Source organism: Carassius carassius, chromosome 38 (assembly GCF_963082965.1).
Source record: "Carassius carassius chromosome 38, fCarCar2.1, whole genome shotgun sequence".
NCBI lineage: Eukaryota > Metazoa > Chordata > Actinopteri > Cypriniformes > Cyprinidae > Carassius > Carassius carassius.
The window spans coordinates 7922568-8066746 of record NC_081792.1 but is presented as its reverse complement, the minus strand read 5'-3'; the positions used below and the strand labels follow the sequence as shown (position 1 = coordinate 8066746).

Genomic DNA, 144179 nt, shown 5'->3' with positions numbered 1-144179 from the left:
CGGCCTTGGCCTTAGAGTCTCGCGGGCTCTGATCCAGGTGCGGTGGCACCTCTGGACAAATGCGTGAGTGGAGGGGACCGCGACTTCCGATTGCAGACTAGGAAAAGCTGGTGGCTGGTAACCTAAGCTGTACTGAAACGGAGAGAGGCCCGTGGCTGACACTGGTAACGAATTGTGAGCGTACTCCACCATATAGAGTTGTTGGCTCCAGGAAGAAGGATTTTTGGAGACCAAACATCGCAACGTTCTCCCTAAACCTTGGTTGGCTGGCTCAGACTGCCCGTTACTCTGGGGATGATAACCCGAAGACAGACTAACCATCGCTCCTAGCAGTTTACTATATTCCTTCCAATATTTGGATATGAATTGGGATCCCCTGTCAGAAACCACATCTACCGGGAGGCCATGTAACCGAAAGACGTGATCTAGGACAGTGACCGCTGTCTCCTTGGCTGTAGGTAATTTGGGCAAGGGAATGAAATGTGCCGCCTTCGAGAACCGGTCCACTATGGTCAAAACGACCGTCATGCCATTAGAGGGCGGGAGGGTGGTAACAAAATCTAGTGCGATATGTGACCAGGGTCTTGAAGGGAACCAAAACAAAATCGTGGACGTCACGAGCCATAAGTGGCCACCAGAATCGTTGTTTAATTAACCCCCCTGGTTCGGCTTATCCCTGGATGACAAGCAACGTTAGAGCAGTGACCCCACTGTATAACTTCGGACCGTAACTCTTCCGGCACAAATAAACGATTCGGTGGGCAACCGGGCGGAGGCATTACCCCTTCTAAGGCAGTCTTGACCTTCGATTCGACCTCCCATACGAGTGCTGAGACGTCTATTTTCTCAGGTAAAATACACTCGGGAGTCACCGGGTGGGCGGAGGGATCAAAAAGACATGACAAAGAAACAGGTTTGACATTCTTGGAACCCGGGTGGTACGACAGAGTAAAAACAAAACCATCGAAAAAAAAGTGCCCACCGAGTCTGCCTGGAATTGAGTATTTTGGCAGTTCTAATGTACTCTAAATTCTTGTGATTGGTCCAAACAATGAAAGGTACCCCTGACCCTTCCAACCAGTGACGCCACTCCTCTAAAGCTAATTTGACGGCCAACAATTCTCTGTTACCAATGTCATAATTGCGTTCAGCAGGTGATAAACAATGAGAGAAAAACGCGCAGGGATGCATCTTATCGTCCGAGGCAGCACGTTGGGAAATAACTGCTCCTGCCCCCACCTCTGATGTGTCGACCTCCACCACGAACTGCCGTGTGGGATCAGGGCCTACAAGGATGGCAGCCAAAACGAAGCGGCTCTTGAGGTTGGTAAATGCAGTTTTGGCTGCATCCGACCACCTGAATGGAGTACTGGGGGAGATCAAGGCCGTCAGAGGTGAGACTAGTTTGCTGAAATTACGAATGAAACGTCGATAAAAATTGGCGAACCCCAGAAACCGCTGTAGGGTCTTACAGGAATCTGGAGATGGCCAATCTATCACAGCCTTAATTTTGTCAGGATCCATATGTATTCCCTCGGACGAGACAATATACCCTCAATGTTACCCAGAAAACAGGATACAGGTTTAACTCTTTTGAAATACTTCTGCTAAATGTTACACTGCCAGACATGCAAAAGAAATCTAATGTATCTCTTGCTCTGGCTACTGTGTATAGACCACCAGGGCCGTATACAGAATTCCTAAAAGAATTTGCAGATTTCCTCTCAGACCTTCTAGTTACAGTTGATAAGGCGCTAATCATGGGAGATTTTAATATTCACGTTGATAATGCAAATGATACATTAGGACTTGCGTTTACTGACCTAATAAACTCCTTTGGAGTCAAGCAAAATGTCACCGGGCCCACTCATCGTTTTAATCATACACTAGATCTAATTATATCGCATGGAATCGATCTTACTGCTATAGATATTGTACCCCAATGTGATGATATTACAGACCATTTCCTTGTATCGTGCATGCTGCGTATAACTGATATTAACTATATGTCTCAGCGTTACCGTCTGGGCAGAACTATTGTTCCAGCCACCAAAGACAGATTCGCAAATAACCTGCCTGATCTATCTCAACTGCTATTTGTACCCAAAAATACACATGAATAAGACGAAATTACTGACAACATGGGCGCTATTTTCTCTAATACATTAGAAGCTGTTGCCCCCATCAAATTGAAAAAGGTTAGAGAAAAACGTACTGTGCCATGGTATAACAGTAATACTCACTCTCTCAAGAAAGTAACTCGTAGTCTTGAACGCAAATGGAGAAAAACTAACTTGGAAGTTTTTAAAATTGCATGGAAAAACAGTATGTCCAGCTATAGACAGGCTCTAAAAACTGCTAGGGCAGAGCATATCCACAAACTCATTGAAAATAACCAAAACAATCCAAGGTTTTATTTAGCACAGTGGCTAAATTAACAAATTACCAGACGCCACCTGATTCAAATATTCCACCAACGTTAAATAGTAATGACTTTATGAATTTCTTCACTGATAAAATAGATAACATTAGAAATACAATAGCGAATGTAGATTCTACAGCGTCTAACACTGCAGTTTCATCCATCGCACCCAAAGATAAACTGCAGTGCTTTACAAATATAGGACAGGAAGAGCTAAATAAACTTATCACTGTATCTAAACCAACAACATGTTTATTAGATCCTGTACCCACTAAATTACTAAAAGAGCTGTTACCTGTAGCCGAAGAACCGCTTCTCAATATCATTAACTCGTCGTTATCTTTAGGTCACGTCCCAAAACCATTCAAGCTGGCGGTTATCAAGCCTCTTATTAAGAAACCAAAACTAGATCCTAGTGTACCGGCAAATTATAGGCCTATTTCAAATCTTCCATTTATGTCTAAAATTTTAGAAAAAGTTGTGTCTGCTCAATTGAGCACCTTCCTGCATAAAAATGATCTGTATGAAGAATTTCAGTCAGGTTTTAGGCCCCACCATAGCACAGAAACTGCACTTGTTAAAATTACAAATGACCTGCTTCTTGCGTCAGATCAAGGCTGCATCTCATTTCTAGTCTTACTTGATCTTAGTGCTGCGTTCGACACCATAGATCATGACATACTCATAGATCGATTACAAAACTATACAGGTATTCAAGGGCAGGCTCTAAGATGGTTTAGATCCTACCTGTCCGATCGCTACCATTTTGTTTACTTAAATGGGGTGTCATCTCATTTATCATCAGTAAAATATGGAGTGCCACAAGGATCCGTCCTAGGTCCCCTTCTATTTTCAATATACATGTTGCCCCTTGGTAATATTATTAGAAAATACGGAATAAGCTTCCACTGTTATGCTGATGATACTCAGCTATATATTTCAACGAGACCAGATGAAACTTCCCAATTATCTAAGCTAACAGAGTGTGTTAAAAATGTAAAAGATTGGATGACAAATAATTTTCTCCAATTAAATTCGGATAAGACAGAGATATTAATTATTGGACCAAAAAACACCACACAGAATCTTGTAGATTACAATCTGCAACTAGACGGATGTACTGTTACTTCCTCTACAGTCAGAAATCTGGGTGTTATATTAGACAGCAATTTGTCTTTTGAAAATCATATTTCCAATGTTACAAAAACTGCATTCTTCCATCTTAGAAACATTGCCAAGCTACGAAACATGTTATCTGTTTCTGATGCAGAAAAGCTAGTTCATGCATTCATGACCTCTAGACTGGACTATTGTAATGCACTTCTAGGTGGTTGTCCTGCTTCGTCAATAAACAAGCTACAGGTAGTCCAAAATGCAGCAGCTAGAGTCCTTACCAGGTCAAGAAAATATGATCATATTACCCCAATTTTACAGTCTCTGCACTGGCTACCTATTAAGTTCCGTATCTGTTACAAATTATCATTACTTACCTATAAGGCCCTAAATGGTTTAGCTCCTGCGTACCTAACTAGCCTTCTACCACGTTACAACCCATCACGCACCCTAAGGTCACAAAACGCTGGACTTTTGGTAGTTCCTAGGATAGCAAAGTCCACTAAAGGAGGTAGAGCTTTTTCACATTTGGCTCCCAAACTCTGGAATAGCCTTCCTGATAATGTTCGGGGTTCAGACACACTCTCTCTGTTTAAATCTAGATTAAAAACGCATCTCTTTCGCCAAGCATTCGAATAATGTATCTCTTAAATTGTGAGTGTAGTTGCATCTGCATTTTTATTCTTTAGCTTGGGTTAAACTAATTTTACTTTGTTGGATCAGCAGCTATGCTAATGATGTCTCTATCTTGTTTCTATGTTTTGCCACGGGATTTACATCCCGTGGTAACTAGGATTTACACAAGCTCCAGTCTGGATCCAGAACACCTGAGAAGAGATGATGCTGACCCTCAGAGGACCCCAGATGATCCTAACCTTGAATCAACAAACAGAACTAACAATTATTGCTACATGTGTGACTGCATCATATAATTACTATTAATTAATAATATTGATAGTTCATCATCTAGCTGACTACGTCTTGTATTATTATTATTATTTTTATTTTTCTAAAATCCTGTCAAACGTGCACAAACTACTAGCTACTACTAAATATTGTAGAAACATAATTTTCTGTAAAGTTGCTTTGTAACGATTTGTATTGTAAAAAGCGCTATACAAATAAACTTGAATTGAATTGAATTGAACCCTAGGAAGGGGACAGACTGTGCATTTCTCCGCCTTGACAAAAAGCCCATTCTCGAGTAATCTCTGGAGCACTCGTCTGACGTGTTGAACATGTTCCTGGAGAGATGAAGAAAAAATCAGTATGTCATCCAGGTAAACATATATAAACTGATCTACCATGTCTCTCAACACGTCATTAACGAGTGCCTGGAAAACCCCTGGCGAGTTGGAGAGCCCGAACGGCATCACCAAATATTCAAAGTGCCCTCTAGGGGTGTTAAAGGCGGTTTTCCATTCATCCCCCTTCCTGATGCGGACCAAATGATAAGCGTTATGTAAATCCAATTTTGTGAATACGGATGCTCCCTGTAACCTCTCGAAAGCTGAAGACATCAATGGTAACGGATAGATGTTCTTTATCATGATGTTGTTCAGCTCTCGGTAGTCAATACAAGGTCGCAAAGAACCAGCCTTCTTACCCACAAAAAAGAATCCCGCCCCCGCTGGAGAAGAGGAAGGGCAGATGAACCTCGATGCCAAGGAATCAGAAATTTATTTTTCCATGTCCTCCCTCTCCGGAATATAAAGAGAGTAAAGCTTGCTTTTAGGCGGAGACTTACCTGGCACTAAATCTATAGCACAGTCGTAGGGACGATGCAGAGGAAGAGAAGCAGCACGGGACTTACTGAACAACTCCTTCAGGTCCAAGTACTCTGCGGGTACGTTTGATAACACCATGGTCTCTTTCTGAAAGACAGAAACAGGCACAACAGGACAAGCAGAAACCAGACAAGACTCATGACAACTTTCACTCCACAAGGTGACAGTGTTGGAACCCCAATCTACTCGTGGATTATGTTTGATTAACCAGGGGTGACCTAAAACAATGGGAGCTACAGGGGAGTCCATGAGGTAAAAGGATATGGTTTCACTGTGGTTGCCTGAGGTGAGCAGAGTTATGGGTTCATTGTAGTGGGTAACGTGTGGCAGTTCCTGGCCATTAAGTGCGGTGACATGGATGGGATGAGAAACAGGAAAGACTGGAAGGTTCAGGTGACGTGCAAGGAGAGAGTAAATTAAATTACCTTCGGCCCCAGAGTCCAGAAGGGCGTGACAGTCGTGAGTATGGTTCTCCCACCGCAGTTTCACCAGAAGGAGAGTCGATGATGTGGTTGAGGACTTCCCGGCTGAGATCCCACCCGATAGTAGCCTCAAACTTATTACCGGGCTGGCTCTTTTTACCGGGCAGGAATGATTGGAATGCTCCGAGCCACCGCAATATAAGCATAGTCCTTGGGACCTCCGCCGCTCTGTCTCCCTCCGGGAAAGCCGAGCTCTACCTACCTGCATGGGTTGGTGATCGTAGACGGGATCGACCATGTTCTCTCGACTCGAGTGGCCCCTTTCCGGAGAGACATTATGGCATGTAGGACTGACTTGTCTACCCAGGCAGTTAATCCGAGCGTCCACCCGGAGTGCCAGGTCGATTAGGCCGTTGAACGTTGAGGGCAGCTCGAGGAGGTAGATTTCCTCCTGAACACGGTCGGCCAGCCCATGCAGGAATCGATCCCACTGCGCCGCCTCGTTCCACTGGCACGCGGCCGCCAGGGTGCGGAACTGAATGGAATAGTCCGCCACTGATGATTTTCCTTGTTTAATGTCCGAGAGCTGGTGAGTGGCCTCCCTGCTGGCCGCGGCTCGATCGAAGACCCGTTTCATCTTTTCGGAGATGGAATGGAACGAGGCGCAACACGGATGTTGATTCTCCCACACCGCCGTCCCCCATAAGGCGGCTCTGCCAGAGAGTAGGTTAAGAGCAAATGCAACCTTGGACTCCTCTGTCGCGAAGGTGCGGGGCTGCAATGTAAAATGCATGGAACATTTGTTAAGGAAAGTCTTGCAAAAGTTTGGCTCACCGGAGTAACTCTCTGGCACCGGAAATCGCGGCTCTGGCCGGAAGTGGTCCTGGGAGGTCTCCCGGGGGACGGGCGGCCCAGGCGGTGCGGTAGGCGCAGTGGGAGAGGTGAGTTGATAAATCCGCTGGGTGAGCTCGGACACCTGTGTCACCAGCGCTTGGATAGCGCGTCTGGTGGTCACGATGCTCTCCTGCTGCTGATCCATGCGGTTGACACTGTGGTGAATGAATTCAGACAGTGAAGTGGTGCTAGCTGCTTCCATGTTTGGTGAGAGCGTTCTGTAACGACTGGGTGAAGGAGTGGCAGGATTCAAGTGCGAGATTAATGAGATTTAATGAAGACAATGAGACAATACAAAACTGAGACACAAATAACGCTGGGAGGAATGCGCAGTCCAAGATGGTGGTGAGGAATGATGAATCCGGAAGGCGGAGGTGAGTTGGCAGCAGGAGAGGGTGACACAGGAACTGCGGGGAAGCGAGCCGAAGGTAAGTGGTGTTGCTTGGTGGTGGGTTGCATAGAGTGGACGGGGTACCGGGGAGACACGGACATCCAACGCAGAAACACACAAGAAAGCGAGGCATAGGTTACAAACATGAAACAACGCTCTCACGAACACAAGACGCTAGACAAGCCAATATATAGGGATGAGTAATGAGTGACAGCTGTTGCTGATGACAATTAACAGACTTCACCCACAAAGTGCAAAACCCAGAGATCACGGTTTACCAACCGTGACACACATGCTCAGATAGACTTTACCGTGCCTGAATACCTGTTCTCAGATTACGCTGTGAAATCATGCTTCACAGTGGCTGACAAGCGTGACATACTCGGAAACAATTCTACAATGTAAGTAATGACTTTTACATTTCTGCCAGTCCATCAGATTAGACACAAAAAGCTCCGGTGTCATAAGCAAACCAGCACTGAAATGGCAAATGCATCTTAAATAATATCCATGTATTCATGTATTCATTACACAACACCAAATGTATTGTCAGTCATTTTGAGCACTTCTGACAACATCTGAAAAACATTTTAAAACATTGTGAAGAGTTGAAGGGTGTGTGTGTGTGTGTATGTGTTTCAGGAGGAGGGTGCTAAATAACAGGCTCAGTTTGACAGTCAGAGATGCTACAGGTTGACAGGTATCTCACTCCTGGCCAGTGCTGCATGGGGAGCAGTGTAAGTTTATGTGTGTGTGTGTGTGTGTGTGTGTGTGTGTGTTTGAAGAGGGCAGGCTCGGGGTGTTTTGACTAATAGGAATCCAGGGCACAGCGATTTCGGCATCCAGAGCAGACAGTTGAAATCTCTGGGCAGTTAGCCTGTGAAGCCTCTCAAAGATTTTCCTGTCAGATTAGCTCTATAAAAGCTGAAAGGTTTTCAATAGTACAAAAAGGAGAGCGAGAGAGATAGAGAGAGAGAGAGAGAGAGAGACTACATGCTTCCTTCATGTGAATTTAAAAACTTTATGTGCCAAGAAATGTATCACCAATATAAATAAATAAATAAATAAATAAATAAATAAATAAATAAATCAATCAATCAATCAATCAATCAATCAATCAATCAATCAAATGTACTAGTTTTGCCATTGAAAGTTACTCTACAGACTCTATTCTGTTTTATCTATTATTCTATATACTAAACAATTATGTATATTTTTTAAATTAGATTTATTGTTTTTAATAAGTAATAAAACACAATTAACAATAAAACAGAGTTACTACAGAGCTCTTGTTAACATGAAAGAAATACTTGACTACATAGAGAATATGTTGTGTTCTGTCAACTTATACATTTGTGCCCACACTTAAAGGGTTAGTTCAGCCAAAAACTAAAATTATGTGATTAATGATTCACCCTCATGTCGTTCCAAACCCATAAGACCTCCGTTCATCTTCGGAACACAGTTTAAGATATTTTAGATTTAGTCAGAGAGCTTTCTGTCCCTCCATTGAAAATGTATGTACGGTATACTGTCCATGGTTAGAAAGGTAATAAAAACATCAAAGTAGTCCATGTGACATCAGAGGGTCAGTTAGAATTTGTTGAAGCATCGAAAATACATTTTGGTCCAAAAATAACAAAAATTACGACTTTATTCAGTCTTCTATGTTCTCTGTTGTGAGCAAGTTCACAACACTGCAGTGACGCTGCAGCGTCGTATATCACTAACCCTTTAACTTACATTACCTATTTTAGTGTATTGTATTATATTATTATATTTTTGTAAATGTATCAAATATATTACAAATTATTATTTTATAAGTGTTAATGCTGATTTATTTAAGATAAAACAACATACGATGATATCATATATGCTGTATTCTTGTAATTACTATAAATAACATAATACAACTCAATTGAAAATATATTTGGACTTTTTTATATAAATATGGTGTTTTTTTTTTTTTTTAAATGGCATATGTATATGTAATATGAAGCTATTTGTTTACAGCTTAAAACATAAAGTATTTTTTTAACTAACCTGAAAATGTACCACTTTGTGTCATAATGCCTCAATTAAATGATCTTATTCAGTAAATGTCAGAATCGACTTACTACATTAGGTAAAGCCAATGAAAGCCAGTCAGAACAAGTAGAAATATCTGTGTGAGATTAAAAAAATACTCATGTTTTACTGTGTATGTAGCCAGTAGGAACACACATACTGGCTATGTGTAAGTTATCTTCCTGATGTATCCAAATTCCTTAGCATATCCAAAACCTCAGAACAACTTGATGATGTAACAGAAACTATGGATTCTCTCTTTTGTAGCATTTTAAATACAGCTGCTCCTTTACGCTTAAGGAAGGTTAAGGAAACCAGTATGACACCATGGTATAATGAGCATATTCGCACCCTAAAGAGAGCATGCCGAAAAATGGAGCGCAGCTGGAGGAAAACAAAACTAGAGGTATTTTGTATTGCTTGGTGGGAAAGTAACCTATCCTACAGAAAAACATTAAAAACTGCTAGATCCAATTACCTTTCTTCTATTTTAGAAGAAAACAAACATAACCCCAGGTATTTATTCAATACAGTGGCTAAATTAATGAAAAATAAAGCCTCAACAAGTGTTGACATTTCCCAACATCACAGCAGTAATGACTTTATGAACTATTTTACTTCTAAAATTGATACTATTAGAGATAAATAGTAACCATTCAGCCGTCAGCTACAGTATCGCATCAGACAGTGTACTATAGACCCCCTGAGGAACAGTTCCACTCATTCTCTACGATAGGAGAGGAAGAATTGTATACACTTGTTAAATCATCTAAACCAACAACGTGTATGTTAGACCCTATACCATCTAAGCTCCTAAAAGAGGTGCTTCCAAAAGTCATACATCCTCTTCTGACTATTATTAATTCCTGATTGTCATTAGGATATGTCCCCAAAACCTTCAAACTGGCTGTTATTAAGCCTCTCATTAAAAAACCACAACTTGACCCCAAAGAACTAGTTAATTATAGACCAATCTCGAATCTCCCTTTTCTGTCCAAGATACTAGAAAAGGTGGTATCCTCACAATTATATTCCTTCTTAGAGAAAAATGGTATATGTGAGGAATTCCAGTCAGGATTTAGGCCATATCATAGTACTGAGACTGCTCTCCTTAGAGTTACAAATGGCCTGCTCTTATCATCTGATCGTGGTTGTATCTCTCTAATAGTTTTATTGGATCTTAGTGCTGTGTTAAACACAATTGACCACAACATTCTTTTGCATAGACTTGAACACTTTGTTGGCATTAATGGAAGTGCATTAGCATGGTTTAAATCATACTTATATGACCGCCATCAGTTCGTAGCAGTGAATGAAGATGTATCATCATATCGATCATATCGATAAGTGCAGTATGGAGTACCTCAAGGCTCAGTACTAGGGCCGCTATTCTTCACACTTTATATGTTACCCTTGGGAGATATCATCAGGAAACATGGTGTTAGCTTTCACTGTTATGCTGATGATACTCAGCTCTATATTTCTTTGCGGCCCGGTGAAACACACAAATTTGAAAAACTAATGGAATGCATAGTCGATATAAAAAACTGGATGACGAGTAATTTCTTACTGCTAAATTCTGAAAAAACAGAGGTGTTAATTATAGGACCTAAAAACTCTGCATGTATTAACCTAGAACACTGTCTAAGACTTCATGGCTGCTCTGTCAATTCTTCGTCATCAGTTAGGAACCTAGGTGTGCTATTTGATCGCAATCTTTCCTTAGAAAGCCACGTTTCTAGCATTTGTAAAACTGAAATTTTCCATCTCAAAAAAATCAAATCTAGATTACGGCCTATGCTCTCAATGTCAAATGCAGGAATGTTAATCCATGCATTTATGACCTCAAGGTTAGATTATTGTAATGCTTTATTGGGTGGTTGTTCTGCACGCTTAGTAAACAATCTACAGCTAGTCCAAAATTACTGCCAAGAGTTCTTACTAGAACCAGGAAGTATGACCATATTAGCCCGGTCCTGTCAACACTGCACTGGCTCCCTATCAAACATCGTATAGATTTTAAAATATTGCTTATTAGTTATGAAGTCCTGAATGGTTTAGCGCCTCAGTATTTGAATGAGCTCCTTTTACATTATAATCCTCTACGTCTGCTACGTTCTCAAAACTCAGGCAATTTGATAATACCTAGAATATCAAAATCAACTGCGGGCGGCAGATCCTTTTCCTATTTGGCGCCTAAACTCTGGAATAACCTACCTAACATTGTTCGGGAGGCAGACACACTCTTGCCGTTTAAATCTAGATTAAAGACCCATCTCTTTAACCTGGCTTACACATAACATACTAATATGCTTTTAATTGCACTCAGGTGTCTTCACTTGATAGTCATTACCCTGCCTATATTAACCGGTCTGTTTCTGTTTGTTTTTATGGAGTCCTTACTTTCTGTCACCCAGTTTCCTCGCGTTCCTAGTTTCTAGTTCCTGTACCTGTTCCTGTTTGTTTAATTTGGATTGATTTTTGGTTTTGACCCCCTGCTTGTTGGATTCTGATTTTGGATTTCCCATTAAAACCCACACTGCATTTGGATCTCTCGTCTCCTGTGTTCCTGTGTTCCTAGTCTTATCACTTGGTCACAAAAACTATATCAATCTTCTCTGAGATTAATAGCTGCAGTAGCGAGTTCACACTCAAAGGGGGAAGAAACCACAGCGCTGGCTTCCGAGCCTCGATAATGAGCTCCAGATCTAGGGAATGCGGGTGGAGATAGGAAAAACCGTCTCCAACCTGTCCGCCAGATCATGTGCAATCCACGCAAACATTGTTGCCGCTGGGCCTCAGCAGCAGCAGGACCGGAATCACAAGATTACAAGCACGGACACACTCCTCGGAGCATCCCTGGTGAGAGCGGAGAAGCACAATCAGCCCTCTTATTTTTTCTGAGAGCTGACTGCATGAGCTACAATCCTCATTAATGCTGCTCGTTAAAATATTAGGCATACTATGCTTGTGTAACTGCTTGTGCAACTGATGCTTATGCAACTGATGTTTGTGCATCTGATGTTTTTGCAACTGCGAGCTCATTGACCCCCTCCATGTCAATCTGCCAAGACAGGAGGAGCGTCATGTCCTCTCCTTGGGGTGAAGGACTGCAGCACGGGCTTCCGAAACCCCGGAAGTGGGTGCCAGATCGGGCGTTTGAGGAAGAAGATAGGGAATCACCATTCTACATTCCATCCACCGGATCAGAAAGTTAAACCCGAGAACATAGCCAACGCTCTGCCTTGGCAAAAGCGGGACTGGCACTTCGAGAAACGCTAGTGAATGCTCCCTCCTTAAAAATAACCTTCTGAGAGTGAAGCAAAGCAATAAAAAAACACTCTCGTCATGTGCTTCGCTCTCAAGCAACACAGAAACTGCGTGTTTCCCTACCCCAATATATTTTTCTTTCGTGGGCAGGGAAAAACACACAGCCTGAATGCTGCCTGCTTTAGGCCAAAAAACTTCTCTTGACTGAAGTTTTGACATAATGTAGCTTATCAGTGAACAAACAATACTAAATAAGACTCACAAACAGATAGAAACTGACACACACACACAGAGCGCTTGCTGAAAGACTCTGGTCTCTGATGTCACCTGCCTATGACATCTCGCCCATCTATTGAACTGATAACAAACGTGGTTCTGAGCCGGAAACGCTGAAGGGCGTTCCCAAAGTATTCACCGACGCAACTCGAGTTCCAGAAGAGGAACTTAATATTTTTGATTTTAAGGTTTTTGCTTTTCCCTATATATATTCACTTGCTTGATTGGAAAAGAGTTACCTCAAAATATAACCAAGATGGTTTCCAAGTTGGCAGTAATGATTATATTAAACACATTTTATGTTTTATGTCTACAAAACTAATTTCAAGCAGTTTAAGCAATATCAAGAGAATATCCAAAATGTCCAAACTTTGACTGGCAGTAAACACACACACACACACAATCTGCACTGTAAAAAATTTTCCTGTAAAATAACAGTAAAGAGCTGGCAGCAGAGACGCCAGCAGTATACCGTTATTTTTACGGTATTCATACGTAAAATTATTTTACGGTAGTAGTCTGTAAACCAGAAAAATGGTATATTTCTGTAGTCACACTGTTAAATGGTTTCAGTCTAATACAGTAAAACAAATGCATATTTCTGTGATTATTTGGAAATTACAATATTGTTTAGGTTGTTACTTTAACTTTTCACAGTTTACTTTAGACAGGTACAGTAGATAATACAATAACTAAATTTATAAGTTTACTAAAAGTCTTCATTGCAATCAGTATTGATTGCAATAAACTTCATTATTCTCAGGCCTATAGACAGTTGCTTAAGATATACATTATTGTGAATATTGTGCAAAATAAGCAATACAAACTTCACAATCAAATACCTTTATTTCAAAGAGCAATGTTAACAACATGAATACAACAAATGGAAAAGTAGTGTCTGCTTTAGACTATGGCAATAAACTTAAACTCTTAGATTGCTCGTCAGAGACTGCCCCTAACCCTTTACCAAATGGGAAGGGCATGATCTATAGATGACTTTATCTTATTTAAAGGGTTAGTTCACCCAAAAATTCTGTCAGTAATCACTCACCCTCATGTTGTTCCAACCCCGTAAGACTTTCATTCATCTTCAGAACACAAATTAAGATATTTTTGATGATATCTGAGAGCTGGATCACTCCTCCATAGGTTTCTAAGGGATTGAAACTTGCCACCCCAGAAAAGTTATTAAAGACATTGTTAAAATAGTCCAAGTGACTCCAGTGGTTCAACCATATGTTTATAAAGTGACGAGAATACTTTTTGTGCGCAAAAAACAAACAAAAATAATGACTTTATTCAACTATTAATTTTCTTCTGCGTGGGTCTGAGTATATTCATGTAGTGTAACAGCGCAGCGCATCTGTGTTGTACATCACACGCATCACACACATGACCAGCTACGGCCAATAGTGAGCCCACGTGGTGACGTACAACACAGATGCGCTGCGCTGTTACACTACATGAATATACTCAGACCCACGCAGAAGAAAATGAATAGTTGAATAAAGTTATTATTTTTGTTTGTTTTTTTGCGCACAAAAAGTATTCTCGTCACTTGATAAACATATGGTTGAGCCACTGTAGTCACTTGGACTATTTTAACAATGTCTTTAATGACTTTTCTGGGCCGGCAACTTTCAATCCCTTAGGAGCCTTTGGAGGAGTGAGACAGCTCTCAGATTTAATCAAAAATATCTTAATTTGTGTTCCGAAGAAGAACGAAAGCCTTACGGGGTTGGAACAACATGAGGGTGAGTGATTACTGACAGAATTTTCATTTTTGGGTGAACTAACCCTTTAAGACATAAGTTTGAACACTTAACAAATTCTCTTGGAAAACTACACTATTAAGACAACATTAAGACCTTTTTTGATTAAATAAGTAAGAACATTTAGCATACAAGCATCTTTGCCAATGTTTTTGGGGGGAAAAGCCCACAGGCGCATGTTTTTCCTCTTAAAATGCAATGTATTGCCTGTAAAAATATACTTTTATAATAACATTTTGAACATGCAGAATTAGCAACATTTCGAAAACAAACTTGAGAACATTTTGAAAATGTGCATTAAGGCCATTTTGAAACTATTATAGTACAGTAGAACATTTTGACAATATGCATCAATAAAATAAAATAAAAAACATTTAGGGATGAAATTGTAAGGTAGGCATCTGTGCCACTAGACTTGCAGGTTACCTCTTAAAATTGTCCTTTGAGGTAGGCTTATGTTTTTACCTCTGAAAATAGTCCTGTGAGGTAGGCTTGTGTTTTTACGTTTTGGTTCTCGTGGATCCAGGAGAGATGACCATCACTTTGGTAGCTGTTCCTCTCTGCAGCATTATTCCAGTGTTGCCACTGTCAAACAACAGCAAACAATCATAATCATAATAATAAATAAATTATACAATAAGTACAGTATACATTCCAAGCTAATGTTTATGAAGTAATAATACCAGTTCTCTTGTGGCTTAATGTGTCAATGCCAGACTGTCAAAACAAAGAGAGTGAGATTAAAGAGCTCACCGATCTATATGAAGTTCCATTCAAAGTCAAGGAGATTCTTCAGTAGCATGGCGACGTGTGTATTGACTGCAGAAGACTTCTTCTGGACGATCACACCTTTCTTCTTGGAGACAACCTTTCCCCTTTTGGCCTTTGTCCCTCTCTCTGGATTTATACCAATGAAGCGCCTGAAATCAAAATAGTCTAAAATCAGAGTGGGGTTGCAACAACTTACTGTTTTGTGTTACTGTTACTGTGTGTGTGTGTGTGTGTGTGTGTGTGTTTTGTGGCTTGAAATGTACAGTACTAATACCATTTTATGCAAAAATACAAATACAAACACATACACATTAATTTAATTGTATATCCATATAATGATGACAAGGAATGAAGGGGTTTTTACCTCTGAATGAATTCCAGAGTGCAGGCTGCTTCATCTTGATATTGAAGGTTGAATATATAGTAGATTGCAAACACAGCAGCAAGTCCCGTTGCAAATGTTGGTGTGATGCCCTCAGATATTACACGCCCCTCAAAAGTGATCATCCAACCATTAATTGTGACTTGCCCTGTTGCACCTGAAACTTTAAGTCATAACAACATGGGAATGCATGTTACCTTGTGTAAACATTTGTAAACCTAAGATGAATGGTCGATATGATACTGTATATAATGTGTCTATCAAGGAATTTAAATTAAATGTATAGCAGGCAGTATCAGGCGTGGACTTGCAGGAAGACTGAGAGTTGTCTCAACGTCAGCTGCAGTGGCAGACACCTTTAGGGAACAAATATATTATGCTTACCATAATACGATTTTTAAGAAGAAAAATTGTAAAAAGGTCAATAATTAGTAAACACTAGGTGAGAGTAACCTAGAGGTGAATAAGGTAGGCTTCTGAAGTACAGTCAAACTGCTAAATAGATTTGCCATTCAAAATTGGGTAAAGGGTAACAATTTTATTTGTACAGGTCTTGGCGAGTTCTACTGCAAATGTCTAAAAAGTAGTATTCACCCTTTTGTGGCTAAATAAAAAATAAAACTTACATCTGTAAGGAGGATCAGTCCGGTTAGGTCCTCTCCAAAGTGTGCCATGAGCAATTGAACAACACGAAGTGCCATCTCATTATCTTCACCATTAGAGAGGATATCCTTGACATCTTTGTTGGTAGGTTTTCCCCTGAAGTATTCTGTGATGGCTCTTCCACATTCCTCCATACTGAGTTCCAAGCTACGAAGCACATTGATGTCTGTGAGCAACTCAAAATGTGCGTATATATACCTTGGCATGAAAAGAAAAGGCCATTTGCTTTTCATATCTTCAATGTCAGGTGGTGGAAGTGTATTTATATGGCGACGTTGTAGAGTGAATGTGAGCTCCATTAGATTTTTAACTTCTGCTCTTTCTGCTCCACCTGCACCCTCTTGTCTGTAAATCTCCTCCAGTCTCTGGCGGTGCTGCTCCACAGTGTCATCGGTTTCTTCTGGGGGTAGCTCTGGCTGAAAACGTGTACAACCATATGTGTCAGTTGGACCCCTCTTGCCTGTAGAGGATCGGTGGCATGAGAAGCTTCCGTCACGGTTCACATTCTCAATGCGGTTTTTCAATTGAATCAAAAGTGATGTATAACCTCCACACAGAAGTGACCCATCTGGTGCAATATCAGCAAAACTCTTTGGGTACTGCCTGATGATATTTCGAACCACAGTTAGGCACTGTGCGCGAGTGGGGTTAGCTTCATACCTTCTCATTTCATCCGCGAGTACTCGTACCATTTGGCGTCGCTCAACTGGTTTAGGTCTCTTGCCATCTGCAATAGCAGAACGAATTTCCTGTGGCATTTGTTCCCAAGGGACCTGAAATGTTTCTGGCCATGTTTTCATTATCTGAGATGTGGAAGGTCTGTTGATTTGCTCGCTGTTTCTTCCCTGGCTTGAACATGATGAAATGGTCGATAGCTGTGATGAGCTAGAATTAGGCGGAGTGCATAATGTTGGTGATGAAGACCCAGACACCGACCAATCACTACTCGCCATTGGTGACGAAGTTGGAATGACTTGAAGATCCAATGTAACTGCCTCAGTTTCTAAAAAAACAAACAAACAAAAAAAAGATTAGGGCACATAACTAATAAACTATATCAGAGTCACTACAGACATTTGGCCAAAAGTCTACTTAACTCTCCTTATATTAGGCATATTTAAAAAGTTTAAAGGTGCATTATGTAGTTTTAGAAAAAAGAAATTCCACAACTGAATAAACAAGAGAATATAACAAGAGAATGGCACACTAAATTAACCATACCTAACTTGAATGCATCCAGGAGTTTTCTGCGCTGGATAACAGGTAACAGATCAGCAATGTCTTCCTGTTGTACATATTTTAAGTCTTCTTTTGATTCCAAGCCAGAGCTCTGAAGTTTTGATATTATTTGTAACTGGGTTTCTTTAGACAGATTTGGCAAGGTCTTGCAGATGATCTCTTTGATTTCTTCACTCATGTTCGCCATCATTCTGGACTAGAGGGAAAGAATGGTGAAGAATTATCAGTGGTGTGCCATGGACAGTGTACTCAGGCAAGGGATAGTAATCTAGCAGATTCTCCTGATTAATACAACAGTAGCTTCTCTGCATCAGTGTGAGGCTGTAAACACCCATGTCAGGAATACGCAGGGCACGATACTTTTCAGCAATAAAATATACTGCTGAATCCTTATGAACGAGAACCACTTTGATTTTTCCAGTGACAAGCCCCTCATCATCATCATCATCAATCACAATGAGCATGTTCTTTCTGTATTTTGTCCCCTTCACAGTCACTTCATTGGCTATCAGAGTGTTTGTGGAGTCAAAATTGTGATGTGCAACTGCTTCTATGATTACATCATTCTAGTCATCTGAGAAAAACTGTGTGCCCCTCTCCACTGAAACACCTGGAGGGAAGAATGTACCAGCACTCAGAAAGGCCTGCAGAAGCTGATGTCTCTCTGCAAGGGTAGAACATGGATTCTTAAAGTTGCGCAATTTTCTCAAACACTGCTTAAAATATGCGTGTTTGCTCTCGAATCTTAAAGTCCATAGGCGAATAAGTGGCCCAAACTGGATAATAAGCTCAGGATAATGACTGACATAATGATGTTTGGGCTTCAGTGGGTTGTCAGGAAAGGTTTGTATTCGGCAATGCAAATATTCATCAATCAGAACTCTTAGGTAGGCTATCTGACCAATTGAAATTGCAGGTGCACAAATGAGGTCCACAACTTCTCTAAGTTGCAAAACCAACTGCCATACTTTGTTGTCACCTGGATTTTTTATTTTGTCTCCAATCAAAACGGGCAACATTCTCAGCAAACACCAATTCTGCACAGCATGTCCCCCAAGTTTTCCACCCTCTGGATTAACCTCACACGGTTTGTCATTAGCATCCCTACAGAGATACTTGAACTGATTTATTCGTCGATTCAACTCAATATAGCTAAACATTTTATCCACCTTAACAAGATGGTTAATGTACAGTACCAGATCAGAGGATACAATACCTTCAAAAAGATCATGGCCAAGACATGGAGGCAACCCAGGCTGACATACATGGAAGTATTTGAGCGTATTAAACACAGAGTCAAATTTAACACCTCCACTAGATGTAGACTGTCCTTCACTGCTCTGAACATGACCACTGTATGACTGCACTGTGCGTTTTGTGCCCTGGATAAGAGGATCTGCATGGAATGCTTCTCTGCTGATATCACAATATCTGCAGAAGTGTGAACTCCTGCTGAAGTTCTCCACAAACCCTCCTATGTTATGTGAGCCTAGGTTGTCACCTGCAATGGCACACAAAGTTCCCTTGTAGACCTTTCCATCAGACAGGGTAATACCATTGAGCTCAAGATCTTTAAGATCATTGACGAGTGTGCCCATAACCAAGTCTTGACCAAAATACTTAAAATCGTTTTCTTTACAGAGAAGAACAAGTTGCATTTGATCAGTGCTGGATCTGTTGTGTGGCATTAAATCTGCAAGAGTTAGATACACTGCAAGTATCTTGTGTTTTTTCTTTCCAGATCCCAGTGGGTTTACCACTTCAAATGCATCCTGATACAGGATCAAGCTCAGTGATGAGCTCTCCGTTTGGAAGAGAACATTCTCAGCCATATTTTTGCCATCCCACACTTCCTTAAGAATATCTTTAGAACCAATACTGGAGTGTACTTGCTTATATTGTTCCTGCACTGACTGGCAATGGAATAGAGAACCAATTGTCTGTTTAATAGGAACATACTGGGCAAAACACTCTTTGCCTGCCTCATTCTGACCTAGACAGATCTGAACTGGCTCAACATAGTTGAAGCTGTTCTTGAAAACTGTTTTTCTTTTCTGATCAGTTTTCAGTGGCTGAGTGTTGCAGGTCCTAAAGAGATCCTCAGTTTTCATGACATCAATCACATTGTTTGTGTCAGGTTCAGAAATCCCAAGTGTAATCAACTTCTCTTTTAGTTTGAACAGCAAATGTGACTGGCTTATATCATGTATTTCCTGAAAATCTTCAATAATTGTTTGGATGACAGAGGATGGGAGCAAACACTTGGCTTGCAATTTCAAATAAAAAAGGGCTAAATTTTTAAAGAACTGTGATTCATCAGCAATCTCTGGGTAAATCTCTTGTTCATCACCTGCATCACTGGGAGGATCAATCTGCATATCAGACTGATCTTGTTCACTCTCATGGGAAACGCCAGGATTTACAACGGACTCAGCCAAATTTTCCTCAGCACCATTTTTATGTTTCCGACTCATGTGTGATGTGAATGTTGATAAAACTGTAAAGCTCTTGCTACAGTGTTTATAAGGACAAGCGACTGTTTTCCCCTCTCTAATGTGTGTTTTCAAATGAGAGTAAAATAACGTCAAAGTCTCACACTTTGCACTGCAGATATCAACATGACATGTTAGTTCAACACCAGACAAAGTAGGCCTAACTACACGTTTGTTATGTCTGTAAGTGTGACACTTAAAAGTTGAAAAGTTTTGAAAAGTCTGACTGCAATCTGGCAAAACACACTTAAAAGTTAAATTAGGTGTATTTTTATGAATTCTCATGTGCCTTATGTATGTCACTATTGTGGCACAATTATGGCAACAGATCTGACAGGGAAACATTTTGTTACTGCCAGATTGATTACTGCTGCTGGCTTTAGTGACACCGTATCAGTCTTCACGCAGAAATGTTTAACCTTAACCGAGTTGCAATGTTAAGATTGTGAAAGAAAAGCCACAGATGAAGCCAAACGGTTTGACAAAACTCTCTAAAACAGTTGGTAGAAGTAATGTGAGACGCGCAGCGACATATAAATAAACAAAATGCATTCACAAAGAGTCCAGAAAGGCAATATTTTCTCACCAATTTTCCGTTTAAACAGAAAAATGCAAAGCCTTGAGGATTCAAGTGTCTCTCTTTAACCGAACTACAATTAACATTAGCTTAATATTCTTGTTAACTGTTTGTAAAACACATTGCATTAAAAGTCGACACAAACAAAATAAAACTCACCAAAACCATCGGTTAGTCGATGTTCCAGTAATCTTATGGTTTGGTTGAAATAAATCAATCACCGGGCAAGATGTAAGCTAATTATTGCTAATGATATTTTCCTGCTGCCTCCATCTGCCGATTGCCTCTCTTACCGGTTAACAAGTGTTGTTTCTCGGATGCAGACGTTCGACTAATGTTTCAAAATTAAAAAAAAAAAAAAAGTAATATTGTTTTGGCTATTCAAATCTAAGCCTCGCTGATAATGACATGTTAACATCCCTAACAAGACAAGCTCCTGATAATCAGTTTGATATCAAACATTCTTGGCAATATGAATAAGATTTTAATTACCTTTTAATTTGTAGAAGACCCGATGGATGTTGATGAAGAACACTCGATGATGTGTAGCATGTACGTCATTTAAATTGTGCGTCCTCTTCTGGAAAATCTCCTTTCCAAACGATCGTTCCTGAAGTCACTTCAGGAGGAGTTGATGGCAAATTATTTCTGTATTTTTTTCAAATAAATTTTACCAAAACAAAAGCAGTAGCCTCAATTTAACCCTCTGGGCTTCTTCGTAAATGGGTTACACTTAGCTTCCTCCGGGTCAAAAAAGACCGAAGCCTTAAAAATGTAACTTTTTTTTTCCCAGGAAAACCAATCAAATATATTTTTGTTCAATAATATTTTTTGTATATTATTTAGAATTTTTAAAGATTTTTATGATACTTTGCATTAATTATATATTTTTTATGAGCAATTTTTTCCATTAGAATTAATATATATATTTTTATTTTATTTTAATTTTAATTTTTTTTCAATAAATGCACCATTGCACATCAAAATAGAGTGCAGGCCTAAAATAAAAAAAAATTCAAGTGAGAAGAGCGCCATCCAGTGGCTTTAAAATATAATAAATGTGTGTAATGTCCTGTAACCGCCTATAGGCTGCCATAGCTTTTTTTTTTTTTTTTTTTTTATTCCCATTTGGAAAGAAAAAAAATCGAATTACTAAGCAACCACTGAATGGAACAACACAATCTATATATCATTTTAAAGCTTAGGATCTCAGCTTTTTAATGCATCTAATCACATTTATTAACTCTTAACGAGTGCTGAGTAATCCCTCTAAAACCGAGTGTACCGCCAGCAGGCGCCACCTAGCTGCGAAAATATTCATTACCATATTTTTCAAAAATATTGCCTTGATTAACACAAAGTTGATGTCATTTGAAAGCTTAGGGTATGACCTTTACAGTGAATGTATCCACTTTGAAAAAATCTTAAGTATTGCTGAGTTATTTGGTGATAAATACAATTTCTTTTTTTTTCATAATCTATAAAATAATGTACTGCAATGTGTCAAAAACATCATACAGCTCATGAAACATTCACAGATCATTGAAAATGGCACTTCATTTTTTACAGCATATTATTACAATTACAATGAGCCTAAAATTAACATAATCTATTGCTTTTATGACTAGATATTCTTCATGGAGAAACAATTGCCCATGAGGGGGCGTCAAAGACTGTACAAAAAGGCTATCTCTGTTCCAAATGCTGTAACTTTTGATTCCTTTATCCAAATTATTATTATTTTTTATCCAGATGCAGCTAACATGTAGGGGGACTTCACTAAAAAAGAATTTTCCTCCTACCTTATTTCCTTCCTGAGTTATTCCATGACAAATAAGAAAGATATGCAAAATCATAATACAAATTATATATATATATTTTGTCTTTTATCCGCAATTTCTCTGCAGGACAATGTCTAAATGTAATCTAATTTATATTTTTGAAAAATTTAAAAAGAGTTCTTTCAAACGATACCTACCTTTTGACTCTCCTTGCTATAGTTTTGGAGTTATTATGATTATATAGTAAAATATAGCAAAATTTGCTGTTTCAGTCTTACCAGTTAATTTCTCTGTGTGTGTGTGTGTTTGTGTGTGTGGGTGTGTGTGTGTGGGGGGGAGGGTGTCTTATTTGCACTCTTGATGTTTTAGAGTGTCACCCCTTCATTGCTGTACACTTTTTTTCTGCACAGTGGCTGATCTGTAGTTTGTACCACCAAAGTTTCTCTGAGTTTTCGGATTTTCTTGTATTTCCCATTCATTTCCTATGTGGGTCGTTTTTGACCCGTAGGAAGCTAAGTGTGCAATTTTTTTTTACGACCCTTTAACATATCAGAATCATCTCCTTGATTTTTTTGTGTGTTCACATAGGTAATACAACAAAAGTCACCAAGTTTCATCCCCCTCCGATGAAGCAAAAAAATTTAAAAATTTAAAACGTACATGGTTTCGGTCTTTTTTGACCCGAAGAAGCCCAGAGGGTTTTAAAAGACTAATGTTGTATCAAACTTCTGACCGTGCTCCAAATTCTCCAGTCAACGCAGTTTCTAAAAAATACTGTAATTCCCTGTAATTTAAAACATCAGCATACTGTTTAGGGCCTCTGTCCTGTCGCTCCAAGTTAAGCAACCCACAATGCATTGCTAACTACAGTACTAAACTGTTAAACATTAAAACAGTATTTTAGTGTTGAAAATTGGCTGTAAATTTACAGCAATTGCTTACAGTGTGTGTGAAATAATGAAAACACTGTAATTATACTGTAATACATATATTGTAACACTTCTAATATTCTATACTACCAGTTTAATGTGGAATATATCAATTGACTGCATTCACTGGTGGCCAAATGAAAATCTAAGAAAAAGAAAGAAAAAATGTCCATAGTTCCTTTGGACGACAACTGATCTGTCCATCTAGCGTGTATTGTTGTAAATGTCAGGTCTTAAAGGAGCTGCTACAGCAGACATTAGGTCTCCAGGGAGTTCGGAGTGTGTGATATTTCACACTCCACTCTTGAGCAGATGCGATGGACCTGTAGACATCCACTCAGGAGAGAGAAGATTCACATACAATTCTCGCAAGCTTTCAGTTCTCTATGAGTTCAGCTCAATTTCAATCACTCTTACAAAGGCCTCTGTGCTCACTCAGTCTTTGGTTGAGAATGCATGTGAGGATAAACCAGGAAAGTGGTTGTCTAATATGCAAAACCTGAAAAATTCTGAATAAAACCACAAAAATGTTATTTCAGTATAATAATCCTATTACCACAAGACTGAAGTGAAAGTATTTTATCTCATATATTTATTTTTATTACTATTATTATTTTACAATATAAAATAGCATTTAATGTTATATTTTATGAAAGCAACATCTATATGTAATAGTGTATTACAATATGCAGAAGTTTTCATGTTGTGCATAACACTCCATCATTGATAACTGTGCTAAATTTCAAGAGAAACTAGTTGCATTTGTGTACTGAGTACTGAACATGGTCAAGTACATGTCCTTAATAACCAGAGCTTGTAAACACAATATCATTTATAGATCATCTCAACCCCGTATTGCAATTTTTAGTCCAGTGGTCTTCTTCATTTATCATCCATGTGATAATGCTGCCTTTTATGAAAACACTTTTGTTCAGCTTTCCTGAAGGGTGAAATCATTTGTAAGCTCTAGTTTGCATTTTGAAGAGCACATTAATCATTAGGGACAGTTGGACTATATGTAAATTAATTGCAGAGTGGTGCTAAAACTTTGACAAATTGCAGTTTCCTCTTTTTCTTCAACAAAAGGAAAGCCCTCTGTTATTTTAATGACCCTAAAAAATCCAGAAGCTCATGGTTACATGTCCACCCTTTAGTAGAGCAGGTTCTCCCTTAGGAACGTCATTAGGCGAATCAGTCAATACAGCCCATTGTGCATGATAAAAGAGAGAGAAAGATAAAAGAAGAAAAAAATGTAGTTATTCAACTTAAATACTATACAGATATCAAAAGGTAAATATCATACACTGTCAAAATGATATAAATGTTTACAATTTCAGTTATAATTGTTCAGCTATAGAACAATCTTTTTTTCTCTCTCTCTTTTGTAACCCTACAGCCCATTAGTAAGACTAAAGTACCACTTCATCAACACCAAACCAGATTTTTTTCCTTTATCTCATGCTGCATTTATTATTATTATTATTATTATTATTATTATTATTATTATTATTATTATTATTATTATTATTATTATTATTATTAAATTAATACCTATTGCAATGTTTCTTTTAAATTTATTGTAGGCCTAGAGTTAAAAAATTAGAATCCAACACTTTATAACTGCATTTAATTTCATTGTGATTGTCTGTGACATTTTATGGGGCAAAATGAGCATTTAGTGTTTGACTGTAGAGAAAGTGCGAGTCTATATTCTATATTCTCCCAGATCATGATCATGTGTTTGACAAACTGCAGGTGGATTTTTATAGTTTGTAACTAACATTGATATCAATGCACATCTATTAGGTAATTATGGACTGTTATGCTTAATAAAATAGCTTGAATAATATTGACTAATTTAATTAATATTGGTGTTCATTATAATGTCACGTGACACATTTCAGCTCATTGCTTATTTGATAACCCACGGTCTGCTCTTTTATCAATAACTGTTATGTTGCATTGTAATCTAGTGGTGCAATTCATTACTATTTTGTGATTCATAATTCAACAGATGAATGTGCTATCACTAACATTAACATACAGTGGGCCCAATTCACCTTTTTAATACAAAAATATTCATGGTTAAGAAGTGGTAAAAAATCTAAAAAAATTTATCAATACAGTAGTTTTTATCTTTTTAATTTAAATTTTTATATTTTCGCATTTTGAATCAAAATAAATGTCAGATTTTTGTAAAATTCTACACACACACAGATTATGTAAACTGAAAAAAAAAAGTTGTGTCAACTTAAAAAAATAAGGCAACTTATTGCAAGCGCTTTTTTGAGTAAACTTAACAAATGGTGACTAAAGTCCGCCCAACTTACAATAACTTAATATCACAAGTTGTCACAACATAAAACATGTTAACCTAAAAAATATCAGAACAAAATGTTTTTTGTTTACTGAACACAAGGCCTATTATCTATAAGCATACACAATTTTAAAGTGACATGACATTCAGCTAAGTATGGTGACCCATACTCAGAATTCATGCTCTACATTTAACCCATCCAAATTACACACACAGCAGTGTTCATCATTTATGCTGCAGTGCCCGGGGAGCAGCTGGGGGTTCGGTGCCTTGCTCAAGGGTACCTAAGTCGTGGTATTGCCAGCCCGAGATACAAACCCACAACCCTAGGGTTATGAGTCAAACTCTCTAACCACTAGGCCACGACTTTATATTATTCAAATAGTCTAAATAAACAAAAGACCATAACACGAGTCAAATAACTTTTTTTATTATTGAAAGTTTGTGTCCAAAGCACAAGGACATACCAAGTCTTGTATATTAACTTATTTACTCAATGCATTTTACACTGAACTCAACACATGGTACATGCATGTTAAATAAATCCAGTGTTAATTATACCTTCATACGTAAGCAGTTTTGTGGCATGAAGTCACATGTATTTGAAATTTTTGTTTGTTTTTAAAGGAACTATTAAGTGAAAATTACTATATTGCATATTTTAACATCAACCTAACCCACTGGGCAAAGTTATTTCCAGTGGACGTCTTTTTACTGTATGTCTTTGCAGACGTTGAAAAGACGTCCACTAAGGAGACAGAATGTTTTTATGACGTCTTTTTTTTTTAAATGTTTTTTATGTCTTCTGTATGTCCGATATAGACGTTCACAGATCCTCCTTACAAGGTTCTGTGACTTTATTTCTGTCAGACATCTGGAGAAGCTCTTATTGAGAATTAAAAGAGGTTTAAATGTTGATACTTGATTCATTTGAAGTCACCATTGTGGTGGAAAGTGTTTGGTTTAGTTGGGATCTTGGTCCAGTTACTTCTTGTGTTAGCTGTTGTTGTGCAAGTTGAATGTCTTTTAAGGCTTGTTTTCAGCCACTTGTTGCAGACTTGTCTGCAAATCAGTCATCAAACTTAAGATTCAGCAAACATAAGCGTAAACCCTGAAAATCTCACCTGCTGAGTTTTAGATGTTGTCTGCGGTATGGCATACTTTCATACAAATCTTACTTTGTCTACAGTAAATAGCGCAGTGGTTTTCAATCTGTGGGCCTTATCTTAGATATTTTTGCTGCATATGCTACAGAACAACAAATTCAAACATGCATAAATGGCTGTCAACATGTTCCCTCCTTACTGCTTGCTCCACTGACTGTTTACCCGCTGCCGAGCTCTGCCTGGATCTCGTTTTCCCGTTTTTCAGAGCAATGCCAGCCCGAGTTATTTTCTGTTCATTGCCAGTTCATTCAAAAAAGAGAGTTAACAATCTAGTACGTTGGTAAGTTATTAACCTAACAATAGCGGGGTCAGTTATTTTTTTGCAGTGAGCCGCACGAACATAGTTGAAAAAGGCTGGGAACCACTGGTATAGTGCAAGAAATGTGTTGCCAGTTCGTCTGGCCGAGCAGATACTAAATATCTACAAGTGCACGCACCATAATTATATTCCCATGTAAAAAAAGACAGAGGCCACAAACTGGGCCAATCAACAACAGACAAGACAGCATTGTGTTTGCACTTACACTCTGGGAGCCAGATTTCCTGATTTTTGTTTTAGTTTTTGTGTGTGTGTGTGTGTGTTTGTATACTATCATTAACAAAACAATACAGAGCAGTTCAAAGCTCTTATAAAGAGATGGAAGTAGACAGTACATTGCATCCAAATTGCTACTATACTATATAGTCATTATTAGGTATTAGTGGGTTTGAAATGGATTACAACATTTGGAATGATTTGCAAGAAAGAAAAACAAACAAACAAACAAAATAAAAACCTTTGAATTGGACTGCAATAACTTTTAATGTTCTATGATGTAGGTGTGTGTTTCAGCTTTAATCAGGCATTTCTTCCTGTTCTTAATCTTGCAGTAAAAAAAAAAAAAAAAAAACCTGTATAATAACAGTAATATATCCATGGTATAATGGTAAATAACAGTTAATATATCCAAACTGATGTCTAAATGCCTTTCATTTAACAATTCCTGCAGTTCCAGAGTTATTAACTTTGTGTAGGGCGAAATAACATTTAATTTCCCAGAATGCATTCTACTAAAAATTGAAAGGTAGCATACATATTTGATGAGGTCACATGACAACACAATTTCTGTTTAGGTTTATTTGGTTTATTCTGTATTATTTTATAAAACACAGCATAAACATAAAAAAAATATATATATATATAGACTTTAAAAAAGCACAATTTAATATCCAGAGCTTCAGGACTATAGCTTACCATGTCCCTGCATATATCTATGTATTTATAGTGCTGTTATATTGTACATTATTCTGTATCATTTGAATTAATTTTCTGTTTTGTGTCAGTGCTATTTAATGTATTCAAAAGCATCCATTACAAAATTACTTCTTAACTAAAAGCTGCACACGGCACACTCCGAATGGCAATGATCTGCCTAGAAATTCCTGGGAAACAACTCCATAAGCAGCCAAGAGCAAATTACCCCAAAATGTTCAATTGGAACAATGGCACAGGTCCACTTTTTTTTTTTTTTTTGCCCTGCGGGACCTACTTCATCCCATTGCAGTCAGTGTTCCTGAACTTTTCAACAATCAATTGCAGAGTTAGAGGAGTAAAGCAGCCTTTTTAAGATCAGGCACAAACATCTTTTGAAAATAACTGTAGTTGTAATGCTAGGTAATTAAGACAAATATTCCTCAAGGAACACACACACACACACATATATATATATATATATATATATATTTTTTTTTTTATGCATCTTAAGACCATAATTCATTTTTTTTATATTTATTTCATAGAGTACTGGCATTATTATTATTATTATTTTTCTGTAATATGTATATTATTTGGGATATTTTCTAAATTGTAATTTTTGCAGTGGTATTAGTATACTAAATGGATTAACTTTTAGTTATTGATATATTTTAAAGGCAATACTCTCCTGGTAATTTGTAACTATTTAACATTTTTGAAAATTAATGGGTAATTCATATGAAATCATGCAACATTTTATGTTTTCATAAAAAAGTACTCATGTCCTGTTGATCGTTAGGCTTATAGGTGGGCGAAGGCACTGATCTCCATCCTTGATTTTTTTTTTTTTTTTTTCGTTAAAACATAGACTTTTTGACAATTCACGTTGTACATATTATTGAATCAATCAGGTTAACTGACAAGTCTGATCAGCACAACAGAAGAGACAATTTAAAAACATTTTGCACGTGTCCGGAAAAATGCAAGCCAGTGCATTAATGATTATATATCACAAATGCATGACAAATTGCCACTTTCATCTGCTTTGGCTAAATTTATTTCTTATTTATTTATTTGCATTCTTGGTCCATTAACACAGTGAGGTTGAGCAGAGAGCAGGCAAATGGAAAAAAGCAACTCAAAGAGTACAGAAAGCAAACTTGCTGGAGACAGACTGACTGCAAAAAAAGTTAACATTGAGGTTGACACCCGTGATGGATAGCAGGCAGTGAGAGAAGTTTCTGTTTCTCTGCAGAGCACACATCACTTCTCTGCAGAGCACACATCATTTCCCATCAGCCACATGCACAATTCCTCCAACAGGAAACGCAAAGTGGAATGCTCAGGCGGCCACTAGAGAAGCAAAGATATATATATATATGTAAATGTATATATGTGTGTGTTAATATATATATATATATATATATATATATATATATATATATATATATATATATATATATATTGTGGCGGGGTGAAGAAGGACATGACAAGTAAGTACAGGCGACTTCCCCAAAGGGTGGATTTTTATTAATAAATATGGTGGCAGCAGGTGGTGAGGTGAGGTGGTCCGGTGCGGGGTGCTTGGCTTCCTCTTTAGTCTGTGTGCTGTGGCGGTGTGGGTCCGTGGTGCTCTCCCATGTGCGGTGGGACTGGCGGTCACACACTGCTCTCTGAAAGCAAGACAGATCGTTAGGATTAGCCGACTCTCGTGGAAAAATCTCTCACCTCTGTGTTCGTTTGCTGTGCTTAAATATTCTGCTCTTGATGATCCGCAGGTGTGGCCGCTCAGCCCGTGACGAGCAGTAGCAGGTGTGACTGCTCGGTTTCCAGGGCGACGCTGATGAGAGCTTGGGACACGTGTCACACCCCCCCCCAAGCGGGGAAACTGGGTGAGGGCGGGGAGTGGACCCTGACAGACCTGCGAAAGCTGGCCAAATCCTAGAGAGTCCGTCGGTGTTTGCGTTGGCCGTCCCCGCTCGATGTTGCACGGTGAAGTTGAATTCCTGGAGTGCCAGGAACCACCACGTCACTCTCGCGTTCGTCTCCTTTGCCCGGGCCATCCACTGCAGGGGGGCGTGATCTGTAATGAGAGTGAAGGGGCGGCCGAGGAGGTAATACCTGAGCTCCAGGACTGCCCACTTGACGGCCAGCGCCTTCCTCTCCACCATAGCGTACCGCTGTTCCGTGGGGGTCAGCTTTCGGCTTATGTAGATCACCGGGTGTTCCTCGCCGTCGTAGACCTGGGAGAGGACGGCTCCCAACCCGGTGTCGGATGCGTCCATCTGCACCAGGAAGGGACAGTTAAAGTCGGTCGCTCGGAGTACCGGCTCCGTTGTGAGGGCTGCCTTTATCCGGTGGAACGCTGCCTCCATCTCGGGGGTCCACGGGACCTTCTCCGGTTGCCCCTTCCTGGTCAGATCTGTCAGGGGAGAGGCTAAGGAGGAGAAGTTAGGGATAAAGCAGCGGTAATATCCTGCCAACCCCATAAAGGCCCGTACCTGCGTCTTGGAGGTGGGCCGTGGCGCGGAGAGGATTGCTGCCACCTTCTTCTCCTGAGGCCTGATCAGGCCGCGACCCACCTGGTACCCCAGATAGTTTGCTTCCGAGATGACCAGGTAACACTTCCGGGGGTTGGCAGTCAGGCCAGCCCGGCACAGTTCCAGTAGCACCCTCCGCAGCCGCTCCAGGTGGTCCTCCCAAGTCTCCGAGTGTATTACCACGTCGTCGATGTAGGCCGCCGCGTAAGCCTGATGCGGCCGGAGGAGGACGTCCATAAGCCTCTGGAAGGTGACCGGTGCTCCGTGGAGGCCGAAGGGAAGGACCCGGTATTGCCAGTGTCCGTTTGGGGTCGAAAGGCCGTCTTCGGCTTGGCCTGTTTTGAGAGGGGGACTTGCCAATATCCCTTCGTGAGGTCGAGGGTTGAGATGAACCGGGCCCTTCCCAGACGATCCAACAACTCATCGACGAGGGGCAGGGGGTAGCAGTCGAACTCGGAGACTTCGTTGAGGCGGCGGAAGTCATTACAGAAGCGGAGGGTGCCGTCGGGCTTCGGAACCATGACGATGGGGCTGGACCATGGACTGTGAGATGGTTCAATTAGCGGTAACCTCAGCATCTCCTGTACTTCCTCCTCGATGGCGTGTCTCCGAGTAGGGCCGCTGCCGGACGATGGTTCTGGGTGGCGTGCGGACGTCATGGTCCAAGACGTGGGTCCGCCCAGGCTGGGGGGAGAACACATCCGGAAACTGACTGACCAGGTGCTCCAGCTCGGTCTTCTGGGCGGCGGAGAATTGAGGGTCCATATCCACAACCACGGGAGCCGCTTTGGTGTAGGCCGAGAGCTGAGGCCCAATTCCGACCCAGCGCTTCAGGAGGTTAATGTGATAAAGCTGGTCCCTCCTTAGTCTTCCGGGCTGCCGCACTCGGTATGTAACGGGGCCGACCTTTTCGGTGACGGTGTACGGCCCCTGCCAGGTGGACAAGAACTTGCAGGCAGCCGTAGGGACCAGAACCAGGACATGGTCTCCTCGCTGGAACTCCCGTGGTTGGGCCGCCTGATTATAGTGTCGCTGCTGGGCCTGTTGCGCCTTGACGAGGTGCTCCCGGACGATGGGCATCACTCGGTCGATCCGCTCCCGCATTTCACGCACATGCTCCACGGTGGTACAGTGTACGGCCGGTTGTTGTTCCCAGGCCTCTCGGGCATCGTCGAGCAGACCACGGGGCTGGCGGCCGAAGAGCAACTCGAACGGTGTGAAGCCGGTGGAGGCCTGAGGGACCTCCCAAACACCGAAGAGGACGTATGGCAGCATCTTGTCCCAATCCCTTTTATCTTCGGCCGTCACTCGGCACAGCATCTGTTTCAGGGTCTGGTTGAACCGCTCAACGAGCCCGTCAGTCTGGGGGTGGTACACCGTGGTACGGAGCTGCTGGACCTTCAGGAGCTTGCAGAGGTCCCCCATCATCCGGGACATGAACGGAGTGCCCTGGTCAGTCAGTATCTGGGCTTGGAATGCCGACCCGACTAAACAGCAGGAAGAGTTCCTGGGCGATGGCTTTGGTAGTGGCCTTTCAGAGGGGGATGGCCTCAGGGTAGCAGGTGGCATAATCCACGATGACCAGGATGTGCTTGTGCCCCCGGGCAGACTTCGGCAGCGGCCCCACTAAGTCCATCCTGATCCGCTCGAAGGGCACCTCAATGATGGGCAGCGGTATCAGCGGGCTGGGGGGAGGGGTCTCTGGTGAAGTCTGCTGGCAGGTTGGGCAGGCTTGACAGAACCGCTGGACTTCGGCCTCTATGCCCGGCCAGTGGAACTGGTCACGGAGGCGCTGGACGGTGTTCTGTACTCCTAGGTGTCCTGCCATGGGGTGTGCGTGGGCTATCTCCATCACCGTTCCGGTCTTGCTGCATGGGACAACCAGCAGCGTCTTTTCCTCCCCTCTCTGCTGTGCGACACAGTACAGTGGCGAGCAACTGGTCAAACCCCGGCCAGTCTCACCCGAGGAGGACCGGTACCGGCAGCTCCTTGACCAGTCCGACGTCTATGGGCCAGGTGCCGGGCGATGCCGTGATGGTAGCCCGTCGTGCCGGTACGTCCACTACCTCTCCCCAACCTCCCGGTGTTGGGTTGCCTGCACCAGCTCGATGGCCTCCACCAGCTCGTCCACGTTCGCTGGGTTCCGCATGCTGGCTGCCTGACGTAGCGGGCGGGGAAGTGCCCGCAGGAGGCGATCCACGACGACACGCTCCGCTACCTGGTGTGCATTGGGACCCCCGGCCAGTAACCAGTGCTGCGCGAGACGGGAGAGATTGGCCGCCTGAGCTCGGGCCGGCTGTCGTGGATCGAAGGCCCACTCATTGAAGATCTGAGCGGCGCTGATCGGTGAGAGCCCCATCCGGCCCAGGATTTCCTTCTTCAACTCCTCGTAAGACTCGTTGAGCTCTGGTGAAGCGTGAAATAAGCCCGTTGGGCCTCTCCCTTCAGCAGCGGGGCGATGATCCAGGCCCACTCCGCCTTGGGCCACGCCTCCCGGGTGGCTACGGTCTCAAACATCTGGAGGTATGTGGTGACGTCATCATGGGTTGTCATCCTTGGCAGCAGCTGCGTAGCCTGGACACGGGGGTCAGGCAGCGGAGTACGTGCGCCGGCCGCCATACGGAGCACGGCGAGCTCCCTGAGCTCCATAATTTGTTGCTGGCGTATGCTCACCTCGGTGAGGTGCTTCAAGAGTTCTTCCATCGCCGGGGGAGGAGCGCCACATGGGGAAACCAGAGAAGACACGTGAGCCAACAGGGCGTGTAGCAAAAGAAAAACCAAAAAAAACAATCAAACCAGTCCAGCTGGGGAGACACAGCGTGGGAAGGGGTCGTTGGAGGACACGACGAGTAAGTACAGGTGAGTTCCCCAAAGGGTGATTTTTATTAATAAATACTGTGGCAGCAGGCGGTGAGGTGGTCCGGTGCGGGGTGCTCGGCTTCCTCTTTAGTCTGTGTGCTGTGGCGGTGTGGGTCCGTGGTGCTCTCCCGTATGCGGTGGGGCTGGCGGTCACACACTGCTCTCTGAAAGCAAGACAGATCGTTAGGATTAGCCGACTCTCGTGGAGACATCTCTCACCTCTGTGTTCGTTTGCTGTGCTTAAATAGTCTGCTCTTGATGATCCGCAGGTGTGGCCGCACAGCCCGTGACGAGCAGTAGCAGGTGTGACTGCTCGGTTTCCAGGGCGACGCTGATGAGAGCTCGGGACACGTGTCACAATATATATATATATATATATATATTTGTGTGTGTCTTTTTTTCAGCAGGGTGAAAGCTCTTACATATGTACACTATTAAACACAGCAGACATTACATTTACATTTAATCATTTAGCAGACGCTTTTATCCAAAGCGACTTACAAGTGGGAACAATAGAAGCAGTCAGATCAACAAGAGAACAACAACAGTACACAAGTGCCATGACAAGTCTCAGTTAGTCTAGTATAGAACACATAGCTGCTTTTTTTTTATAAATGAAAAGACAAGAAAAGGAAAAGTGCTAGTATTAGTTGGTTAAGTGCATGCGAAAAAGATGAGTCTTTAGATGTTTCTTGAAAATGAGTGAAGACTCAGCTGTACGAATTGAGATTGGGAGGTCATTCCACCAGCTGGCCACAGTCCAGGAAAAGGTCCGTGAAAGTGATTTTGAACTTCTTTGGGATGGTACTTCTGGAGGGCACATAAGATTTAACCAGTGGATTTAGGTATCTTGGTGCCGTGCCAGTGGTCATCTTGTAGGTAAGCATCAGTACCTTGAATTTGATGCGAGCGGCTACTGGTAGCCAGTGTAACCTGATGAGGAGAGGAGTGACATGAGCTTTTTTTGGCTCATTGAAGACAACCCTCGCTGCTGCATTCTGGATCAATTATAGAGGCTTGACAGTACATGCAGGAAGGCCCGCCAGGAGAGCATTACAATAGTCCAGTCTGGAGAGAACAAGAGCTTGGACAAGAAGTTGGGTGGCTTGCTCTGACAGGAAGGGTCTAATCTTCCTAATGTTGTATAAGGCAAACCAGCAGGAGCGGGTCGTTGTAGCAATGTGGTCTGTGAAGCTTAACTGATGATCCATCACAACTCCTAGGTTTCTGGCTGTCCTCGAAGGAGTAATGGTGGATGAACCCAGCTGTATAGAGAAGTTGTGATGAAGCAATGGGTTAGCTGGAATCACCAGGAGTTCTGTCTTCGTAAGGTTAAGCTGAAGGTGATGGTCATTCATCCAGCTAGAAATGTCACTCAGACAGGCTGAAATGCGAGCGGAGTTGGGTGTCATCAGCGTAGCAGTGATAAGAAAAGCCATGCTTCTGAATGACAGATCCTAATGACATGTTATGTCGTGTAGATGGAGAAGAGAAGTGGTCCAAGTACTGAGCCTTGAGGAACCCCAGTAGCAAGGTGTTGTGACTTAGAAACATCACTCCTCCAAGACACACTGAAGGATCTGTCAGAGAGGTAGGACTTAACCCACAGGAGTGCAGTTCAAGAGATGCCCATCTTTCTGAGGGTGGACAGGAGAATCTGGTGATTAACAGTGTCAAAAGCAGCAGACAGGTCCAGTAAGAGGAGTACTGAGGATTTTGAAGCTGCTCTTGCTAGTCGCAGGGCTTCAGTAACTGAGAGCAGAGCAGTCTCAGTTGAGTGGTCACTTTTGAAGCCAGATTGGTTGCTGTCCAGGAGGTTGTTCTGTACAAGGAACATAGAAAGCTGGTTGAACACAGCTCGCTCAAGTGTCTTTGCAATGAATGGAAGAAGGGATATCGGTCTGTAGTTTTCAAGAAGCGCTGGATTTAGAGATGGTTTCTTGAGCAGAGGGCTTAACCGAGCCTGCTTAAATGCTGAGGGAAATGTTCCAGAGTGAAGAGATGAGTTGATAATGTGAGTAAGCAAAGGTATGACTGAAGAGGAGATCGCTTGAAGGAGGTGAGTGGGGATCAGATCAAGTGGACAAGTAGTGGGATGATTGGACAGGAGAAGTTTGGAGACGTCCATCTCTGAGAGTGTGGAGAAGGAGGAGAAAGAGTGTACGTCGGTCATTGTGAAGTTGTCCTCAGTCTGCGGTGGGGATAATTGGTCACTGATGGTTCTTGTCTTATTTGTGAAGAAAACTGCAAAGTCGTCCGCTGTAAGAGTTGATGGAGGAGGTGGTGGCGGTGGATTAAGAAGAGAAGAGAAAGTCTTGAAGAGTGTCCGAGCATCACAACAGCTGTTAATTTTGTTGTGGTAGTAGGATGTTTTAGCCGTGAAGACATTTGCAGAGAAGGAAGAGAGGAGAGACTGATACACACTGAGGTCGGTAGAGTTTCTTGTTTTCTGCCATTTCCTCACTGCAGCCCTGAGTTTAGAGCAATGTTCACGGAGAACCTCGGACAGCCAGGGGGCAGATGGGGCAGTGCGTGCTGGTCTAGACAACAGTGGGCAAAAGTTGTCCAAGCAAGATGTTAAAGTTGAGCAAAGAGTGTCCGTAGCACTGCTCGTGTCCAGAGCTGAAAACTGAGAGAGTGCAGGAAGTGAGGATGAAACCACAGAAGATAGGGGAGATGGAGAGAGTGAGCGTAGGTTCCGTCGAAAGGTGACCTGCATTGGAGTGTGAGGTGCTTCAGGAGTAAGTGCTAGGTTAGCAGTAATGAGGAAGTGGTCTGAGGTGTGCAGTTGACCAACTGAAGAGTTGTCCACAGAGCAACAACGCGTGTAGATGAGGTCCAGTTGGTTGCCTGATTTGTGAGTCGCTGTAGTAGACAATAGCTTGAGATCAAATGAGGCGAGCAGAGTTTTGAAGTCAGCAGCCTGGGGTTTATCTAGGTGGATGTTGAAATCACCAAGCAGTACCAGAGGAGTACCATCTTCAGGAAAGTTTGATAGCAGCACATCCAACTCTTCCAAGAAGTTTCCCAATTGACCTGGGGGACGATAAATGACCAAAAAGTGGATTTTAATAGGGTGGGTTACAGTAATGACATGTGATTCAAATGAACCATTACCTGTAGGTGATGGCTGAAAATCAAATTTCCATTCTTTTGATATAAGGAGACCTGTACCTCCACCCCTCCCAGTGGTCCGAGGAGTGTGGGAACAAGTGAAATTAGTGGAGAGGGCTGCAGGGGTGGCAGTATCTTCAGGTTTGATCCAAGTCTGAGTCAGTGCCATGAGGCTGAGACCAGAATGAGTAGCAATAGAAGAAATGAAGTCTGGTTTGTTAACTGCAGACTGGCAGTTCCAGAGACCAACTGGAATAGAGAGCGTAGTAGTAGTAGTAGAGGTCAGAGGTACAGGCCGTAGGTTTTTCAGACAGGCCTTCCTGCGACGTAAGTAGCGTGCTCTTCGAGTGTTAGTAGTGATAGTAGAGATCTGAAAGCACATAGTGACTACAAGTGTAAGAAATATTTGAGAACAAGTTATACAAAAAGTGAAGAAAAAGGAGAAAAGCAATACTCAAGTGCCCTGTCAGTGTCCTTGCTCGGTGGAGTCGCACAGGTAGAGTCGATGGTCTTTACACTCGGTCTTCACACTCGGCGGATTCACACGAGGGCTGCCGCGACCGCTGCCACGGTGAAACCTACCACTTTTGTATTTGCCTGATTACCTGTGATTGAAGTCAGCTGGACACGCCTCACTATTTAGCAGATCGAAACTGGGCAGTCCCTTGATAGGCAAACGCAAAACCAAGCGCCACTTTCAGCACGTATTTACCAGGGTAAGACACACACAATTTAAACCAAAAACTTTCCTAGCAATGACGATCACACAGAAGTCTAATGAGAAAACAAGAAAAAACACTCACAAGCTGCTGTCCTTCTCTGACTTCTGTGTTGTTCTGAAGCATTTCCAACAGTCCTGCTTTTTTAACATGCTGTTTTTTATTGTATGATATATTATATCACATACAGGTTAAAAACACTTTTTTCACAAAATTCACTGTTCCTTATTGGTGGAATAATCTCCCAAATCCCATCCGGATAGCACTTTTCAATGCTTTCCCTATTTCTATATGCATACTTCTTCAAGCTTATATTATTCTGGACAATGTTTGAGACACTGGATTGCTAAAACTCACATTATTGCCTCCTTATGATAAATGGTTTGTTGTATTCCTCATTTGTACATACTGTACACACTTTATTTCAATAGTCCACTTTAGACATTCTCCTGACTTCAAGTAACTTTACAACCTTATGTCAACTATAGCAGTCATTAGAGTAGTTCTGTCATGACAAATCTCAGAGAGTTTAGCCTGGCAATATACATGTCAGTGTTTGATTTTGGTGGAATATATCTGCTTATACTGCTGCTGCTGTGGCAGATCATGAGGCCTGCTACTGCCAGTATATCCAAAGTCATACTGCTGCTGCACATAGAACATTTATGAATTAACCCCCATATATAGCATACATGAAATTGCACAGTAGCAGATCTATACAGGTGGAGCTGGGGAAGGTGTATGGTTTCTGAAGCACGCTGCAACTGTTACAGCAAGGAATAGCAAGCTTTTGAATGTTGAGCAGCAGCTCATTGGTTGCTGATGTGAAAAGAAACCAAACAGCTGTGCCATGTAAATAATGATATGATTATATCAAACTGGTTAGATTAGCATTTCTCAATTCCAGTCCTCGCGCCCCCCTGCTCTGCACATTTTGTATGTCTCTCTTTGTTAACACACCTGATGCAGATAATCAGCTTGTTAGAAGTGAGCTCTGTGCATGAACTGTGTTCTGATCGACATGGTCTCTACAGAGTGTCCCTGAGCAAGCGAAGTTTGAAGTTTACTTCACTTCGGAACATTCATTTATGGATTTGCGCTGTGAAACGTCTTCACACATGGAGAAGTGTGACATCATATACCTCTGTAAATAAATATTTTAAATTCACGTCTTACACACTTCAATGCACTTTGAATGGAACATATATGTTTGCTTCGAACTAGAATCATGGCAGAATATCCTGGGTGCATCCACAGCGGATTACGCGAGCCAGGCCCCGGGCAACAACTTTGAGATCTCCACCTAGAACCGCTTCGCTCCCCTCCGTGAGACAGAATGCGACCCTGTGATCGTCGGGGACTCTATCGTGTAATATGTCCGTGCTACTCTAGCCGAAGGTAAAGTGCACACTCACTGATCGAGATCAACTCCCGCGGCGACGATCATCGTGTCAGGACTACTGCCCACGTATCGACGAGGACACGAAAGGTTCAGTAGACTTGTTGCTTTAAATGAATGGTTATTGTCATAGTGTAAAGAACAGAAACTTCTATTTATTAATAATTGGAATCTTTTCTGGGAGCATCCTAAGCTTTTTCGCACTGATGGCCTGCACCCCAGCAGAGTCAAATAACCAATAACCAGATGCCACCTGATTCAAATATTCCATTAATGTTTAATAGTAACAACTTTATGAATTTCTTCACTGATAAAATAGATAACATCAGAAATACAATAACAAATGTAGATTCTACAGCATTTAATACTTCAGTTTCATCCATCGCAACCAAAGATAAACTGCAGAGCTTTACAACTATAGGACAGGAAGTGCTACATAAACGTATCACTGTATCTAAACCAACAAAATGTTTAGTAGATCCTGTACCCACTAAATTACTGAAAGAGTTGTTACCTATAGCCGAAGAACCGCTTCTCAATCTTATTAACTCGTCGTTATCTTTAGGTCACTTCCCAAAACCCTTCAAGCTGGCGGTTATTAAGCCTCTTATTAAGATACCACAACTAGATCCTTGTGAACTGACAAATTATATGCCCATTTCAAATATTCCATTTATGTCTAAATTATTAGAAAATGTTGTGTCTGCTTAATTGTGCTCCTTCCTGCAAAAATATTATCTGTATGAAGAATTTCAGGTTTCAGGCCCCACCATAGCACAGAAACTGCAATTGTTAAAATTACAAATGACTTGCTTGTTGCGTCAGATCAAGGCTGCATCTCATTGCTAGTTTTACTTGATCTTAGTGCTATATTCGACACTATAGATCATGACACATTCGTAGATTGATTACAAAACTGTACAGTTATTCAAGGGCAGGCTCTAAGATGGTTTAGATCCTACCTGTCTGATCACTACTATTTTGTTTATTTAAATGGGGAGTCATCTCATTTATCACCAGTAAAATATGGAGTGCCAAAAGGATCTGTCCTAGGTCCTCTGCTATTTTCAATATACATGTTGCCCCTTGATAATATAATTAGAAAATACGGGATAAGTTTCCACTGTTATGCTGATGATACTCAACTATATATCTCAACGAGACCAGATGAAACTTCTAAATTATCTAAGCTAACAGTGTGTTCAAAATGTAAAAGATTTGATGACCAATAATTTTCTCCTATTAAATTCAGATAAGACAGAGATATTACTTATTGGACCAAAAAACAGTACACACAATCTCATAGACTACAGATTGCAACTACACCGATGTACTGTTACTTCCTCTACAGTCAAAAATCTGCGTGTTATATTAGGCAGCAACTTGCCTTTTGAAAAACATATTTCCCATGTTACAAAAACAGCATTCTTCCATCTTAGAAACATTGCCAAGCTATGAAACGTTACCTGTTTCTGATGCAGGAAAGCTAGTTCATGCATTCATGACCTCTAGACTGGACTATTGTAATGCACTGCTAGGTGGTTGTCCTGCATTTTCAATAAACAAGCTACAGGTAGTCCAAATTGCAGTGGCTAGAGTTCTTACCAGGTCAAGAAAATATGATCATATTTCCCCAATTATTATTACTTACCTATAAGGCCCTAAATGGTTTAGCTCCTTCGTACCTAACTAGCCTTCTACCATGCTACATTCCATCACGCTCCCTAAGGTCACAGAACGCTGGACTTTTGGTAGTTCCTAGGATAGCAAAGTCCACTAAAGGAGGTAGAGATTTTTAGGTAGGTAGGAGGTAGAGACACACTCTCTCTGTTTAAATCTAGATTAAAAACACACCTCTTTCACCAAGCATTCGAATAATGCATCTCATAATTTGTGACTGCAGTTGTATCTGATCAAATGTGCATTATTATTCTTTAGCTTGGGTTAAACTAATTATTTTTACTTGGTTGGAACAGAAGCTTTGCTAATTATGTCTCTATTTATTTCTCTGTCTTGCCACAGGATGTAACTAGGATTTACACAAGCTCCAATCTGTATCTAGAACACCTGAGAAGAGATGATGCATACCCCTCAGAGGACCTCAGATGATGCTTACACTGAAACAACATACAGAACTAACAAATATTGCTAAATATAAATAAGTGTGATTGCATCATATAATAATTGCTGTTAATAGTGGTCACTGTCTGGTTGACTACGTCTATTTTTTCTGAAAATTCCTGTCACATGCACATAAACTGACCGTCACCACTAATAATCTACTACTTAATACTGTAGAAACTTAGTTTTCTGTAAAGTTGCTTTGCAATGATTTGTATCGTAAAACGGGTTTTACAAATAAACTTGAATTTTAATTGAATTTAATCCTCTGATGTCCACTTTGTAGGGCACTTACAGAAATTGGTATAATACTATCTGCTTAATATCTGCTAACACTTTATTTTGATGGTCCTCTGACAGACATTTTACTGACAATATAAGTAGCTTTGTAAATACATGCCAACTTATTCTACTAACTCTAGCCCTAACCCAAGAGTCTACTAATATTCTAATGCAAGTTTGTAGACACGTAGTGCAAATTAATGTGAGTTAATTGCCGTGGCTATCAAAAAAAAAGTACTACCAAATTTGCTTTGGATAAAAGCATAAGGAATTACTGCAAATATAAATATTATAGCTCACACTTTATTTTTAAGTTCCAATTCTCACTATAAACTAACTAACTATGTACAGTATTTTGACTCAATAAATACTTTGCTACTTCTTAATAGTTAGTAAGGTAATTATTAAATTTAAGTATGGGGTGGATTAAGGGATCTAAAATATATTTTTGCAGAATAAGGCATTAATATGTGCTTTAAAAGTACCATTAAACCTTTAATATGCTACTAATATGCAATACTGGTTAACAGTGAGAATTGGTCCTTAAAATAAAGTATTACTATATTAGATTTTTAAGGATCCTAAATGGCATCAATTTAGCCAGAAGTAAGCTGACCCACTTTAAGAAAGCAATGTTTTGAAAGTGCCCCAGCTGTAGCGTTTACACCTTTCAGGATGTCAAACTCTGAATGGCTTACTTCAGTTGTCTCTGCACATTACATTTTACAGGAGAAAGTATTTTGCAAAAAGTACACACCACCTATATTTTTGCTGATGTTAGCTTTGCATTTAGCATGTGATATTGCATGCATTGTATTCGGCAAGCCGAGTCACCGTCTTAATCACTCCTGAACTGCAGGATAACACAGAAGAAAAAACAATGTGACTAGTGAATTACAAGTTCTTAAACAATGCTGAATTTGTCAAGCAATGTGTCCACAAGCAAGTGGAATTAGATTTTTTCATACCCTTTCATACCTTTCATACCCCTGTTAGTTAGCTCTATCTGCTCTGTGTCATTTAAATGTGCACCTGTATATCACTAATAACAGAGTCACACCACAGCTCTCATGCTGCAAATGAAATGACAGTCAACAGCACCCCTCTGTCACACATCGTGGATTGGCCGTCCGCAAGTAAACACTTCAACGGGTCAAAAACACATGAAACAACATCAGCACTCACTGACTTTCCTAGCCTGGTATGGCATGTCCCCTGAGCCATGCATTAAAGACTCTCATCTTTGAGCATGGCTGTCAGATGCCAGCCCACCTTTCTACACATCTCTGCAGACATCTACCTACAATTGTTTTCCAGGCTCTGGCAAAACCGTACATCGTGGCAGGGCAGATAAAATAATAACTAAGCCCTCTGCGATGGAATGAGATGAGACTGCTTGATATGGATCCAACAATAATAACAACAACAAAAACAACAACAACAATAACAATAACAATACTAATAATACTACTAATAATAATAATAATAATAATAATAATAATAATAATAATAATAATAAATAATAAGTAAATGTTATAATAATTAATAATAATAAACATTTTATTTCACCAGCCACCATAGTCAAATGTTTACCGGGAGCCAGAGCGCCTGACATCTTGGCAAATTTAAAAGTGCTGGCTAATGCTAAACGTAAATACAGTAAGATTGTTATTCATGCCGGCGCTAATGATGTTCGACTTCGCCAGTCGGAGATCACTAAAAATAACATTAAAGAGGTGTGTGAACTTGCAAGCACGATGTCAGACACTGTAATATGCTCTGGTCCCCTCCCTGCTTACCGTGGTGATGAGATGCATAGCAGATTGTCATCACTCAATGGCTGGATGTCTAAGTGGTGCCCACAGAATAACATAGGTTTCATAGACAATTGGACGAGCTTTTGGGGCAGACCTGACCTGTTTAAAAGAGATGATCTTTATCCCTCATGGGGTGGCGCCACTCTTCTCTCTAGAAATATGGCAAATAGTCTTAGTGTTTATACTTGACTAACTGGGGCCCAGGTCAGGAAGCAGACAGACTGGCTAAACCGACCGTCTGCTAGTTGCCTCCCGTCACAGAGGTCAGTTAATTCTCAGCACATAGAGACTCTTTCACCTAGATATCACACTATAGAGACTGTGTCTGTTCCCCGAACTAGAAAATACAAAAAACGTCCAAACCAAGTTAAGATTAACAATTTAATTGAGGTTCAACAAATAAAAAACAGAAGCAATATGGATAAACAAATGATAAAGCTTGGCTTATTGAATATCAGATCCCTTTCTACGAAAACACTTTTTGTAAATAATATGATCACTGATCATAATATAGATGTACTCTGTTTGACAGAAACCTGGCTAAAACCTGATGATTACATTATTTTAAATGAGTCCACCCCCCAAGATTACTGTTATAAACATGAGCCACGTCTAAAAGGCAAAGGTGGAGGTGTTGCTTCAATTTATAACAACGTTTTCAGGATTTCTCAGAGGGCAGGCTACAAGTATAACTCGTTTGAAGTAATGGTACTTCATATAACATTATCCAAAGAAACAAATGTTAATGATAAATCCCCTGTTATGTTTGTACTGGCTACTGTATACAGGCCACCAGGGCACCATACAGACTTTATTAAAGAGTTTGGTGATTTTACATCCGAGTTAGTTCTGGCTGCAGATAAAGTTTTAATAGTTGGTGATTTTAATATCCATGTTGATAATGAAAACGATGCATTGGGATCAGCATTTATAGACATTCTGGACTCTATTGGTGTTAGACAACACGTTTCAGGACCTACTCATTGTCGAAATCATACTCTAGATTTAATACTGTCACATGGAATTGATGTTGATGGTGTTGAAATTATTCAGCCAAGTGATGATATCTCAGATCATTATTTAGTTCTTTGCAAAATTCATATAGCCAAAATTGTAAATTCTAATTCTTGTTACAAGTATGGAAGAACCATCACTTCTAACACAAAAGACTGCTTTTAAAGTTATCTTCCTGATGTATCCAAATTCCTTAGCATATCCAAAACCTCAGAACAACTTGATGATGTAACAGAAACTATGGACTCTCTCTTTTCTAGCACTTTAAATAAAGTTGCTCCTTTACGCTTAAGGAAGGTTTAGGAAAACAGTTTGACACCATGGTATAATGAGCATACTCGCACCCTAAAGAGAGCAGCCCGAAAAATGGAGCGCAGCTGGAGGAAAACAAAACTAGAGGTATTTCGTATTGCTTGGCGGGAAAGTAACATATCCTACAGAAAAGCATTAAAAACTGCTAGATCCGATTACTTTTCTTCTCTTTTAGAAGAAAACAAACATAACCCCAGGTATTTATTCAATACAGTGGCTAAATTAACGAAAAATAAAGCCTCAACAAGTGTTGACATTTCCCAACACCACAGCAGTAATGACTTTATGAACTACTTTACTTCTAAAATCGATACTATTAGAGATAAAATTGCAACCATTCAGCCGTCAGCTACAGTATCACATCAGACAGTGCACTATAGACCCCCTGAGGAACAGTTCCACTCATTCTCTACCATAGGAGAGGAAGAATTGTATAAACTTGTTAAATCATCTAAACCAACAACATGTATGTTAGACCCTATACCATCTAAGCTCCTGAAAGAGGTGCTTCCAGAAGTCATAGATCCTCTTCTGACTATTATTAATTCCTCATTGTCATTAGGACATGTCCCCAAAACCTTCAAACTGGCTGTTATTAAGCCTCTCATCAAAAAACCACAACTTGACCCCAAAGAACTAGTTAATTATAGACCAATCTCGAATCTCCCTTTTCTGTCCAAGATACTAGAAAAGGTGGTATCCACACAATTATATTCCTTCTTAGAGAAAAATGGTATATGTGAGGATTTCCAGTCAGGATTTAGACCGTATCATAGTACTGAGACTGCTCTCCTTAGAGTTACAAATGATCTGCTCTTATCATCTGATCGTGGGTGTATCTCTCTATTAGTTTTATTGGATCTTAGTGCTGCGTTTGACACAATTGACCACAACATTCTTCTGCATAGACTTGAATACTTTGTTGGCATCAGTGGAAGTGCATTAGCATGGTTTAAATCGTACTTATATGACCGCCATCAGTTCGTAGCAGTGAATGAAGATGTATCCTATCGATCACAAGTGCAGTATGGAGTACCTCAAGGCTCAGTACTAGGGCCGCTACTCTTCACGCTTTATATGTTACCCTTGGGAGATATCATCAGGTGTTAGCTTTCACTGTTATGCTGATGATACTTAGCTATATATTTCTACGCAGCACGGTGAAACACACCAATTTGAAAAACTAATGGATTGCATAGTCGATATAAAAAACTGGATGACGAGTAATTTCTTACTGCTAAATTCTGAAAAAACAGAGGTGTTAATTATAGGACCTAAAAACTCTGCTTGTAATAACCTAGAACACTGTCTAAGACTTGATGGTTGCTCTGTCAATTCTTCGTCATCAGTTAGGAACCTAGGTGTGCTATTTGATCGCAATCTTTCCTTAGAAAGCCACGTTTCTAGCATTTGTAAAACTGCATTTTTCCATCTCAAAAATATATCTAAATTACGGCCTATGCTCTCAATGTCAAATGCAGAAATGTTAATCCATGCATTTATGACCTCAAGGTTAGATTATTGTAATGCTTTATTGGGTGGTTGTTCTGCACGCTTAGTAAACAAACTACAGCTAGTCCAAAATGCAGCAGCAAGAGTTCTTACTAGAACCAGGAAGTATGACCATATTAGCCCGGTCCTGTCAACACTGCACTGGCTCCCTATCAAGCATCGCATAGATTTTAAAATATTGCTTATTACTTATAAAGCCCTGAATGGTTTAGCACCTCAGTATTTGAATGAGCTCCTTTTACATTATAATCCTCTACGTCCGCTACGTTCTCAAAACTCAGGCAATTTGATAATACCTAGAATATCAAAATCAACTGCAGGCGGCAGATCCTTTTCCTATTTGGCGCCCAAACTCTGGAATAACCTACCTAACATTGTTCGGGAGGCAGACACACTCTTGCAGTTTAAATCTAGATTAAAGACCCATCTCTTTAACCTGGCATACACATAACATACTAATATGCTTTTATTATCCAAATCCGTTAAAGGATTTTTAGGCTGCATTAATTAGGTAAACCGGAACCGGAAACACTTCCCATAACAACCTATGTACTTGCTACATCATTAGAAGAATGGCATCTACGCTAATATTTGTCTGTTTCTCTCTTGTTCCGAGGTCACCGTGGCCACCAGATCCAGTCTGTGTCCAGATCAGAGGGTCACTGCAGTCACCCGGATCCAGTACGTATCCAGACCAGATGCTGGATCAGCACCTAGAAAGGACCTCTACATCCCTGAAAGACAGCGGAGACCAGGACAACTAGAGCCCCAGATACAGATCCCCTGTAAAGACCTTGTCTCAGAGGAGCACCAGGACAAGACCACAGGAAACAGATGATTCTTCTGCACAATCTGACTTTGCTGCAGCCTGGAATTGAACTACTGGTTTCGTCTGGTCAGAGGAGAACTGGCCCCCCAACTGAGCCTGGTTTCTCCCAAGGTTTTTTTCCTCCATTCTGTCACCGATGGAGTTTCGGTTCCTTGCCGCTGTCGCCTCTGGCTTGCTTAGTTGGGGACACTTCATCTACAGCGATATAATTGACTTGATAGCAAATAAATGCACAGACACTATTTAACTGAACAGAGATGACATAACTGAATCCAATGATGAACCGCCTTTAACTATCATTTTTGCATTATTGACACTGTTTTCCTAATGAATGTTGTTCAGTTGCTTTGACGCAATGTATTTTGTTTAAAGCGCTATATAAATAAAGGTGACATTGACATTGACATTATTGGCGCCTTTCAAAACAACCAAAGTCACCCTCACAAGCACACAAAGATAAAACATAATATACAAATCTCTACACAAGACACAAACACACAACAAACACTCCACATATACAGATAAAGTCCAGTAAAGACTCAATAAAACATAAAAAAGCCTGTCTAAAAATATATGTCTTAAGACGTTTTAAATGTCAGCAGGCGGTTAATATTACACAAGTGGAAGTATGCAGTCCGTGTGATATTATTAATTTGAGTTTCAAAGGATAGTGTGCTATCCATGATAAAAATCCAAACTTTTAACCTAATAGGAAGGACAGATTGCATTATTGCCAATGTACAAGGAAAAACAATTAGATTTAGACAAAAAAGATCTACTACCAACAAGTAGGGCCTCAGTTTTGTTGCAATTTAACTTCAGGATGGTAGCTGAAAGCCAATATTTAATTTCAACTAAACAGCTGGACAAGATGGTGGAGAAAAAGAACCAGTTGGTTTTGCAGACAGGTAAAGTTGGGTGTCATCCGCATAGCAATGAAAATTAATACCATGTTTCCTCAAAATGTAACCCAAAGGGAGTATATAAATAATGAAAAGAAGTAGGCCCAAAATAGAACCCTGGGGAACACCAGTGGTGACTGTAAATGTTCATGTTCTGAACGCTGAGTGCATGCAGAAAGATACAACTTAAACCAAGACAGAGGAGGGCCAGTAATCCCAATAGAGGCTAACCTGTCGAGAAGTTTCTTATGTGAGACAGTATCAAAGGCAGCACTCAAGTTAAGAAGGACAAGTATGGTTAAAAGCGCAAAGTCAGCTGCCAGAAACAGATCATTGGTTATTCTGACAAGAGCAGTCTCAGTGCTAAGGTGGGGACAAAAAAAAAAACAGATTGAAATTATTCATACAGATAATTATTACAGAAATGTTCATGAATTTTAATTGCAATAGACTTTTCCTCTATCTCATACTAGATAAACTGTAAATTTGAAATTGGACGAAAATTATCAAAGTTAAATGGATCAGCCCGTCATTTCTTAATTATGGTAGTAATAATAGCAGATAAACATTAAGAGATGGAGGTACAAAACCAGAAACAAGTGAAGCGTGAACAATTTTAGTAATCAATGGCTACAGGGCTGGTAAGCAAGCTTTCACTAAAGGAGTTGGTAAAGGGTCTGACTGACAAGTCGAAGATTACGATTTATTTATCAGACCCACTATCTCTGAAGTAGTTTATAGTGTAAAGGTAGAGAAAAAAGAGTGGGGAGTTGCATGAAAGATAGATTGTCTGGAGTCATGGTGGAAAGTACTATTAAGTAATCGCTGATGTATATTTTTATCCTTAGACTCCAAAACTGTCATAAAATGTTTATATAAGTCAGTGGAATGCATATTAGATGGCAAAGAATCAGAAGGTTGCAGAACACTATTTACCACCGAGAAAAGAAACCTGGAGTTCCCATTGCTGACTTTCAATTATGTTAGAAATGACACACTCTCATGAACAGCAAGGGAACGAGGAAACCAGGAGTTGCTCAAAATCAACAGACTTTAATGTTATAAAAATAAAATAGGATACAGCTCAGGAACGCAGGTGGACAAGAAAACATGTAACAGCCACCACTTGAGGACTAGGGCTTAAGTAACAAGGATGAAACAATGGAATTAATCAACATAACGAGGAAACAAGAGAAACATAGGTGAAATCAAATGAACATGAGGACAGGAACAGGAAGACCAAAAATGGGCATAACAAAATTGACAAGAATAATAGTCAGATTTACCTTTGGACAGTGCATTTTTGTAGCTTTTTGAATATGTTCAGTATACATTTCTTTATCAACAGTAAGACCAGACCTGACGTACAAACGCTCTAACCTATGGCCTTTAGTTTTAAGTTCATGCAGTTCTTGTGTAAACCAAGGAGCTGAATGTAAAAAATTAAACAGAGTTTTCACAGGTGCAAAATCATCCAAAATCATATTCAGTCCATAATTTTTATATGAAACCAGTTCATCAACAGTAGAGAAATCAGATTTAATGGAATAGCTGGAAAGTTCAACAGTAAGAGTAGGCACAGTTATGTTCCTAATATTTCTAAATGTGATCAGTCGACACAGAGTTACTTTAACTGACAGCTGGGCACAGCTGGGCACAAAAAGACACCAGCAGGTGATCTGATATGGACTGATCAGAAAATGTACAATTATAAAGTGTTATACCAGAACAGCAAACAAGATCAAAAGTATGCTCTTAGAATGAGTGGTCATTGTGTTAAATTGCTGCATAACAAAGCAATCCAAGCATGATAAAAATTAACTTGTAAATGCATTACTGACATTATCTATGAATATTAAAATCACCCAGCATAAAAAAACATTTGGAGACATGGAACATAGATATGTCAAGAGATCAGAAGGTTCAGTTAAAAAGGCATTATTGCTCTTGGGAGGGCAGTAAATAGTTGTGAGAATGGTAGGAATCGCCCCATTAATTTTTAAGGCAATTGATTCAAAAGAAGAATATGCAGGGAAAGTTAACTGAGATACTTTCAATTTCTCTTTATAAAGCAACAGTATATACACTAGCTTGTCCTTTCTGGGAAATCCTAATAACATCTGGAGAAAGCTTTTATGAGCATCTCAGTGGTAGTACAGTAGCTCGGCTGGTACATGCTATGCTGGCTGCCATCTTTGTTCATGGACACTCAGTTCCATTTTTTTTTTTTTTTGTCAGCCAGTCTGTTTTAAGTGGCATGTGATTAAACACTCTGGAGCCACAAGAAAATGTCAATTTCATACGAAATTATATGCATATTAATATTTAATTATATTATTAATTATTATGCAGTTCTTCTCCTAAGTTTACATACCCTTTGCAAAATAAGAGTCCTGTAAAACATGTTTCACATAACAGATGTTTGCACGAGTACAGTTAAACTGCCCACTGTTCTTAAGAAAAACAAATCTCCAAGTCCTGCATATTCTTTAGTTTTCTAGCATATTCTGCATATTAAACCCTCTCCAACATGATTGTATGATTTTAAGATACATATTTTCACACTGAGGACAATTGAACTATTACCAAATGGTGAAATCATACGTCAACGTCACGTCAGATGACCAACAAATTGGGATGTCACTTCGATAGTCCAATCTACTTAAAGTGTAAATTAAACAAGCCATTGTCATCCACTGGCTGCAGTGCCCTAGCCTGCTCGTTGCAGAAGGCAGCCCACTATGACTGCCCCTACAGCCTCCAACAAGTGACGCCATGGAGCTGGGCGTAGGCAGGCCACCCCACCTGTCCTGGCCCACCAAACCTGGCGGTAACCGGAAGAGCAAGAGGCCCTGGGCCAGGCGGCCCAGAGAGAGAGGAAGCTGCTTTCGGGGGATGGTAAAGGCACCTCTCCTTCCCCCAGAGGAGGGCCGGATGGAGAATCTGGAAATCTCGATGAGAGGGTGGTTTTCTCTATCTCTGTGTCTCAGGAGGGCACGAAGAGTTGCGGACGGCCAAACTCCAGACCTTACTCTTCCTCCTCCTTGGGTCCCTGTGTTCTGCCTCGCAGCCCCACTGCGGGTATGGCGGTGGTTACGCTGGTCCCACTTGCATGGTATCTAGGTGCCTGCCTAGCGCTACCCAGCCCATCTCACTGGCTTCGGACCATCAGCCTCGGCTAAGCGATTTAGTTCATCCAGCATCCCCCCAGGTTCAGCAGCATCTGCTTCACAACAGTAAAGGAGGCCGGTGCTCCTGTCTTGTATGCAATGATCGCAGTCCTACTGGCGAAGGACATGATAGAACCAGACCCTCCAGCCAATATGAGGTCAGGGTTTTACAGCCCTTACTAAGTGTTCCCAAGAAAGGCGGTGGGTTACGGCCAATCTTGGACCTGCAAGTTTTGAACCGGGCCCTTCATCGGTTACTGTTCAAAATGTTGACACAGAAATGCATCGTTGGGTGAGTCTGTCCCTCATGTTGGTTTGCAGAGATTGACCTGAAGGATGCGTAATTTCCTATGCTGATCCTTCCACACCACAGACCTTTTCTTTACAAGGCTCTTGTTCCCCTCAGAGAGCAGGATGTTTGCATCCTCAATCATCTCGATGATTGGTTTATACTAACACAGTCTCAGGATCAGTTGTGTGAGCACAGGGACCTGGTGCTCTGGCACCTCATCCTGTTGGGTCTTCAGGTCAACTGGGAAAAAAGCAAACTCTCCCCGATGCAAAGGATCTCTTTTCTCCAGATGGAGTTGGATTCGGTCGAACAGACAGCACGCCTCACAGGGGAATGGGGTTGGTCAGTGCTGACCTGGTTTAACTCATTCAAGGGCAGGACAGCGGTCCCACTGAAACAATTTCAGAGGCTCCTGGGGCATATGGCAGTTGCAGCAGCACTTACATCGCTAGGGCTATTGCATATGAGACCGCTTCAGCACTGGATTCATGGCGAAGTCCCAAGGTTGGCGTGGAAGTGCGGCACTCACCGGGTCAAAGTTACACCGGCCTGTCGCCAAACCTTTACCCCTGTGGTCAGATCTTATGTTTCTCTGGGCAGGAGTGTCCCTTGGAACAGTTCTCTAGGCATGCTGTGGTTTACAGGATGCCTCCACCAACGGCTGGGGGACCATGTAGAATGGGCATGCAGTGCCCTCATCTGCACTGGCATATCAATTGCCTAGAGTTGTTAGCAGTGCGCCTTGCCTTGAACGGTCTCCAAGGGATGCTTACGAGGCAATCACATGCTGGTCCGAATGGACATCACAGTGACCATTGTGCACGTCAACCAACAAGGTGGTCTGAGCTCCCGTCGCATGTCGCAACTCGCCTGCCACCTCCTCCTTTGGAGTCGGCTCAACCATATGGCCGATGAGCTGCACTCAAGCTACGCTCCCTGGAGAGTGACAACTACATCCCCATATGGTCCAGCTGATTTGGAGACGTTTCAGAGCCGCTCAGGTAGACCTATTGCCTCACCAGAGACCTCTTACTGCCAGTTGTAGATTTTGCATAAGTAATAAGCATGACGATTATCATCCAGACCTCTCACTTTATTCCGAACAGTAACTTCACATTTTTCACTAAGCACCCTTCTTATTCTTCCTTTTTATCTGTTGTACAGACTTCTTCTTCTTACAATACAAAGTGGTAGCATTAGGAATTACAGTACATGACACAACATTTCCCCTTTTTGTAAAAACATTCTCCTTAACTCAACAGAAGAAAACATGTACTCTCTATAAGTAGTTGTGACAACCTAGGCAACTATTCAGTAACAGTCCGTATATTATATTCAATACATGTAAACAGTGACATCATAATAACTCATAACACCAATACATGAATGGTCAGCAGAAGCAATCAGTTAACATTTGAACATATTTCATAACATTGTTTTGCTGTTACTTCAAACACTTTTGTAAACCAAAGAGCAATTATCTCATTCAGAACCGTTCTATTTTTTTCATTAAGAACTACAACTGTGCAACTTGGATGTAAAACAGTCCGGTTTAGTGTACATCATAGTTCTTGTCCCAAACAGGTTTTCGTCTCATACTGGAGACTTTCACAGAACTGTGTGTAGTGTTGTGTGTTTGCTGGCACAGTCAGTCAATTCAGGCGAGTATGCCAGGTTAGCAGCATTCCACTTTTTTCCATCACTTAGCAGGAATGTGTTGGGTCCCACTCTCTTCTCAACTCTTAGTTTTAGTGTTTATACTTGACTAACTCGGGCCCAGGTCAGGAAGCAGACAGACTGGCTAAACCGATTGTCTGCTAGCTGTCTCATGTCACAGAGGTTTATAGTCAGCATTTATAGACATTCTGAACTCTATTGGGGTAAGACAACACGTTTCAGGATTTCATTGTCGAAATCATACTCTAGATTTAATACTGTCACATGGAATTGATGTTGATAGTTTTGAAATTATGAAGCCAAATGATGATATCTCAGATCATTATTTAGTTTTGTGCAAACTACATATAGCCAAAATTGTAAATTCTACTTCTTGTTACAAGTATGGAAGAACCATCACGTCTACCACAAAAGACTGCTTTTTAAGTTATCTTCCTGATGTATCCAAATTCCTTAGCATATCCAAAACCTCAGAACAACTTGATGATGTAACAGAAACTATGGACTTCAATACAGTGGCTAAATTAATGAAAAATAAAGCCTCAACAAGTGTTGACATTTCCCAACATCGCAGCAGTAATAACTTTTTGAACTACTTTACGTCTAAAATCGATACTATTAGAGATAAAATTGTAACCATTCAGCCATCAGCTACAGTATCGCATCAGACAGTGTACTATAGACCCCCTGAGGAACAGTTCCACTCATTCTCTACTATAAGAGAGGAAAAATTGTGTAAACTTGTTAAATCATCTAAACCAACAACATGTATGTTAGACCCTATACCATCTAAGCTCCTAAAAGAGGTGCTTCCAGATGTCATAGATCCTCTTCTGACTATTATTAATTCATCATTGCCATTAGGATATGTCCCCAAAACCTTTAAACTGGCTGTTATTAAGCCTCTCATCAAAAAAACACAACTTGACCCCAAAGAACTACTTAATTATAGACCAATCTCGAATCTCCCTTTTCTGTCCAAGATACTAAAAAAGATGGTATCCTCACAAGTATATTCCTTCTTAGAGAAAAATGGTATATGTGAGGATTTCCAGTCAGGATTTTGACCATATCATAGTACTGAGATTGCTCTCCTTAGAGTTACAAATGACCTGCTCTTATCATCTGATCGTGGTTGTATCTCTCTATTAGTTTTATTGGATCTTAGTGCTGGGTTTAACACAATTGACCACAACATTCTTTTGCATAGACTAAACACTTTGTTGGCATTAATGGAAGTGCATTAGCATGGTTTAAATCATACTTATATGACCGCCATCATTTGGTAGCAGTGAATGAATATGTATCATATCGATCACAAGTGCAGTATGGAGTACCTCAAGGCGCAGTACTAGAAAGATACACTAGGAAGATACACTCTGTGTTGCCATGATGACTAAAAACAGTATTCAAAAATTTGACAAAGTCCTCAGTAGTTCGACTGCTAGCAAATGCAAGCTCAGGCCACTTGGAACGATAGTCTGTGAACGTCATGGCATATCTGCAACCATGGATGGCTGTTTCAAATGGTCAGACTAAATCCAGACCCACTTTTTTCCACATACCTTCGGGAAACTGAATTGGCTGCAGAGGTGCTGGATGCGTCACAGCAGATTTGTCATTGGACTGGCAGGGAATGCATGTAGCATTCGTTGACTGAAGCTGAGCGTCCATCTGCGGCCACCAGTAAAGATCCTTCAACCTCTGTTTTGTGCAGAGTACTTCTTGGTGAGACTCGTGTGCCAAGGAAATCAAAGTGTGTCGCAGGGCCACATGAACTAACAACCTTGTTCCTACGAAAATTAAAGCATCTTTCACTGCAAGTTCATATCTCACTCTAAAGTATGGAATCATGTCCTGACTCACAACTTTGATGGAGGGTGACCAGCCCTGTGTAATTTGCTTTATGAGCATTTCCAGTTCAAGACAAGCAGCACAGGCAGTTTCAAAATCAGTCACTGAAATGGAACTTAATGTTGAAGAAATTATTGCAAACTATTTCAGGCTCTAAATCACCGGAGGAATCAGCAGGTGCCGATATGGGAAGATGAGACAAGCAGTCTGCTGTGTGGTTCAGGAACCCGGCCGATATGACAGCGTCATAGACATAATAAAGCAGACGAGCTGTCCAACTAGCAATCTGCATTCTGGCTCTCCCCATGCCTTTTGTAGTTAGTAATGTGGTGAGTGCCTGGTGATCTGTGCAAAGTGTAAAACGATGGCCCCACACGTACGTTCGCCATTTTTCAGTAGCCCACACACATGCCAGAGCCTCCTTCTCCACTATATATATATTTTTTTTCAGCTTCATGGACAGCATCTATGTGCTCTCAAACAGGGAGGATTCCATGAGTGTTGATTATATGGCCCAGAAACCACATTTTTTATCATTTAGCACCAGCCCAGACTCTTTCAATTTCTGCAACACAGTACTGAGGTTCAAGTCATGCTCCTCAGATGTCTTTCCATACACAATAAAATCATCCAGGTAATTTCTGACACCTGGTACGCTCTCCAGGATGGTAGCCATCATATTTTGGAAAGTGGAGGGTGCCGACGCCAGGCCATAGGGAACCCTGCAATACCTGAACAGGCCGTCATGAGTGATAAAAGCTCTAATATCTACACTCCTCATGCAGGGGAAGCTTATAGTATGCATTAGCCAGATCAATAGTAGAAAATACTGTAGCACCCCTAAGGCTGGTAAGCATTTCGTCAGTGTATGGTAATGGATAACAGTCAGTAATGACGGCTTTGTTAACTTCTCTCAAGTCGGCACACATTCGTATTCCACCTGTTTTCTTCCCAGTAACAATGTTGGGGGACACCCAGGCTAAAGCATCCACACGTTCGATGACGCCTGTTCTCAGACATTCTAATTCAGCTGAAACAGATGCACGGACTGCAAAAGGTAAGCATCACAGTTTCTGACGCACAGGTTTTACTGTGGGGTCAGCTTTTACCTTGTAGACAAAGTTTTTTACACATCCTATTTCAGTATCTGTCAGGGATGTGGTATTGGTGGCCATGACCGAGGAGCAGACATTATCACATTTTATTTGGTGCGACTATAAACAGGCACCGGGAGAACACATCATTCTCTTCTTTTTTATCTCTTCTTCTTTATTCTCTTCTCTTCTCGTCTTTTCACTGGCCTGTGCAAGTATGCGTTTCCCCCAGTGAGCCTTCTCACACAAATGCTGTGCAAGGACAGGGAGGGCGAGGAGCAGGTCTTGCTTGTAGCAAGTATCGCTGTATTGGCCCAGTCGGACCTGGTTCCCCGAACTAGTGCTCCTCGCAACAGTCCCTCCCTGGCGGAGGAAGGATCTTCTGACTCAGAGACGGGGAACTCTATGGCACTCATGTCCAGACCTCTGGAAACTTCATGTCTGGTCCCTGGATGGGACACAGAGGTTCTTGGTGACCTACCTCAAGAGACACGCTTATGCCTTGAAGTGGAACCTGTTTGTCGAGTGGTGTCCTTCTCGTTGTGAAGAACCTCATAGATACCGGATCAGGGTCGTGCTTTCCTTTTTGCAGCAAGGGCTGGAGTGAAGGCTGTCTCCCTTCACCCTCAAAGTCCAGGTTGCTGCGATTACTGCGTGCCATGACCCCGTAGAAGGGAAGTCAGTGGGTAAGTGTGACCTAGTCATAAGGTTCCTTAGGGAGGCCAGGAGGTTCAATCCTTCCCAGTCCCCCTCCATACCCTTTTGGGACTTGTCTCCAGTGCTTAACCCTCTCCCTTCATTATATCTAATGCGACCACGCCCACGCGCTGAGGGCACTATTGAGATTATAATGTTTCACTGAAGCACGTGGCTTGAATATGCCCATACAACAGAAAACAAAGCAGCGAGACTGTTCTTCGAGTTTTTAATTTATTTTACTGCTTGCTTTGCGCTGAGAGGAATAAGACAAAATTCACCCCAATAATTCAATTCAGTTCAATTCAAGTTTATTTGTATAGCACTTTTTACAATGCAAATCGTTACAAAGCAACTTTACAGAAAATTACGTTTCTACAATATTTAGTAGTAACTTATAAATGGTGACTGTCAGTTTGTGCGCGTATGACAGGATTTTTCAGAAAAAAAATAATACAAGATGTAGTCAGCCACACGATGAACAATTTTAACAGCAATTATTATATGATGCAGTCACACTTGTAGCAATATTTGTTAGTTCTGTTGTTGATTCAGGGTTAGCATCATCTGGGGTCCTCTGAGGGGTCAACATCTTTTCTTCTCAGGTGTTCTGGATCCAGACTGGAGTTTGTGTAAATACTAGTTAACACGGGATGTAAATCCCGTGCCAAAACAGAGAAACAAATAGAGACATCATTAGCATAGCTGCTGTTCCAACAAAGTAAAATTAATTAGTTTAACCCAAGCTGAAGAAAAAGAATGTGCATTTGATCAGATACAACTGCAGTCACAATTTAAGAGATACGTTATTCGAATGGTTGGCGAAAGAGATGCGTTTTTAATCTAGATTTAAACAGAGAGAGTGTGTCTGAACCCCGAACAATATCAGGAAGGCTATTCCAGAGGTTGGGAGCCAAATGTGAAAAAGCTCTACCTCATTTAATGGACTTTGCTATCCTTGAAACTACCAATAGTCCAGCGTTTTGTGACCTTAGCGAGCATGATGGATTGTAACGTGGTATAAGGCTAGTTAGGTACGCTCGAGCTAAACCATTTAGGGCCTTATATGTAAGTAATGATAATTTGTAACTGATACGGAACATAATAGGTAGCCAGTGCAGAGACTGTAAAATTGGGGTAATATGATCATAATTTTTGTAACATGGGAAATATGATTTTCAAAAGTTGCTGTCTAATATAACACCCAGATTTTTGACTGTAGAGGAAGTAACAGTACATCTGTCTAGTTGCAAATTGTAATTTACAAGATTCTGTGTACAGTTTTTTGGTCCAATAATTAATATCTCTGTCTTATCCGAATTTAACAAGAGAAAATTATTGGTCATCCAATGTTTTACATTTCTAACACACTCTGTTAGCTTAGATAATTTAGAAGTTTCATCTGGTCTCGTTGAGATATATAGCTGAGTATCATAAATTAGATAAATCCCCATTTAAATAAACAAAATGGTAGAGATCGGACAGGTAGGATCTAAACCATCTTAGAGCCTGCCCTTGAATACCTGCATAGTTTTGTAACCGATCTATGAGTATGTCATGATCTATGGTGTCGAACGCGGCACTAAGATCAAGTAAAACTAGCAATGAGATGCAGCCTTGATCTGACGCAAGAATCAGGTCATTTGTAATTTTAACAAGTGCAGTTTCTGTGCTATGGTGGGGCCTGAAACCTGACTGAAATTCTTCATACAGATAATTTTTTTTGCACGATGGAGCTCAATTGAGCACACACAACTTTTCTAAAATTTTAGACATAAATGGAAGATTTGAAATAGGCCTATAATTTGCCAGTTCACTAGGATCTAGTTTTGGTTTATTAATAACAGGCTTAATATTTAAATGGTTTTGAGACATGACCTAAAGATAAAGACGAGTTAATAATATTGAGAAGCGGTTCTTCGGCTACAGGTAACAACTCTTTCAGTAATTTAGTGGGTACATGATCTAATAAACATGTTGATGGTTTAGATACATTGATAAGTTTATTTAGCTCTTCCTGTCCTACAGTTGTAAAGCAGTGCAGTTTATCTTTGGGTGCCATGGATGAAACTAAAGTGTTAGACGCTGTAAATCTACATTCGCTATTGTATTTCTAATGTTATCTATTTTATCAGTGAAGAAAATCATAAAGTCATTACTATTAAACGTTGGTGGAATATTTGAATCAGGTGGCGTCTGGTTATGTGTTAATTTAGCCACTGTGCTAAATAAAACCTTGGATTTTTTTGGTTATTTTCTATGAGTTTGTGGATATGCTCTGCCCTGGCAGTTTTTAGAGCCTGTCTATAGCTGGACATACTGTTTTTCCATGCAATTCTAAAAACTTCCAATTTAGTTTTTCTCCATTTGCGTTCAAGACTATTAGTTTCTTTCTTGAGACAGTGAGTATTACTGTTATACCATGGCACAGTACGTTTTTCTCTAACCTTTTTCAATTTGATGGGGGAAACAGCTTCTAATGTATTAGAGAAAATAGTGCCCATGTTGCCAGTCATTTTGTCTAGTTCATGTGTATTTTTGGGTACAAATAGCAGTTGAGATAGATCAGGCAGGTTATTTGCGAATCTGTCTTTGGTGGCTGGAACAATAGTTCTGCCCAGACAGTAACGCTGAGACATATAGTTAATATAAGTGATACGCAGCATGCACGATACAAAGAAATGGTCTGTAACATCAGCACTTTGAGGTACGATATCTATATCAGTAAGATCGATTCCATGCGATATACTTAAATCTAGTGTATGATTAAAACGATGAGTGGGCCCGGTGACATTTTGCTTGACTCCAAAAGAGTTTATTAGGTCAGTAAACGCAAGTCCTAATGCATCATTTGTATTATCAACATGAATATTAAAATCTCCCATTTTTATCAACTGAAACCAGAAGGTCTAAGAGGAAATCTGCAAATTCTTTTAAGAATTCTGTATACGGCCCTGGTTGTCTATACACAGTAGCCAGAGCAAGAGATACATTAGATTTATTTTGCATGTCTGACAGTGTAACATTAAGCAGAAGTATTTCTAAAGAGTTAAACCTTTATCCTGTTTTCTAGGTAACATTGATAAGATCACTATATATTGTTGGAACACCTCCACCACGACCAGTCTGACGGGGCTCATGCTTATAACAGTAATTCGGTGGAGTAGACTCATTTAGACCAATATAGTCATTTGGTTTTAGCCAGGTTTCAGCCAGGCAGAGTACATGAAAACTATTATTTGTGATCATTTCATTTACAATTACTGCTTTGGGTGTGAGTGATCTAATATTTATGAGCCCAAACTTTAAAAATAGTTTTTGTTCATTTACTTTACATTTTTCTGATTTAATCACGATAAGATTTTTTTCTAGATCCTACATTAAATGTATATTTTGACCTCACTATTCGGGGAACAGACACAGTCTTAATAGATTGTACAGCGCAAGTACTTTTATCATTTAAGCAGGAGGAACAAAAGTCATCATAATAGTTATTTGAGAATTGTCTTACTAGTCACATGGAGCGAAGTGTCCTGGAGATGTTGTCAGAGAGCAGCTCCGCTCCAACTCTGCTGGGGTGCCGGCCATCAGCGCGAAACAGCCTAGGACGCTCCCAGAAAAGATTCCAGTTATTAACAAATAGCAGTTTCTGTTATTTACAGCATGGCAACAACCATTCATTTAAAGCAACAAGCCTACTAAACCTTTAGTGTCCTCGTCGATATGTGGGCAGTAGTCCTGACACGATGATTGTCGCCACGGGCGTCGTGTTGCGAATCGTGTTGTGAACCGGAGTGAAGGACATCTGGAAAGATCGTGTTCTGGGTGCACCGAGCCTGTGCAGAGAAACACACGGAGTCGACGTGGTGGGACTGTTAGCAGGGCGCTATATACTTACCCCGGACTTGTTAGCGTCATCCCGGGATGATTCCAGCGCGGATCTCCGCTCTCTCAGCTGGGTCTGCCTCACCTCCAGGTTGCAAATCTGCCTTTCCACTGCCTCCAGCTCGAGCTGCATTCGGTGTCCTCACCTGCAATCAAATTCATCCGCCATTAAAGCAAGTCACATTGAGGAAAGCAATGGTAATTGTAATGTGTGTGAATAGAGTATTAGCAATGCAATTGCGTTTAGCCACAACCATTCTGCTGATGCTAATGGGCTATAAGCTAATAGCGGACCCTGGAGATCAAAATAAAACAAGTGAAACGAGGCGCTCTGATTGTTTTTGTTGTAGAATACGTTAGAGGATATATTCACATGTTATAGAAATTGAAAAGATGGTGTATAAAATTGATTTTTAAGATAAAAATTGTTGATTAAAAGAATATTGTGACAGAGCTCAAACGCAGTACAAACACCAACAACAAATCACAAAGAAGATGTGATGAGGATAACCTCAGCATTTGAGATTTGGATTTCCTCAGAAAAAAAGAGAATGAAGCACTTTATTCAGCAGAGATCATAAACATGTGTAAGTCTCTTTTTATTTATTTATATACTTGTATTTTGTTTCAAATAATGTGTAAACATTTTACAAGTTAGACTTTTTCCAAACTATAATTCCTGACTTAATGAGTAATCAAGTGTAACATTATGAAGCTTTAATAACAATATACACTATACCATACAAAAGCTTGATGCAAATAATATAAATGTAACAAATAAATGTAACTGTAACAAATGTAACAAACAATGCTGGTTTTTCAATTTATCAAAAAAAAAAAAAAAAAAAAAAAAAAAAACCTTAAAACCAATACAAATTATTATAATTTTTTTTTAGAAAATCAAGTTGTGACTGGAGCAATGATGCTAAAAATTCATCTTTGAAAGTCAGCTTTGATTGTTCCTAATAAACTGTTTAACTGCGCTCGCAAGTGAATATTAAATTATTTTGTGGGATAATTAAATTCTAAATAAACTACAAACATAAAAACTATAAATTTATTTTGTCCTCACATTCTTTCTTGTAACTCTTCTCTCTCTGTCACACACCTGACTGAAAGGCTTATTATGCAGCTCATTATGCGGCCCTTTGTCTTCTCAGGTGTAAATCACAACATAATGCTGATAGTTCATGCCCTCTCGCATTGACCCTTTCTACACAAAAAGTGTTTTAGAAAATTTAATCAATATATTGTTTTCTGTGAGTGAGTAAACAAGATGATTTTCACATAATTTAGAAAGAAAAAATTTAGGCTACAAGCTCCAGTTCTCAAAAGTCCCGGGAACCAATGTTCTGTATGTGTTTTATGGCTTTATTCAAGTGATTTAACATTTTTTTTTCTCAAAAAACAAACAAACATGTACATACATGCTGTTCAGATATTATTATAGCCCAGTTTGTGCTGATTACAGTGAGATTAGACTTTAGGGCATGACAAAAATACCCTTAGACCTCAGAGGGTTAAAACACTACAGCGGGGCCCATCTGATCCCTTGCATTCAGTCAAGCTAAAGTTTCTTTCATTGAAAAGTCTGCTTCTGCTTGCATTGGCCTCCATCAGGAGTGTAGGGGACCTGCATGTATTTCAGTGGACGTTTGCTATCCTCCTGTGTTCCCACCTCAAACGGGTAGTGGCACTGAGAGGCCCCGGTTAGTGTCGGCTTGCTAAAACTACTCCAGAGTGTCCGTACTGTAGAACCTGTTGAGTTCCTCCATCCCCTCGGCAGCCAGACGTGGCGGAACTTCTGGTTTCATGCCTTCACTCACTGAATCCTTGAGAACCGGAAGAAGACTGGGTTCCATATGTTAGACCTAAGTGAATCCACAGATGAGTACAGCCTTAGATGCATCACAAAGTGTATTTCAATATATGTCAATGTATCATTCAGTATATGCTTTGTTTTATTTCCATACCACTGTACTGCCATAGTCGCTGGCTACAGTACACAGCAATCCATTTTGTAATTGAGTTGTCACTCATTCCAGGGTGGAAATACCTTTAAGTCCCATTCGTGTTTTCTGTCTGCGCTACCCATGCATCAGACAGGTGTCTTTGTCTGCTGACTTTTGTTATATTGTCAGTGCAATGAACACTCCATTGCAAGATATGTGTCAAGTTGTGGATCAATTTTGAATAACATGTCTTGAGATTCTTGCATCATTCATTTTATTCTGTTGTGCTACATCGTGCTATAATATGCACCAATTGTGAACTCCTCCTCACAAATTTTGTGCTCACTACTTGTAATTGTGGACAGGTGCTTTGCCTGCAGTAGCAGTTGAGACTGTGCTGACTTTTTAAATGCAAAAACAAAAGTTATTATTACTTGGCAATTAATAACGTCAATTATAGTGACATTTTCGTGATTTAAACTAATTTTGTGTGCAGAAGTAATAGACCAGTTTGATTGAACTAAAACCTGATGATTACATTATTTGAAATGTAATCGATTTATTATAACCCCCACCCCCCCCCCCCCGCCCCCGAGATTACTGTTATAAACATGAGCCGCGTCTAAAAGGCAAAGGGGGAGATGTTGCTTCAATTTATAACAACGTTTTCAGGATTTCTCAGAGGGCAGGCTTCAAATATAACTTGTTTGAAGTAATGGTGCTTCATATAACATTATCCAGAGAAACAAATGTTAATGATAAATCCCCTGTTATGTTTGTACTGACTACTGTATAGAGGCCACCAGGGCACCATACAGACTTTGTTAGAGTTTGATGAGTTTGGTGATTTTACATCCGAGTTAGTTCTGGCTGCAAATAAAGTTTTAATAGTTGGTGATTTTAATATCCATGTTGATAATGAAAAATATCCATTGTGATCAGCATTTATAGACATTCTGAACTCTAATGGGGTTAGACAACACGTTTCAGGACCTACTCATTGTCAAAATCATACTCTAGATTTAATACTGTCACATGGAATTGATGTTGATAGCTTTGAAATTATGCAGCCAAGTGATGATATCTCAGATCATTATTTAGTTTTGTGCAAACTTCATATAGCCAAAATTTTAAATTCTACTTCTTGTTACAAGTATGGAAGAACCATCACTTCTACCACAAAAGACTGCTTTTTAAGTTATCTTCCTGATGTATCCGAATTCCTTAGCATATCCAAAACCTCAGAACAACTTGATGATGTAACAGAAACGATGGACTCTCTCTTTTCTAGCATTTTAAATATAGTTGCTCCTTTACGGTTAAGGAAGGTTAAGGTAACCAGTATGACACCATAAATTTGGGTTTAAATAGTATTACTAGTTGGGTCATTTCTGGTCTTCATTTTAATGGGAAAACAGACCTCTAATACATGCCTGTGATACCTAATTTTGAATAACTGTCTACTCTCATGTCATAAAACTGAAGCACATCATTGCATTTTAATACAAGGACTACATCAATCTACATAGGGATTTTTAGTTGGTATTGTGGCAAGCATCATAGTGAGCCATTCAGTTATTAATTTGTTGTGAGAAATCAGAGATAAGTTCATTGATCAAGATAGTAAACAGTTTGTTTAATATGGTGTGGGTTGCTGAAAATTGACATTTATTACATAGTTGCCTGTGAGGTGTTAAACATCATGGGGTTTACCATGGTGAAACATACTTAAAATGGAAATTAACAAATTTGTTTTACAAGGATGTTGACATCAACTTTGATAGCTGAGAGCTTGTAAGCAATATATGTGTCTTTGATGCTAAGTGCTTTAACACAAAGAAACAGATGGCTTATGAGTGCACCAATGAACAGTGAAATTCTTCACAACTTTGTTGACTCAGAAAAACCATCCATGTATCCATCTCAAAACACTAGCACAGATGCCTGCATACAGTTATGTATGTTCATTTGTACCCACTGTATTGTTTGGGAAGAAAATTTTCCTTAGTAGCAGTTAATTCTTGTCTAGTATCAGTTAAAGGAATATTTCACCCTAAAATGAGAATTCTGTCATTTACACACCCTCATGTACTGTAATTCCAAACCTTCTTTTTTTCTGCAGAATACATAGGAAATATTTTGAAGAATGCTGGGAAGCAAACAACATTGGAGCCCATTGACTTCAGCTGTATCGACAATTAAAAAAAAAAAGAGAGAGATATTTCACAAAATATTTTATTTTACGTTCATAGTAGAAAGCCATACAGTTATCGAACAACATGAGGAGAAGAGACGCACGTTAATGTGTGTGTGCATATATATATATATATATATATATATATATATATATATATATATATATATACACAGTACAGACCAAAAGTTTGGGAACATTACTATTTTTAATGTTTTTGAAAGAAGTTTCTTCTGCTCATCAAGCCTGCAGCATTTATTTGATAAAAAAAAAAAACAGAAAAAAAGTAATATTGTGATATATTATTACAATTTAAAATAATTGTTTTTAAATTTATTATACTTTAAATAATCATTTATTTCTGTGATGCAAAACTGAATTTTTAGGATCATTATCACATGATCCTTTAGAAATTATTCTAATATGATGATTCATTATCAAAGTTGGAAACAGTTCTGCTGCTTAATACTTTTTCAGAACATGTGATACTTTTTTAGGATACTTTGATCAATAAAAAGTAAAAAAAATAAAAATAAATAAAAAAAGAACCTATGTTTTTAAAATATAAATATTTAGTAATAACAATATATACTACTGGTCAGTAATTTGGGGTCAGTAATTTTTTTTTCTTTCTTTTTTTAAAATAAAATCAATACTTTTATTCAGCAAGGATGTGTTAAATTGATAAAAAGTGATATTAAAGAAAATATATTATTAGAATATATATTATTAGAATTTTTGTTTTTATTTTGAATAAATGCAGTTCTTTTTAACCTTTTATTCATCAAATATATTAGACAGCAGAACTGTTTCCAACACTCATAATAAATCAGAATATTAGAATGATTTCTAAATGATCATGTGATAGACTGGATGTTACATGTGACACTGAAGGCTGGAGTAATGATGCTGAAAATTCAGCTTTGCATCACAGGAATAAATGTTTTTTTTTTAAGTATATTCAAATAGAAAACTATTATTTTAAGTTGTAATAATATTTCACAATATTACTGTTTTTTCTGTATTTTTGATCAAATAAATGCAGGCTTGATGAGCAGAAGAAACTTCTTTCAAAAACATTAAAAATAGTAATGTTTCCAAACTTTTGGTCTGTACTGTATATATATATATGTATATATATATATATATATAAATAAAAATAAAAAATCTAAGAAAACAAATGGTGAAACTATAAAGAAGGTTAAAGGGTTTTTAGATTTAGATTTTAGATTTTGTCCGAGAGCTCTCAGTCCCTCCATTGAAGCTGTGTGTACGGTATACTGTCCATGTCCAGAAAGGTAAGAAAAACATCATCAAAGTAGTCCATGTGGCATCAGAGGGTCAGTTAGAATTTTTTGAAGCATCGAAAATACATTTTGGTCCAAAAATAGCAAAAACGACGACTTTATTCAGCATTGTCTTCTCTTCCGCGTCTGTTGTGTGAGAGAGTTCAAAACAAAGCAGTCTGGATATCCGGTTCGCGAACGAATCATTAACCATGCCCTGCCTAGTGTGCATACAAAGAGCACAATTAAGGCAAGAGAAAGAAGAGCTGTGAGTGGCTCCCAGATCTAAACCACAAAATCTGATGAATGTGAGGGGTGTGGACCGTCCAGCTGCGTTGCAGATGTAGACACACCTGACAAGAAGGCCTTGGAGGCTGCCCTACTTCGGTTCAAGTGAGTCTTGACTCTCAATGGTGTGGGGAGATCAGAGGACTCAAGGTTTTAGGATAGCATCCTAATCAACCACTTCTTCTGGCCGGAGGCCTCAGCCTCAGCCTCAGTGCACCGCAGAGGAAACATGTAACCAGAGGGTGTCTGCCCACTGAATGGCCACCAAGAGGGGTGCGGTAGACTGTAATGGCCATCACGTAGACCCTCAGGGTGGAGTGGGTCAAACCTGCAGAGAGAAGGGCCTGCAGGAACTCCAGAACTGTCCCAACTGGGCAAATAACTGGGTTGTGCTGGCAGTCTTCGCACCAGGAGGTGAAAGGTTTCCACCTCAAGGTGTACAGTTTCCTCATGGAGGGAGTTCTGGATGATCTCAGCAACCTCGTTGAGAGACCAAAAGCTACAAGATGTGCTGTCAAAATGAGCAAACCAATGTAGGCTTTCAAGTCAGTTACATCAAAGTCTTTCCAACCATCCCCATACACACGCCTACCCTCTAAGTCATTTCAAGTACATCCTTTTCAATTGATTGTGTGATGAAAAGATGAAATGCTGATTTTATATCTTGGACATGGCTGACAGTATATCTAGTGGGCCCTGGAACCATTTTGATGACATTAGTAGCACTAAGTCTACCCTCTTGTTCAGGTGGTGAGCGGGACCATGATAACCTTCCATTTTTGGAAGGTAATGGGTTTGTGGGTGGTTGAGAGACAACAGGAGGGTCAACATTAGGAGTCTCTTTCTCCTCTGAGGAGGATGCCTCATAATCAGGGTCCTCAATATTATCATCGGTCTCAGACACATTCTCCTCTATGTCACTTTCACTGTCAAAAACCACTGTGACAAAATCTCATTGACAGAAAATCTTTGCTTAGATGTAATTTTCAAATGAGAGAGATGGAGAACATAGAGAGCACACAGAAATGGTTTAGGATGCTTCTGTTCATGCTTTTATAATGTTTGCTCCTCCCCTTTGTTTGGTAAACCATGAAATTTAGGTTTTCCCCTCCCCATGGCACAGGAAATATCAAAGTTCTCGCAAAAATGATGTTTTCCCCTCCCCTACGGCATGGGAAACATCAAAGTTCTTGCAAAAATTATGTTTTCTCCTCCCCCATGGCATGGGAAACATCAAAGTTCTCATGATAATTATGTCCAATATCATGTGAACTACTTCAGATACGGTTATGTTAGGTTAGAGCCCTAAAAAAGAGGGAAGTTTTTTTATATAATATTGAATATGTAAAATTATAATGAACATTATATAATTATAACATGTTATAGTGACCTCAATAAAACAATCAAAACAAATGTGTGTGAAAGTTTTATATTTCTTATGTTTTATACAGCTAAAAGAGCCTGGGGTCAAATTGACCCCAAGGAACACAGATGCTACAAAATGTGTACAGGACATTGAAAAAATACCTGCAGGTTAATTTTATGTTTACAGAGTTGTTCCCATTAAATTAGGAAAATTCATTAAATCTGAAGAAAAAATCAAATTTGTAATAATGTATTTACAGACGTTAAATATTGAATAGGGTCAAATTGACCCCAAAGTTAATAGGAGGGTTAAACTGTGTTCCAAAGATAAACGGAGGTCTTACGGGTTTGAAACAACATGAGGGTAAGTTTTTAATTACATAATGTTGCTATCTGGGCGAACTAACCCTTTAAAAAAGTAGTTTGTCATGTTTTAATGTTGTTTTTATAGAGATTCCTTTAAAAAGAGCATGCTCTTTGAAAATCAACAAGTGTAAGGGTTTTATGTGAAGCTGCCAAGCAATGTACCCATCAGCTTATAATGAACACTGGTGCTTAATGATGCAATAGGAATTTTGTTTGTTATAATCAAAATACTCAAGGCAGCCTCTGTTGTCAGCAATGTTTCTATATCACTCAGTTTAAGAAAATTAAGCATTTGAGTTATGCTTTCCACCCCAGAATGGCAAGTATTATATGTAATTTGATTTCTAAGACCTTGCTGTAATCAATAATATTTTTATGTAAGACCTGTGACTCAGTGGTAGTGCATGTGCTCAAAACATATAAAGTGCAGTCGTGATCACTAGGTCATGGAATTGAATCCTACCAGGATAAATAAAGGCAATAAAAAATTGTGATAAAAGTTTGATTTTCAAAATTTTTCTTTAAAATTCTTTCTAAAGTCTGTGTAGATGACAATATTTATCTGGTGAGATAAATATATATATATATATATAAATCCATTCTTATTGGTTGCTTTAAAAAGCTTCAACTGTGTTTGTATAACAGATAGTTTACTAATGAAATACTTTGAATAGTCTCAGTAAAATACTACTTTTGTAGTTTTTTTACTGCAAGTATACTTGTAAGTGTTCTTTAAGTGAACTTTACATCATACTTTAAGTATACTACTATGTCCCTAATTAGGTATTAATTTGTATATTTTGTTATATGAATATCTGAACGTACAAAACATAGAAAGAAAGAACAGAGTATCTGCTTGTAAACAAAACATTTTATTCTAGCTTGAATGTGGGTACGTTCCGTATAATAAATAAATAAATACTATGAATTGGATTCAAAATGAAGTTTCAAAATGAAGTTGATCAACACCCCAAAGCTTGACAGTCATTAACTCTTAATGGGTCAACAGTTTATTCCATAACGTAACTTGTTTTATGTCTGATCTGTTAGATTACATATGGAAGCATCTGTTGTTTCGGTTTCTTCTTCACTTGTGTTTTGGTAATTCTGTACCGAAGGTGTGTAATAGCGCCCCCTACCATATAACAATGATAACATTGATTCCCCAAGCACAAGTAGCTAGAGCGCAAATATGAGACTTTTCCTAAATATAAGTCAAGTATACTTAAATGTAATTTTATAGTACATAAAGCAAATTTCTGAGAAGTAAATTAAAAGTAGAATAAAAGTATAGTTTTCTTTTTTTTCTTTTTTTTTCGTAAGTGTTGTACTGGAATGTACTGGAAAAATGTGCAAAACTTTCCACATATTATACATATTTCTTTCTTTCTTTCTTTCTTTCTTTCTTTCTTTCTTTCCCTTGTTTTTAATATAAAATGTATATTTTTGCCAAATGTAAAAGCCTTTTCACACTAAAAGTGAAATCCATGTTTTGATAAAGTGAGCTGTTTATTATGTTAGCAGCTAAAATGCAATTTATGTTAATGAAGAAGCAAACAGACAATGTAGCCTAATTGCAGGATACTCTTTAAACTTGAAATTGTAATTTACTTATTTTTGTTTATTCAACTGGGCTTATAGCATTTCTAGTACTTTTATGCAGAGTAGCGGCAGTATGCATTGAAATTCAAGACTGTTTGCAAATTATTAATAGCAGCATGCATTGCAAAATCAAATAATAATGTTTGCAAATAATTTTAGTAGTGGCAGCAGTAGGTAGGCTGTAGTTGCTGAAATTCCAGTGCCTAAGAATGCATGGAACGTGAACTCTTCAAAGTGAAATAGCCATTTTATTGCATTTTGCTTATTTAATAAAGGGGCGTATAGCAATTTTTTTAAGTACATTTGTGCATAGCATATTCTGATTATGTCCGTAAATATTATAAGAGCAACAGCATGCACAGTATATTCATACTGCAACATTGCAAATATCATTAACAGGAACAGTATGTATTACAAATTCAGTATTGAACTGCTAGTGAATATTATTAATAGCAGCAGTGGTAGAAGCAAATAATCAATGTAGTTGTTTAAAGGTACAGTGAAAAGCATTGCTGGAAGTGAGCTCCTACCACAGTGTCTGCATTGAGGTGCCATGCTATAAAAGGCTGTACATGCGGAAGCATTATCGTACAAATTGACATTCATATCAGAAATAGTATGAGCTCTTGAAGTACATCAGAAATAGAACAAGGAATTGGTTTACTGTCTGGAATTTGTTGTGTTGGTCGAATCACAGTGCATACAGTGTGAAATGTTTCAACTATTATGATGGGTTTTATTGATTTTGTTGCATTATATGCTGATAGACACTGTGTTAAAATGAAATGGGCATTTGCTTAGCTACCTGTTTGCCTTGGGGCTTACATCAATTAAGTAGCAGCAGCTTGCATACCCTTATGAAAAATAAGTTTATTCAAGTGGGCTATTAGTATACTTCTTTTAAACTAAAATTAGGAAAGTATACGTTCAGTCTATTTTTTTTATATACTTCTCAGAAATGAGTTTTAGGTACTTCTCAGAAATATACTTAAAATGACATGCAAATATACTTGATTTATACTTCTAAAATCCTAAAAAAAAAAAAGTCTACAAATATTTGAGTTATAATTGTGCTCTGAGAGTCCATGTTTTCATTGAACAAAAAACAGTTAATTATCAGCACATACAGTAGAGATTATTTCACCTAGATACCACACTGTAGAGACTGTGTCTGTTCCCCAAACTAGAAAATACAGAAAACCTCCAAACCAATTTAAAAGTAACAATTTAATTGATGTTAAAAAAAAAACACAAAAAAAAACAAACACAAAAAACAGATGTAATAAACAAATAATAAAGCTTGGCTTATTGAATATCAGGTCTCTTTCTATGAAAGCACTTTTTGTAAATGATATGATCACTGATCATAACCTAGATGTTTTCTGTTTGACAGAAACCTGGCTAAAACCTGATGATTACATTATTTTAATGGTATGTTATAATGTTGGCAGTAGCACATCCAAAAAACTCAGTACAACTTGATGAAGTAACAGAAACTATTTTCTAGCATTTTAGATACGGTTGCTCCTTTACGCTTAAGGAAGTTTAAGGAAAACAGTCTGACACCATGGTTTAATGAGCACACTCACAAACTAAAGAGAGCGGCCTGAGCTGAGCAAACTGAGCGCAATTGGAGGAAAACAAAACTAGAGGTAATTCGTATTACACCCTCATACAGAAAAACATTAAAAACTGCTAGATCTGATTATTTTTCGTCTCTTTTAGAAGTAAACAAATATAACCCCAGGTATTTATTCAATATAGTGGCTAAATTAACAAAAATAATGCATCAACAGGTGTTGACATTTCCCAGCAGGCACAGCAGTTATGACTTTATGAACTACTTTACTAACAAGAACAATACTATTAGAGATAAAATTGTAACCATGCAGCCGTCAGCTACAGTATCACATCAGACAGTGCACTATAGAGCCCATGGGAAACAGTTCCACTCACTATCTGCTATAGGAGAGGAAGAATTTTATAAACTTGTTAAATCATATAAACCAACAACATGTATGTTAGACCCTAATTCCATCTAAGCTCCTAAAAGAGGTGCAGAAAGGTCCAGAAAGGTCCAGAAGTCATAGATCCTCTTCTGACTAGTATTAATTCGTCATTGTCATTAGGATATGTCTCCTTCAAAGTGGCTGTTATTAAGCCCCTGATCAAAAAAAAAAAAAAAATAAAATAAAATAAAAAAAACCACGATTACACCCCAAAGAACTAATTAATTACAGACCATCTTGAATCTTCATTTTCTGTCCAAGATACTACAAAAGGTAGTATCCTCACAAGTATATTCCTTCTTAGAGAAAAATTGTATCTGTGAAGATTTCCAGTCAGGATTTAGACCGTATCATAGTACTGAGACTGCTCTCCTTAGAGTTACAAATGACCTGCTCTTATCATATGATCATGGTTGTATCTCTCTTTTAGTGGTATTGGATCTTAGTGCTGCATTCCACAATATTGACCTTGACTAGAAAACTTTGCTGGCATTAATGGAAGTGCATTAGCATGGTTCAAATCGGTCATCAATTTGTTGCAGTGAATAAAGATGTATCATATCAATCACAAGTGCAGTATGGAGTACCTCAAGGCTCAGTACTAGGGCCATTACTTTTCACGCTTTACATGTTACCATATCATTTTGCACTGCATTGTGGTTTAGGTTTATCAGAAAACATGAAAATGAATCATGATTTTATTACACTATCCTTCTAACCATATAGTTGTAGTCAAACTGTGGGTTAAAAAAATGACAATCAATCCATGGTTACTGTACTTTTAGTATAGTAAAACCATTGTTAATGTAATTGAAAATTAATGTCCTGACAGAAAAGTATAAGTAGGTCTACATTTTACTTTTTTTTTGTTTGTTTCTAAGTATAATCATATGCTACTACAGTAACACAAATATCCTTAAGTGTAAAATTTACATAAAATATGCCTTGATGAATGAAACCATAAAATATATAGGATAATGGAAGTTTCTGCTGTGAATGTTACTATTACGTATATACGTGCTTCAAAGCAGCTAAAACTACTGTTTACATGTAGTAGTATGAAAGATAATAAGCAAAAGAAATGTTGTAACTTAATACTGATCTTCATTATAATATGTGCAGGAAAAAAACACGAACTTCTGCGGACAGTAATGTTTGCATACTAGATTAAATCACTTTCTATTTAATATAAGAAAACATGAAACAGGTCAATGCATTATTTGTAATCAGTCAGAAACAATAGAGAATGTTAAAACCCATTAAGGATGTAAGAAACATGGGTGTTGAATCGTTTAATTTGTCAAGCCTTTAAAAAAGCATGCAGAACAAGGTAAACTATATGGTGCTACTGTTAAATACATTAAAGAAAAAGGATTAATCAGGATAATAAATATATATATATATATATATATATATATATATATATATATATATATATATATATATATATACAGGTGCTTCTCAATAAATTAGAATGTCGAGGAAAAGTTCATTTATTTCAGTAATTCAACTCAAATTGTGAAACTTGTGTATTAAATAAATTCAAGAAGTCTAATTCTTTGGTTCTTTTAATTGTGATGATTTTGGCTCACATTTCCCTAAACCCACCAATTCACGATCTCAAAAAATTAGAATATGATGACATGCCAATCAGCTAATCAAATCAAAACAGCTTCAAAGGTTTCCTGAGCCTTCAAAATGTGAAGGTCACAAAAGTGAGTGTAAGTCACAAAAATGCATTGCCAACAAGCTGGCTGTTCACAGAGTGCTGTATTCAAGCATGTTAACAGAAAGTTGAGTGGAATGAAAAAGTGTGGAAGAAAAAGATGCACAACCAAGTAAGAGAACTGTAGCCTTATGAAGATTGTCAAGCAAACTGGATTCAAGAAATTTAGAGAACTTCACAAGGAATGGATGGCTGGGGTCAAGGCATCAAGAGCCACCACACACAAAAGTGTCAAGGAATTTGGTTACAGTTGTCGTATTCCTTTTTTTAAGCCACTCCTGTACCACAGACAACATCAGAGGCATCTTACCTGGGCTAAGGAGAAGAAGAAATGGACCGTTGCCATTGGTCCAAAGTCCTTTTTTCAGATTAGAGCAAGTTTTGTATTTTATTTGGAAACCAAGGTCCTAGAGTCTGGAGGATGGGTGGAGAATCTAATAGCCCAAGTTGCTTGAAGTCCAGTGTTAAGTTTCCACAGTCTGTGATGTTTTGGGGTACAATGTCATCTGCCGGTGTTGGTCCACTGTGTTTTTTGAAAACCAAAGTCACTGCACCCGTTTACCAAGAAATCTTGGAGCACTTCATGCTTCCCTTTGCTGACCAGCTTTTTGAAGATGCTGATTTAATTTTTCAGCAGGATTTGGCACCTACACACACTGCCAAAAGCACCAAAAGTTGGTTAAATGATCATGGTGTTGGTGTGCTTGACTGGCCAGCAAACTCACCAGACCTGAACCGCATAGGGAATCTATGGGCTATTGTCAAGAGCAAGATGAGAAACAAGAGACCAAACAATGCAAATGAGCTGAAGGCCACTGTCAAAGAAATCTGGGCTTCCATACCACCTCAGCAGTGCCACAAACTGATCAACTTCATGCCACACTGAATTGAGGCAGTAATTAAAGCAAAAGGAGCCCATACCAAGTATTGAGTACATGTACAGTAAATGAACATACTTTCCAGAAGGGCAACAATTCACTATTTTTTTTTTCTTGGTTTTATGATGTATTCTAATTTGTTGAGGTTTATAATGCTGATTTATAACCCTGGCAAAAATATTTGTTGCCAGGGTAACTCCAGTCTATGGTCAAAGCTTATGGGTCCGTCACAACATTTATGAACAACTCAAACCCGAAAGACTCATGAGATGAACTAATCAATTCTCTTTCCGTCTCAGACTGCATTGGTTATGCTTATGGGTGTGTCACGTGATAAAGGAACGACTCAAACCCAAAATACTCATGAGATGAAATAATCAATTCTGTTTACGTCTAAGACTGCATTGACTGAAACAGGTGAACTAGACTAATTCCAGTACAGAACCTATAGAACGCAAAGAATGACGGCCCTGAAGTGGCCCAGAACTGTATTAAAGATTCGGCCCACACATGGGCCATAACCGGCCCGAATCTCAGCCAGTTAATCAGCCTTAACTGGCCCTGAACTGGGCCAAAACAGGTTTTATTATTGGTGCCAATTCTCAGCCTTAAGTAAACCAGAATCCCTAAATCTGAGCCACATCTGAGCCTTATATAGTCCAGACCCAATTTTAATATTTCATATTATGACCTTGTATATTACTATGATCGCAATTATTTATTTTGTGACATACTTTAATGTAGACACAAACTATGCCAATAAAGTACATTAAACTGAATAGAAAATCAGACTTAAAACCCACACATCATGTAACTGTGCAATAAAAAAAAAAATTCTTGCATTGGTTTTTCTATTTATTTTTATAAAGAACAAATAAACCAATAAAGAGTGAGTGTATAAAGTATACTGTCTATAAGAGAAACATAACAGATAGACACATGTAACTTAATCATAAGAATTTATTACAGATGTGTCAAAGAGCAGTACCACAGTAGTCCAAATTAGAGCTGAAGATCTTTGCCGAACCCTACGGTACCTGATGGGACCCGATGGGTTCAGTTGGATTCGGGCTTAATTTATATCATCTTACGCGGGCTAAAAGTTAGGCCTGACAGGACCCGAGCCCGACAAGTAGGGGAGAGCAGGGGCGAAAGTAAAAATTTTTCAGAAAAACATTATTTTAAAATATAATGTTGTAGACATATATTTCTGCTGTGGTCAGTAACTCATAGGTGTGGTCTAACAATATCAGGTGGTATTTTGTAGAAATGTAGAAAGGCTTCAGTATAATTTCACTTTGAACATAAGTTGCACATTGTTACTTTCGACCCCATCGGTTGGGACGAAAGTAACACACAGGTGGGTCAAAAGTAACACAACAATATAAGCTAGTTTTTTTTTCTGTTACGCTTATTTTTATTATGTATACCTGACTATGACCTTGTTAATATGTAACTGCAAACATATTTTGTCCTTTATTTTTGCAAAGAAATTATTAAATTACATTTTTATATTTTTATTTTAAATTTAAGTTTCACCAAATGTCTCAAAACCTGACTGTACAAACTTGATTTTTTAATTTCTTTTTTTATTTCAGTGTATTTTTATAGAACTTTTTTTCAACAGAATGAACAATATAATAATTAAATTACATTAGCATAACATAAATTCTAAACATAATGTAACAGTAGGCCTATTCATGTGTCCATCCAGTTGTTTTTATGCATAAATTCACAATGTGCAGTAAAACATCTGGAAACACTGCAAATTCATAGGTGAAGGTGTAAAAGCTAAGGTATGGCTAAAACCTAAATATAACTAAGGTAAATGCGAGGTTCGAGCTGCCCAGATGTTCCTCTATGTCCAGAAACGCCCTCTCATAAACATCTGGATAAAACCAGAGCCATATAGAGAGAGAGTTACGACAACTCCATTGACTCCAATGGAACGCTTTTTTTATAGCAATGGCGGCTCGTGGAGCCTCTAAATAGTTCCCGGAAGTAGCAGCAAACTGATGCTGCGCTGCAGAGATGCAGCAGAACAAACCGTTTGCGACACACTTTTAAAAGGTAAGACGTTTAAATAATAAGATTGTATATTATCAGTACATCTTAACAACAATAAATTGCAAATTAAAACCTTTGTAGTAGTAGATTATGTAGTAGTATAGTAGATTATAACTCATTAAATGAGTAGATTTAAAGGATGTTATCAGATAACTAACAGATTAGGCTAGAATTGGAGCTGAATAAAGTTAGTAACGAACACCCTATTAATTGTAAAATCTGTTCTCTTAATTCAGTTTCATCCATCGTGTTTGGAATTAGAAAAAAAGGAGTCTAAACATTTTTTTTGCAGGGTGGGGAAAGTTAGCTAAAGCTGAGTTCAGACTGCATGATTTTAGCCCAGTGTTTGGCTCGCCGACAGGTTTTGAGAAATCGCCGACAAATGCCCCAAATCACAGGCAAATCTGTGCTCGTTCACGCGAGTGAGAATCACAATAGCGCAGTGTTACATAGCCTGTTACGTTAGTTCAATATAACGTTTGATCACGTGTGACAGCGGTGAGTGGAGGTGGTAAAAATGAGGTTATAACGTTTGTTCCTTATTACACGTATTAAATTCCTTAATAAAATGCACCCTATTGATATAAATTTAGAGTGAATTGAGTTTGCAAAAACATGGGTGGAGTGTTTTTAGTCATTGTGATTAATTGACTATTACCTGTCTATATTATATAACCTGTCTATTATATAATACTACTGTATTACATACTTGTTAGTGTATAAAAGTAACATACTGTAATATTCTGTGGGTGCTGGTAAGTGGAGGATTAGTGGTGCCACTGGACTGTTCTGTGATGGAGCATCAGTGATGATGCAGGTCAGGAGTGCTGAGGGGACCTTTTTTTTTTTAAAGCTGCATTTTCATATTTTATTTTTCTTAGTGCTGCCTTTGCATTGTTTGATTTTTTTTTTCTTGTCTCTTTAATTTTTTTTAATAGACCCAGGTAACTGGCTGATGGTTAACTGGAATGCTGACTGGCTGCTGACTGACTTGCTGCTGGCTGACTGGGTAGTGTCACCTGTCCCTGTCTCTCCTCACTAGCCATGTCCTCTATTTCTTCACTGTCACTTTACCTTCTCTGAGTGTCCTCATTCTTTTTTTCCTCAACCTTTGAAACTGATAGAGGCAGAATACATGGTATTGCTAATTTTAAATTTTGAATATATCACATCACTTCAAAATGAGAAATATTACTTCAACTAGTACGAGTTTGTACTTATTATATATGCATCACCTGAAATAATATAGCTGTAATCAGCAGCCATTTTTTGTATGTTTACAGGTGAAGGGGTGCATCGTGGAGTAGGGCCCTCCTCTTTTTGACCACAGGACGATGTACAAAGATTGTGGGAATAGCATCTGGTCTCAGCCTACTCTTGAATTTTTTGGTCATGACAAATTGGTTTGCCTCAAAATGTGCCTGCAGAGTGACTTGAGTTTAGTTTCCACACACTGATGACTCCCTGCAATGTCTCACCATGAGTCTCAGCTCCCTGGGTTTTGCAAGGCTTTGCTTTTTCCTTATTTCTAGTAAATCATTTTCAATGTAAAAAAGTGCAAATAAATTTAAGTATAATTACCTAACAATTTTTTGTTGTTGTAATTTTTATTTATATTTAAATTGCTCCTGCTGACTTGAGCCAACCATTATTTTCTCCTCTGCATGTCAGCTGGGAAGCCATACATTCGTACACCTTTCTCTGACCGAGTGGAGCATCCCCATGCAGCACAGCAAACCATGGTGGATACTATGCAAGACAACATGAAAGAAAGGACACATACAAAATGCTTGGCATGCTATTAAATTTATTAGAAATGTATTCATGAATTGCTGTAAATAGTTAATTGCATTTATTTGAATAAAAATACAAAGAAAAAGTAATCTTGTAATATATAATTACAATTTAAAATAACTGTTTTCTATTTTAAAATGTAATATACTCGTGATGCCAAGCTGAATTTTCAGCATCATTACTTTTGAATGACAGTGTACATGTTTATATATGAGTATGCTTAAGTTGTTTTAAACCTAAATATATTGTGTACATGAATAAGTATTGTAAGAATTATACTAGATATAATAGATATATTATTTATAGTACATATTTATATTATAAGATTTATAATAATTATTATAAGAATTATAAACAGTAAGCTTCATTTTACATTTAACATGCTAATCACTGCTGCTAATAGTTAACTGACCCATAGTGCGGTGCGAGCTGAAAATCACCTGTCACCAGCCTGTCTCTACTACCTGAAAGTCATCAATATGACATTAGTTAACATGAGATCAGTGAAAAAAAGAACAATATGTAACGTAAAAAGGCAACAGCAACCAGTTTTTATACAACTTAACGTTAGCCTGAAATAAGTTTTTTAAATAACGGTAATTGAACACTAATCCTCAAAAATGACCTGATTTGATATTTTAAAAACAACATCACTGTAACTACATACTCATGCTACATACACATGTCGGTGTGTTGTATAAATATATAAAATAAATGCATTTATTGACTCCTTATTACCAGAAATCGCAGTTCTGTCACTCAACTCTATCAGTTTGAATGGCCGCCAACGCACTTCCTGGAACTATCTGAAGGCTACATGAATCACGTGACAACGAAACATTTCGAACTTCCGTTGTCGCAACTCACTCTCTATATGGCTCTGGATAAAACCAGACCTCTGTTTGTTTTTCTGACCCTCACTCAGACATATTATTTTGGTATAATATGACATAAACATTTTAATAAATGATGCAAGACACAGAAATTCACAGAATAGCATGTACCGAAACAAAATAAATACTTCTTGTCACTGTAGAACAACTTGATGATGTAACAAACTATGGACTCTCTCTTTTCTAGCACTTTAAATAAAGTTGCTCCTTTACGTTTAATGGAAGGTTAAGGAAAACAGTTTGAAACCATGGTATAATGAGCATACTCGCACCCTAAAGAGAGCAGCCCGAAAAATGCAGCGCAGGTGGAGGAAAACAAAACTAGAGGTATTTCGTATTGCTTGGCGGGAAAGTAACATATCCTGAAGAAAAGCATTAAAAACTGCTAGATCCGATTACTTTTCCTCTCTTTTAGAAGAAAACAAACATAACCCCAGGTATTTATTCAATACAGTGGCTAAATTAACGAAAAATAAAGCCTCAAGTGTTGACATTTCCCAACACCACAGCAGTAATGACTTTATGAACTACTTTACTTCTAAAATTGATACTATTAGAGATAAAATTGCAACCATTCAGCCGTCAGCTACAGTATCACATCAGACAGTACACTATAGACCCCCTGAGGAACAGTTCCACTCATTCTCTACCATAGGAGAGGACGAATTGTATAAACTTATTAAATCATCTAAACCAACAACATGTATGTTAGACCCTATACCATCTAAGCTCCTAAAAGAGGTACTTCCAGAAGTCATAGATCCTCTTCTGACTATTATTAATTCCTCATTGTCATTAGGATATGTCCCCAAAACCTTCAAACTGGCTGTTATTAAGCCTCTCATCAAAAAACCACAACTTGACCCCAAAGAACTAGTTAATTATAGACCAATCTCGAATCTCCCTTTTCTGTCCAAGATACTAGAAAAGGTGGTATCCACACAATTATATTCCTTCTTAGAGAAAAATGGTATATGTGAGGATTTCCAGTCAGGATTTAGACCGTATCATAGTACTGAGACTGCTCTCCTTAGAGTTACAAATGATCTGCTCTTATCATCTGATCGTGGGTGTATCTCTCTATTAGTTTTATTGGACCTTAGTGCTGCGTTTGACACAATTGACCACAACATTCTTTTGTATAGACTTGAACACTTTGTTAGCATCAGTGGAAGTGCATTAGCATGGTTTAAATCGTACTTATATGACCAACATCAGTGCGTAGCAGTGAATGAAGATGTATCCTATCGATCACAAGTGCAGTATGGAGTACCTCAAGGCTCAGTACTAGGGCCGCTACTCTTCACGCTTTATATGTTACTCTTGGGAGATATCATCAGGAAACATGGTGTTAGCTTTCACTGTTATGCTGATGATACTCAGCTCTATATTTCTTTGCGGCCCCGTGAAACACACCAATTTGAAAAACTAATGGAATGCATAGTCGACATAAAAAACTGGATGACGAGTAATTTCTTATTGCTAAATTCTGAAAAAACAGAGGTGTTAATTATAGGACCTAAAAACTCCGCTTGTAATAACCTAGAACACTGTCTAAGACTTGATGGTTGTTCTGTCAATTCTTCGTCATCAGTTAGGAACCTAGGTGTGCTACTTGATCGCAATCTTTCCTTAGAAAGCCACGTTTCTAGCATTTGTAAAACTGCATTTTTCCATCTCAAAAATATATCTAAATTACGGCCTATGCTCTCAATGTCAAATGCAGAAATGTTAATCCATGCATTTATGACCTCAAGGTTAAATTATTGTAATGCTTTATTGGGTGGTTGTTCTGCACGCTTAGTAAACAAACTACAGCTAGTCCAAAATGCAGCAGCAAGAGTTCTTACTAGAACCAGGAAGTATGACAATATTAGCCCGGTCCTGTCAACACAATGCACTGGCTCCCTATCAAACATCGTATAGATTTTAAAATATTGCTTATTACTTATAAAGCCCTGAATGGTTTAGCACCTCAGTATTTGAATGAGCTCCTTTTACATTATAATCCTCTACGTCCGCTACGTTCTCAAAACTCAGGCAATTTGATAATACCTAGAATATCAAAATCAACTGCGGGCGGCAGATCCTTTTCCTATTTGGCGCCTAAACTCTGGAATAACCTACCTAACATTGTTCGGGAGGCAGACACACTCTTGCAGTTTAAATCTAGATTAAAGACCCATCTCTTTAACCTGGCATACACATAACATACTAATATGCTTTTAATATCCAAATCCGTTAAAGGATTTTTAGGCTGCATTAATTAGGTAAACTGGAACCAGAAACACTTCCCATAACACCCTATGTACTTGCTACATTATTAGAAGAATGGCATCTACGCTAATATTTGTCTGTTTCTCTCTTGTTCCGAGGTCACCGTGGCCACCAGATCCAGTCTGTGTCCAGATCAGAGGGTCACTGCAGTCACCCGGATCCAGTACGTATCCCGACCAGATGGTGGATCAGCACCTAGAAAGGACCTCTACATCCCTGAAAGACAGCGGAGACCAGGACAACTAGAGCCCCAGATACAGATCCCCTGTAAAGACCTTGTCTCAGAGGAGCACAAGGACAAGACCACAAGAAACAGATGATTCTTCTGCACAATCTGACTTTGCTGCAGCCTGGAATTGAACTACTGGTTTCGTCCGGTTAGAGGAGAACTGGCCCCCCAACTGAGCCTGGTTTCTCCCAAGTTTTTTTTCTCCATTCTGTCACCGATGGAGTTTCGGTTCCTTGCCGCTGTCGCCTCTGGCTTGCTTAGTTGGGGTCACTTCATCTACAGCGATATCGTTGACTTGATTGCAAATAAATGCACAGACACTATTTAACTGAACAGAGATGACATAACTGAATTCAATGATGAACTGCCTTTAACTATCATTTTGCATTATTGACACTGTTTTCCTAATGAATGTTGTTCAGACGCTTTGACGCAATGTATTTTGTTTAAAGCGCTATATAAATAAAGGTGACTTTGACTTTGACTGTAGTGGGACAAAAGTAACAATTGTTATTTTCGTCCCGACATAAACTCCTGACATTTAAACCTAATTTACTTTTATAGTCAAGTCAAGTCACCTTTATTTATATAGCGTTTTAAACAAAATACATTGCGTCAAAGCGACTGAACAACATTCATTAGGAAAACAGTGATGTCATCTCTGTTCAGTTAAATAGTGTCTGTGCATTTATTTGCAATCAAGTCCACGATATCGCTGTAGATGAAGTGACCCCAACTAAGCAAGCCAGAGGCGACAGCGGCAAGGAACTGAAACTCCATCGGTGACAGAATGGAGAAAAAAACCTTGGGAGAAACCAGGCTCAGTTGGGGGGCCAGTTCTCCTCTGACCAGACGAAACCAGTAGTTCAATTCCAGGCTGCAGCAAAGTCAGATTGTGCAGAAGAATCATCTGTTTCCTGTGGTCTTGTCCTGGTGGTCCTCTGAGACAAGATCTTTACAGGGGATCTGTATCTGGGGCTCTAGTTGTCCTGGCCTCCGCTGTCTTTCAGGCCAGTAGAGGTCCTTTCTAAGTGCTGATCCACCATCTGGTCTGGATACGTACTGGATCCGGGTGACTGCAGTGACCCTCTGATCTGGATACAGACTGGATCTGGTGGTTACGGTGACCTCGGAATAAGAGAGAAACAGACAAATATTAGCGTAGATGCCATTCTTCTAATAATGTAGCAAGTACATAGGGTGTTATGGGAAGTGTTTCCGGTTCCGGTTTACCTAATTAATGCAGCCTAAAAATCCTTTAATGGATTTGGATATTAAAAGCATATTAGTATGTTATGTGTAAGCCAGGTTAAAGAGGTGGGTCTTTAATCTAGATTTAAACTGCAAGAGTGTGTCTGCCTCCCGAACAATGTTGTGTAGGTTATTCCAGAGTTTAGGCGCCAAATAGGAAAAGGATCTGCCGCCTGCAGTTGATTTTGATATTCTAGGTATTATCAAATTGCCTGAGTTTTGAGAACGTAGCGGACGTAGAGGATTATAATGTAAAAGGAGCTCATTCAAATACTGAGGTGCTAAACCATTCAGGGCTTTATAAGTAATAAGCAATATTTTAAAATCTATACAATGTTTTTTAGGGAGCCAGGGCAGTGTTGACAGGACCGGGCTAATATGGTCATACTTCCTGGTTCTAGTAAGAACTCTTGCTGCTGCATTTTGGACTAGCTGTAGTTTGTTTACTAAGCCTGCAGAACAACCACCCAATAAACCATTACAATAATCTAGCCTTGAGGTCATAAATGCATGGATTAACATTTCTGCATTTGACATTGAGAGCATAGGCCGTAATTTAGATATATTTTTGAGATGGGAAAAATGCAGTTTTACAAATGCTAGAAACGTGGCTTTCTAAGGAAAGATTGCGATCAAATAGCACACCTAGGTTCCTAACTGATGACGAAGAATTGACAGAGCAACCATCAAGTCTTAGACAGTGTTCTAGGTTATTACAAGCAGAGTTTTTAGGTCCTATAATTAACACCTCTGTTTTTTCAGAATTTAGCAGTAAGAAATTACTCGTCATCCAGTTTTTTATATCGACTATGCATTCCTTTAGTTTTTCAAATTGGTGTGTTTCACCGGGCCACGAAGAAATATAGAGCTGAGTATCATCAGCATAAAGGTGAAAGCTAACACCATGTTTCCTGATGATATCTCCCATGGGTAACATATAAAGCGTGAAGAGTAGCGGCCCTAGTACTGAGCCTTGAGGTACTCCATACTGCAAAAAAAAAAAAAACGGTTCGGGGAAAAGAACCGAACTTCCCATTACTACACACTTGATCTTCTCACCTGCTCATGTGAGCACTTTTATTTTTGTCAGTCGTGGGGCGGGGCTTGCTGTTTTAGTTGTTACCTCAAATGTCATTGGTTATTCCCCTTTTCCTGAAGTCAGTATTGGACGCCTGTTATAAGATGATTAATAATTCACTTGAGTTGACATATGGCTTTATCAGTGGACCACATACAAGTGAGTTATCCTTTAATTTGCTTGTTTTGTTTATTTTTGTCTTTATGTAATGTAATTTAATGCATCGTTCATAGAGTAGATATTTTCCAGATACTTCATTAACATAATGTCTTCTGATTACTAGTGATTGCAGTCTTGTGATAATAAGAGATACACATATGAACCCTTTTTACAGGCTGTAATGATGCACACACACACACACTGATTTACACTGTTACTAGTCATAAATATCAAGATCAGTCCATTTACTATGATGTATACGAAAATTGATTCCTGTTTATTGAAAAAAAAAAAGTTTGAATACATTCAATTCCAATGTATTCGCTTATGTTATTTTTTGTTGTGTTATTATTAATTTCCCTTTGTATTTGCAGGTAGTGTACATAAATGCAGCAAATAACAACCAGGCCTCGACATCATACCAATTCTTCTCAGAAGCAATCCAGAAATTTTGCATACTGTCAAAGCAAGTACTGTAAAAATGTCAAGGTCAAGGGAGACCAAGGACTGGAAGATGTACATATTGCCAGGTTCATGTTTTCCTCAAGAGGCACTGACCAACATAGTTTCATATCTGGCAAAAGTGTCCATAATCAAAGGTAAAGAGATATGAGGTGACCCTGTTTTAGATAGCCTTTCACCACACTACTGTTTATGTATTAATCTAAGAGGATTGTTTTTATTATTTTTTAAACTGCTAAATTTCCAGGACATCAAAGAGCCATATCTGGACTGGGACATAGCAAAAAGTTTTTTTTTTTTAAATTTAATTTTAATTTAATTTATTTTATTTTTTATTTTTACCCCATATTTGCAGAAAAAAAGGCCTCTAACAATAGCTTGCTCTATTCCTTTTGTATTCTATCTGTTTTCTTTTTATTTATTATATAATAAAAATAAATAAATAAATAAATAAATAAATAAAAACTTGCTACGTGTCACATTCAAGTAAATGTAAAGTGTGAAAAGTAACAGCCCTAGTACTGAGCCTTGAGGTACTCCATATTGCACTTGTGATCGATATGATACCTCTTCATTCACTGCAACAAACTGATGGCCGATTTGAACCATGCTAATGCATTTCCATTAATGCCAGCAAACTTTACTGTCTATTCAAGTGTATTCAAGAGAAGGTGAATGTGTCAAATGCAGCAATACGATCAAATAGCACTAATAGAGAGATACAACCACGATCAGATGATAAGATCAGGTCATTTGTAACACTAAGGAGAGCAGTCTCAGTACAATGATACGGTCTAAATCCTGACTGGAAATCCTCACAGATATAATTTTTCTCTAAGAAGGAATATAATGTCTACAGAATCTACAGATAATGGGGTCAAGTTGTGTTTTTTGATGAGAGGCTTAATAGGTTTTCAAGACATATCCTAATGACAATGGCAAATTAATAATACATACATACATGTTGTTGGTTTAGATTATTTCAAGTTCAAGTTCAAGTCTGCTTTATTGTCAATTTCCACATGTACAGTACATACATACAGAGAATCGAAATTGCGTTACTCTAAGACCCCAGTGCATACAAATAACATTAACATTAAAGCCTAAAAAATCTAGATCAAATACAAAATGTAGATACAACTATACAATAAGGGAATATAAAAAAGGCATATAATAAAATTAAAAATAAAGTTAAATAAAGCAGCGCAAGGCAAATGACAGATATAGTGCAAATCAATGAAGTGAACAACAGTGCAGATAAAAGATTTTTAGTGCAAAAAAAATCCCTTATTAAAAATATCTTATTAAGTCTGATTAAAGTGACAAGTGACAAAGGCCTCAAGAGCAGTTATTTTATTTAACTGACTGATGAGGTAGTGGAATGACGTCAGTTCCATGCTGAATGAGGTAGTGAGCAGACCAATGCTGCACAAAGTGACTAGTGCATGCCATCATATAATTAGTGTGTGTGTGTGGGAGGGGTTCATAGTTCAGGGGTGCCAACACCTGTTGATGATTTTTTTCTCATTAATTTAGGCACTGTATTAAATAAAAACCTGGGGTTATGTTTGTTTTCTTCTAAAAGAAAATAATCAGATCTAGAAGTTTTTAATGTTTTTCTGCAGGATAGTGTACTTTCCCGCCAAGCAATATGAAATACCTCTAGTTTTGTTTTCCTCCAGCTGCTCTACATTTTCCGGGCTGCTCTCTTTTGGGTGCCTGTGTGCTCATTAAACCACGGTGACAGACTGTTTTCCTTAATCTTCCTTAAGCGTAAAGGAGCAACCGTATATAAAATGCTAGAAAAGAGTGAGTCCATAGTTTCTGTTACATCAACAAGTTGTTCTGAGTTTTTGGATGTGCAAATGAATTGAAATAAATCAGGAAGATTAGTTACAAAGCCATCTTTTGTGGTAGAAGTGATGTTCTACCATACCTGTAACAAGGAGTAGAATTTACAGTTTTAGCCATATGAAGTTTACACAAGCCTAGATAATGATCTGTGATATCATTGTTTGGCTACATAATTTCAACATAAATTCCATGTGACAGTATTAAGTCTAGAGTATGATTTCCACAATGAGTAGGACCTGACATGTGTTGTCTAACCCCATTGGAGTTCAAAATGTCTATGAATGCTGATCCCAATGCATCTTTTTCATTTTCAGCATGGATATTAAAATCACCAATAATTAAAACTTTATCTGCAGCCAGCACTAACTCGGATATAAAATCATTAAATTATTTAATAAATTCTGTATGGTGCCCTGGTGGCCTGTATACAGTAGCCAGTACAAGCATCACAGGGGATTTATCATTAACACTTTTTTTTCTCTGGATAATGTCATATGAATCACCATTACTTCAAATGAGTTAAATCTGAAGCCCATACTCTGAGAAATAATGAATTTTTTTTTATATAACTTGTAGCAACAACTACCCCTTTACCTTTTGGATGCGGCTCATGTTTATAAAAGTAATCTTGGGGGTAGACTCATTTAAAATAATGTAATCATCTTGTCTTAGCCAGGTTTCTGTCAAACAGAGCACATCTAGGTTATGATCAGTGATCATACCATTTACAAACAGTGCTTTTGTAGAAAGAGACTTGATATTCAATAAGCCAAGCTTTATCATTTGTTTATCCGTATTACATCTGTTTTTTATTTGTTGAACTACAATTAAATTGTTACTCTTAAATTGGTTTGGACATTTTTTTGTATTTTCTAGTTCGGGGAACAGACACAGTCTCTATAGTGTGATATCTTGGTGAAAGATTCTCTATGTGCTGAGAATTAACTGATTTCTGTGGTGTGAGGCGGCTAGCAGACGGTCGGTTTAGCCAGTCTGTCGGCTTCCTGACCTGGGCACCAATTAGTCAAGTGCAAACTCTAAGACAATGTGCCATATTTCTAGAGAGAAGAGCGGCACCACCCCAGGAGGGATGAAGACCATCTCTTTTCAACAGGTCAGGTCTGCCCCAAAAACTCGTCCAATTGTCTGTGTTATTCTGCGGGCACCACTTAGACATCCAGTCATTGAGTGATGACAGTCTGCTATGTATCTCATCACCACGATAAGCAGGGAGGGGACCAAAGCATGTTACAGTGTCTGACATTGTCTTGCAAGTTCACACACCTCTTTAATGTTATTTTTAGTGATATCAGACTGGCGAGGTCAAACATCATTAGCATTGGCATGAATAAGAATCTTACTGAATTTACGTTTAGCATTAGCCAGCACTTTTAACCCTTTAACTGCCTGCTCGGCCCAATGGTTTAGCTCATTTTGAGTAACTATATTTTATTGAGAGGAGTACCTAACTTAACTCAAGCTGATTGAAACATCTCTACCATCTGATAGTGGTATGTTATGCCAGAAAAAATCCACTAGATGTCAGAGTGTTGTTTGATTGTAAGAGATTGTTATGTATATGTTGTTTTTTACAATTACTAGATGGATATCAACCGTTTCTATGGTACAAGAACTGCAGGCCCTTGTAATAGAAAACGTTTCGGTTACGTATGTAACCCTCATTCCCTGAAGGAGGGAATGGAAACGCTATGATTGCTGAGGAGGTTTGATGGTGTGCCTCGGTAGTACAGCGGTGGCACAGCGACTGTGGTGACGGAACATAACGTCTCCGTTCCCTCCTTCAGGGAACAAGGGTTACATATGTAACCGAGATGTTCCCTTTCAGTCAGTCACGTTCAACATTATGTCAGTCACTGACTAATTGGGATCCGTATGGAAAATGCCACTATTGCTGACCCCCTCCAGTGCCCTGCAAAAGCCGGCAAGTTCCCCCTCACCAGTCGGACTGGAAGATAGGACAGGGCTTAGGCAGAGGAACACATCACTGCTGTTCTGTACAATGAGAACTGGATAACACTGAGAAAGCGTACTAAAGTAGGGGAACGCTACGGAACCACAGTTGCACATAGGAGGTTAAATGTCGAAATACACATATGCACTAACCATAGGGCAGTGCTACATATGGAAGTCCCTGCGGTAGACTCAGTCCACCTGGGGTGAGATAACTACAAAGCAGACAGCAGAGAAATCTCTGCCAGGGAAAGACATGGGCACACCATGAGCCAAGACGTACTTTGGAAGAATACACATGTGGGATCACCTGAAGGGGGAATCACTACACACAGGCACCTAGCCCAGCACAAGGACTGACCTTGGGCACACACATGAGTGCTGTACCTGGCGTCTGGCACTCCACCACGCCTGACTGCCGAGGGTGTGGGAGGAACTTCAACAGTGTTCGCCAAGAGGGAAAGTGAACTAAGAAGCACTTAAGCGTGATTGACACCAAGCCGGTCCAGCGTTACAGGCCATCTGAGGCGAGTATGCAAGAAGACACAGGCTTTGTTCGGAGACAGCTTTTCCCTTCTGCTGTCCTCCGAAGCAGACAAAGAGTTGGTCTGAAGTCCTGATGCTCTGCATGTGGTCCACATAAATGCACAAGGCATGAACGGGACAGAGCAGAGCAATGGCTGGGTCTGCCTCCTCCCGGGGCAGTGCTTGCAAGTTCACCACCTGATCCCTGAAAGGCGTGGTGGGAACTTTGGGCACATATCCAGGCCGGGGTCTCAGGACAACGTGACAGTATATATTAGTATACATTATGTATATATTATATTGAGAGTATATATAAGCAGCGAGACTGTTCTTCTTGACAGTTACGCGTTATGAGTCATTTTCTCCTCATAACCCTGAAAAGAACTTAAATCACACTTTCAGTTTTAATCGTACAGATAAGAGCAATACATCAATCGAATCTGTAAAGGGTCTACTTCTTTTTGGATACAGACATAATAACAACAAAACTTTGTGCAATTATAAAATAAAGATAACAAACAAGGTGTGCTGTCTGCAGCCTTTGTCTGCGCTGATCTTCATTTACAAACACGTCATTAAAATGAACTGTAACTCCATGAATACGTGAATACTCAACGAACGAGTATTCTCAACGACATGAGAGAGATATCTATACTCTATACTGAATACTCAACGACATGAGAGAGATATCTATAGAAAGCTCTATTTCTCTGCTGTCTGCTTTGTAGTGATCTCACCCCAGGTGGACTGAGTCTACCGCAGGGACTTCCATATGTAGCACTGCCCTATGGCCATGACTACTTTTAAACAAAACAAAAGTGCCGCCGAAAACAGATATTCTGTGATAAAGTAATCCATATGAAAACAACGCGATGTCCGTTTTTCACGTCTCCCTTCATTATATCTAATGTGACCACGCCACCGCGCTGAACGCGCTATTCAGATTCAAACTGAAGTGCGCGTTTTGAATACGCCCATAACAGAAGAAAACACAGCCAGACTGTTCTTCAAAGTTTTTTATTTTACTGTTTGCTTCGCGATGAGAGGAATAAGACATAAATCACCCCAAAAAGATGTGATGTGGTTGAAGATTTGAGAAATGGATATCCTCAGAAAAAAAGAATGAAGCACTTTATTCCGCTGAGATCATAAACATGAGTAAGTCTCTTTTTATTTATTTATATATATACTTGTACTAGTTTTCACATAACGTGGAAACATTTTACTAGTTAGACTTTTTCCAAAGACTTTTTCCAAACTATAATTCCTGACTAAATGTATAATCAAGTGAAACATTATGAAGTTTCAATAACAATATACAATACTATACCATTCAAAAGCTTGATGTAAATAATATAAATGTAACAAATAGATAACTGTAACATATGTAAAAACAATGCTGTTCTTTCAATTTATTCCCCATAAAAAACCTGAAAAATATTCTCAGCTCTTTTCAACATTAATAAAAATGATAATAATAATAACAATACATTTTTTTTTTTGTAGAAAATAAGATTGTTAAAAGGATTTCTGAAGGATTGTGTGACTGGAGTAATGATGCCAAAAAATTAAGTTTGAAAGTCAGCTTTGATTGTTCTAATAAACTGTTTAACTGCTCCCCCAAGTGCATATTAAATTATGTTGTGGGATAATTAAATATATTCTTAATAAACTACAAACATAAAATTATATACATTTATTTTGTTCTCACATTCTTTCTTGTAACTCCTCCCTCACAGTGGCTCAGCTGACTGAGAGGCTCATTATGCAGCTCATTATGCAGGCCTTTGTCTTCTCAATGTAAATCAATATATTGTTTTCTGTAAGTGAGTAAACAAGATGATTTTCACATAATTTTTCAAAAATACAATCATGTACATGCATGCATTTCACATATTATTATAGCCCAGTTTGTGCTGATTACAGTGAGATTAGACTTTACCCATTTAGATATTTATAAGACACTGAAAAAGCACAAATGTCAGGGCATGACAAAACTTCTCCAGGCCCCAAAAAAACCCTTAGACTCCAGAGGGTTAACCGAAGCCAATGCAGTGAATAGCAATGTCTTTAGTGACAGGAACTTAAGCTCTATTGAATGCAGAGGCTCGAAGGGCTCCTGCTTCAAGACCAAGGGGAGATCCCAAGAGGGTACCAGGTGAGGGGGCAGAGGGTTCAGCTTCATTTTCCCCCTAAGGAACCTGATGACCATGTCGTGCTTCCCAACGGACTTGCCATCAACTGCATCGTGATGTGCGGCAATAGCGGCAACATACACTTTGAGGGTGGAGGGAGACAGCCTTCGCTCCAGCCCTTCTTGCAGATACGGGGGTCTTCCCGGCGGGAAGAACACCAATCAATGAAAAGGTTCCACTTTAGTGCATAGGCATGCCTCATAGAGAGTGCTCTAGCAGAAGTGATGGTGTTATCTACTGCTGGAGGTAAACTACCTAGAACCTCCTTCTCACGTCCAGAGACCATCGTCTGCACGATTGAGCTCGCCTGGGACGTGATTGGCACGAATCGACCTCAGATGCTTCTGACTCCAAAGGAGGAGATGGCGGGCAAGTTGCGACATGAGATAGGAGCGTAGGCCACCTTGGTGGTTGATGTACGCAACGGTACGCAGTGTTGTCCGTACGGACCAGTACGTGCTTGTTGCGTAGCCTGGATCTGAAATGGCACAGAGCAAGCCATACTGCCAGCAACTCGAGGCAATTTATATGCCACTGCAGGTGAGGCCCTGTCCAGGTGCCTGATGCTGCATGCCCGTTGCACATGGCACCCCAGCCGATGGCACAGGCATCTGTTGAAACAACAACATGCCTGCGCACTTGCACTAGGGGAACCCCTGCCTGAGAAAAGCAAGGTCCGACCATGGGCTGAAGGTTTGGCGGCAGGATGGGTTAACCAAGACCCGGTGCATGCCGCATTGCCATGCCCATCTCGGGACTCGTTCGTGAAGCCAACACTGAAGCGCTCTCATATGAAGCAATCCGAGTGGTGTGACAGCAGCAGCGGGTGCCATATGCCCCAGGAGCCCCTGAAACTGTTTCAGTGGAACCAAAATGGCTCCAGGCAGTCTCCTGAAGAGCAGGATCCTGAGACTCCAGGCCGCCCTTCTCAGGGGCGGTGCTTGCCGTGGAGCTTTACGGGACGGGTTGGGACTCCCTCATATCTGCCAGGGTAAGCCAAAGGGGGCATTCCTGGACCACTAACGCGGACATCGTCTGACCCAGGGACCGACTTTCGTCGCTTGTCGTTTGATGTAGAGGAGCCTTGAATGCAATATTGCGATGGTCATGTTCCCACAAGGAGAACTTGACTCATCCACGAACGCTGCCTCAGCGTGCTCAAGGCCCAGGCACCAGATGCAGCGATCATGACCATCAGATGGAGCCAGAAAGTGACCACATCTAGAAACACACGAGTGTAAAGACATCTTTAAAAAGACGCCCCGTCACTCGTGGAGCTCTTTTAGAATTTGCTCTTTTAGAATTGTTGTTTTTGTGAATAAACACCCAAGTGTTGAAGTGCCCAGGAGGAGTTGCAATGTAACCGCAGAATGGGAAACAGCAACTATCTCACTATCTCACAAGCTAGAGCACAATCTAAGAGATGGCTCTATGCTCTTAAATCATCTAATTTCCCTGTCTGGTGCACAACCCACTGCAACGTCTCAACTTCCTGTGACATATTGGTGATATTGTCTTTCTCCAAGTGCCAGAGGTGGAAAGTAACGAATTACATTTACTCGCGTTACTGTAATTGAGTAGCTTTTTTGTGTACTAATACTTTTTAAAGTAAGTTTTTAAATGTGTAATTTTACTTTTACTTAAGTATATTTTGTTTGAAGTATTGTACTTCGCTACATTTTAAAACACATTAATTACTGAGTAAAAAAAAAAAAAATTAAAAAAAATAAATCGCTCCCTGGAAACTACGTCAGTAAATAATGGGCAGGAGGGCAAACTGGCGCTAAAGTCACAAGAAAGATGCAGACTGACAAAACAGGCGTTAGTTGTGCAGACACCGCTGAAAACGAAACCCCGTCATATTCTGAAGTTTAACTCGAATGAAATGAAGTGAACCCCTGGCCATATGTATGCTCTATTATGCAGTGTAAGCTGTACTTGCCTAGGAAGACCAAACTAGAAGCTTATAAAATCTCGACAAGACATCAACCCTTCGCAAGAATGTAGAGGTAAGCTAAATAATTGCATCGTTGCATTAGTGGTTAAAATGAAGCTTTGACATTTTAGCAAGAGGAAGAACACCAATCAATGAAAAGGTTCCACTTTAGTGCATAGGCATGCCTCATAGAGAGTGCTCTAGCAGAAGTGATGGTGTTATCTACTGCTGGAGGTAAACTACCTAGAACCTCCTTCTCACGTCCAGAGACCATCGTCTGCACGATTGAGCTCGCCTGGGACGTGATTGGCACGAATCGACCTCAGATGCTTCTGACTCCAAAGGAGGAGATGGCGGGCAAGTTGCGACATGAGATAGGAGCGTAGGCCACCTTGGTGGTTGATGTACGCAACGGTACGCAGTGTTGTCCGTACGGACCAGTACGTGCTTGTTGCGTAGCCTGGATCTGAAATGGCACAGAGCAAGCCATACTGCCAGCAACTCGAGGCAATTTATATGCCACTGCAGGTGAGGCCCTGTCCAGGTGCCTGATGCTGCATGCCCGTTGCACATGGCACCCCAGCCGATGGCACAGGCATCTGTTGAAACAACAACATGCCTGCGCACTTGCACTAGGGGAACCCCTGCCTGAGAAAAGCAAGGTCCGACCATGGGCTGAAGGTTTGGCGGCAGGATGGGTTAACCAAGACCCGGTGCATGCCGCATTGCCATGCCCATCTCGGGACTCGTTCGTGAAGCCAACACTGAAGCGCTCTCATATGAAGCAATCCGAGTGGTGTGACAGCAGCAGCGGGTGCCATATGCCCCAGGAGCCCCTGAAACTGTTTCAGTGGAACCAAAATGGCTCCAGGCAGTCTCCTGAAGAGCAGGATCCTGAGACTCCAGGCCGCCCTTCTCAGGGGCGGTGCTTGCCGTGGAGCTTTACGGGACGGGTTGGGACTCCCTCATATCTGCCAGGGTAAGCCAAAGGGGGCATTCCTGGACCACTAACGCGGACATCGTCTGACCCAGGGACCGACTTTCGTCGCTTGTCGTTTGATGTAGAGGAGCCTTGAATGCAATATTGCGATGGTCATGTTCCCACAAGGAGAACTTGACTCATCCACGAACGCTGCCTCAGCGTGCTCAAGGCCCAGGCACCAGATGCAGCGATCATGACCATCAGATGGAGCCAGAAAGTGACCACATCTAGAAACACACGCGTGTAAAGACATCTTTAAAAAGACGCCCCGTCACTCGTGGAGCTCTTTTAGAATTTGCTCTTTTAGAATTGTTGTTTTTGTGAATAAACACCCAAGTGTTGAAGTGCCCAGGAGGAGTTGCAATGTAACCGCAGAATGGGAAACAGCAACTATCTCACTATCTCACAAGCTAGAGCACAATCTAAGAGATGGCTCTATGCTCTTAAATCATCTAATTTCCCTGTCTGGTGCACAACCCACTGCAACGTCTCAACTTCCTGTGACATATTGGTGATATTGTCTTTCTCCAAGTGCCAGAGGTGGAAAGTAACGAATTACATTTACTCGCGTTACTGTAATTGAGTAGCTTTTTTGTGTACTAATACTTTTTAAAGTAAGTTTTTAAATGTGTAATTTTACTTTTACTTAAGTATATTTTGTTTGAAGTATTGTACTTCGCTACATTTTAAAACACATTAATTACTGAGTAAAAAAAATAAAAATTAAAAAAAATAAATCGCTCCCTGGAAACTACGTCAGTAAATAATGGGCAGGAGGGCAAACTGGCGCTAAAGTCACAAGAAAGATGCAGACTGACAAAACAGGCGTTAGTTGTGCAGACACCGCTGAAAACGAAACCCCGTCATATTCTGAAGTTTAACTCGAATGAAATGAAGTGAACCCCTGGCCATATGTATGCTCTATTATGCAGTGTAAGCTGTACTTGCCTAGGAAGACCAAACTAGAAGCTTATAAAATCTCGACAAGACATCAACCCTTCGCAAGAATGTAGAGGTAAGCTAAATAATTGCATCGTTGCATTAGTGGTTAAAATGAAGCTTTGACATTTTAGCAAGAGGTTTTGCAAAAATTAGCTAAAAAGACCGTGGTGAGGAGTGTGCTATTTTTGTTTTAATTATGTGCGCGCGCATTTATAGTGCGTTCTTTCACTGTATGATTCAGTCTCCTAAAATGCATTTAGAATGATCACAAAATTGAAGATATAGGGGCAGAAAATTCACATAGTTATATAATTTCATATATTAAATAAAAATCACACAAAGAATGCCATCTTTTCCTCCAAAAATCATCATGAATATATACATACATATATATATAACAGTTCAGTAAACAAGTTAATTAAGAGACTTGCGTTCAGACACCATATTGCCTTTTTTAGCTCTATTTCTACAACAGAAAATAATTCCAAACACAGCCACCAAAGCACAGTTTTGCGTCTCTGAGCAACGTGACAGTGCTTCGTTCCTGAATGAATCAACCGTTTAAATGATTCGGTTCAGTCGCAATGACTCACTTATTAACAGTGACTTGCTGACACATACTGGCCATTTTAATTTCACATTTAAAGTATCTTTTGATTTTTTTAAAATAATTAATTTCTTATCATTTCAAATGAGTATTCAACATTTTATGTCTTGTATATCAAAACATTATTCATGCATTTGTAACTGCAGGTTAAATGCATTCTTGTCCTGCACTAAACAGTGTAATACATCTAAATGCCACTTCCAATGAATCTTCTGCATTTCCTCTGCATTAAAAGATGAGTTTGTTGATACTGATTTGCCTGGTAACAGCCCAAATGTTTTATTATTCTAAATAACTAATTCCTTTAATTAAAAACAACTAGTTTGAGATTAATAGACCTATCCCAGGGGTGTCAAACTCAGTTCCTGGAGGGCCGTAGCCCTGCAGAGTTTAGTTCTAACCCTGCTCCAGCACACATATCATGTAGTTTTCAAATAAACCTAAATGATTAGATTAGCTGGATCAGGTGTGTTTAATTATGGTTATATCTAAACTGTGCAGGACTGTGGCCCTCCAGGAACTGAGTTTGACACCTTTGGCCTGTCCCATTTTGACTCCCTCCCACTGTTAAAATGTAACTAAGTAATTTTTACTCTGAGTAAATTTTAAATGAGCTACTTTTTACTTTTACTTGAGTAGATTTTTAGACTGGTATTTTTTACTTGTACTTAAGTAAAATTTCATTAATGTAATGGTACTTTTACTTGAGTAGAATATTTTTGTACTCTTTCCACCTCTGCCAAGTGCTGTATAAGGGTCGTTCCCCTTCCATGGCCAAAGACTATGTAGCAGCTATGGACAGTCAGTGGCCAGGAATAACTTGGTTGTTTGGTTTCTGAAGGGATCCAGGAGGCTTAATCCACCTCTGCCCTTTGCCTTCCCTACATGGGATCTGCCCACAACCCTGAACAACACGACAGCAAACAAAGCAGCGAGACTGTTCTTCAAGTTTTTTTTTTTACTGTTCGCTTCGTGCTGAGAGGAATAATATATAATTCACCCCAAGAAGACATGCTGAGAGGAATAAGCTTTTGGATTACCTCAGAAAAAACGAATGAAGCGGCTTGATCATAAATATGAGTAAGTCTTTTTTTATCTACTTGTATTAGTTTTCACATAACTTGTACCAATTTTACTAGTAACACATTTTCCAAACTATAATTCCTGACTAAATTTATAATCAAGTGAAACATTATGAAGTTTAATTCACATCATCTAAATGTTTCACAATGCCATTTTTTATTTTTTTATTTTAATGTTTTATAACATAGACAGCAATATGATATAAAAGTTAGATGAGTAATAATGTTGCTAGCTTAATGTCAGTAAGAATCAGGGCCGTCGCTAGTAGGGTGAAAGGTGGTGACGATTATAGGGGCCCACGGCTGAGGGGGGGCCCCCAACGATCTCAACCGACTGGCTTAGGCCAGCCTAAAAAGATGCTCAGGGCAGTTGACGGGACACTGCTGCACATCGTCACGAAAGCTTATCTTTTTCACGTTTTTTTAAGCCTTACCGCTTGTCGATTTATACATTAAAGCATCCAAACACGACGCGGAAAAGCTTAACAGAGTAGCTGGTTACTCGCGCGCTGTGTTCGGTGCACACACAGAGAGAGAGAGCCGCGTATCACGGACAGCAACACTGAACAGAGCTCTCTTCTGAGTTCTCCTCAAAGTCCCTCCTGCACCTGAACGAACAAATACAAATCGCAATTTGAACAAACAAAAAGTTCAGTTTCGCAGTGTTCTGGTGTTCAGGGCTCACGCAGAGAGAGGCGTCTCTCAAAACGCTTGAACACCGAATTTGCTTCTTTTTGCTCTTGAGCCAACAAATACATACAAAATATGTCAAAATACCTGCCTTGGAAAGTATGCTCGAAAAAAGTGTCAGTTATTTCTTAAGTGAGAGTAAACAATTGAGGAAAAAAAAATATTTTGGATATTTATATTTTCATTCATAGTCTCTTAAAGTGACCGCGCCTAATTTAGTGATAGCTGCTTTAATGTTACTGCAAGAAAATGAAAGCAAAACACTCACTGCTCTTGACTGAATTACTTTGTATATATATATATATATATATAAAATTGGGACCAAATTATTTAGCAGCTTATAAAGCACCATGTATTGCTTATGTGTTTTTTTCTGAATTGCTAATGCAACATTTTCACACCACAGACTGAACAAAATTAAGCATTGCTTGGTAATTGGTCAACAAAGTATTGATAGTTGTGTAAATATTGTCATAATAACAGTTGTCTGTAGTTTTGGTTGATTGTAATCCATTACGTACATTTCTATGAAAGTTATGACATTATGAAGAGGAATTTGTTCTGACACAGTTTAACTCTAAGTTCTTGTCATATTTTATAACCACTTTACAAGTGATAGCAAATAATCTGTAATAATGTGAGAAATGTTGAAGGTGTCTGAATACATTTTGGTTTGATTGTATATTTCATTTTTACACTGAAAACTATCCAGTGCTATTTTACATTTAATTATTCGGTTTCTGTACCTGGACACCTACAAACTTGAAAAAAACATAAACATTGTGAAAATAGCACAAATAAATAAAAATGAACGAACATACAAATTAAACAATTTCAAACAGGGCCCACTGGTACAACCTTCATCGGGGCCCCGCAAACCCCAGCTACGGCCCTGGTAAGAATGATTGATGAAGACAAAACGTTACTGTGATAGGCTATTCTCTGTTCATAAATATACTTTAGCCATATATGTTTATAACTATAAATATTGTATACACCTACATACAAAACATGCTTGTGTTTATGAATGTAACTAAGGTTCTCTGATGTATTCACTGGTGTTTGCGATCATCTGAGGTTTAAATTTATCAAGTAAGCTGTAAATATCACTGATAATAAATGTGCTATGTGGTAACTGTGTTCTTTTTTTCCCCCTATAAATTACTACTAGTATCAGTGACCATCACAATAATGTTAATAATGTAATTTATTTGTGTAAACAGCACGATTACTTTTTTTTTTATTTCAGATGTGACGAAAACATTGCAAAAGAACCTTATGCAAAGCGAGCCAATGTAAATAAGAAGCCCACTCAAGAAAATGGAACACAGTTAAGACCAAGCGAGGCACACACTTCCATGAGTCTCTTTAACAAAATGTTATGTCCTTCAGAGCACATAAACACAATATAAACTTTGGAAATGCTAGGTATGTGATGTTCATTTATGTATTTTTAACATGACACAATACCAGTCAAAAGCTTTTGAAAACAGTCTCAGGTTACGTATGTAACCATAGTTCCCTGAGTAGGGAACGAGACACTGCGTCCTCTAGGGGTCGCTTTGGGGAACACCTCGCCGTGACCCGTGTCTGAAGCATACATTGAAAAAACACCAACTTGTTGGCCGGTGACAGCCTCCGACGTCACTACCGGCGCGACTATAAATAAGCACAGGGAGAGCACGTCCTTTTCTTCTTCGTCTGAAGCTTGCGTCCGAAGCATGGCAAGGAGCTAGAGGACACAGTGTCTCGTTCCCTACTCAGGGAACTATGGTTACATATGTAACCTGAGACAGTTCCCTTTCGAGGGAACTTCGAACTGCGTCCTCTAGGGGTCGCTTTGGGGAACAGTATACCCACGCCGCCATGCTGAGTGGAGTGCAGGCCAGAATCATGGCGAGCACTAAGCACCAACTCTACCGTTTCCATGGAAATTGCCCCTGGGACGTTTAGACGGCTGTCTGTGACAGTACCCCTTATGGCCAAAAGGCCTAAGCTACATACCCAACTTAATTGTTAGGGCCTCGGCCCAGGGTAGAGCTGAAGGCTTGGAATCAGGAAAGATTCCTTTAAAGGGATACGGCTAAGAACCTAGCATTTCTACCAAGTCTTGCCTGTCACACAGGGGCTACCGCTAGATTACACATAAGCTTGCTGAAAGAGCTGTCTCGACAGTTCTCTAGTAGCAACACCCTGTTTAGATAGGTATCAGAGGATATACAGGTGGAGTGGCGCCCAAGCAACCGTGCGAAGCCCTCACCATATAGGATTTTAGAAAGAACGCAGAATACTAGCGTGCGAACTTACCACAGTGTGGATTTCAGAAAGTGTGCAAAGACTTCACGTGCACACTTACCATAGCATGGATTTTCAAATACTGTTCTAAGGAGAGGCTCTCGTGGCACTCTGATAGAGCAGCTCATAGATGGAATGTTGCATCTCAAAACAGTATGATTGAGAGTCATCAACTCGATCTATGTAAACAATACTGGAGCTCTCTGGGGAAAAAACAGAGAACTCAGTCTTATATGAGAGGAAAACTCCGAGCTCAGAGTAGCGCGCTCATAGGTGACCCTTTCTTGGAAAAAGAGGAGCACTGCTAAATTACCACGAGAATCACCCAAATACCCCCTCATGTTGAGGGAAGCGATGCTTGCGGTGTATAAACAAATACACACGGGCTGAATGGAGCCCAAGGAACCAAGGTCTAATCATCTCAAGAAAGGGAACAAAGCGGAGCGTGTAACCATTATCGTACAAGATTTCAGAAAGTTTGCAGAGTCTTGCTGGCACACTTACCACTTGTGGATTTTTAGAAAGTGCGCAAAGTGTTCACGTGCACACTGACCACCATGTGGTTCTGAGAAAGTACACAAAGTTTAGCTTGTGTACTTAAAGGTTCCTAAGCATCGCAGAGGCGCTGAATCTCACGAGAGAGGCAAGCTCAATTTTACACACCTCGGGCGAGGGGAGCATCACCTGAGGCAGAATACTGTACAAGAAGACTTCTGAAACTGCCACCTCCACTTCCTGCTAGATGGGACAGCACCTCTAAGCGGCCAGGAGACCCCTTGGGGTGACCTAGTCAGACATCCATGTAATTCCCTGCAGTGCTGTGCCAGGCCTGATGATCAAGGAGGCTCCCTCAGAAACCTGTGATCTCAGCCGCCTAATACCGGAACATGAAGAAAGATGGCTGGTGCTGGCGAGTGTTTAGTAAACACTGTAACTGAGCACTGCAAAGGAAACTCACAGAGTTTATTAGTAGACACGTAACCACCAGCAATTAAATACACATAAGTATATACAGAGAGGGTTACATTTACTCACCCACCCTCCTGCGCTGGAGCCCCGCTCAAGGGGCGCCTCCTTTTCGTCTGGAACATCAGTCAGGTGGTTGCTATGAACATAGAACCATAAAAACATTATAGGTCCAGCATAGGAGACTGTTATGCGAGAGGTTTCAGGTGGAGAGCTGGTGGTTACAGGGGAATTAGGAAGGGGAGGATAAAAGCAGAAGTTAACCCTCTGAAGTCGATTAACGCATATACACGTTATGAGGCTATTTTCTCTTGGTAACCTCCTAAATCCCCAAAGGGAACGAGTAAATACCTCGGTATCCCTCCGATTCGGACGAGAACGCTGCCTCATCTAGATTATACCCCTTAGGTTCTGCTTACCTCCTCGTGACCCATGATTCCTCTAACCCCTGCCCGCAGGTGGGGGAGGAGCGATATTTGCGACACTAGCCTTCTGTGCCCGTCTTTGATCCTCAGATCGAGGCAGGCCAGGACCCCTATGTTGTTCGCCGGCCGGCCAACAAGTTGGTGTTTTTTCAATGTATGCTTCAGACACAGGTCACGACGAGGTGTTCCCCAAAGTGACCCCTAGAGGACGCAGTTTGAAGTTCCCTCGAAAGGGAACTAAGATTTTTCATGTTTTTGTAAAGAATTGAAAGTCTGCTCACCAAGCCTGCATTTATTTCATCCAAAATACATAAAGTTGCATTTGCTAAAGCAGTAATATTGTGAAATATTTTTACTATTTAAAATAACTGTTTTCTATTTTAATATATTTTAAAATATATATATATTCCTGTGATCAAAGCAAAATTTTCAGCATCATTACTCCAGTTTTGCTCCAAGTGTAACAATATTCAATATACAATTCAAAAGCTTTGCGCTATTATTATTATTATGATTTTTTTTTTTTTTTTGACTAGCAAATCAGAACATTAGAATGATTTCTGAATGATCGTGTGACTGGAGTAATGCTTTAAAAAATTCAGCTTTGAAAGTCAGCTTTGATTGCTTCTAATAAACTGTCTAACTGCCCTCTATGTTATTTTGTGGGATAATTTAATATATTCTAAATAAACTACAAACAAAAAATATATACATTTATTTCTTGTAACTCTTTCCTTTCAGTCACACACCTGACTGAAAGGCTCACTATGCAGCTCATCATGTGGGCCTTTTTCTTTTTTTTAAGTGTAAATCACACTAATATTCATGGTCAGTCACGCCTACTCGCATATGTCCTTTCTAAACAAAAAAGTGTCTTAGACAATTTAATCATTTTTTTCTGTGAGTGAGTAAACAATGATTTTCACATAATTTTGAAACAAAAATTGTATGCTGCAAGATCCAGGTTTGACAGTCTTGTGAACAAATGTTCTTTGTGTTTTATGACCTTATTTCATTGACATCAAAATTTGAGTTTTTCACTAACCACACATAAATGTTGTTTTCTCAAACACACAATCATGTACATACATGCTATTGACATATTATTGTAGAGCAGTTTGTACTGAATACAGTGTTTTTCAGACTTTAGCCATGTACAGGTGCTTCTCAATAAATTGGAATGTCATGAAAAAATTTCATTTATTTTAGTCATTAAACTCAAATTGCGAAACTTGTGTATTAAATAAATTCAATGCGCACAGACTGAAGTAGTTTACGTCTTTGTTTCTTTTCATTGTGATGATTTAGGCGCACATTTAACAAAAACCCATCAAATCATTAACAAATTAGAATACTTCATAAGACCAAAAAAAGGCCTTCTGGAAAGTCTTAATTTACTGTACATGTACTCAGTACTTAGTAGAGGCTCCTTTTGCTTTAATTACTGCCTCAATTCAGCATGGCATGGAGGTGATCAGTTTGTGGCACTGCTGAGGTGGTATGGAAGCCCATGTTTCTTTGAGAGAGGCCTTCAGCTCATCTGAATTGTTTGGTCTCTTGTTTCTCACTTTCCTCTTGACAATATCCCATAAATTCTCTATGAGGTTCAGGTCTGGTGAGTCTGCTGGCTCATTTAACCAACTTTTGGTGCTTTTGGCAGTGTGAGCAGGTGCCAGATCCTGCCGGAAAATGAAATCAGCATCTTCAAAAAGCTGGTCAGCAGAAGGAAGCATGAAGTGCTCCAAAATTTATTGGTAAATGGGTGCAGTGACTTTGGTTTCCAAAAAACACAATGGACCAACACCAGCAGATGACATTGCACCCCAAATCATCACAGACTGTGGAAACTTAACACTGGACTTCAAGCAACTTGGTCTATGAGCTTCTCCACCCTTCCTCCAGACTCCAGGACCTTGGTTTCCAAATGACATACAAAAGTTGCAAAAGGTAAGACGTCTCAGGAGTTGCTTATCAAGAGGAATACGACAACTGTATCTAAATTCCTTGACACGTCTGTGTGTTGTGGCTCTTGATGCCTTGACCCCAGCCTCTGTCCATTCCTTGTGAAGTTCACTCAAATTCTTGAATCGATTTTGCTTGACAATCCTTGACAAAGCTGCGGTTATATATATATACAGTTGTTTTGAGTTGCTTAGTTGATTGGCATGTCACCATATTCAAATTTGTTGAGGTGAATTGGTGGGTTTTTGTTAAATGTGAGCCAAATCATCATAATTAAAAGAAACAGACTTAAAATACTTCAGTCTGTCTGCATTGAATTTATTTAATACACAAGTTTCACAGTTTGAGTTGAATTACTGAAATAAATGAACTTTTTTCATGACATTCTAATTTATTGAGAAGTACCTATATATGTTTATTAGCAACTGAAAAAAAGCACAGTCAGGGCATGTCAAAACTTTTCCAGGCCCCCAAAACCCTCTTAGACCTCAAACTGTCACGTTCGGTGATACAGGAAACACGGAGAGAGAACCAATTGCAGGTAAGATATTTTATTAAAGGGTAATCCAAAGGGGTAAACAGTCCAGGCAGGGTCAAAACCAGAGTATCCAATAACAAGAATAGACAAAACACAAGGCAGGATCAAGACTACGGATAACATAAGACAAGGACTCCGTGACACATACTCAAGACAGACCAGGTATAAATACACAGAAGGTGATGAGGGAACTGGAGACAGGTGGGGAATAATTAATTAACTCAAACAAGGAGGAAGGTGACCAAATAAGGGTACAGACAGTTAATAAGGTGACAGACACCGTGGGAAAGGAGGACATCTAGTGGAAACCCAGGGACACAACCCAGACACTGTGACAGAACCCCCCCTCTACGGAGCGGCTCCCAGACGCTCCACGACAGACACAAAACAGAGACCAGGAGGGAGACGGACAGGTGGAGGCTCAGGGGGAGGGACGGAGGGCCAGAAAAGAAAAAAATGGGGAACAGACACCAGAAGTGTGAACACAAAACAGGGAGACCAGGAGGGAGGAGGACCGGAGGAGGTTCAGGGGGAGGGACGGAGGGCCAGACTGACAGAGAGGAACAGGGACAGGAGTGAACACCAAAAACAAAAAACAACATGAAGCCCCCCAGGGCGGAGCAGAAGACCACCACGTCCTTGTGGTCGAGGTCAGAGTCCTCCATAGTGGGGCAGAAGACCACCACAACCGTGTAGTCAGGGCGAGAGCCCCCCAGGGCGGAGCAGAAGACCACCACGTCCTTGTGGTCGAAGCCAGAGTCCTCCAGGACGGAGCGGAAGACCACCACAACCGTGTGGTCAGGGCGGAAGCCCCCCAAGGCGGAGCAGAAGACATCCACAACAGTGTGGTCAGGGCGGAAGTCCTCCAGGGCAGAGCAGAAGACCACCACAGCCATGTGGTCAGGACGAGAGCCCCCCAAGGCGGAGCAGACCTCCGTTCGGCCGGACCAACGGGACAACGAAACTCTGGTAATCCCCTGGTGTATTTACTGGACTCCAGAAGATCGGTGCTGGCCTGACTCTGCTCGTGAAGATCATTGGTGACTGGCATTTGTACATGAAGATCTCCAGTGACTTGACTCAGTCCTAGAAGATCACCCGTGACTTGACTCTGTCCTTGAAAATCACCAGTGACTTGACTCAGTCCTTGAAGATCACCAGTGACTTGACACAGTCCTAGAAGATCACCCGTGACTTGACTCCGTCCTTGAAAATCACCAGTGACTTGACTCAGTCCTTGAAGATCACCCGTGACGTGACACAGTCCTTGAAGATCACCAGTGACTTGACACAGTCCTTGAAGATCACCAGTGACTTGACTTGACTCTGGATGGTCAGCGGTGACTAGCCCGGACTCTGGAAGATCAGCGGTGACTAGCCCTGACTCTGGAAGATCATCGGTGACTAGCCCTGGCTCTGGAAGGTCAGCGGTGACTAGCCCTGGCTCTGGAAGGTCAGCGGTGACTAGCCCTGCCTCTGGAGGGTCAGCGGTGACTAGCCCTGGCTCTGGAAGGTCAGCGGTGACTAGCCCTGACTCTGGAGGATCATCGGTGACTAGCCCTGACTATGAAGGGTCCACGAACACCTGACTCGACTCTGGAGAGTACACTGGAACCTGACTCGACTCTGGAGGGTCAACTGGAACCTGACTCGACTCTGGAGGGTCAACTGGAACCTGACTCGACTCTGGAGGGTCAACTGGAACCTGACTCGACTCTGGAGGGTCAACTGGAACCTGACTCGACTCTGGAGGGTCAACTGGAACCTGACTCGACTCTGGAGGGTTCACTGGAACCTGACTCGACTCTGGAGGGTCCGCTGTGACTGTCATCCTCTGCAGCGGCGTTGGGCAAGCAGCCATCTTGGGCCATGACTCTGGACCGGTGGTCAACTTGGGCATTGGCGCTGGGTGAGTGGCCATCTTGTGCTGTGGCACTGGGCTGGCAGCCATCTTGTGCTGTGGCGCTGGATTGGCGGCCACCTTGGGTTGTGGCGCTGGATTGGCGGCCATCTTGGGTTGTGGCGCTGGCTCAGCAGCCGTGATGTGAACATTCTTGGGAATTTTTAGGATCTTTGACAGCATGGAGAAATACTCTAAGAATGAGTCAGCGGCCATCTTGGGCTTCGGCGCTGGGCTGGTGGCCATCCTGCATCGTGGCACTGGATTGGTGACCACTTTGTGCTGTGGCGCTGTGCTGGCATCCATATTGCCTCGTGGCGCTGGGTTGGCAGCCATGTTGCCTCGTGGTGCGGGGTTGGTGGCCATGCATCTTGTACTGTGGTTTGAGGCTGGCTTCCATCTTGCCTCGTGGTGCGGGGTTGGTGGCCATGCACCGCAGCGGCGCTGGATGGGGGACATCTTGTGCTGTGGCGCGGGGCTGGTGGCCATCTTGTGTGGTGGCGCTGGATTGGCGCCCATCTTGGGCCCGGACTCTGGACGAGCGGCCATCTTGTGTTGTGGTGCTGGGCTGGCGACCACCTGGCGCTGTGGCGCTGGGCTGGTGGCCATCTTGGGTTGTGGCGCTGTGCTGGCGTCCATCCTGCCTCTTGGCGCTGATCTAGCGGCCATCATGGGCAGTGGTGCCACCATGGCGGGCGTGCGCTTCTTCTCACCTCTCCGTCCGCCATGGTGAGATGGTGGCTCTGACCCATTCCACATGAGCCCCGGGTCAAAGGGAGGCCATGGTTGAGAGCGATGCTGAGTCTCCTCTCGACCACTCCCTCCTCTGCGACCTCCCCTGGTCCCCCGGAAAACCACCAGACGAGTTCCCTCAAAACCGCTTCTCTCCCGCTCTGTGGCTGGGGATGAGACATAGGCAGACATACCGCTGGTTCTCGTGTTGACGGAGTCCTTCTGTCACGTTCGGTGATACAGGAAACACGGAGAGAGAACCAATTGCAGGTAAGATATTTTATTAAAGGGTAATCCAAAGGGGTAAACAGTCCAGGCAGGGTCAAAACCAGAGTATCCAATAACAAGAATAGACAAAACACAAGGCAGGATCAAGACTACGAATAACATAAGACAAGGACTCCGTGACACATACTCAGACAGACCAGGTATAAATACACAGAAGGTGATGAGGGAACTGGAGACAGGTGGGGAATAATTAATTAACTCAAATAAGGAGGAAGGTGACCATAAGGGTACAGACAGTTAATAAGGTGACAGACACCGTGGGAAAGGAGGACATCTAGTGGAAACCCAGGGACACAACCCAGACACTGTGACACAAACAAACTCCAGCTGGTCCAAAATGCAGCAGGTAGAGATCTTATTAGAACCAGGAAGTACAGCTATATTAGCCAGGTCCTGTCACTGCACTGGCTCCCTATTGAACAATGAATGGTGGATCAGCACCTTGGGATGACCTCTAAAGGCCTGAATGTCAGCGGAGACCATGTGAACTAGATGCACCCCAGAGACAGATCCCTTGCAAAGACTTCGTTACCTAGACCAACATCGCGACAATACCATGGGAACCAGAGAAGACATCTGTACCTGTGTGGCAGCCTGGAATTAAACCATGATGCTGGTTTCGTCTGGTCAGAAAAGAACTGGCCACCCGACAGCCTGGTTTCTCTTAAAAAAAAAAAAATTCTCCATTTCTGTCACCATTGGAGTTTTGGTTCCTTGCCACTGTCACCTTTGGCTTGCTTAGTTGGGGACGTTTGACTGATTGCACAGAAGGTATTGGAAGATAACTGAACTTGATGAAGACATCATTGAATCATCAATGAACTGACATTAGCCAAAGAATTCTGTTACTGTCTTCTTGCATCATTAACAAACTATTTTCCTGTTTGACTCTGTAAAGCTGCTTTGACACAACCAGTTTTGAAGCACTATAGAAATAATGGCAACTTGAAAAGTAATGGAGTTCCTGATTTGTTGATGAAAGAGGTCATTATTGAGATGCATACTTTTAGCATCTTAATACTGATGCCAAACGTGCTTCAGTTTTTGAGCCTAAGGAGCAAGAACGGGTTGAATATAAAAATATCTCCCATCTACCCAGGCCTTTATGCATATGCTTACTCTGAATACACAGAAAATGCCCTTGTGCCAAGATTAGAAACTCACATTGTGCTGTAAATGTTCTTGAGTTTCAGAGAAAAAAGGCCACTTTACTTCAGTCTCCATTGAAATCACATTTCTTACAATTCAATAGACGTGTTCAAAATTTCTCCTTTTGTGTTTCTCAGAAGAAAGTCACTTACAAAGGTTTGGGACATCATGAAGATAAGCAAATATTAACAGAATTTTTGGGTGAAATAATCCTGCAACGCACTGCTCTGAATTCAGCACTCCAATAATTGATTTGAATAATCTGCTGATTTCACATACACTGTAAAATCTAATAAGTTGGGCTTACTTAAAAAAAGCATGCAAACTGATTGCCTTGAAAAAACTAAGTAAAGTGAAATAGGAATAGTATATTGTACTGATAAATGCTTAGTTAGTATAGTTAACTTACACAAGAGTTCTAGTAACTAAAAAAGAACTGTAGGGGGTACTTGATCCTTTCATTTAGGTTTACTCATGACTTAGTATAGCTACTCACTGACTCCCAGAATGCATTGCGCAGAATAAATTATGCAGTTGTTTTGTTTTAAAGTTGTTGTTTTTATTTGCCAATTTTATTTGCTGTCTTGTGTCAGCAGTAGCACAACAAAAAGAGCAAATAAAATGGCTATTGTTACAATTAATGAAAATAAATTAAATTTAATTGTTACCATTGTTGTGATTCACGTGATGAATGTTTAAGTCTGTGTGTGACTTCAGCATATTACCACTCGCTATTTAAGGATTATATAAAAAGCATATCAAGGTATTTATGAAAAACAAAATCTCAAAAAGGTAATTATTAAACACATACATAAAAATGCTTCAATAAAAAAAAATAGGTCATTTTATAAAAGCAACCTATTTATTACTTTTCTTTGAAATCAGATAACTCTGATTTCATGATGCATTTCTCCATTAATAGAGAGAAAATTATAGTAACATAAATGAAGTTTCAAGTGCCCAACCAAAGGGAATGCTAATCACTATAATGGTGAGCTAAAAAAAAAGCCCCGGCAATTAGCAACATATTAGTGCACTGCTGCCTCTCACTGGTTTATTAATGTCATTGGTTCCTTAGTGGCTACTTGAATATTTTAAGTAAGTGTCACTCAAAACAGTAAGTAAAGTTTTATTTGCCTTGAAAGTAGCTAAAACTTAATAAAACCTAGTAAGTATAACGACTAAGTAAAGATAACTAATTAAATCTAAGTAAGGTAAACTATTGGATTTTACAGTGTATATCAAAAAAAAAAAAAAAAAAAAAACTGATCAAACACAGCAATGTTACCAAACTGGTTCAAACCCAACAAATGCTCTGAAAGTTGTAGCCTATGAATGAAGGAAGTTGTGTGCTATTATAAATTTTGCTGGCTCAGAGTTTTGATGGCATTGGCACTGACTGATGATTTGTGTGGTTATATCAACATTCTGTGTGTATTATAGCCATCTATCTGTTGTGCTCTTCTCCTTGCATTCTGATTATTTTCTCTTTAATCTTGTTTTGCAAATAACAGGATGAAGCACAAAAGTATAAAGCAAGCATCTTTACAACATTCATCTTTATATCATGTATGTGCCGATACCCAGAGAAAAATATAGTGCAACGGCATTAGCGCCAGTACATAAACATCAATGACAATTCGACCACCCTTAATTCTCAGTTTGCCTGTCAAGCAACAGAAAATAACAGACAATTATTTTATTTTATTTTATTTTATTTTATTTTATTTATGTACCATGTAAAAGGTTATACTGCAGAATTTATTATTAGTATTTTGGACATTTGGATGTCAAGTTGAAGAAGCATTCACAACCCTTTTTATTTTATAAATAAAACATTTCATACTGAAACAGGAATATTTAATGAGAATAATGTAAGATGAGGTAACTAAATTGTAAAGAGTTGTCTATAGTGATGTCTATAGACATGCAGCAAAATCGGATACCTTGCAAATGAAAACAGGTTGGAGAGGTGGTTGTTGGGGCATGGTAAAAAAAAATAAGAGGGCTTTATGATTTCTGTCACATTTTTTAAAATTATTGTATTATTTATTTAGTTTGTTTAATAATATGTCCAATGAATTGAACACAATAAGACCAGGAGCATGTTGATAGTGTTCCTACATTATGGAAGCTACATCTGTTTGTTTGTTTATTTATTTAGTTGAGCATGTACACTAATTACTAAACTAATTATGTACACTAATAACTAAACTAATGATCTCAAGGGTTATTATTGTTTGTATATCAAAAGTACTTTGTACCGCTGCAGCCATTACCAGTAGTAGTTATTTTATTACACTCAAAACATTCAACTCTACTACAATATGTGGGTGTTTCTTTAACCAAGGGCACTTTTATATCCCAGGGATGTGTTTTATTAAAAGTAACAACTTTTCCCCTGTTTTTTTTTTTTTTAATCAAACGAAGGTCACAATAAAAAATGTCCTATTAAATGACATTGAGATGTGTTTAAAATACATAAAATGCCAGCTACGAGATTTGGCTTAGCAAGGGAAATAATGTTGTCATTTTAATACAGACTATAAATTTTTAAATACCAAATAATAGACAAAAATACATGATTTGTGATGTGGTTATATAAAATAATGGTTCAGAAGGCTAAAAAATATCAGTAATTGTGAGTGTGGAGTTTTTCTAAAGATTTTTTTCAAAAGTTTATTTTCTAAAATTCACTGTGCCAAATGTGCTTGCAGTTGAAGAAAAAAAAAAGAAAGAAAGAAAGAAAGAAAGAAAGAAAGAAAGAAAGGTGTATAATGATCATATCTGGAAGATAAATTACACTGATAAAATATACCAGCTGAAACTAATAGTTGTTTTATTGAGAAAACTTTTTAATTTTTGTTTTGTTTTTTAATGTTATGAAATCTACCCTAAATTGTAGAATAACTACTATAATTTAGTTTCATGATATAATAAGAAATATAGATAAAGAAGAGACTATATACCCATTTCAGGGCTCTCTTTGTTCATAACTGGCTATGTCTCACATTGTCTAGCTGGTGATTGGCAGAGTGTCCAGCAGCAGGGTCTAGTGGGTCCAGTTTTATTGATTTCCTGCTTGTGCTGGCTGCCTGAGCTGTCAGTCAAGTGCTCAGAACAGTAGGATGTCATTGGGCGTGCACTGACAGGCATGCAGCCATGAACACCAAACAAGCACAACATGTTACTATGGGCGACAGCCAGAGCACCAGTCGGCAGAAACGCCCTCTTTAAATCTTAGGCTATGGAACAGTATCATTCTGAATTAAAATAAACCACTCTCTTGTCTAAAACACATTCAAAACCAGACAGAATGAATGGGCTGTAATGAGATGTGTAAGAGAGGCTGTCAGGCGTGGCTGTAATATGTTCTGGGCTTATTTCAGTTACATCTGGCAGTGAAACCATTGATTAGTTAGAGAGAATAATCCATGGACAGTATGATTAATCTGTTCTGAAGAGCATAGAGAAACATTAGACTTCTCAAACCTTACCGTTCTATCAAGAAGGCCTTGATGGAGCAGAAATGATTCTATCGTTTAAGAGCTGGGCAAGGAAAATTCAGAAAGTTGTGACAAAGTTTGGGATCTTTAATACTATGAAATGCAGTCATAACTACAGGTTAATAAAATGTTGACTTATAACAATGATTTATGTAGCCATTTGTATACTTACAGTATAGCATTAATGTAGAAATCCTTAAACAAAGTTTAAGGGAAACAGGTCAATTTAGCTCAAAGGGAATCATTTAAGATTTTAAAGGGAATTTGAACAGAATCACTGTTTCACAGCTGATCACTGAGACGCCCTGCGATTCATTGAACGAGCCGTTTAACATCAAATCTGCGCTGGATATTAATATCCAAACTATAGTGAAAACACTATCAATTAGCACAGTAACAAGATCGGCAGTTTAAGACATTAACTTGTAAGCACAAAACACAAGATACTTCTCTTTTCAATATGAATAAGATTTTATTAGATAAATCTAAGACATATAAACTAATCTAACACATAAACGCACGCACGCACACATTCACACAAGTTGCAGGAAGATCGAAAGTTAGGGAAAGATGAATCCAGTCTGGTTCTGCTAGGTGGGGGGAAGTGTTTAAGGAAGTGTTTAACTCTCATGGGTTTACATGTGATGTCCGACGTTGCATCTCACTTACAAACAATAAATTTGACAATCTCTTCTGCAAATTAAAATTGTCAGTAATTGTTCTAGTGGTTTTAATGTTGAAAGCTGTTCTGTGAAAGCGTTGGTTGGTTGGTTATCTTGCTTGGGACTTGTGGTACAGAATGTTTTATGACTTCCTGTTGCCTTACTGAGGAATTTGGCTCATGTTTCAGTTACAGCCCTGATCGACTCCTTAATTTGTCTGGTTCGAGTCATTTCTGCTACAAAAGTGAAACTAAATTATTAAAATATATGGTTACACTAGTTCCCTTTCAGTCGAGCACTCTCTATGTCACGTTGGTAATGACTGACGAATTGGTATCTCACTTAGAGAGACAAATCCACTTCGAGTGTAACTAAACAAGCCAATGCAAACTGGCATGTGATGATTGCATCCAGATGCCGCTTATCACAGCATGAGCATAAAAATGTAGCAGGTGCATTATGTCATTAATGACTCACTCTCATGTCATTCCAAACCCGTAAGACCTCCGTTCATCTTCGGAACACAGTTTAAGATATTTTAGATTTAGTCCGAGAGCTTTCTGTCCCTCCACTGAAAACGTACAGTATGTATGGTATACTGTCCATGTCCAGAAAGGTAATACAAACATCTTCAAAGTAGTCCATGTGTCATCAGAGGGTCAGTTAGAATTTCTTGAAGCATCGAAAATACATTTTGGTCCAAAAATAGCAAAAACTACGACTTTATTCAGCATTGTCTTCTCTTCCGGGTCTGTTGTGAGCGCTTTCAAAACACAGCAGTTTAGTGACATCCGGTTCGAGAATGAATCACTCGATGTAACCGGATCTTCTTGAACCAGTTCACCAAATCGAACTGAATCGTTTGAAACGGTTAAAACAAAAAAGTTAAAACAAACCAATATCCCGGAGTATTTCATTTACTCAAACAGTACACTGACTGAACTGCTTTAAAGAGAGAACTGAAGATGAACGCCGAGCTGAGCCAGATAACGAATGAAAGATTGACTCATTCTCGAGTCAAGAACCGTTTCTGTCGGACGCGTCCGATTCGAGAACAGAGGAGCTGATGATACCGCGCATGTGTGACTCAGTGTGAAGCAGACTGACACACAGTGCGTCTGAACCACACTGGTTCTTTTGATGATTGATTCTGTGCTAATGTTATGAGCGCGGGTAAACCGAAGGCTTGAATCAAGGGCAATCATCACCAATGACGTCATTATGTCGAGCGCAAAAGATCTGGTGAACCGTTTTCTTCAACCGAGTTATTGAATCGAACTGTCCGAAGGAATCAGTTTCGTGGAAAATAACCGAACTTCCCATCACTACTGAAGATCCGAAAACTGATGCAACCGGTTCTTGACTCGAGAACGAATCGATCTTTCGTTCATTATCTGGCTCGGCTCTGTGTTCATCTTCAGTTCTCTCTTCACAGCAGTTCAGTCAGTGTACTGTTTGAGTAAATTAATTACTCTGGGATAATGGTTTGTTTTAACTCAGAGGGAGTGTCAGCCATGTTAAAAAAGTTAACAGCTTAAGTCATTTGTGGATTAATGCTTATTGGAGACGCAAACATTTCAAACGATTCAGTTAGATTTGGTGAACTGGTTCAAGAAGATCCGGTTACATCGAGTGATTCGTTCACGAACCGGGCAATCATCTAAACTGCAGTGTTTTGAACGTGCTCACAACAGACCCGGAAGAGAAGACAATGCTGAATAAAGTCTTTTTAAGTTTTTGCTATTTTTAGGTGAACTATCCCTTTAAGTCCAGAAATAGTATCTAATGGTGAACCTGTAAGTTTTAGCTGCTTCATCTGTAGCTGCTTTTTAGCTGTAGGGTGTCGCTGTTGGACAGTGTTTTCTCCACTTCCTGTTGGCCATCTGTAGCTAATCGTAGCTCCGTGTAGCTGTTTTTATTTTATTTTATTTCTCTAGAATCTTTATCTTACTACCACTCTCTGTTTTTTAAAGTGATAAAATATAACTTAATTCACACCATATTTCTGATATTATCGATCAATCTTATCAGATTAATTTTGATCGTTCACTTTTATTTTATATCCGTGAGTGCAGTACACCTGCAAAGCGTTAGCACTCGTTAGCTTGTCATTAGCGTTTTCATTCGAACCTATCGCTGTTTTCTTTTCTCCTCTGCTCTCTCTCGCTCCAGTTTTTCACAAGTTCATCAAACAACCGCAGTAATAATATTTCATCAAGCACGGTGAGTAATGGCTTCTCCTGCTATTGTTATTTGCACCTCTTGCCACATGTACAGTTTATCTATCTCTGTCGCAGATGAGGGATTCACATGTGATAATTGCAGGGAAATAGTTAGGCTGACAGAGAAGATTTCAGAATTAGAGACACGCATTCCAAACTTTAATTGAGGACAGTAAGAATGTTAGGGCTCTAGATATGGCTTTGGATGCGTCTATCTCAGGGATTCCTGTACATTGTTCGGTTCCGGCAACAGAGCCCCTGCAGCAGGGCAACTGGGTGACAGTGAGGCAGCGTAGTTGTGGGTCAAAACACAGCTCTTCTGTTCCGATCAAAACATTAAACAGGTTCTCCCCACTCACTAAAAATAACATTAAAGAGGTGTGTGAACTTGCAAGCACGATGTCATACACTGTAATATGCTCTGGTCCCCTCTCTGCTTACCGTGGTGACGAGATGCATAGCAGATTGTCATCACTCAATGGCTCGATGTCTAAGTGGTGCCCACAGAATCACATAGGTTTCATAGACAATTGGACGAGCTTTTGGGGCAGACCTGACCTGTTGAAAAGAGATGGTCTTCATCCCTCCTGGGGTGGCGCCACTCTTCTCTCTAGAAATATGGCAAATAGTGGCTAAATGAAATTTGCAAAACTATAGCTAAAACCTGATGATTACATTATTTTAAATGAGTCCACCCCCCAAGATTACTGTTATAAACATGAGCCGCGTCTAAAAGGCAAAGGGGGAGGTGTTGCTTTTAATTTATAACAACGTTTTCAGGATTTCTCAGAGGGCAGGCTTCTAGTATTACTCGTTCCGGTTCCGGTTTACCTAATTAATGCAGCCTAAAAATCCTTTAACGGATTTGGATAATAAAAGCATATTAGTATGTTATGTGTAAGCCAGGTTAAAGAGGTGGGTCTTTAATCTAGATTTAAACTGCAAGAGTGTGTCTGCCTCCCGAACAATGTTGTGTAGGTTATTCCAGAGTTTAGGCGCCAAATAGGAAAAGGATCTGCCGCCTGCAGTTGATTTTGATATTCTAGGTATTATCAAATTGCCTGAGTTTTGAGAACGTAGCGGACGTAGAGGATTATAATGTAAAAGGAGCTCATTCAAATACTGAGGTGTTAAACCATTCAGGGCTTTATAAGTAATAAGCAATATTTTAAAATCTTTGCGATTCTTGATAGGGAGCCAGTGCAGTGTTGACAGGACCGGGCTAATATGGTCATACTTCCTGGTTCTAGTAAGAACTCTTGCTGCTGCATTTTGGACTAGCTGTAGTTTGTGTACTGTAGTTTGTTTGTGTAACTCTAAGGAGAGCAGTCTCAGTACTATGATACGGTCTAAATCCTGACTGGAAATCCTGACATATACCATTTTTCTCTAAGAAGGAATATAATTGTGTGGATACCACCTTTTCTAGTATCTTGGACAGAAAAGGGAGATTCGAGATTGGTCTATAATAACTAGTTATTTGGGGTCAAGTTGTGGTTTTTTGATGAGAGGCTTAATAACAGCCAGTTTGAAGGTTTTGGGGACATATCCTAATGACAATGAGGAATTAATAATAGTCAGAAGAGGATCTATGACTTCTGGAAGCACCTCTTTTAGGAGCTTAGATGGTATAGGGTCTAACATACATGTTGTTGGTTTAGATGATTTAACAAGTTTATACAATTCTTCTTCTCCTATGGTTAGGTTAGACAACACGTTTCAGGACCTACTCATTGTCAAAATCATACTCTAGATTTAATACTGTCACATGGAATTGATGTTGATAGTGTTGAAATTATGCAGCCAAGTGATGATACTGTATCTCAGATCATTATTTAGTTTTGTGCAAATTTCATATTGCCAAAATTGTAAATTCTACTTCTTGTTACAAGAATGGAAGAACCATCACTTCTACCACAAAAGACTGCTTTTTAAGTTATCTTCCTGATGTATCCAAATTCCTTAGCATATCCAAAACCTCAGAACAACTTAATTATGTAACAGAAACTATGGACTCTCTCTTTTCTGGCACTTTAAATACAGTTGCTCCTTTATGCTTAAGGAAGGTTAAGGAAAACAGTTTGACACCATGGTATAATGAGCATACTCACACCCTAAAGAGAGCAGCCCAAAAAATGGAGCGCAGCTGGAGGAAAACAAAACTAGAGGTATTTCATATTGCTTGGCGGGAAAGTAACCTATCCTACTGAAGAGCATTAAAAACTGCTAGATCCGATTACTTTTCTTCTCTTTTAGAAAAAAAAAAACATAACCCCAGGTATTTATTCAATACAGTGGCTAAATTAACAAAAAATAAAGCCTCAACAAGTGTTGACATTTCCCAACACCACAGCAGTAATGACTTTATGAACTACTTTACTTCTAAAATCAATACTATTAGAGATAAAATTGCAACCATTCAGCCGTCAGCTACAGTATCGCATCAGACAGTGCACTATAGACCCCCTGAGGAACAGTTCCACTCATTCTCTACTATAGGAGAGGAAGAATTGTACAAACTTGTTAAATCATCTAAACCAACAACATGTATGTTAGACCCTATACCATCTAAGCTCCTAAAAGAGGTGCTTCCAGAAGTCATAGATCCTCTTCTGACTATTATCAATTCCTCATTGTCATTAGGATATGTCCCCAAAACCTTCAAACTGGCTGTTATTAAGCCTCTCATCAAAAAAACAAAAAACAAATTGACCCCAAAGAACTAGTTAATTATAGACCAATCTCGAATCTCCCTTTTCTGTCCAAGATACTAGAAAAGGTGGTATCCTCACAATTATATTCCTTCTTAGAGAAAAATGGTATATGTGAGGATTTCCATTCAGGATTTAGACCGTATCATAGTACTGAGACTGCTCTCCTTAGAGTTACAAATGATCTGCTCTTATTATCTGATCGTGGGTGTATCTCTCTATTAGTTTTATTGGATCTTAGTGCTGCGTTTGACACAATTGACCACAACATTATTTTGCATAGACTTGAACACTTTGTTGGCATTAATGGAAGTGCATTAGCATGGTTTAAATTGTACATATATGACCGCCATCAGTCCGTAGCAGTGAATGAAGATGGATCATATCGATCACAAGTGCAGTATGGAGTACCTCAAGGCTCAGTACTAGGGCCGCTACTCTTCACGCTTTATATGTTACCCTTGGGAGATATCATCAGGAAACATGGTGTTAGCTTTCACTGTTATGCTGATGATACTCAGCTCTATATTTCTTCGCGGCCCGGTGAAACACACCAATTTGAAAAACTAATGGAATGCATAGTCGATATAAAAAACTGAATGACGAGTAATTTCTTACTGCTAAATTCTGAAAAACCAGAGGTGTTAATTATAGGACCTAAAAACTCTGCTTATAATAACCTAGAACACTTTCTAAGACTTGATGGTTGCTCTGTCAATTCTTCGTCATCAGTTAGGAACCTAGGTGTGCTATTTGATCGCAATCTTTTCTTAGAAAGCCACGTTTCTAGCATTTGTAAAAACTGCATTTTTCCATCTCAAAAATATATCTAAATTATGGCCTATGCTCTCAATGTCAAATGCAGAAATGTTAATCCATGCATCTATGACCTCAAGGTTAGATTATTGTAATGCTTTATTGGGTGGTTGTTCTGCACGCTTAGTAAACAAACTACAGCTAGTCCAAAATGCAGCAGCAAGAGTTCTTACTAGAACCAGGAAGTATGACCATATTAGCCCGGTTCTGTCAACACTGCACTGGCTCCCTATCAAACATCGTATAGATTTTAAAATATTGCTTATTACTTATAAAGCCCTGAATGGTTTAGCACCTCAGTATTTGAATGAGCTCCTTTTACATTATAATCCTCTACATCCGCTACGTTCTCAAAACTCAGGCAATTTGATAATACCTAGAATATCAAAATCAATTGCGGGCGGCAGATCCTTTTCCTATTTGGCGCCTAAACTCTGGAATAACCTACCTAACATTGTTCGGGAGGCAGACACACTCTTGCAGTTTAAATCTAGATTAAAGACCCATCTCTTTAACCTGGCTTACACATAACATACTAATATGCTTTTAATATCCAAATCCGTTAAAGGATTTTTAGGCTGCATCAATTAGGTAAACCGGAACCGGGAACACTTCCCATAACACCCTATGTACATGCTACATAATTAGAAGAATGGCATCTACGCTAATATTTGTCTGTTTCTCTCTTATTCCGAGGTCACCGTAGCCACCAGATCCAGTCTGTATCCAGATCAGAGGGTCACTGCAGTCACCCGGATCCAGTACGTATCCAGACCAGATGGTGGATCAGCACCTAGAAAGGACCTCTACTGCCCTGAAAGACAGCGGAGACCAGGACAACTAGAGCCCCAGATACAGATCCCCTGTAAAGACCTTGTTTCAGAGGACCACCAGGACAAGACCACAGGAAACAGATGATTCTTCTGCTCAATCTGACTTTGCTGCAGTCTGGAATTGAACTACTGGTTTCGTCTGATCAGAGGAGAACTGGCCCCCCAACTGAGCCTGGTTTCTCCCAAGGTTTTTTTCTCCATTCTGTCACTGATGGAGTTTCGGTTCCTTGCCGCTGTCGCCTCTGGCTTGCTTAGTTGGGGTCACTTCATCTACAGCGATATCGTTGACTTGATGCAAATAAATGCACAGACACTATTTAACTGAACAGAGATGACATCACTGAATTCAATGATGAACTGCCTTTAACTATCATTTTGCATTATTGACACACTGTTTTCCTAATGAATGTTGTTCAGTTGCTTTGACTCAATGTATTTTGTTTAAAGCGCTATATACATAAAGGTGACTTGACTTGACTTCACAGTGTCATTTAAAAACGTTATTGAGATATGTGTAAACTTACTGAGCAAGCCGTTTAATTTAACTGGCCTGCAGGATCACCAGTGAATAATTGAATATTGTGTCTAATCTTCTTACCTATGAAAAACTGGCACTCACATATAGCCCCCTACAAATAAAAATCTCTCAAAATTTGGCATAATACCCCTCAAAAAGCTGTGCCCTCCGGGGGGCAGGCCTGACGGCCAACCCAAACACATGCAAAAAATGAGGATGCTCTGTCACAGAGGGAGGACTGCCTTTGGACGGTCGCTCCTGGCAATAGCCTGGAGCTGAGGGGGTGGATGTGTGGCAAGCCAATGTGGAGGGAGAAACCCCAGAACAAAGGAGCAGGCCCGGCTAGGAAAAGTCATCAATCATGAGTACTTCCACCTGCTCACCCTCCAGAAATGGAACCACCCACAGCTGTAGCCAATGATGACCTAATGGAGGTCATCATAAAGTTAGGATCTCTGCTTCAGTCTGCGTTGGTGGCCCCAGGAGAAGGTGCTAAAACTCTGGATGGTCTAGAGCAGACGAGCTGAAGCGTAACTGAAGACAAGTGGCTGAAGAGTAAAGCGGGTGAATCTTGTCACTTGTTGCTTACTGACCTGCCTTTTCTCTGCTCCGTCTCCCTTTTTAAGTTGGCCCTGCCATGAAACGGACATAGGGAACACCAACAACAAAGACAGCAAAGATACCCCGGACTGGGAAGAACCTAAGTTCTCATTTAGACTCCATTTTTCTTGGCCGAACAAAAGCATCAGTTTGGTTTATTCTGCATCTGCCTCTCTTGTGGTTGTGTTTCGTGGCAACAAAAAACAACAAAACAACATGTGGCAACAACAAAAACCTTATTTCACCCAAAGAATTCACAGTTCTATAACATAGACAGCAATGCGATATAAAAGTAATACGAGTTATAATGTTACTAGCATAATGTCAGTTAGAATGATTAGACAAAACTTTACTGTGATGGGCTATTCTCTGTTCTTAAATGTAGCCATATGTTTATAACTATAGTTTTCGGATTGTATAGGCAAACATACAAAACATGCTTGTGTTTATGAACGTAACTAAGCTCTGTTCATGAATATCTGCTCTGTTGTATAAATTTTGAATGTGTTATTTTCATAATTTGCAGGAGAGAAATGAGGAGTTGCTGGAGTAACATGAACAAAAGTCTTTAATAATCCACACAAAACAGAGAATAAGGAGGAGATTCAACAAGTATAACTGACCACACTGAAATGACTGGAGCTTATAAACACAGGATGATTGGAACTTGTAACTGTGTTCTTTTTTTTTATATAAATTAGTACTAGTATCAGTGACCAGCACAATAATGTTAATAATGTAGTTTATTTGTGTAAACACCATACTTACTCTTTTATTTTCAGATGTGAGGATAACAGTGCAAAAGAACCTGTTTGCAAAGCGAGCCAATGCAAATAAACAGCCCACTAAGGCACCTGGAACATGACTAAGACCATGCGAGGGTCACACTCCCATGAGTTTCTTTTTTTATATCCTTCAGAGCACATAATACACACTTTGGAAAGGCCAGGTATGTGATGTTAACTTATATATTTCAACATGACACAATACCAGTCAAAAGCTTTTGAAGAGTAAGATTTTTTTTTATGTTTTTGTAAATAATAAAAAATAAAATAAATTCTCAGCTCTTTTCATCAAATTAATAATAGTAATAATAATAATATACGTTCTTTGAGCAGAAAATATGAATATTATAATGATTTCTGAATGATCATGTGACTGGAGTAATGATGCCAAAATGTCAACTTTGATTGTTCCTAATAAACTGTTTAACTGCACTCACAAATTAATTCTCAATTTATTGTGTGTGATAGCTAAATATGTTCTAATCAAACTACAATCAAAAAATATACAAATGTATTATTTTCTTGTAACTCTTCCCTCTCAGTCACATATCTGACTGAAACAGATTTTGAAGCAAAAACTCTAAGCTAAAAGATCCAGTTCTCAAAAGTCTTGTGAACAAATGTTCTGTACGTGTTTTATGACCTTATTTCAGTGACTTCAAATTTTTTGTTTTTCACTAACCATGCATAAACATGGCTTTCTCAAAAACACAATCATGTACATACATGCTGCTCACATATTATTGTAGCCTAGTTTGTGCAGATTACAGTGTTATTAGACTTTAGACATTTATATGTTTATAAGCAACTGAAAAAAGCACAAATCTCAGGGCATGACAAAACTTCTCCAGGCTCCCAAAATACCCTTAGACCCCAGAGGGTTAAAGTCTATGTCGCTGTGATTGGTGCTAACCATGACCCCATGGAAGGGAAGTCGGTAGGGAAGCATGACATGGTCATCGGGTTCCTTTGGTAAACAACCTGTAAACAACTTCATTATTTTTTTCCATCGCTTCTCCTTCTCTCTTGTTTTACTTTTTTTCTCTCTTTTTTTTCTTTTCTGTTTCAAAACTTGACTATAACGCTTTGCAACCTGGATTACCTTGAGGAATATATCGATACGCATTGCAATAGACTCTACAGCACCATGAACAAAGACAAACCAAATGTCAACAAACAAAGTAAAGGCAACCTCACTCCAAAATACCCCATCCTGATTCATTATCTAGTACAGGTACAACACAATCCACATCACCTAAACTACCGTGCTGCACAGAGGTAACAGTATTCTACTCTCCATTGAAAATAAACTTTACGGACTTGATGCAAGGGTTGCGCTAATATAAGTAGTACACAAGGACTTTCAAGAACTAGATCACAGTTTATAATTCAACCGAGAACAGATAGACACTCTTACCAAAGAAAATTATTTTCTTAAGGACTAAGTTCACACTCTTACTTCTCAACTCACCACCGCTGTCACACAAAACAAAGACATTAAAAGAGAGCATTCTGGACTCACAATCGCAAAGCATGAGGGACAATTTAAAAACTGGTTCAGAGTCAAGACAGACAACTCAAAGGCACAAACTACGGACTCAATGATCAATACCCAAAGGGCATCTCTTCCCAATACGAAAACAAATGATGAATGAAGGAAAAACGGTAACCATCACTGTGGACAACCTTTACATAAATGGACAGTTATACCATGATAAAGACATTACCTCCTAGCTCTTCTTAAAGGGGTCATATGTTGTTTCTAAAAAGAACATTATTTTGTGTATTTGGTGTAATGAAATGTGTTTATGTGGTTTAAGGTTCAAAAAACATTATTTTCCACATAATGTGGAAAATGTGTTTTTGAATAATGCGTTTGATTTTGTACTCTATTGCATACGTTGTAAGTGTCGTGCGCTTGCTTAGAACTTTGTTGTGATAAACAGTAAAGTGTGTTCAAGTGCTAGCAAAAGACAGTGTAAAGAAATACCCTTTGTGAGAAGCAGTTAAATCAACGGGAGTTAAACGCAGATCGTTAGTATACCACGGCAGCGGTCGCGACAGCCTCCAGTTAAGCCCTCCTTGTGTGAAGACCGAAGAGTGTAAAGACCATCGACTCCAGCGGGCAGGGACACCGGCAAGGGATATAAGTATTGTTTTGATTAATCAAAATCCTTCTACTTGTTTCATTTCTGTTTCAGTTTTTATAACCAATTCTTACTATGTGTTTCCAGATCCCTACTATCACTACCACTCGCAAACCACGCATCACACACTGTAGGCAATGCAATCTTACAACCTGCACACTTTTCCTATGTCTGCTAATACACTACTTTCTTTTGCTATTGGTATCTGTAATTGCCAGTCTACTGTAAACAAAGCCGATTTCATTACTTCTATTATCAGTCAATCAAAGCTTAATCTCATGGCCCTGACAGAGACTTGGATCAAACCAGAGGACACTGCTACACCTGCAGCACTCTCCATTAATTACTACTGCTATTCAAAAATCAGGCAACCAACTGGACCTTATTTAAACAAGACACTGCTCCACTGATCATGTACTGGTTACTCCACTGCACACCTTGGATCACTTCCTCCTCACTCTCAACATGGTCCCTGACACATCACTTACCCATCCACATGTCATCTTTCGACATAACCTACGCTCACTTTCACCATCCCGGCTATCTGCAATGGTTTCATCTTCACTTCCTTACCCTGAACTGTTAGCATCTTTTGATGCTAACAGTGCTACTAATACTTTCTGCCCCACTCTTACATCTTGTTTAGACACTGTTTGCCCCATGTCTTCCTGGCCAGCCCGTACCACCACTTCCGCCCCTTGGTTATCTGATGTTCTATGCGAACACCGTTCTAAGCTTAGAGCTGCTGAAAGAGCGTGGTGCTAATCCAAAAATAATACTGACTTTAATGTTTACCAGTCACTCCTCTCTTCCTTCTCTGCTAATGTCTCCTCTGCTAAAATGACATACTACCATAACAGAATTAACCATTCATCTAACTCTCCCATGCTTTTTAAAACATTTTCCTCGCTCCTTTGTCCTCCTCCTCTCCCTCCTGCTTCATCTCTAATAGCTGACGACTTTGCCACATTTTCATTAATAAAATTAAAAACACCAGTGCACAATTTTCCACACCACAATCTGTTAAGCTCATATCACCAGCAAACATACTCATTTACATCCTTCTCTTCACTTTCTGAGGCAGTAGTCTCCAAATTCATCCTTTCTAATCATCATATTACTTGTCCCCTTGACCCTATTCCATCTCATCTCCTTCAAGCCATTTCTCCTGCAGTTGTACCTGCACTCACTCACATCATTAACACATCCCTCTACACTGGTGTTTTTCCCTCACCATTTAGACAGGCTCGGATAACTCCACTACTTAAAAAAACCCACCCTCAACCCATCTCTTTTAGAGAACTACAGACCAGTTTCCCTTCTTCCTTTCATTGCAAAAAAAAAGCTGTGTTCAACTAAGTCTCAGCATTTCTCACACAGAAAAACCTCCTTGACAGCAACCAATCTGGCTTCAGAAGTGGACATTCAACTGAGACTGCCTTGCTCTCAGTTGTTGACCCCCTAAGACTGGCAAAAGCTTTTGACACGGTTAACCACCAGATCCTCCTATCAACCCTACTGGCAAAGGGCATCTCAGGAACCAGACTTCAGTAGTTTGAGTCTTACCTATCAGATAGGTCCTTCAAAGTATCTTGGAGAGGTGAGGTGTCCGAGTCACAACATCTAACTACTGGGGTGCCTCAGGGTTCAGTTCTTGGACCACTTCTCTTCTCTGTTTATATGGCATCTTTAGGTTCTGACATTCAGAAACATGGCTTTTCATACCACTACTATGCTGATGACACTCAACTTTACCTCTCATTCCATCCATCGCATCATAGCTTGTCTAACAGACATTTCTTGCTGGATGAAGGACCATCACATTCAATTCAACCTTGCCAAGACAGAACTGCTTGTGGTTCCAGCAAACCCATCGTTTCATCACAATTTCACCATCAAGTTAGGCACATCAACCATAACTCCTTCAGAAACCTTGGCGTTATGATTGATGATCAGCTGACTTCCTCAGACCACATTGCTAAAACTGTCTGGTCCTGCAGATTTGCTTTATTCAACATCAAGAAGATCAGGCCCTTTCTTTCGGAACATGCTGCACAACTCCTTTTTCGAGCTCTTGTTCTGTCCAGGCTCGACTATTGCAATGCTCTCTTGGCAGGTCTTCCAGCCAGTTCTATAAAACCTTTACAATTAATCCAGAACCCGACAGCAAGATTAATTTTTAATGGGCCAAAAAGAATACACGTCACACCTCTGTTTATCAATTTTCACTGGCTACCAATAGCTGCTTGCATAAAATTCAAGGCATTGATGTTTGCCAACAAAACCACCACTGGCTCTGCACCCATTTACCTAAATGTATTACTTCCAACTTATGTGCCCTCTAGAAGCTTGCATTCTGCAAGTGAACGTCACTTGATTGTGCCATCCCAAAGAAGCACAAAGTCACTTTTGCGGACTTTTAAATTAAATGTTCCCTCCTGGTGGAATGATCTTCCCAACTCAATCCGAGCAGCTGAGTCCTTAGCCATCTTCAAGAATTGGCTTAAAACCCATCTCTCTTATTTGACTCTCTAACTTTAGCACTCAATATTCTACACTATTCTATTCTAAAAAAAAAAATTCTAACCACCTTTCTAATCTTTTTGTATTCTATTTTCATTTCATTTACTATACAATTATAAAAAAGACCTCTAACACTAGCTTGCTCTGTTCTTTTTCTATTCTATCTGTTTTTTTTTTTACAATTTATTTATTATATTATTTAAAAGCCTTGCTACGTGGACTGCGTTTAAGCTAACTGAGATTTGTTATAGCACTTATATATCATTGCTCTTTTGTTGTTTTTGATTGCTTCCATTGTCCTCATTAGTAAGTCGCTTTGGATAAAAGTGTCTGCTAAATGACTAAATGTAAATAATGTATATTATTGTTTCTCCTCTATGCCCTGCCTTATGAAATGCATAGATTTTTACAAGGCTCGTTGTTTTGAAAAGCAAGGTGTGCTCTGATTGGCCAGTTATCAAGTGCATTGTGATTGGCCAAACGTTTCAAGCATCTGACGGAAATGTTATGCCCCTCAACACATACTGTTATGGCGTGCCAAAGTCAAAACACCGGCATGACAGGACAAAAACAATAAAACTCATTACAAATGAGGCAGTTGCAACCAGTGGGAACATAATTACTGATTATAATGACTTATACTGTCTTTTTACGCGTTGCATTGCATATCGTGCCGCGTAAACATAACGCCATGTCTGCATTTGTGATCAGAGAAATGACAAACAACAAATGCTACTCTACACTGCTCAAAACTCGCGTTTGAATCCTCAGTGGCAAATCCTTTGCATGTGTAAACCTTCTTACTTACCATGAGTCAGAAGTGCCAGACTGTCCTTGCAAAGAGTGAGGAATGGCCCACGGCTTCAGTGAGTGGCAACTGGCAGATAGAGCGAGGAACAGAAGGGGGCTCGAATGAGAATTGGCCCACGGCTTGAGTGAGCAGCAGCCAGCGGCCATAACCAGGAACGGCCAGATTTGAAGAAGGAGTGGCCGGGGGATGCGGCAACCACATGTGATGACCCGGGCTGGATTCCGCTTCGTCCATAGTGAAACTGATCTGGTTATCAACAGCGAAGTTGATGTATTTCCTCAGTGACCAGCACGGATCAGCTCTAGGCATGACAAAGTGGGTATCATGCTCTTTTGGAAGGCCAAACTAAGTATTTTCACTTTCACATGCTACAGTACAAACCTGTTAAATGGTTAAAAGTAATTTCCTTAAAAATTTTCAGGGAAAAAACGTAAACTGACGTTCCCAGAATTCTCTGTGTTGCATTTCAAATTTTGTTTAAATTTGATGTAGCATTTGGACCAATCAGACACAAAACTATTTGTTATTTTTAACAAATAATATCTAACGCCTCCTCATCTAACCAAAGGGTCTATGGACCCTTCCCCCTCAAAAAAGGCAGAACAGCCCTCTGGTTCCATAGCAACCATAGGCACACAATCTGATAACACTAGGTTTATGACTCCCAGGAATGAGGCTCAGCAACTCAGAACTCAAGTCTCTTAAAAATCAGACACATAATGCACATAAAAAGGGACTCTTCTCTAATTAATTCATAGAAAAACCTTTCTTTGAATTAATTCACATATACTTTAGGGCATTGTGTATGCTGTTACTGTTCTTGTATATTGTGTTTTGTGTATTATATATGTTTTATACATGCTTATGATGGATCACTAGTTAATATAACCTCATCTTTATAAGGTTTGGTATCTATGAGTTAAAATTTTCATGATCTAAATGAGAGTGTATATTATATGTTGATGCCTATGCAACACATTAGTTTTATAAGAATCTTAAAGATTCTTCTCTTGAACCCCCCAGTCAAATTTCATATGCAAGACACCATACTAGAGACAGAGTTGTAAAACCTCCCCTCTTAAAGGTACCATTCCTCATTGGCTTACTCAAATCCTGAGGGTGTGACATCATCCCCCTATATAGATCACTGGTCACCAGATCAGGCGGTTCTTCTAGATTCAGGAATTCCAGGAGAAGATGCTGGGCTAAGGGCCTTAAAATCCACGCTAAGCTTGTGCCAGGCTTCGGACTTGACTCTTTATTCATCAAGATCCTCTGATTCAAACCGGTCTCATCAATTAACTTCAGCAGAGACCAACTGGAGCCCCAAAGTGCATCAGGACTCTTTTTCAAACAGGCAAGACTTGCAAGTATCAAACTTAGTCTTATTAATTGATACATTAAGTATCATATGCACCTTTTAAAAATGTGTGTTTGAACTAAGAAACTGATGTTTACTCTCTTTACTGCTTAAGCTTTAACCCCTTTTTCCTATGCCAACTGTATTCATGTGTGTGTGTGTGTGTGTGTGTGTGTAAGACTAGTTTACGTGTTTATGTAGTTAATAAAGTCTTATTTGTATCACACTTGAGGTTGTTCATTGTTTGCTCATAACTGAAGTCAAGTCAAGTCTGCTTTATTGTCAATTCCTCCACATGTACAGTACATACATACAGAGAATCGAAATTGCGTTACTCCCAGACCCCCAGTGCATAAAGATTACACTAACAGTAGAGCCTAAAAATCTAGATCAAATATAAAATATAAGATATAGCTATACAATAAGGGAATGTAAAAAAGACATAAAATTAAAAATAAAGTTTAATAAAGCAGCGCAAGGCACATGGCAGATAGAGTGAAAATCAGTGAAATGCACAAACAGTGCAGATAAAAAGATTTTTAGTGAAAAAAAAAGATTATTCTGTCTGATTAAAGTCACAAAGGGCTCAAGAGCAGTTATTTTACTGAACTGACTGGAGAGGTAGTAGAATGACATTAGTTCCATGGTGAATGAGGTACTGAGCAGACCAATGCTGCACAAAGTGACTGTTGAATGTCATCGTATGTCAGTGGGCTGGGGGGGGTTTGGAAGGACCTGGGGATGTGGGATCTGGGGGGTTCAGCACTCGCTGTCGCCGATACAGGATGGCTGCCTCCGTGACGTGCTCTGCAGTTGTTTTTGTTAGTTTGTCCTCTCTTTAGTTATATTCCTGCAATCAGTTTCACCAGAGATGAATTGCTGGACATTCGGCAACACACATCTCCCGATATATCACCGGTTTTCGACTATTCTGATGTTTTGCTGGACATTCTTGTCGGCGGAGCGGCTACGCTGATCACACGCTTCAAGAGGACGCGCAGACGGGGAAAAAAAGAGCTGGCGCACTCGTGAGACTCAGAAAACGCGGATTTCGAACGCCGTTGCCTAGCATCCATCTGGCAAATCTCTGCTCTCTACCCAACAAAACGGACAAACTGCTTCTGCTCTCTCGGACAAATAAGGATTTCTCACACTCTGCTGCTCTGTGTTTCACGGAAACTTGGCTGAATGACGCCATACCGGACAGCGCGCTCCATCTGCCGGACCTTCAGCTATTCAGAGCGGACAACGAAGCAGAATCAACGGGGAAATCGCGCGGCGGTGGGACATGCTTTTACATCAATAAACGGTGGTGTACAGATTTAACTGTGTTAAAGAAGATGTGCTGCTCAAATCTCGAAAAACACTCTTCATTAACTGCAAGCCGTTCTATTCGCCGCGGGAGTTTCACTCGTTCAATCTGGTGAGTGTTTACATTCCTCCACAAGCGCACGTGAGCTCAGCTTTACAGAAACTCGCTGATCAGATCACAGAGACAGAACAACAACACCCGGACTCCATTTTAATCATTCTTGGGGACTTTAATAAAGCCAATCTCTCCCATGAACTGCCAAAATACAGACAGCATGTTACATGTCCCACAAGAGACAGTAATATATTGGATCACTGTTACACCACAATAAAGGATGCATATCACTCTGTTCCACGAGCAGCTTTGGGACGTTCTGATCACTGTCTGGTTCATCTTATACCGACCCACAGGCAGAAACTAAAATCAGCTAAACCTGTATTAAGGACTGTAAAAAGATGGACTAATGAAGCAGAGCAGGATTTACAATCTTGTTTTGACCTCACTGACTGGAGTATTTTTTAAGCTGCTGCCACCGACCTGGATGAACTCACAGAGACTGTAACATCATATATCAGTGAGGATATATGCATTCCTACCAGAACTCAACTAAATTACAACAATGACAAACCGTGGTTCAATGCAAAACTCAGACAGCTCCGCCAGGCCAAAGAAGATGCTTACATGAAGGGGGACAATGTCTTGTATAAACAGGCTAAATACACACTGGAAAAGGAGATCAAAGTGGCAAAGAGGAATTATTCTGGAAAAATAAGGACTCAATTTACTTCGAACGACTCAGCATCAGTGTGGAAAAGTCTAAAGAAGATCACTAATTACAAGACACCACCCCCTAGCACTGTGGAGGATCAACGACTGGCAGACGATCTGAACGAGTTTTACTGCAGGTTTGAAAGAACACCCATCACCTGCCCTGAACGCCTCCCCACACAACCATTCACACCATTCACAACTCCTGCAACCCATCCTGTACACCTCTCCAAACAACTGTTCACACCATTAACCCTTGTGGATTGTTCAAATTCACTACCCTTTCGAGTTGTTCGGGATGAAAACATCCACTCAGTTAAACTGCTGTAAAAAATGTATCAGATTCATTTTTTTTTTCCATTTTTTTTGCATAAATCTGTTAATCAACCTCAGTCCTGATCAAAACTACCAAATGTTTTTAAAAAATCCCAGATTTTAACTCTTTAATTGCCAAGTTCATAAATGATGTCACTGATTTGGGGGAAAACACACACAAAATGACTTATTTTCAATATAAAAGTAAATGTAGGATGGATTTTTTTTTTTACTTTTTATAACAGTCTTGGGCATGTCAAAGATTAGTAGCAACATTGGCTTTGATGCATTTTTAGTTTTTGTGCGACATTAGATTTAATTTTTTTCTCCCTAATTTGTTGTTGGTGGCTGTTTTTGCCCCATTGACTTCCATTATAACGACATTTTTTGATTGCAAAGCCATGACAGCATGTAATCATGCATTCTTGATTGTTTGTGGTTTTCCCTTTTGGGAAGAGGTAAAATTTGTTAATTTTACAGTTGATCACTAGGTGGGACCATTAACCCTTTAGATAGGCCTGTGCAAAAAAAGGCTTAGTTTCTGGCTTGTATATGGAGTTATATGGAGTATAACAGCAAATTATAGTGTTTGTGTGTGTGTGAGATTCTTGATTGTTGGTGGTTTTCCCTGTTGGGAAGAGGTAACATTTGTTATTTTTACAGTTGATCACTAGGTGGGACCATTAACCATTTAGATAGGCCTGTGCAAAAAAAAACTTAGTTTCTGACTTGTATATGAAGCTATATGGAGTATAACAGCATATTATATTGAGTGTGTTTGTGTGAGAAAGAGAGAGAGAGTGTGTGTGAGAGAGACCTTTGCGCACTTACCTTAATGTATTTCAGAAAATCACAATGTACACCTCAGCTCTTAGAACTACATGGAGTAAACAAAAGTGTATTTATGCACCTGCTGCCTTTTAATGATGGTGAAAGTATTCGGTTGTTAAGTGATGACGTAAGAAGCGCTGTTTCCGGGTCCAGGCCTCCACTCGCTTCATTTGAGAATATGACCTCAGCAGCCGTTTATGAGCACTGTTTATTCATATTGATAATTTAAGTTGAACGCTTTCAAACTTACGATATACACTACAGTCTACGTGCTCACAGCGTCCCAAACACAAAACATTTTTTCTATATTTTTTTTATATTTATATTTTCATTGTCTGGCTATCTGGTACTTCGGTATGGAGTTAAAGGTTAATATTATAACTTTTTCGCTAGTATTCTATCACATTGTGAGTTTATATTAGCACCTTTTGTTGTTTTCTCGTGGTAACTGATAGAGTGTTTGGACACGGAAGCGCTGCTACGTGACGTCAGACTTAACAAGCGAATAGACTAAACAAAAGCAAAGTACGTGGATTTAAACACTTGCATGCCATCGTGCTGGATATTTAATGGTGAGAAGAGCAGCAAGCAACATGAGAAAGGGCTTGACTTGTACCAAAGTTTTAGAAATGATTATGTAGCGTGACCCCTCCAGCGAGCTGCAGCTTATTTGAAGTTGGTATTGCATTTTGGTTCATAATACATTATGTTCATAAATTTGATGCAAAGTAGATTTTTTTACAGGATTTTAAGGTTTTAAACTGGCTTTACCATCAAGAAAAGAGGAGCATTTCACATATAGGCCATCTGTACTTTTCACCATCAAAAGGAAGCAGGTGCATAAACACACTTCTTTTTTTATTGTTTACTCCATGTAGTTCTGAGAGCATGAGGTGCATATTTTGATTTTTTCAGATACTGTACATCAAGGTAAGTGCACAAAGGTCTCTCTCACACCCTCTCTTTCTCTCTCTCTCTCTATCACACACACACACACACACACACACACACACTATAATTTGCTATTATACTCCATATAACTCCATACAAGCCAGAAACTAAGCCTTTTTTGCACAGGCCTATCTAAAGGGTTAATGGTCCCACCTAGTGATCAACTGTAAAAAATAACAAATGTTACCTCTTCCCAACAGGGAAAACCACCAACAATCAAAAATCTCACACACACACAAACACTATAATTTGCTGTTATACTCCATATACAAGCCAGAAACTAAGCCTTTTTTTGCACAAGCCTATCTAAAGGGTTAATGGTCCCACCTAGTGATCAACTGTAAAATTAACAAATTTTACCTCTTCCCAAAAGGGAAAACCACAAACAATCAAGAGTGCATGATTACATGCTGTCATGGCTTTGCAATCAAAAAATGTTGTTATAATGGAAGTCAATGGGGCAAAAACAGCCACCAACAACAAATTAGGGAGAAAAAATTTAAATCTAATGCTGCACAAAAACTAACAATGCATCAAAGCCAATCTTGTTACTAATCTTTGACATGCCCAAGACTGTGATAAAAGGTAAAAAAAAATCCAGTCCACAATCACTTTTTATATTGAAAATATGTAATTTTGTGTGTTTTTTTTTCCCAAATCAGTGACATCATTTATGAACTTGGTAATTAAAAAGTTAAAATCTTGAAGTTTTTAAAAAAAAATTGGTAGTTTTGATCAGGACTGAGGTTGATTAATAGATTTATGCAAAAAAAAATTGAAAAAAATATTTATCTGATATTTTTACAGCAGTTTAATTTAGTGGATGTTTTCATCCACGAACATCCCGAAAGGGTAGTGAATTTGCCCACAGTGTACCGTTGAGTTTTTGAAAAAATTCAAAGCATTTTCCAAAAATATGGCTTAAAATAAGATTAGTCAACCAAAAATCATTCCATTAGCTCAAACACAGAGAAAGTTGTGGCCAAAATAAGTCTCAACTTTACCCCCTAGTGGACAAAAACGTCCCCAACAACGCACAAGGGTTAACAACTCCTGCAACCCGCCCTGAACGCATCTCCAATCAAGCGCTCTCACCATTCACACCTCCTGCATCCCCCCTCTCCCCCACACCTGCAATTCAGATCAGCGAGGATTCGGTGCGCCAGGTCTTCCGGAAGCAGAAAAGGAAAAAAGCACCAGGCCCAGATTGTGTTACACCAGCCTGTCTGAAATCCTGTGCTGACCAGCTGGCCCCAATCTTCACAAAGATCTTCAACAGATTGCTGGAGCTGTGCGAAGTCCCTTCATGCTTCAAACGCTCCACCATCATCCCCATCCCAAAGAAATCCAAAATTACAAGACTAAATTACTACAGGCCTGTGGCTCTAACGTCTGTGGTCATGAAGTCATTTGAAAAACTGGTGCTGGCCCACCTGAAGGACATCACTGGACTCTTGCTGGATCCTCCTCAGTTTGCCTACAGAGCAAACAGGTCTGTTGACGATGCAGTAAACACTGGACTGCATTATGTTCTGCAACACCTAGACAGACCGGGGACTTATGTAAAAACAGAGGTGTTAAATATAGGACCTAAAAACTCTGCTTGTAATAACCTAGAACACTGTCTAAGACTTGATGGTTGCTCTGTCAATTTTTCGTCATCAGTTAGGAACCTATGTGAGCCGTTTGATCCCAATCTTTCCGTAGAAAGCCACGTTTCTAGCATTTGTAAAACTGCATTTTTCCATCTCAAATGTATATCTAAATTACGGCCTATGCTCTCAATGTCAAATGCAGAAATGTTAATCCATGCATTTATGACCTCAAAGTTAGATTATTGTAATGTTTTATTGGGTGGTTGTTCTGCACGCTTAGTAAACAAACTACAGCTAGTCCAAAATGCAGCAGCAAGAGTTCTTACTAGAACCAGGAAGTATGAACATATTAGCCCAGTCCTGTCAACACTGCACTGGCTCCCTATCAAACATCGTATAGATTTTAAAATATTGCTTATTACTTATAAAGCCCTGAATGGTTTTGCACCTCAGTATTTGAATGAGCTACTTTTACATTATAATCCTCTATGTCCGCTACATTCTCAGAACTCAGGCAATTTGATAATACCTAGAATATCAAAATCAACTGCGGGCGGCAGATCCTTTTCCTATTTGGCGCCTAAACTCTGGAATAACCTACCTAACATTGTTCGGGAGGCAGACACACTCTTGCAGTTTAAATCTAGATTAAAGACCCATCTCTTTAACCTGGCTTACACATAACATACTAATATGCTTTTAATATCCAAATCCGTTAAAGGATTTTTAAGCTGCATTAATTAGGTAAACTGGAACCGAAAAAACTTCCCATAACACCCTATGTACTTGTTACATCATTAGAAGAATGGCATCTACGCTAATATTTGTCTGTTTCTCTCTTATTCCGAGGTCACCGTAGCCACCAGATCCAGTCTGTATCCAGATCAGAGGGTCACTGCAGTCACCCAGATCCAGTACATATCCAGACCAGATGATGGATCAGCACCTAGAAAGGACATCTACTGCCCTAAAAGACAGCCGAGACCAGGACAACTAGAGCCCCAGATATAGATCCCTTGTAAAGACCTTGTCTCAGAGGAGCACCAGGACAAGACCACAGGAAACGATTCTTCTTCTGCACAATCTGACTTTGCTGCAGCCTGGAATTGAACTACTGGTTTCGTCTGGTCAGAGGAGAACTGGCCCCCCAACTGAGCCTGGTTTCTCCTAAGGTTTTTTTTCTCCATTCTGTCACCGATGGAGTTTCGGTTCCTTGCCGCTGTCGCCTCTGGCTTGCTTAGTTGGGGTCACTTCATCTACAGCGATATCGTTGACTCGATTGCAAATAAATGCACAGACACTATTAACTGAACAGAGATGACATCACTGAATTCAATGATGAACTGCCTTTACCTATCATTTTGCATTATTGACACACTGTTTTCCTAGTGAATGTTGTTCAGTTGCTTTGATGCAATGTATTTTGTTTAAAGCGCTATACAAATAAAGGTGACTTGACTTGACTTGACTTATGTGAGGATCCTGTTTGTGGACTTCAGCTCGGCCTTTAACACAATCATCCCAAACCTCCTCCTGCTCAAACTAACTCAGCTCTCCATGCCCACCTCCGTCTGTCAGTGGATCAACAGCTTCCTGACAGACAGGCAGCAGCTAGTGAGGCTGGGAAAATACACATCCAGCACCCGTATTATCAGCACCGGAGCTCCCCAGGGCTGTGTTCTCTCCCCACTGCTCTTCTCCCTGTACACTAATGATTGCACAACTAAGGACCCCTCTGTCAAGCTCCTGAAGTTTGCAGACGACACCACAGTCGTCAGCCTCATTCAGGATGGTGATGAGTCTGCTTACAGATAGGAGTTTAAAGAGCTGGCTGTCTGGTGCACTCTCAACAACCTGGAGCTTAACACGCTCAAAACAGTGGAGATGATCGTGGACTTCAGGAGAAACCCCCTGCACTTCCCCCAATCACCATCATGAACAGCACTGTGACTGCAGTGGAGTCATTCAGGTTCCTGGGCGCCACTATCTCTCAGGGCCTGAAGTGGGACATTCATATTGACTCCATTCTGAAAAAGGCCCAGCAGAGGTTGTACTTCCTTCGCCAGCTGAGGAAGTTTAACCTGCCACAGGAACTGCTGAAACAGTTCAACTCCACCATCATCGAATCCATCCTCTGCACTTCAGTAACTGTCTGGTTCAGCTCAGCTTCTAAATCGGACCTCAGAAGGCTACAGAGGGTAGTCCGGACTGCTGAGCGACTCATCGGTACAACCCTCCCTTCTATTCAAGAACTGTACTTATCCAGAGTGAGCAAAAGGGCTGGCAAAATCACTCTGGACCCCTCACATCCAGCACACTCCCTCTTTGAACTGTTGTCATCTGGTCGACGCTACAGAGCTCTGAACACCAGAATGACCAGACACAGGAACAGTTTCTTCCCTCAGGCAATCCATCTTTTGAACAGCTGATAATAACTGTAGAACACACCACACTATTTATATACACTACACTTATTTATCTAACATAAATACTTAGCGTACACTTACATTTTTTGCACATAATATACATGTACATACACAAATGCTCATTGTAATATACCTGCCATACATTGTCAATTTGTATATTGTCATTCCTTACCCACCTATTTGTATTTTTTTGTATTTTTTATTCCTATTGTGGTTTTTGTTCTGTCGCTGTTATGTTGCATTGCGGAGCTTCTGTCACGAAAACAAATTCCTCGTATGTGTGAACATACCTGGTAATAAAGCTCATTGTGATTCTGATTCTGATTCATAGTTCAGTGGTGCCTGGGGCAGAGGAGGGATGGGGGGCAAGTTTGGGAGCGAGTTCAGCTTCCTGACAGCCTAATGGATGAAGCTGTCCTTCAGTCTGCTGGTCCTGGCCTGGAGGCAGATTTTTGCTACATGCTCTGAGTAGTATTGTACAGTAAGAAAGTTTTTTTCCTTAACCAGGAAATTAATGTTCGTACAATTGACAGACAGTTGACACTGAGAGGTCAAGTAAATACAGCAGATCTAAATATTTATAATTACTCATAACTAGTTATGATTGATTATCCACATTTCCTCTTTGATTTGATGCGTTACATTGATGTTTTTCTTTGAAATAGCTGTTTCTTCTTATTTACACGTGACTTTCTCATCACCACCTGCTTTTGGTGGTTACTGGTGTCTTACAAATGTACAAAACAGATTTCAGTACTTCAATAAATTGGTATATTGACATTATATCTATCTATCTATCTATCTATCTATCTATCTATCTATCTATATTTTAAATTACGGTATTAAACTGTAAAATTAAGGTAAAACCATTCAAACTAAAACGGTGTTACTGTATTTTTTACGATATAATTCTGGCAACCACATCTGCCGTTTTTTACCGTATATTTTAAGGTTTGTTTGTTTTTACAGTGCACAGCTTCTCCAACACTAAATGGCGCCGGTGACAACAGAGAGAATAAAAAAGTATGATTTCTTTCTTTGCGTGAACATTTGGGCAGCGCTTTGCATATATATATATATATATATATATATATTCACATACATTCAGATTTTTTGCATTATTGACACACTGTTTTCCTAATGAATTTTGTTCAGTTGCTTTGACGCAATGTATTTTGTTTAAAGCGCTATATAAATAAAGGTGACTGGACTTGACTTGACTTGACATACGATCATACAGTAATATACATTTATATTCAATAACATGTCTTCTATCAATTTTCTAAACTGGAATGTTCATGGAATTGGTTCTCATGCAAAGTAGGTCAAAGTCTTGAATCATTTAAATAAACTACAAGCTGACATCTGCCTTTTGCAAGAAACACATCTATCAGACTCATATCAAGATGAAGATTAAATCATCAAAGTATAATCATTTATTCTTAGCTCAATACAATACAAAACAAAGAGGAGTATGTATTTTAATAAGTAAAAAATATCTAATTTGTTCATAATACCCCTGTTATAGACCGCGAGGGATGTTTTATTATCATAAACATTTCAATCGATAATAGCCCAGTTACAATTGGAAATCTAAATGGCCCAAACACAGATGACCCATCTTTTTTTTTTTTTTTTTTTTTTTAACTTCCTTTCCTCCATCTCAAATCTTTCTAATTGTCCAGTCTTAATAGCAAGTGATTTCAAAACAGTTCTGAGCCCAGCAATACCCAGATCTAGTTCAAGTAATAAATGCATTTGGCAATCTGCAGAAATCATAAAACAGTTCTTGAGTAATTTTGGTCTTGGAGATAGTTGGTGATTACAACACCAAAATGCTAAAGAATACTTGTTTTTCTCACCAGTCCATCACTAATATTGCCATATTCATTTATTTCTCAACAGTAATTCTATCACATCAAATATTTCAGAATCAAAGATCTATCCAATTGTCATTAGCGACCATGCTCCTGTTACATTAAAATGGAATAGAAGTGAACCTCATAAACCTGCTACAAGATGGCGTTTTAACATACTGTAACATACGGGCATTCTTTCTAGAAATGAGTGACACCCCTGGATCATCTCCCTCTCTTCTGTGGTAAACGGGAAAAACAGTAGTAAGAGGACAAATCAGTTTACAAAAAAAATAACAAGAAACTGAATTGGAACAGAAATCAAACAACTTCAAGACAAAAAATAAAAATTAAGAGAATACACACTAAAATTACAAGGAATAGTCAACAAACATACTCAGTTCCTGATTCATAGAACCAGACAAGAAAAATGTCATATTAATAAATCTGGTAAATATTTGGCAAATCAAATCAAACGAAACAAGGAAAAAGCAACCATTTCAGTTGTTAAAGACCCATTTGGAAAATCCACCAAAGAAATAAAGATCCAAAATTACCATCAAGCTACCATCCCATTTCTCTGATCAATACTAGCATTAAAATCATTGCCAAAGTATTAGCCCATAGAACAGAAAAGGTCACACCATCTATAAAACACCCAGATCAAACCGGTTTCATTAAAGGTAGACTAGCATCCACTAATAAATGCAGACTATTCAAAAAGAACAGAAGGTTTACTCTAGTTGACTGAATACATATATATATATATATATATATATATATATATATATATATATATATATATATATATATATATATATATATATATATATATATATATATATATTCAGTCAACTAGAGTAAACCTTCTGTTCTTTCATTAGATCACAATATCTTGGATGTGACAACCCAGGTATCACATATGCCTCTATGCACCAGTCACATCACATATTTAGTCATTAATATTTCCCCTAGGATGTCAGAGCTGGTTAGTCTTAATTTCACCCCATTACTCAAAACAATAAATGATGATCTTCAATGTTGGATGATCTTGCCATTATCCATTATGGGCAGAATATAAGTAATTAAAATGACTGTACTCCCTAAGCTAAACTATTTATTCTCAATGATCCCAACACAGCCCACCCTCACCTGATTTACATCTTTATACTCAATAATTACCAAATTTTACCCCCATGACCCCAATAATTAAACTATCCACTCTACAGAAACCAAAATACAGATGTGCAAGAGATACAAATGGTTGCAAAAAAACAAAAGATATACAAATGGTTGCACCCAAACCCACCAGAAAACATATGGCTCTTCAGATTTACCATTCTATAGTCAGATCATCAAAAACACTCCTGTTTTAAAGCACCAACTATAGCAGCAGCTCTGACAGCCTGGTGGAAATTTCACCAGATCACAAACACTGCTCTTTCACCATCTAAATACACCCCCATTTGGAATTACCTAGATTATACAGTTAATAAAAAGCCACTTATTTTACACAAATAGGCTGAAAAGGACATCACACAACTCCAACACATCTTTCATAGTAATAATCTGGCCACATTTCCATATTTGGTTAAAAAATACGGTATCAGGAGCAATAGTTTTAATAGTCATCTATCCAATCAAAAATCAACATTCGGTCTTTACCACATGCTAGATTGGAATCAAACCTATTTATTGCTCCTGATGCCAATTTCTGGACAAAAAATGCCAACTTGCAACTTATACAGTATAAAGTACTTCACAGATTTCACTTAACTGGACAGAAATTATGTAAAATGGGATGCACTTCAGAAACATGTTCCAAAATAACCCAGACACATATATTCAGGCCCTTTGGTACTGTACCCCAATTAAAAAAAATAGGTAATTGAATCGCTATCCGTCACTATGGAATGTCACATCCATTTTCTCCATCACTTTGTCTATTAGGCGATATATCCATAATCAATTTAGACATTATAAACTGTAAGTCACTACTAGTTGCATTAGCTTTCACCAAGAAAAATGTCCTCATGAACTGTAAATCAAGAAATTCTATACATATTGCAGCCTGGAAAAATCTACTAACTGACTTACGATGGAAAGTCTATCCAGTTTATCTCATATTAATACAGTAGAATTACACCCCTTCTGGTCATCTCTCATTACCTTCCAGCAGTCATAAATCTTTTGACTTTCTTTGTCTGAGACCAACCACAACAATGCATCTCCATTGATTTTGGTTAGAAGCATAAGCTGCATCCCTAATGACACACTATATACTATGCACTCATACACAATATACTTATGCACTGTGTACCCAACATGTAATGTATGAATTATATAAGGTTATTTTGTCATAGCTAGTTATGTAGTTTCCACAACAATGCATTGTACTATGGTGGCTAATTCACATTTATTTGTGTTGCGGTTTTCACGATACAAATTGTTACAAAGCAACAGAAAATTTATGTTTTTACATTATATTTAGGAGTAGCTTAAGCAGCAAGTTAAGCAAGAAGTTATGTTGTTGTATGGGAAACCCACCTGTGCGCAATTTAGCTGTATTAAAACATATAACAGTATTACCTCCTAAATTAAGTGAATATTTAATTGCCAGAAAATAATAAATAATAATTTTTGCAATATTCTTAGCAGCTTACTAATATTAGAAAATCCTGTATTTAAGGTGCTTTTATGACAGCTTTCTCTTAAAAACACAGCATGACATATTTCCCATCAAGTACCCATAGTCGGACATACCATTTGTGAGATGACAGAATCCAGTCTCAGCAGAATAACGCATGCTCGGGCATCAAGCTGTCTGCAGAGAAAACATGTACACCTTCAGGATCCTGACAGGCTGGAAGAGCAGCCATTACCATAGCATGCTTAATTGAGCATTTTACCTTCCCATCTATAGCATGTGTGTGACGATCTGAGATGTTTAATTGCCCTTTGCTGACAACTGTGTTTTTTTACTTTCACTAGACCATCAACGACTTTATGTAGATGATGTTGCTACAAAGATACATTTTCCGACAGTCTGACCCTGAAATCGACCTCTCTGACACCTGAATTCTCGTTGGTTAGGTTTGAAAAGGGTTTTATTATCTGGATGCATGAAATTAATCTGCACAAAAAATATATTAAAAAAACGATTTTGGTAAATTAATTTAAAAACTTTAATTATTCACTACAATGATAACTGTAATTAAACATTTTCACAAATAAACATGTTTGAATTAGTTTATTTTAGTTAGTTAATGCTATTAGTTAATACATTCATGTTTTTCTTTTTTCTTTTTCTTTTGCGTTCCTCTCTTCTTTTTAATACTTAATTTAATTAGCAATTGTTAAGGCGAGGCATTGCAGGTGAATATGGTTATAATGTAATTTAATTCATTAAGATGTAACTAATATGATTGATTACTCACAGTTCATTAAGACAATTGTTTTGAATTAAAAGTCTTAGGAAATGTTATGTTTTAATATGCAAATTAGTCATTATTTAAGTCAATATGCAATAATTTGCATATATTTCCAGAAGGGAAATCTTTACTTTGGATAAAGCTAGTATCAAAATTCAGTTTGTTCAGTTCAGTAGTCCAATAAAGTTTTTCAGAGGGGATTCCCTGTTAATATTCCATGAATCAGAAATTAATGTCAATATCCAGGAAATGAATGAATGAATGAATGTCCTTGTGTTTTACCTGTTGCCTGTCTTGCTTGTGGTAGAGCATTGCGTTAGCAAACAAGCAAGCGCAAGGTTGGGGGTTTGATTCCCCGGGAACACACTACACATTATTGGTAAAATATTTTTTTTTTTACTGAAACATTTTAACATTTAAGCTGTGAAATATTTTTTAATATGTTGTTGTCACCCCCCCCCCCCCCCCCCTCATGTTGACATTTCTCCAGCATATCTTGGGAAAATGTTGTCAGTATTTCTCTGACTATGCTTTTCATGTACCAAAAAAAAATAAAAAAAATAAAAAAACGTGCCATTTTCCAAATCCAGCTCATACTGCAATCACTCTAATCCTCACTTGAAGACTTGCAATCTCTGTTCATCCAGCAGTCTGGCTTCCTCTGTCTCTGAAGATATTTGGACACGAGCACTTCTCCTCTTAGCTCAGCAATAACACAGTGAGCTCACAGGCTGGAAGCATTGAATGGTAACAAGCCAATACTGTTGGGTCTCTAGCGCTAAAACATGGCATCTGGGCTAATCTTCTACTTCAATTATATTTCTTGGTAACAATAAGGTGATGCAATTTTCTCAATATGCATAAATTGGAGGTATGAAGATCTTAAAAAAAAAACATGTTTAAAACCATGTCTTTCTCGCTTGCTCTAAAATGTTAAATAGCAGATGAATTACTCTCCCACTCTACTCGAAGACCACTAGTTCTTTCCAAAATTTCAAGAATGTTTAAGTGCAGATGAACAAATTAAAAAAGAGATGATGCAAAACATGTCAGAGAGAAGATACTGAAGAAGAAAGGTAAAAGTACCTAAAGGATTTCTCTCTCTCTCTCTCTCTCTCTTTCTCTCTTAATCTTCCTACAGGCTTTTTGTTTGACCATTACTTGATGTTCCCAAAACAAGTTGCAGAGACCGTCAAAACATATCCTTTCCAGCAACTTTTGCCTGATGCTGCAGCAAAACTGCACATACCTTACTTTAATAAATACTAATGATCCTCAACATCAAGAACAACAGAAAAGGGGAAAAATTCAGGTAACACTTTAGTTTGGAACCAATTCTCACTATTAATTAACCATTAAAGGGTCATGAACTGCATTTTTTAATTATTTCATAATATGTTTTCTGAGGTGCACTTTCACTGTTGTTATGGTTTTCCATTAAAAATGATCATAATTTAGAAATAAAAACCACTGGCTACGTCACAATCACATCACTACTAGAGCAAGCTCCTGATTGGTTAACGTGGCGCGAATTTTCGCCAAAGTTCAGATTTTTCAACTTGTGCGATTCGGGGTAATTCGCGGCACCAGATGTGTATCGCGTCTTTGCATTGACTTAACATGTAAATCACTCGCGCTTAACGCTTCGTTCGCGTCTGGTGTGAACGAACCGTTGGAAGTAGGCTATGTATTTTGTTATCCTCTATTGCTCTTGTCTCCTCATCTCACTGACACAACAGTGGATGCCGCCAACGACAGTAATGTAGAAGATTTTCTTCTGCAGAGGTATTCTTTCATTGCACTATGATTTCATAATGTGAAAATCTGAAAAGACTCCTAAAATAATTACTGAACAAAAACAACTACCATTATGCGTTTCATCCACAGAATGGTGTGGCTGTGGCAAAATACTGGCAAGATCAAACTTGCCAATGCACACCTGTTGAGTGTGCATCTGCTAAATGAAGAAAAAAGAAAAAGCAGTTGAAAATGAAATTACAATAAACACGAACAAAGGAAGTCCTTGTGTTTGTAACTACAACCCGAATTCCGGAAAAGTTGGGACGTTTTTTAAATTTTAATAAAATGAAAACTAAAGGAATTTCAAATCACATGAGCCAATATTTTATTCACAATAGAACATAGATAACGTAGCAAATGTTTAAACTGAGAAATTTTAATTAGCTCATTTAAAATTTAATGCCTGCTACAGGTCTCAAAAAAGTTGGCACGGGGGCAACAAATGGCTAAAAAAGCAAGCAATTTTGAAAATATTCAGCTTGGAGAACATCTAGTGATTAATTAAGTTAATTGATATCAGGTCTGTAACATAATTAGCTATAAAAGCTTTGTCTTAGAGAAGCAGAGTCTCTCAGAAGTAAAGATGGGCAGAGGCTCTCCAATCTGTGAAAGACTGCGTAAAAAAATTGTGGAAAACTTTAAAAACAATGTTCCTCAACGTCAAATCGCAAAGGCTTTGCAAATCTCATAATCTACAGTGCATAACATCATCAAAAGATTCAGAGAAACTGGAGAAATCTCTGTGCGTAAGGGACAAGGCCGGAGACCTTTATTGGATGCCCGTGGTCTTCGGGCTCTCAGACGACACTGCATCACTCATCGGCATGATTGTGTCAATGACATTACTAAATGGGCCCAGGAATACTTTCAGAAACCACTGTCGGTAAACACAATCCGCCCTGCCATCAGCAAATGCCAACGAAAGCTCTATCATGCAAAAAGGAAGCCATATGTGAACATGGTCCAGAAGCGCCGTCGTGTCCTGTGGGCCAAGGCTCATTTAAAATGGACTATTTCAAAGTGGAATAGTGTTTTATGGTCAGACGAGTCCAAATTTGACATTCTTGTTGGAAATCGCGGACGCCGTGTCCTCCGGGCTAAAGAGGAGGGAGACCTTCCAGCATGTTATCAGCGTTCAGTTCAAAAGCCAGCATCTCTGATGGTATGGGGGTGCATAAGTGCATACGGTATGGGCAGCTTGCATGTTTTGGAAGGCTCTGTGTATGCTGAAAGGTATATAAAGGTTTTAGAGCAACATATGCTTCCCTCCAAACAACGTCTATTTCAGGGAAAGCCTTGTTTATTTCACCAGGACAATGCAAAACCACATACTGCAGCTATAACAACAGCATGGCTTCGTTGTAGAAAAGTCCGGGTGCTAACCTGGCCTGCCTGCAGTCCAGATCTTTCACCTATAGAGAACATTTGGCGCATCATTAAACAAAAAATACGTCAAAGACGACCACGAACTGTTCAGCAGCTGGAAATCTATATAAGGCAAGAATGGGACCAAATTCCAACAGCAAAACTCCAGCAACTCATAGCCTCAATGCCCAGACGTCTTCAAACTGTTTTGAAAAGAAAAGGAGATGCTACACCATGGTAAACATGCCCCGTCCCAACTATTTTGAGACCTGTAGCAGAAATCAAAATTGAAATGAGCTCATTTTGTGCATAAAATTGTAAACTCTCTCAGTTTAAACATTTGCTATGTTATCTATGTTCTATTGTGAATAAAATATTGGCTCATGTGATTTGAAAGTCTTTTAGTTTTCATTTTATTAAAATTTAAAAAACGTCCCAACTTTTCCGGAATTCGGGTTGTACCAAAAATCTTCTTTTAAATTTAGAAAGATGATAAGGAAGAAGAAAGAATCATACGAAAGCCATGGCCCACCTTTGTCTACGAAGAGTGTTAGAGATCCAGAAACTGTTCTTTTGTCCTCCCTGAAACATTTCAGTAAGTTTTGTTCCCTCCATTTAGAGAGGAAAAGTGATGGATGGTGCTAAGAGATATTGTAGGCAAGAGACAGGCGAGGTGCTGGACTCCATAACCACTGTAAGCAGAGAGAGAGAAATCTGTTTGACAAATGCTGTGCCCCATACATGCTATGTAAAAGCTGTCTGACATCACACTGTTGACAGGTTTGGCAGAAGAGATGCACTGGTGCTCAGAAGTGGAATTTCAGTCAATTTTGATGACTCAAAGATCACTTTCCCAAGACAAATATATGTGCGGAGGCGAAATCTCCCCCAGACTTCATCCACTGTTTCTCTTCGTATTTTTGGTTTGATGGATATCATGTTCCTTTTGTTATGTTTTATTTCAGTAAATGTACAGCACAGTCACTGTTTACATTAAGGTGTAGCATTAGCTAAACAAATCTTATTATATTATACAGAAAGAGTGACTTTCAGCTGACAGATATTTAA

General features: G+C 39.5%; 1 protein-coding gene across 1 annotated transcript; it reads right to left on the bottom strand.

Moving 5' to 3' along the window:
• Window positions 1-16157: 16157 nt before the first annotated feature.
• Window positions 16158-17183, bottom strand: LOC132118959 (uncharacterized). The gene has a single exon (XM_059528709.1). It carries the CDS (start codon window positions 17181-17183, stop codon window positions 16158-16160), a length of 1026 nt encoding a protein of 341 aa, XP_059384692.1.
• Between the last annotated feature and the right edge of the window lie 126996 nt (window positions 17184-144179).

Bases quoted from the DNA above. Each gene is read 5' to 3' on its own strand.
- LOC132118959 (XM_059528709.1), bottom strand. From the start codon at position 17,183: ATGGCGAGTAGTGATTGGTCGGTGTCTGGGTCTTCATCACCAACATTA.